At 51.9% G+C, this 101,824-nt stretch overlaps 5 protein-coding genes and 13 pseudogenes across 7 annotated transcripts in view; 14 read left to right on the top strand and 4 right to left on the bottom strand.

Moving 5' to 3' along the window:
* Window positions 1-2,523: 2,523 nt before the first annotated feature.
* Window positions 2,524-8,666, bottom strand: LOC139000209 (zinc finger protein 551-like). Its single transcript, XM_070402472.1, is given in 3 exon segments — window positions 2,524-4,238; window positions 5,761-5,884; window positions 8,586-8,666. Coding segments are annotated over 2 exon segments (1,836 nt in total). The 5' UTR covers window positions 5,882-5,884; window positions 8,586-8,666.
* Window positions 8,667-14,354: 5,688 nt separating this feature from the next.
* Window positions 14,355-15,798, bottom strand: LOC139000208 (F-box only protein 31-like). Its single transcript, XM_070402471.1, has 3 exons — window positions 15,664-15,798; window positions 14,692-15,614; window positions 14,355-14,568 (listed from the first exon to the last, which is right to left on the bottom strand). Exons 1-3 carry the CDS (start codon window positions 15,796-15,798, stop codon window positions 14,355-14,357), a joined length of 1,272 nt encoding a protein of 423 aa, XP_070258572.1.
* Window positions 15,799-16,365: 567 nt separating this feature from the next.
* LOC139000207 (F-box only protein 31 pseudogene) lies at window positions 16,366-17,916 on the top strand (annotated as a pseudogene).
* A 1,551-nt stretch (window positions 17,917-19,467) lies between these two features.
* On the top strand, window positions 19,468-21,126 carry LOC139000206 (F-box only protein 31 pseudogene; annotated as a pseudogene).
* A 1,915-nt stretch (window positions 21,127-23,041) lies between these two features.
* LOC139000205 (F-box only protein 31 pseudogene) lies at window positions 23,042-24,602 on the top strand (annotated as a pseudogene).
* Window positions 24,603-26,119: 1,517 nt separating this feature from the next.
* LOC139000204 (F-box only protein 31 pseudogene) lies at window positions 26,120-27,724 on the top strand (annotated as a pseudogene).
* A 1,897-nt stretch (window positions 27,725-29,621) lies between these two features.
* LOC139000202 (F-box only protein 31 pseudogene) lies at window positions 29,622-31,226 on the top strand (annotated as a pseudogene).
* Window positions 31,227-33,123: 1,897 nt separating this feature from the next.
* Window positions 33,124-34,674, top strand: LOC139000201 (F-box only protein 31 pseudogene; annotated as a pseudogene).
* A 1,520-nt stretch (window positions 34,675-36,194) lies between these two features.
* On the top strand, window positions 36,195-37,754 carry LOC139000200 (F-box only protein 31-like). Its single transcript, XM_070402470.1, has one exon. The coding sequence runs from the start codon at window positions 36,195-36,197 to the stop codon at window positions 37,752-37,754; it is 1,560 nt and encodes a 519-aa protein (XP_070258571.1).
* Window positions 37,755-39,294: 1,540 nt separating this feature from the next.
* Window positions 39,295-40,854, top strand: LOC139000199 (F-box only protein 31 pseudogene; annotated as a pseudogene).
* A 1,539-nt stretch (window positions 40,855-42,393) lies between these two features.
* On the top strand, window positions 42,394-43,953 carry LOC139000198 (F-box only protein 31 pseudogene; annotated as a pseudogene).
* Window positions 43,954-45,861: 1,908 nt separating this feature from the next.
* LOC139000197 (F-box only protein 31 pseudogene) lies at window positions 45,862-47,420 on the top strand (annotated as a pseudogene).
* A 1,544-nt stretch (window positions 47,421-48,964) lies between these two features.
* Window positions 48,965-50,470, top strand: LOC139000196 (F-box only protein 31 pseudogene; annotated as a pseudogene).
* Window positions 50,471-52,008: 1,538 nt separating this feature from the next.
* LOC139000194 (F-box only protein 31 pseudogene) lies at window positions 52,009-53,559 on the top strand (annotated as a pseudogene).
* A 1,539-nt stretch (window positions 53,560-55,098) lies between these two features.
* Window positions 55,099-56,649, top strand: LOC139000193 (F-box only protein 31 pseudogene; annotated as a pseudogene).
* Window positions 56,650-58,544: 1,895 nt separating this feature from the next.
* Window positions 58,545-60,098, top strand: LOC139000192 (F-box only protein 31 pseudogene; annotated as a pseudogene).
* A 4,749-nt stretch (window positions 60,099-64,847) lies between these two features.
* On the bottom strand, window positions 64,848-92,965 carry LOC138999430 (zinc finger protein 551-like). Of its 3 annotated transcripts, none has more exons than XM_070401517.1 (3): window positions 92,898-92,965; window positions 71,324-71,447; window positions 64,848-69,788 (listed from the first exon to the last, which is right to left on the bottom strand). In XM_070401517.1, the coding sequence occupies exons 2-3, from the start codon at window positions 71,442-71,444 to the stop codon at window positions 67,885-67,887; spliced, it is 2,025 nt and encodes a 674-aa protein (XP_070257618.1). In that variant the 5' UTR covers window positions 71,445-71,447; window positions 92,898-92,965; the 3' UTR covers window positions 64,848-67,884. The 3 variants fall into 3 exon arrangements, with proteins under 3 accessions (XP_070257618.1, XP_070257616.1, XP_070257617.1); XM_070401515.1 differs by lacking the exon at window positions 92,898-92,965 and adding an exon at window positions 76,565-76,726; XM_070401516.1 differs by lacking the exon at window positions 92,898-92,965 and adding an exon at window positions 75,697-75,724.
* A 3,008-nt stretch (window positions 92,966-95,973) lies between these two features.
* Window positions 95,974-101,824, bottom strand: part of LOC138999721 (zinc finger protein 416-like) — a 6,520-nt gene continuing 669 nt past the window's right edge. The window contains exons 2-3 of the mRNA XM_070401930.1: window positions 99,085-99,208; window positions 95,974-97,796 (exon numbers count right to left, since the gene is read on the bottom strand). Coding sequence (XP_070258031.1) covers window positions 96,256-97,796; window positions 99,085-99,205 — 1,662 coding nt within the window. The 5' untranslated portion in view covers window positions 99,206-99,208 and the 3' untranslated portion in view covers window positions 95,974-96,255. The remainder of the gene's footprint in view (window positions 97,797-99,084; window positions 99,209-101,824) is intronic.

Here is a 101,824-nt window from a genome sequence, read left to right as displayed (position 1 = left end):
GTTGGCTCATAGGTTCACATATCTTAAATATAAAGCATTCACCTACACAACAATTTGATAAGAAAAACATTTGTCTATATAGAGAACTGAATGCAAATATTTTCAGAAGATTTATTTATATTACCCCAAACCTGGAAATAACAAAACACATATACAGATCAATAGATATAGTGATTATTCAGCTAACACAGTGCTACTCAGAAATAAGTAATTTATCTTTTCACATAAGCATTTTGTTGAATCTCAAAATTTCTATGTACAGGGAGGAAACGAGTATTTGTTACAGAGTACACACCAAGTAGTGCCTATAAAATTATGAACAATATGAACTATTCTCTTGTAAAGAAAAGAAAATCCATGACTGCATGGAGGGCCAAGGAAGGCAGAAAGAGAGATTATAACAGGGTATTGGGAAAATATAGGATGTGGCAAAAAGTAGGTTTAGAGTTGCTGGTACGGAAAATAATACAATAATAATAATAATAATAATAATAATAATACAGGAATAATATCTGCCCCGGCCCGTGTCCTCAGTTGATTGGGTGTGACCCCATTCACTGAAAGCTCTCTGGTTTGATTCCAGGTCAGTAAACATCCCCAAGTAGATCCGCAGGAGGGGGCATGCAGGAGGCAGCAGATCTACGTTTACCTTTCTCTTCAGTCTCTTACTCTCTCTCTGCCCCCAAAAAAGAATAAAATTATTTTCTAACGTATTTTTAAAAAGAATAATCTCTGTTTTTCCAAACATACAACTATGAGCCTATTGTTGCCCCACCCTGTGTATGAGTTGCAGGTGAGTTTATGTCACATGTGACAGTTTCACAGGATGAGCCTTGCCTGAGTGGCAGCAAATGTTGTCAAGTAGGGAAGACTATTACTATTGGAATCAACAGGAATGCTGAGTGGTTACAAAAGACACATTATGGGGCTGATTACAGCATTATCCTTCCTCTAGCTGTGAGGTCTTGCCTGTTGAGCAACAACCTTGATGTGAATACCCTAGCCGTGGTCGGCAAACTGTGGCTCGTGAGCTACATGCGGCTCTTTGGCCCCTTGAGTGTGGCTCTTCCTAAGCCTTAGGAGTACCCTAATTAAGTTAATAACAATGTACCTACCTATATAGTTTAAGTTTAAAAAATCTGGCTCTCAAAAGATATTTCAATCATTGTACTGTTGATATTTGGCTCTGTTGGCTAATGAGTTTGCCCGCCACGGCCTAGGGGGCAGGGGAATCCACACAACCACGAGATGCTTTTGTCTGCCAGTGACGCCAGCCACAGCAAACAGTGATGGGGGTCCTCAGAATAGTCTCAGAGATCATACAAGCCACAGGACATGAAATAATTTGGATTTATGTTCAAAAGAGGCACTTTTTAACCAGTTTAACTGCAGTGTCTGCCATGCATAGCAAAACAGTGTTTATCTCCCAAACTAATTCCACCTCAGAGTCTTACAATAAATGACACCAGCATATGAAATCTCATACATTGTGACACATGGCCTCTTTGGAGCACGTGGAGAGTAGTTCCCCTAAACATTGCTGACACTTGTGTAATACATACTGTGAACAGAGAATATACTTCAAATCATTCACAGAAGCACAATAAAGGCTGCCTGTTCAGGGTGGCCATTGGCTCTACAATATAAGAGGCTCCAGACAACAAATTACAACCACAAAGTCATGCACACTCTCTCTCAAGCCTTGGTTAGCAATACGAAATCAGCCAATATTGGACAAAGAGTGATTTTCTCCCATCAAGCTGTGCCTTCCAAAGCACAGAAAATTTAGGACCCACCATATCTGTTCCCCTGTCCATGCTGACACATCACAACTTTCCTTTCAATCATCCCAGGTAGAGAATATACCAATAAAATTAAAGGAAAAACACCTTTACATAAAGATCATAAACCAGAGGATAGCAAGAGGTTTACAGGTTGATGAACTGGAACCTGGAACACTTCCTCACAGCACAATGTGAGACCCACAATGTCCCCGAAAGAGGAAGCACTTAGCTGAGGAGGGTGCTCTGGATGAAACCTGGAACAGGTCAATTCTCTGGTCAGAAATAAAGGAATGAAGATCTAGCCAGGAGCTTCGAATATTCATAATTTCCTCAAGCACAACCCCAGTTTATGCAAGGATTGTGACTGATGCACACTATACAGGTGAGCCAGATGGTAGAGGTGAGATCATTTGTACACAAATACTCACAGTGACATCAATCATGTCGTAGGCCTGACTAGGTTAGCAGGTGCAATGCAGTTTCTTCAAACCTCAATTGTACCTGAAACTTAGGAGGAATGTAGCAGATTGTACGTTCTGGTGAAAGGGGATCCTATTCAGGTAAATGGGGGTAAATGCTTTTCCTTCAGTGTTGCTATTCTGAGTGAGGAAGATAAAAAATTCCCTGCACATTTAAAGCTTTTCTCCTGTGTGTACTCTCAAGTGTTAAAGGAGGACAGATTTACGGTGAAATGATTTCCCACATTCAATACACTCATGAGGCCCTCTCCCAGTGTGAACTATGTGATGTCAAATGAGAGTAGAGCGTCTGCTGAAGGACTTCCCACACTCACTACACTCATGAGGCTTTTCTCCAGTGCGACCACTCTGGTGTTGAGTGAGAGAGGACTTCGCCTGAAGGATTTCCCACATTCACTACACTGATATGGCTTTTCTCCAGTGTGAACTCTGTGGTGTATAGTGAGGATAGACCTATTACTGAAGGACTTCCCACAATCACTACATCCATATGGCTTTTATCGAGTGTGCACTCTCTGGTGCTTTGTGAGAGTGGACTTTTGCCTGAAGGACTTCCCACAATCACTACACTCATACAGCTTTCCTTCAGTGTGAATTCTCTGGTGCTCTGTGAGAGCGAACTTTTGCCTAAATGACTTCCCACATTCACTACACTCATATGGCTTTTCTCCAGTGTGAACTCTCTTGTGCGCTGTGAGAGTGAACTTTCGCCTGAATGACTTCCCACAATCACTACACTCATATGGCTTTCGTCCAGTGTGAACTCTTTGGTGACCTGTGAGAGTGGACTTTTGCGTGAATGACATCCCACAATCACTACAGGCATACGGTTTTTTCCCAGCGTGAACTCTGTGGTGTTGAATGAGGTTAGAGCTTTGACTGAAGCATTTCCCACAATCACTACATTGATGGGGCTTTTCTCCAGTGTGAACTCTCTTGTGGATAAAAAGGTGATAACTGCGTGTAAATGATTTTCCACATTCACTACATTTGTAAAGGTTTTCTCCAGTGTGAACTCTCTTGTGGACAGAGAGGTCATAACTGCACCTAAATGATTTCCCACATTCACTACATTTGTAAGGTTTTTCTGCAGTGTGAACACTGTGGTGTTTAGTGAGGTCAGACCTTTGACTGAAGCACTTCCCACATTTACTGCACTCATGCGGTTTTTCTCCAGTGTGAACTCTCTGGTGATTTCTGATGGATGACCTGTCATTGAAAAGCTTGCCACAGTCACTGCACTCATACGGTTTTTCTCCAGTGTGAACTATGCGGTGTCTTGTGAGGGAAGAGCCCTTTTTGAACAGCTTCCCACAGTCAGTGCACTCATAGGACTTTTCTGCAGCATGAATTCTCCTATGTCTATTGAGGTTAAAGATACATGTAAAAAGTTTCCCACATGTATTACACTCATATCTCTCTTCCCCAGAGCAGACAGCCTGATGTTGAACAAGGCTGTGGTTGTGGCTGGCTGCTTTTTCACAATCATCCCATCGGTGATTCCTTTGTCTTTTGAGAAATTCTTCTGAAATCTCACTACAACTGTGTGGCTCCTCAGTGTTGAGAGGGGTCTGGTGCTGGACAAGCTCTGAGATGGCTGGGAAGTGTTCCCCACCCTCCCTACTGGATGAAGGCAGCCCTGATAAGTAGAAGCTGCACCTGGCTACAGACGAGGCCCCGTCCACAGCTTCTTTCCAGGGCGTCTCTCCACCTGCTTCCCTCTGTGGTCGGTGAGAGTTTGCACTGAAACAGAAGTCTCTCACACGTGTGTCACTGAAGAAGGCTTTCTGCTCAAAGTCTGCTGCTTGTGACTCAGTCAGGTGCAGAATGTCTTTTAACACAGAGAAACACCTTCCGCACCGATGGCTCTTCTGGGTTGCGGGAGCTGACTTAAAAGCACTAACATGTGACTTCTCTCGTACAGATACACTCTGCTCAGAACGGGCCTCCGCATCATCCGTTTTATGCCAACAACCTGAGAACAGAAAAATGGTGATGAAATGAATGTCCACTGTGCTGCCAGCGAGAAGTCTCATTGCAAAAGTGTGTCGCACATTAGCACCTAGCTTACATGCAATTGTCTGACAGCAAAATATCTGAAGGAAATGTTGATAAGATGCTGCTGTGAAGATCTGGCCCACTGAGGATAACCATACAAGGAAGATCTCAAACAAAATATGAAACAAACATGGCAAGCACCACATGGAACAGAAGCTGTATAGTCTGCTCATGCTTTTACTAACAGTGTTCCACAGAGCTTGTCTGCTGTTGACATGGGCAAGCTGTACAGAAAGTTGGCTACATCTTATTCCAAGTAAAAGTCAAGATATGAAAAGCGGGGTCTAGTGAAGCACGTATGTACATCTCATAACACATGTGCAGGTCAATATTTGAGAATACCTCAGAGAGAGCAGTTCAGGGGAATAGGTATGGAAAAAAGGGCAAAAAGGTGAAGGTAGCCAGAAACCAGGAAGTCAAAGATTAAAAGATAAGTCAGGGAAGTGTCAAGCATGGGAATGAAAAGGTAGAAATATGAGCTGCTGGCAGTGGCACCTCAACCTAAACTCTGTTGGACAACAGCAGGTTCCTGATGTGATCTAAGCACCACCCTTATGTCATACGTCCTGCGGGTTGGAACTCACAAGGGCCACGCAACCCTTTAGATCATCAGGCATGTTCCTCCAGGGAAAAAAAACAGGGTTCACCTTGCATCTTCTATTGTACAAGCTCATAAAACACAAATACTCTGAGTTCTATAGAAACACAGCCCTAGACGGTTTGGCTCAATGGATAGAGCTTCGGTGTGCAGCCTGAAAGGTCCCAGGTTCGATTCCGGTCAAGGGACATGCCCCTCACTTAGGGAGCATGCAGGAGGCAGCCAGTCAATGATTCTCTCTCATCATTGATATTTCTATCACTCTGTCCCTCTCCCTTCCTCCCTGAAATCAATAAAATATATTTTAAAAAAGAAAAAAGAAAGAAAGAAAGAAAACACCGGCGAGTCCGGTGAGTAGGCAGCACTGGCCCAGAGCAAGACAGCCTGCAATGGTATTCAGGGAACAGAATACGACAAACAATGGAAGGAGGTCTTTCAAGAACCAGCCATGGTTCCTGCAAGTGAAGACCATAACCTGGCACAGGCAGTCACAAAGAGCCTTTAGCGGAAGGAATGGTGCAGAATGAAAGCCATGGATGTGGACACAGACACCCTCCCAGAAAGAGAAAGTGCAAGCTGGGCCCATTAACCTATTTGCAACAATCCTGACCCCCAGACACCGCCTGTCCTATCTGAGGCTGTGGGTGTAAGGGACATTCATGGAGTCCTTTGCTCTGGGCTCTCCACACACTCAGCACTCTCAGCCACAGCGCATTTGACAGGATAATAGGATAAAAAGGAAGAGATCATGGTCTGGCTGTGGGAGAGAGAAACCTACATTTGGGGAATAAAGGAGGAGAAGAAATCACCTCAGGAAACTGGGACAATGTGAAGCTCTTACCTGCAGAAGAGACAAGCGCAAACACTTCCAGCATCACTTCGCAGTACAGAAGTCTCTGAGCCTCATCAAGGAGCCCCCACTCCTCCTCAGAGAAGGCAATGGCCACGTCCTCGAAGTCCATATCCTGTCGTGACGGGGACAGTTCAGTCCATGATCAGCTTGTCTCCTAGTCTTTACTTCCATCATACCTCCCACTCTCCATAACCATCTGCTCCCTCCTCCCTCATCACAGAAAATAGTGGGCCTTGCATCCAATAGAGTCACTCTCTCCTTATATTCCTACTGATACTGTGTCTTCCCACAGCAATAGAGCAGATGCCCAGATTGATTAGACCTGACCTCAGGGCCTCACATTTAGGGTCAATGCAATGGGTGTCACCAACACAGGGGACAGAAAAATGTTGGCCATAAAGAGTAATGTGAGTGATTTGACACTGGTCCTGTGGGGCGATATCCTTATCCTCCAACAAATTCTCCTTCCAAAACCCCAATAATCAGACATCACTGGTCACCTTTCGATTACAATCGTGGTTGCTGAGACCAACACTGCGCTCCCTGTTCCATATAATTCTTCCAATCCCACTTCTCTCATACACCTTTATTCCCAGAGTCACCACTTCAAAGACAACACATACAGGCCAGGAAGAGGGCGGGTTGTTTTCTCATCACCTTTTTTCAAAATCCTAACTCGCATTCTCGAAGCCAGTAGACATATTCAAGCCCAGGTGACACTGATGTGTGCTATCCCATTTCTATTGATCACTGTATCAGCCCAACAACACCAGGCAGGTGTGCACCTATATGACGCCTAAATTCTGGACCTGGCATGTAGCGCCACAACACCCGTCTTTTCAGGAGTTACCATAAAATTCCCCAGTTAACAACAGAAATGGACTCAACCTTCATTCCCCCTATGTCAATATCAAGGATCTATGGCCATGAATTCACACTCCCTCTCCAAGGGCCCATCACTCCTCCTCCCACACCTCTCTCACACCTGCACTCCCGTACCCCCAGCTCCCATAGACATCTCCCTGGTCTTAGTCATTACTCAGCATGTGTGTTCCAGAGACTGCATGGCAAGTTCAAACAGTATCATGTAATAACCTGACTCTCATTGCCCACACCCAAGGCACAGCCTTCAGTCCTGCTATCAAGGTCTCCCTCCCAACTTGTTTTTTCCTTCCACCTCACCTGTTGAGAACCACATCAGATCTCAGTTACCCAGAGCCCACCTCTACTGCTGCTGCACTTGATATTCTTTCTCCACTCACAGCCTGTGACTCTCTACCCCATGCCAGTGAGTCTCACAGATGTCCCCTCTTGTCCATAAGCGAATCAACCAAACTGGATGCAACACACAAGGCCACACAAAGGGTCACAAGAAATCTGGGTTAGTGTTTAAGAAATAAATATAAACTAGCCACAGTCTAACCTTTTTTGAATTAGTCTTCTACCTCCAATAAAAATAGGTGACCTTCAACTCCTCCCTGGTCTAGATGGCTATTTTTTTAAGTAGTCTTCTTCTTGAACTACTCCTCACAGTTCCAGATGGTCAAGAACTGGTCTCTGAAATATCTCATAACTTAATAGGCAAAAATAAAAGATTTTATATTCCTCAAGAACATAACTTTTCCCACTATGAATTTCCCCATCTCAGGTGATGCTTTCATTCCTTCAGGTGCTAAATCCAAACCTTTACATCTTCTCTGATTCTTATCTCTCTCTCCAATCCTCAAAATTAGGAAATCCAGGTGGCCACAGCTAAAACCCTGATCCATATGCAACTGCTTCATCCAGACCCACAACCACCACTGTGCTCCAGTTACCCTCACTCTCACCAGCACTATCACAGCAGCTTCCGTCCTGGGCTTCCTACCACCGTCCTCACACCCATCCTGTGCATCAGGCTGCAGCCACAGGGAGTCTAATGAGACCTGGGACAGGTCACCTGCTCTGCTGCTCCCATGACCCCAATGACCCCATCACCAGCAGAACAGAAACCCAAGTGGTCACAAAGCTGCTCTGCACTTGGTTCCTGTCCCACTGTTTCCAGTTCCTATTTTTTTAAAAATGGACCCCTGCTCGTCCCTGAATCAGCTTAGTCTGCACTCCAAGCCTTTGCACATTCTGGAGCCCATGCGCGGAAGGACCTGTCACACACAATCCCACTGGCTGCCAAGATCAGCTTCCACTCATCTGACCCTTGACCTGGACTTAGGATTCTGGGCTTGGTGTCCCTTCAAGGTCCCCAGGTCCAAGGTCCCCCGAGAAGAGGGGCCGACGGCCCAGGACCCCACGACCTCAGAGGCCACCAGAGAGTGAGGCCCTGACAGGAGCCCCACGGCCCCGTCCCCTCAGCGGCTCTGCGCCCGCAGGAACCGGCGGGAACTAAAGGGCTGAGGGCCGGGCACCCACCGCAGGACCCAGGGGCTCCGTCCCGAGGTCACGTGACGCGGAGCTGCCGCCTCCCTCAGGGCTGGTCCTCAGGGCGCCCCCTGCTGGGCGGCTGTGCTCACAGCCCCTCCCCCGCCCTCACCGCTGTCCTCGCTCCTGGAGGCGGCTCCTCCTCTGGGCGGTTGTGGGGACGTTCAGACCCGCGTCTCAGGCCTCACCCTCTGCTGCTCACACCACCCCCGGCCCCGGCGCCCGGAGCAGGAAGTGAACCTCCCCCCGGACCCGCCGCTCGTCCTCTCCGTCGCCTTTAGACACAAACCAGGCCTGGGTGCCCCCCCTCCCGGCCCAGCCCCCCACGGCCTCCCCCGGCGGCCCCGCAGCCCGGCGCCCTCCCTCCCCTCACACCCCGGGGCCCCACGGGGACTCACTGCGCCGGACGCTGCGCCCTGGGCGGCGGGACCCGAGCGGCGCCGGCCCCGAGGCTGGAGGGTCCGATGGGGAGAGGCCGAGGGGCCTCTGTCGGCGGAGAGGAGGCGGGGAGCCTCGGGGACCCCAGTCCCGGGTGTTGGGGGTCAACCGGCCTCAGAGCAACCTGCCCAGCGGGGACGCTGCCTCCATCTCCTCCTCCTCCTCCTCGCCACCAGAGCGGAGAAGCTTGTGACTGTGAATCCACGTGAGTCGCCAAAATGGCTGACGGGAGCAGGAAGCCTGGAAGTCCCGGCAGGAACCGGATGTGCAGGTACAAAAAGGCTCCTTACAGCCTGAGGCATGCCCGCAGTGCTTTCTGGGTAATGTAGTTTTAGCAACGACCAAGAGGAAGGCTCATCCCAGCCAATGACCTTCGTGAGTATTGGTTTGAGGCCCCACACTGGGCGCTGGAGGAGAAGATGGGACTGGAGGTCTGCTTAACTGGTGGTATTGACAGATCTCTGAGGGGAGGGGGGAGGGAGGCCTGGAATAGATCCACCAAAGAATATATATATATACAGGGGGAATAGGGAGACATCTGTAATAACATGAACAATAAAAATACATATATTTAGCCCAAACCGGTTTGGCTCAGTGGATGGAGCATCCACGTGCGGACTGAAGGGTCCCAGGTTCGATTCTGGTCAAGGGCATGGACCTGGGTTGCGGGCACATCCCCCGTGGGAGATGTGCAGGAGGCAGCTGATCGATGTTTCTCTCACATCGATGTTTCTGACTCTCTCTCTCCCTTCCTCTCTGTAAAAAATCAATAAAATATATATTTAAAAAAATATTTTTGAATGTTTGATTTACACAAATGGTACTTAAATCAAACTTTAAAATAGGTTTAAAATTTGAGGATCCCACTGATTTTACTGTGTTATTATGAAAGTTCTGGGATTTATTTGTTGCCACTGTATCAGTTGTTGGAAATAAAATACAGTGATGTGCTACGGAAATATCTTATCAGGTCAATGTTCAATGCTATCATTTTGGCAGTTTAAAACTGACCATGATGACAGTATTTATGCCAGGGAAATTGATAAATATTGCAAACTTAGATTTCATTTAATGTATTAATACATGCTTAGACTTAAATAAGAGTGGTTCTGAATGTTAACAATGCACTTTAAATGTATAAGTATATGATATAAGTGGGTATCAGTTGTACATAGCATTAAAACTGAGTAAAACAGTTTTTCTTCCAGGATTCAAAACCAATGCTTCTATATGGCAACGGATTCACTTGAGTGACTGGGGAATGAGGGAAATTTAAGCAGATGTCTTAGGTACTGCACAGTCCTCCTTCAGTTAAAATAATAAAGTTATTTAAATAATTTGGCTCTAACTGGTTTGGATCAGTGGATAGAGCATCAGCCTGGGGGCTGAAGGGTCACAGGTTCGATTCCGGTCAAGGGCATGTACCTGGTTGTGGGCACATACCCAGTAGTGGGTGTGCAGGAGGCAGTTGATCGATGTTTCCCTCTAATCGATGTTTCTAACTCTCTATCATTCTCCCTTTCTCTTTGTAAAAAAATCAATAAAATACATTTAAAAAATACAATTTGAAAAAGATTCTCAGCAGACATTTTATTTTGTTCATCAGTCTATAATGGTCTTTATTATCCATAAATGAGTGAAGTCATGTGGCATTTTTCTAGGCTTCCCAGGGGCCGTCCGAGCCTCACAGGGGCCATCTAAACCTCATCGGGGCCGGCAACCCCACCAGGGTCGTCCCAACCCCACCGGGCCCATTTCAACCTCTCCAGGGCTGTTTCAACCTCACCAGGGCCGTTTTAACCTCACCGGGGCAGTTTCAACCTCACAGGGGTTCGAAATTATATTTAAATTATGCATCCAAACAGCTACACAGAAAGCATGCTATGAGAGTAAAATATGTAAAGGAATGGGAAATAAAGTTATGGAGAAGAATAAAAGAATGAAGTCACAGGTAGAGAAAATGGAAAGAACAGATCTGAGGTATCTTAGAGTTTGGGGGCTTGAACCTGATTCTGGACTTTCTGTATTTTTCAACTTGATAAAATTAAACGCACCCCCCCCCCCCCCACACACACACACTCATGCACACATACAGGAGTACAGAATGAAAACCAGGCTGTAGCAAGCCCCAGCTGCCACCTACTGGCTGACATCTATACCACCCTCTCTGCTGGGGCCCCTGCAGCATGGCCACCACCAGGCAGTTCAGATGCTCTTGCAGGTGGAGCAGAGGAAAGGGACACCCTTCCAGGTGCTCAGACACATCACCCAGCGCTCCTCCTGGGTCCACTCTGAGTGGATGATAGAAATTGTGTGTTAAATAATAATACACATTAGGCAGTGAAAACAATAATGTAAACACATAGGCATTTTCTGACTAGGTTCTTTGGTCTATTTTAAATGTAATATTAACCGGCATCATTTCAATAGTTGCAAGTCCTTCACACGTGAGTTTGAAAGTCTGAAGCAAGACAAGAACATATCACTGGTATTACTTAACATTGTTCTGAATATTCCAACCAACACCTTTAGAAGGAAAGGATTAGAGGTATGAAACATGTCAATGCTGCCTTTACTGTGTAAAATGTACTGTATCTAGAAAAAACACTTAATAATTCACTAAAATATCTAGTTATCTAAATGCTGAAAATATAATGGCTTTCATATAAAAAAATACAATTATTTTATTTTGCTCATATTCATGAGAACACTATATGGAAATAGCCAGGAATATACAGGGGGAAAGGATTTAATTTAATTTCACATTAAATAGATTTTCAAATATATTTGCAAACCAAATAATCAAAGCAATGAGGTACTGCCACCATAATTCACAGGCAGACCAGTAGAGCAGAATAGTGTATATATACACGTCTTTATCTTTCTATGTACCTATCTATGTATCTATTCACATATCTTATTTTTTTTTAATGCTCACCTGAGGATATTTTTTCCATTGCTTTTAAGAGAGAGAGAGAGAGAAACCTACGTGAGAGACAAATTAGTTGGTTGCCTCCCAAATACACCACAACTGGGGGCAGGGATCAAACCTGCTACCCAGGTAGGTGCTCCTGATCAGGAATTGAACTCACAACCTTTTGGAGTGTAGGCCAATGCTCTAAACACTGAGGACAGCAGCCAAGGCTATCCAGGTATTTCTATCCAGATCTATCTATCTATCTATCTATCTATCATCTACCTATCTATTTCTTCATTCATACATCCACTCATACATCCATCTACCCTGAAAGCTAAATAGGAGATTCACTTGAACCTGGAGCAAAAGGAAAGAATTTAGGATTCTCCAAGAACAAATATAGACACTACTTGGAGCAGCAGTGTTCCAAATTATAAAACATTTATTCCATGTAGGCCCTCGTTCAAATGAGATAGCTAAACTTAGAAAATATTTGAAATTAGTAAGAAAGTCTCCTAGAGATGTCAGAGTTAAATATACATGTATAAATATTGCCTGCTACATGATGCTGCCCACTCTCACATAAAGAATGGCAACTCCTTTCTCACACCAGATGTAGTATAAGAGTCCAGAGGTAGAGTTCTTGCAGAGAATGTAGGACTCAAAGGCTCATGGTGGCCCCCGACCACGTCTGGCAGACAGAAAATCTGGAAAGAAAAACTTATTTGTTCACCAATACGCAGTCCAGTGCAGTGTGCTCCTCACAGATGCCCAGTCATCTGTTTGTTTCAAGATCCTTCATTGCTTCGGGCTCCTAGAGGGAGTGGTACTAATGGTGTAGGGCAGTGATGACGAACCTATGACACACGTGTCAGAGGTGGCAGGCAAACTCATTTTTTTTGGTTGATTTTTCTTTGTTAAATGGCATTTAAATACATAAAATAAATAACAAAAATATGTCTTTGTTTTACTATGGTTGCAAGTATCACAAAATTTCTGTATGTGACATGGCACCAGAGTTAAGTTAGGGTTTTTCCAAATGCTGGCACGCTGAGCTCAAAAGGTTCGCCATCACTGGTGTAGGGGAACCCAATACAGGCTCAGATATATTTCTTCTCCCAGCAGGAACCTCTTCCCAAGTGTGTGGACCTGATATTAAGAGTTCTGTCCCAATTCCCTACTCCCCAACCCGTCCGACTCTGTATTGAGGAGGAGGAGGGGAAAGGAAGGAAGTAAAGCAATAAACAGGGACAGGGAGAAGAGCCCTGCAGTGTACATAGATGCCCAAGACTTCTGTTGGGAAGCTCTCTGTCCTGCCACCTAGGAATGAACAAAGGTCAGTTGGAGTCTGAGTCTGAGTTGTCCCCCGAGGAAGATGAGCTGGAGCTGCTGGCGTCTTCATCGCTATTCCTGGAGTCTGAGGAGCTGCTGCCTTCTGCCTTTCCCCCATGTTCCTTCGTTTTTTCAGATCCCCGTGAGGAATGAGAACATTCCTCATTTGTCCCTGAAGACACCATCCCAGGAGCCTGTGACCCCTGCTGTTTAAAATAGCCTGCAGCCTTAGTGCCAAAGCACCAGCTATGCTTCATGGAGATAATGTATCTGTTAGAGAAGCTTTCATAAGGAATGAGCTCTATTGCTATTGGCCATGAATTCAATGTTAATAAATAAACAATATATATTAGCTAGGATGTCTTTATTTTTGTGTGTGTGATTAATCACTATGGTTTAATTATGTTCAATTTGTAACTATGAAATTGGGGGTCACTACAACATGAGGGACTGTATTAAAGGGTCGCAGCATTAGGAAGGTTGAGACTACTAGTCTCAGGTTTATTTCGACCTCAATTGCTGGCTCCTACCCAGCCTGGACCTGTTCCTGGCTTGGGCAGTGTTATGGGTTCACTCAGCGAGATAGACCACCGACTCAGAATTTAAATTTAAGAGCCTTTATTTATTTTTTTAAATATATTTTATTGATTTTTTTACAGAGAGGAAGGGAGAGAGACAGAGAGTTAGAAATATCGATGAGAGATCGCTTCTCGGCCTTTTGGCTAAGACCAAGTGTAGAAATATCGATGAGAAAGAAACATCGATTAGCTGCCTCCTGCACATCTCCTACTGGGAATGTGCCTGCAACCCAGGTACATGCCCTTGACTGGAATCAAACCTGGGACCTTTCAGTCCGCAGGCCGATGCTCTATCCGCTGAGCCAAACCAGTTTCGGCATTAAGAGCCTTTATTAAGCTTGCCAGCTGACGACAGTCACAGCACCCTGTTGAAGCAGAGGCTGAACTGGAGCCGACTTCCATGACCAGCGACTACAGTTACACACCCTGCCAAAGCAAAGGCTGAACTGCAGTGCTGACTGCAAGAGTTACAGGAGTTTTATTTGCAAAAACCACAAAATTACAAAACCTTAGTTCCTGACACAGTACAGCATCATTACAGTGACTACCTTCCTATCTATGTGTTCTAGGAACAGAGAGTCCAGAGTGCCGGGAAGGGGTCATGAGACCATATCTCAAGGTCTGGCCTGATGTCAGTACCTTCCTGTCTATGTGTTTTAGGAACAGACAGCACAGCGTGACCCATCTGGCCAAAGCACCAGGTATGCAGCCCAGCACAGCAGGAGGCAAACGACTGATGTGTTTCTCTCACATCGATTATTTCTGCCTTTCCCTCTCTCCCCCACTCTCTAAACATCAATGGGATAATGTCCTTGAGTGAGGATTAAAAAAACAAACAAAGGTGGGTAACTTGGTCAGAAGGTCAAATCTTCAAAGTGCATGCAAGTTGCTCCTCCAGGGGGTCAGGACTCACAATTTGAGAACATCTCCAGGAAGGCCAGCGGGGATGGTGCCTCCACATTCTGGAAGGTGTTCTGGACTCTGCTGTACAGGAAGAAGTAGTTCTTATAGGGACAGATGAATCCGAAGTGGTTCTCATCGAACAGGATGAAGACTCCAGGGTAGCGCCAGGTTGAGCCATATGCAGTAACATTGTTCACGCCATAGAAACACATCCTGCAGGTCCGGGGGTAGTCCTGGTCTCTTGAACTCACACCCACAGGCAGAACAAATGGGACAGGCTGCTCCTCCGAAGCTGCAGCCCCGGACTCCGCGACGCTGGGCTGGCCAGGGCTCTGCCAGCCACGGCCCTCGCTTTCCTCAGTCCCGTCTTCTTGCTGCTGCTGCTGCTGCTGCTGCTGCTGCTCCCGGAGCACCTGCTCGTGAATCTCCTGGCCCACGCGGGAGAGCTGGTTGAAGTCGTGGAAGAACCCGCCCTCTCGCAGCGGGATGCGGCGCATGAGGTGGATCTCTAACGTCTGGATTAACATTCCCATGATCTCCGTTACCCTGGCATACTTCCCATGGAAGTGGAGCACGGATATCGTTACGTAATGGGCATCGCATTTGCCTTGGAAGAGGCCTGGCCTGATGAGGTCGTCCGGGTGGCTAGGTGGGAGGTAGATGCGGCGGTAGGTCTGGCAGTAGAAACACCGCAATCTGTCCTCCTGTGACAGCACGAACCTCCGTCTTCCCCTACGCGGCCTTCCTAGATACTTTTGGCGGCATCTCTCGTTGCACAGAATGCTTAAGCTGTCCTTCGGAGTCTGTATGCTGCCGAGGTCCAAAAACTCGGAGGGGCCGTTCTTGTACTCCAGCGTGGCTGATTTCCTCTTCCTCAGGCGAATTCTAAACTCGGGCTCCCATTGCATTTGGTCATCTGCATGGTTGTTAAGGTAAGGTTCGTACCACCAACCAGTAATGCCTGAACCATCCACCACTACATTCAGCAGGTCTTTATAGCTTGAACCTAACTGCCACAAACCCAAAATGTTTCTGTATGGGAACATCTGCGCGTAGAGTTTTCGATAAGACATACCGATCCTGTCCTGCAGGTTTTCACAAAGGCCATACTCCTCCCGACAGCGCCGTGTCCAGATGCTGTCGCTGTGCAGGATGCGGTGGAATTTGGTGCAGACCTGGGCCAGGCTGGGCAGCTCCGTGCCCGGGAGCGAGGCGAAGATCTCCACCAGCAGCTCCACCGGCAGGTCCAGCAGCGAGCACTGCGGGGGCGGCCTGGGGCTCGCGATTCCTCCACTCCCCGCCCAGCACCGCGCTGCCCCCGTCCGCCTCGAGGTGCTTTTGTGCCGGGGCCGGTTTGACCTCGGCCACTGCCATCTCAGCTGGGCGCTGGCGCTTAGTCCCCTCAGTCCCCTCTGACTCAGACTCCAACTGAGCTTTGTTCATTCCTAGGTGGCGGGACACAGAACTTCCCAACACAAGACTTTGGCATCTATGTGTTAGGTCGGAGAGAGCCCACAATCGGATACATGCAGACACGTGATGAGACAATGGACTTCCCCTGGAATTTCTCACACATAACCCTCTCCAGTTCCATCCATGCTGTTGCAAATGGCAAGAACTGCTTCTTTTTTACCACAGTGCAGTACAGTATTCCATTGTGTAGCTATATCAGAGGTTTTTTTGTTTTTTTACTGCATTTCTGTGCAATGTCCCTCCCCGCCCCCCCCCTGCCCCCCGCACCTCCCATAGGCATCTCCCTGGAGGCTTATCCCTACAGAAAGCAGAGTATGACGGTCTGGGGCTACACCTGGAGGGCAGGGAGGGGGCACTGGGAAAGGGAGGTGACTATGAATGGGTATGGGTTTCAAGTCCTACAATCGGCTCCCCTCTGAGGGGGCGTGGCTAGGCCCCGGGGGGGCGTGGCTGGACTTTAGGGCGGACCCAGCCAGCTTAAAAGCGTGTGGAGGAGAGGCAGCGGCCCATTCTGCTGTGGCTGTTCAGCGTGGAGGCATGGAGGAGTGCGCTTGCCTCTGCGGCTTGGGCTCTTCGTGGGGATGTCTGTGTTGTCAGAAGCGCCAGGACCCAGCTGAGACGGCAAAGGCCAAGGGCAAGCGATGTCCTCAGAAGCGCCAGCGCCCAGCTGAGCTGGCAGCGGCCGAGGGCAAGCGGTGTCCTCAGAAGCGCCAGCGCCCAGCTGAGCTGGCAGCGGCCGAGGGCCAACCGGCCCCGGCACAAAAGCACCTCGAGGCGTACGGGGCAGCGCGGTGCTGGGCGGGGAGTGGAGGAATCGCGAGCCCCAGGCCGCCCCCGCACTGCTCGCTGCTGGACCTGCCTGTGGAGATGCTGGTGGAGATCTGCTCCTCGCTCCCCGGCACGGAGCTGCCCAACCTGGCCCAGGTCTGCAGCAAATTCCACCGCATCCTGCACAGCGACAGCATCTGGAGGCGGCGCTGCCGGGAGGAGTACGGCCTTTGTGAAAACTTGCAGAATCTGGAGACCATAGGTACGTCTTATCGAGAAGTCTATGCGAAGCTGTTCCACCCATACAGACACATTTTGGGATTGTGGCAGGAAGATACCGAGGACTATAAAACACTGCTCTATGTAGCGGTGGACGGCTTAGGCATTACCGGTTGGACCTACTGGCCTCGTCTTAACACCGATGTCGACGGCCCGATGCAGTTCAGGCCCGCATTCAGAATTCGCCTGACGGAGGGCCAATCGGCCACAGTGGAGTGTGTGGAAGGCAGCCACCGCAGGCCCCACCGCCGCCACCTGCAGATTCGGAGGAACATGTTCAGCACCCACTGCAACAAGAGAGACCACCGAAAGGATTCACCTGCGCAGCTTAGGGAGGAATGGGGGTGGGGGCTACGGGGGGACCACAGGTATGACTGGCTGACCTACCGCCGCCTCTACCTCCCGCCCAGCAACCCGGACGACCTCATCAGGCCAGGCCTCTTCCAAAGCAAAAACCTTCCCTTCGGCCTCATGATTGCCATGCTCAGCTTCCATGGCGAGTACGCCAGGGTCACGAAGATCACGGGATTCTCCTTCGGGACCTTAGAGATCCACCTCATGCGCCGCATCCGGCTGCAAGAGGGCGAGATCTTCCGCGACTTCAATGAGCTCTCCCGCGTGGTCCAGGAGGTTCACGAGCAGGTGATCAGGGAGCAGCAGCAAGAAGACGGGACTGAGGAAAGCGAGGGCCGTGGCGGGCAGAGCCCTGGCCAGCCCAGCGTCGCGGGGTCCGGGGCTGCAGCTTCGGAGGAGCAGCCTGTCCCGTTTGTTCTGCCTGTGGGCGTGCGCTCAAGAGACCAGGACTACCCCCGAACCTGCAGGGTGTGTTGCTATGGCGTGGTCACTGCTACCTTACATGGCTTGCCTTGGCGCTTCCCTGGAGTCTTCATCCTGTTCGATGAGAACCACTTCGGGTTCATCTGGCTGGAGGTGAAATCCTTCGTCCTGTACGGCAGAGTCCAGAACACCTTCCACAATGTGGAGGCACCATCCCCGCAGGCCTTCCTGGAGCTGCTCAAGTCCATTCAGTCCTCGCCCTGACCGGTGTAGCTCAGCGGACAGAGCGTCGGCCTGCGGACTCAAGGGCCCCGGGTTCGATTCCGGTCAAGGGCATGTACCTTGCTTGCTGTCACATCCCCAGTGGGGAGTGTGCAGGGGGCAGCTGATCGATGTTTCTCTCTCATGGACCTTTCTACGTCGACACCCCTCTCCCTTCCTCTCTGTAGAAAATCAATAAAATACATTGAAAAGAAAGAAAGAAAAAACAGTCAGTCCCGACCCCTTAGGAGGAGCAGCTTGCATGCACTTTGAAGATTGCACCTTCTGACCAGGTTACCCACCTTGTTTGTTTTTCAAATCCTCACCGGAGGATATTTGATGTTTAGAGAGAGTAGGGGAGAGAGGGAAAGAAAGAAATAAACATCGATGTGAGAGAAACACATCAGTCGGTTGCCTCCTGCCCAAGCCCGGAGCAGGGCCAGGCTGGGTAGGGGCCAGCAATTGAGGTCGAAATGAACCTGAGACCAGTGGTCTCAACTTCCTAATGCTGCGACCCTTTAATACAATTCCTCATGTTGTGGTGAGCCCCAATTTCATTGTTACGAATTGAACATAATCAAAGCACAGTGATTTATCACACAAAAAATAAATAAAGACATCTTAGTTAATACCTATTTTTTATTTATTAACATTGAACTCATGACCAATAGCAATAGGGCTCATTTCTTATGAAAGCTTATCTAACAGACACATTATCTCCAGAAAGCATAGCTTAGTGCGTTGGCACTAAGGTTGCGGGCTATTTTAAACAGCAGGGTCCACAGGCTCCTGGGATGGCGTCTTCAGAGACAAATGAGGACTGTTCTCATTCCTCACGGGGATCTGAAGAAAAGAAGGAACATGGGGAAAGGCAGAAAGCACCTGCTCCTCAGACTCCAGGAATAGCCATCCAGATGCCAGCAGCTCCCGATCATATTCCTTGGAAAACACCTCTGACTCAGACTCCAACTGAGCTTTGTTCATTCCTAGGTGGCGGGACAGAGAACTTCCCAACACAAGACTTTGCCTTCTATGTGTTAGGTTGGAGAGAGCCCACAATCGGATACATGCAGACACGTGATGAGACAATGGACTTCCCCTGGAATTTCTCACACATAACCCTCTCCAGTTCCATCCATGCTATTGCAAATGGCTAGAACTCCATCTTTTTTACCACAGTGCAATACAGTATTCCATTGTGTAGCTATATCAGAGTTTTTTTGGTTTTTTGCTGCATTTCTGTGCAACGTCCCTCCCCGACCCCCCCCCCCCCAGCCCTCCGTACCCCCCATAGGCATCTCCCTGGAGGCTTACCCCTACAGAAAGCCGAGTATGACTGCCTGGGCCTACGCCTGGAGGTCAGGGAGGGGGCAATGGGAAAGGGAGGTGACTGTTAATGGGTATGGGTTTCAAGTCCTACAATTGGCTCCTCTCTGAGGGGGCGTGGCTAGGCCCTGGGGGGCGTGGCTGGACTTTAGGGCGGACCCAGCCAGCTTAAAAGCGTGTGGAGGAGAGGCAGCGGCCCATTCTGCTGTGGCTGTTCAGCGTGGAGGCATGGAGGAGTGCGCTTGCCTCTGCGGCTTGGGCTCTTCGTGGGGATGTCTGTGTTGTCAGAAGCGCCAGGACCCAGCTGAGACGGCAAAGGCCAAGGGCAAGCGATGTCCTCAGAAGCGCCAGCGCCCAGCTGAGAAGGCAGTGGCCGAGGGCAAGCAGTGTCCTCAGAAGCGTCCGCGCCCAGCTGAGAAGGCAGTGGCCGAGGGCAAGCAGTGTCCTCAGAAGCGTCCGCGCCCAGCTGAGCTGGCAGCGGCCGAGGGCAAGCGGTGTCCTCAGAAGCGCCAGCGCCCAGCTGAGCTGGCAGCGGCCGAGGGCCAACCGGCCCCGGCACAAAAGCACCTCGAGGCGGACGGGGCAGCGCGGTGCTGGGCGGGGAGTGGAGGAATCGCGAGCCCCAGGCCGCCCCCGCACTGCTCGCTGCTGGACCTGCCTGTGGAGATGCTGGTGGAGATCTGCTCCTCGCTCCCGGGCACGGAGCTGCCCAACCTGGCCCAGGTCTGCACCAAATTCCACCGCATCCTGCACAGCGACAGCATCTGGAGGCGGCGCTGCCGGGAGGAGTACGGCCTTTGTGAAAACTTGCAGAATCTGGAGAACACAGGTACGTCCTATCGAGAAGTCTATGCGAAGCTGTTCCACCCATACAGACACATTTTGGGATTGTGGCAGGAAGATACCGAGGACTATAAAACACTGCTCTATGCGGCGGCGGACGGCTTAGGCATTACGGGTTGGACCTACTGGCCTCGTCTTAACACCCATGTGGATGGCCCGATGCAGTTCAAGCCCGCGTTCAGAATTCGCCTGACGGAGGGCAAATCAGCCACGGTGGAGTGCGTGGAAGGCCGCCACCGCAGGCCCCACCGCCGCCACCTGCAGATTCGGAGGAACATGTTCAGCACCCACTGCAACAAGAGAGACCACCGAAAGGGTTCACCTGCGCGGCTTGGGGAGGAATGGGGGCGGGGGCTGCGGGGGGACCACAGGTATGACTGGCTGACCTACGGCCGCCTCTACCTCCCGCCCAGCCACCCGGACGACCTCATCAGGCCAGGCCTCTTCCAAAGCAAAAACCTTCCCTTCGGCCTCATGATCGCCATGCTCAGCTTCCATGGCGAGTACGCCAGGGTCACGAAGATCACGGGATTCTCCTTCGGGACCTTAGAGATCCACCTCATGCGCCGCATCCGGCTGCAAGAGGGCGAGATCTTCCGCGACTTCAATGAGCTCTCCCGCGTGGTCCAGGAGGTTCACGAGCAGGTGATCAGGGAGCAGCAGCAAGAAGACGGGACTGAGGAAAGCGAGGGCCGTGGCTGGCAGAGCCCTGGCCAGCCCAGCGTCGCGGAGTCCAGGGCTGCAGCTTCGGAGGAGCAGCCTGTCCCGTTTGTTCTGCCTGTGGGCGTGCGCTCAAGAGACCAGGACTACCCCCGGACCTGCAGGATGTGTTGCTATGGCGTGGTCACTGCTACCTTACATGGCTTGCCCTGGCGCTTCCCTGGAGTCTTCATCCTGTTCGATGAGAACCACTTCGGGTTCATCTGGCTGGAGGTGAAATTCTTCGTCCTGTACGGCAGAGTCCAGAACACCTTCCAGAATGTGGAGGCACCATCCCCCCAGGACTTCCTGGAGCTGCTCAAGTCCATTCAGTCCTTGCCCTGACCGGTGTAGCTCAGCGGATAGAGCGTCGGCCTGCGGACTCGAGGGCCCCGGGTTCGATTCCCGTCAAGGGCATGTACCTTGCTTGCGGGCACATCCCCAGTGGGGAGTGTGCAGGGGGAAGCTGATCGATGTTTCTCTCTCATGGACGTTTCTACATCTCCACCCCTCTCCCATCCTCTCTGTAGAAAATCAATAAAATACATTGAAAAGAAAGAAAGAAAAAACAGTCAGTCCGACCCCTTAGGAGGAGCAGCTTGCATGCACTTTGAAGATTGCACCTTCTGACCAGGTTACCCACCTTGTTTGTTTTTTGAATCCTCACCCGAGGATATTTGATGTGTAGAGAGAGTAGGGGAGGGAGGGAAAGAAAGAAATAAACATCGATGTGAGAGAAACACATCAGTCGGTTGCCTCCTGCCCAAGCCCGGAGCAGGGCCAGGCTGGGTAGGGGCCAGCAATTGAGGTCGAAATGAACCTGTGACCAGTGGTCTCAACTTCCTAATGCTGCGACCCTTTAATACAATTCCTCATGTGGTGGTGACCCCCAATTTCATTGTTACAAGTTGAACGTAATTAAAGCACAGTGAGTAATCACACCAAAAATAAATAAAGACATCTTAGTTAATATCTATTTTTTATTTATTAACACTGAACTCACGGCCAATAGCAATAGGGCTCATTCTTTATGAAAGCTTATCTAACAGATACATTATCTCCAGAAAGCATAGCTTAGTGCATTGGCAGTAAGGTTGCGGGCTATTTTAAAGACAGGGGCCACAGGCTCCTGGGATGGCGTCTTCAGAGACAAATGAGGACTGTTATCATTCCTCAATGGGATCTGAAGAAAAATGTTATGGGTTGACTCAGCGAGATAGACCACCGACTCCGAATTTTAATTTAGGAACCTTTATTAAGCTGGCCAGCTGTCTGCAGTTCAGCCTTTGCTTTGAACTGCAGCAGCCGACTGCAAGAGTTACAGCAATTTATTTGCAAAAACTACAAAGTTACAAAGTCCTGCTTACGCAATTTGTTCCCGACACAGCATAGCATTATCACCTTCCTATCTATGTTTTCCGGGAACAGAGAACACAGTATATATTGAGGAGGGGACCATGAGGCCATATCCCAAGGCCTGACCCGATGTCAGTACCCTCCCATCTGTCTGCTCCAGGAACATACGGCACAGCACGCCCCGATATGCAGCCCAGTACAAAAAGAAGGAACATGGGGGAAAGGCAGGAAGCAGCAGCTCCTCAGACTCCCGGAATAGCCATCAAGATGCCAGCAGTTCCAGCTCGTCTTCCTCGGGGGACACCTCTGACTCAGATTCCAACTGAGCTTTGTTCATTCCTAGGTGGCGGGACAGAGAACTTCCCAACACAAGTCTTTGGCATCTATGTGTTAGGTCGGAGAGAGCCCACAATCGGATACATGCAGACACGTGATGAGACAATGGACTTCCCCTGGAATTTCTCACACATAACCCTCTCCAGTTCCATCCATGCTGTTGCAAATGGCAAGAACTGCTTCTTTTTTACCACAGTGCAGTACAGTATTCCATTGTGTAGCTATATCAGAGGTTTTTTTGTTTTTTTACTGCATTTCTGTGCAATGTCCCTCCCCGCCCCCCCCTGCCCCCCGCACCTCCCATAGGCATCTCCCTGGAGGCTTATCCCTACAGAAAGCAGAGTATGACTGTCTGGGGCTACACCTGGAGGGCAGGGAGGGGGCACTGGGAAAGGGAGGTGACTATGAATGGGTATGGGTTTCAAGTCCTACAATCGGCTCCCCTCTGAGGGGGGCGTGGCTAGGCCCCGGGGGGGCGTGGCTGGCCTTTAGGGCGGACCCAGCCAGCTTAAAAGCGAGGGGAGGAGAGGCAGGGGCCCATTCTGCTGTGGCTGTTCAGCGTGGAGGCATGGAGGAGTGCGCTTGCCTCTGCGGCTTGGGCTCTTCGTGGGGATGTCGGTGTTGTCAGAAGCGCCAGGACCCAGCTGAGACGGCAAAGGCCAAGGGCAAGCATTGTCCTCAGAAGCGCCCGCGCCAGGCTGAGCTGGCAGCGGCCGAGGGCAAGCGATGTCCTCAGAAGCGCCAGCGCACAGCTGAGCTGGCAGCGGCCGAGGGTCAACAGGCCCCGGCAGAAAAGCACCTCGAGGCGGACGGGGGCAGCGCGGTGCTGGGCGGGGAGTGGAGGAATCACGAGCCTCAGGCCGCCCCCGCACAGCTCGCTGCTGGACCTGCCTGTGGAGATGCTGGTGGAGATCTGCACCTCGCTCCCCGGCACGGAGCTGCCCAACCTGGCCCAGGTCTGCACCAAATTCCACCGCATCCTGCACAGCGACAGCATCTGGAGGCGGCGCTGCCGGGAGGAGTTTGGCCTTTGTGAAAACTTGCAGAATCTGGAGACCACAGGTACGTCTTATCGAGAAATCTATGCGAAGCTGTTCCACCCATACAGACACATTCTGGGATTGTGGCAGGAAGATACCGAGGACTATAAAACACTGCTCTATGTGGCGGCGAACGGCTTAGGCATTACCGGTTGGACCTACTGGCCTCGACTTAACACCCATGTGGACGGCCCGATGCAGTTCAAGCCCGCGTTCAGAATTCGCCTGACGGAGGGCCAATCGGCCACGGTGGAGTGCATGGAAGGCCGCCACCGCAGGCCCCACCGCCGCCACCTGCAGATTCGGAGGAACATGTTCAGCACCCACTGCAACAAGAGAGACCACCGAAAGGGTTCACCAGCGCGGCTTGGGGAGGAATGGGGGCGGGGGCTGCGGGGGGACCAAAGGTATGACTGGCTGACCTACCGCCGCCTCTACCTCCCGCCCAGCCACCCGGACGACCTCATCAGGCCAGGCCTCTTCCAAAGCAAAAACCTTCCCTTCGGCCTCATGATCGCCATGCTCAGCTTCCATGGCGAGTACGCCAGGGTCACCAAGATCACGGGATTCTCCTTCGGGACCTTAGAGATCCACCTCATGCGCCGCATCCGGCTGCGAGAGGGCGAGATCTTCCGCGACTTCAACGAGCTCTCCCGCGTGGTCCAGGAGGTTCACGAGCAGGTGATCCGGGAGCAGCAGCAAGAAGACGGGACTGAGGGAAGCGAGGGCCGTGGCTGGCAGAGCCCTGGCCAGCCCAGCGTCGCGGGGTCCGGGGCTGCAGCTTCGGAGGAGCAGCCTGTCCCGTTTGTTCTGCCTGTGGGCGTGCGCTCAAGAGACGAGGACTACCCCCGGACCTGCAGGATGTGTTGCTATGGCGTGGTCACTGTTACCTTACATGGCTTGCCCTGGCGCTTCCCTGGAGTCTTCATCCTGTTCGAGGAGAACCACTTCGGGTTCATCTGGCTGGAGGTGAAATCCTTCGTCCTGTACGGCAGAGTCCAGAACACCTTCCAGAATGTGGAGGCACCATCCCCGCAGGCCTTCCTGGAGCTGCTCAAGTCCATTCAGTCCTTGCCCGGACCGGTGTAGCTCAGCGGATAGAGCGTCGGCCTGCGGACTCAAGGGCCCCGGGTTCGATTCCGGTCAAGGGCATGTACCTTGCTTGCGGGCACATCCCCAGTGGGGAGTGTGCAGGGGGAAGCTGATCGATGTTTCTCTCTCATGGACGTGTCTAGGTCTCGACCCCTCTCCCTTCCTCTCTGTAGAAAATCAATAAAATACATTGAAAAGAAAGAAAGAAAAAACAGTCAGTCCCGACCCCTTAGGAGGAGCAGCTTGCATGCACTTTGAAGATTGCACCTTCTGACCCGGTTACCCACCTTGTTTGTTTTTTGAATCCTCACCCGAGGATATTTGATGTATAGAGAGAGTAGGGGAGAGAGGGAAAGAAAGAAATAAACATCGATGTGAGAGAAACACATCAGTCGGTTGCCTCCTGCCCAATCACGGACAGGGCCAGGATGGGTAGGGGCCAGCAATTGAGGTCCAAATAAACCTAGAGCAGTGGTCTCAACCTTCCTAATGCTGAGCCTCTTTAATACAATTCTTCATGTTGTGGTGAGCCCCAATTTCATTGTTACGAATTGAACATAATTAAAGCACAGTGATTAATCACACAAAAATAAATAAAGACATCTTAGTTAATATCTATTTTTTATTTATTAGCATTGAACTCATGACCAATAGCAATAGGGCTCATTCCTTATGAAAGCTTATCTAACGGATACATTATCTCCAGAAAGCATAGCTTAGTGCTTTGGCACTAAGGTTGTGGGCTATTTTTTAACAGCAGGGGCCACAGGCTCCTGGGTTGGCGTCTTCAGAGACAAATGAGGACTATTCTCATTCCTCACGGGGATCTGAAGAAAAGAAGGAACATGGGGAAAGGCAGAAAGCAGCAGCTCCTCAGATTCCAGGAATAGCCATCAAGATGCCAGCAGTTCCAGCTCATCTTCCTCGGGGGACACCTCTGACTCAGACTCCAACTGAGCTTTGTTCATTCCTAGGTGGCGGGATAGAGAACTTCCCAACACTAGTCTTTGGCATCTATGTGCTGGTTGGAGAGAGCCCACAATCGGATACATGCAGACACGTGATGAGACAATGGACTTCCCCTGGAATTTCTCACACATAACGCTCTCCAGTTCCATCCATGCTATTGCAAATGGCAAGAACTCCATCTTTTTTACCACAGTGCAGTACAGTATTCCATTGTGTAGCTATATCAGAGTTTTTTTTTGTTTTTTTGCTGCATTTCTGTGCAACGTCCCTCCCCACCCCCCATAGGCATCTCCCTGCAGGCTTATCCCTACAGAAAGCAGAGTATGACTGCCTGGGCCTAAGCCTGGAGGACAGGGAGGGGGCACTGGGAAAGGGAGGTGACTGTTAATGGGTATGGGTTTCAAGTCCTACAATTGGCTCCTCTCTGAGGGGGCGTGGCTAGGCCCTGGGGGGCGTGGCTGGACTTTAGGGCGGACCCAGCCAGCTTAAAAGCGTGTGGAGGAGAGGCAGCGGCCCATTCTGCTGTGGCTGTTCAGCGTGGAGGCATGGAGGAGGGCGCTTGCCTCTGCGGCTTGGGCTCTTCGTGGGGATGTCTGTGTTGTCAGAAGCGCCAGGACCCAGCTGAGACGGCAAAGGCCCAGGGCAAGCATCGTCCTCAGAAGCGCCAGCGCCCAGCTGAGCTGGCAGCGGCCGAGGGCAAGCGGTGTCCTCAGAAGCGCCAGCGCCCAGCTGAGCTGGCAGCGGCCGAGGGCAAGCGGTGTCCTCAGAAGCGCCAGTGCCCAGCTGAGCTGGCAGCGGCCGAGGGCAAGCTGGCCCCGGCACAAAAGCACCTCGAGGCGGACGGGGCAGCGCGGTGCTGGGCGGGGAGTGGAGGAATCGCCAGCCCCAGGCCGCCCCCGCACTGCTCGCTGCTGGACCTGCCGGTGGAGATGCTGGTGGAGATCTGCGCCTCGCTCCCCGGCACGGAGCTGCCCAGCCTGGCCCAGGTCTGCACCAAATTCCACCGCATCCTGCACAGCGACAGCATCTGGAGGCGGCGCTGCCGGGAGGAGTTTGGCCTTTGTGAAAACTTGCAGAATCTGGAGACCATAGGTACGTCTTATCGAGAAGTCTATGCGAAGCTGTTCCACCCACACAGACACATTTTGGGATTGTGGCAGGAAGATACCGAGGACTATAAAACACTGCTCTATGTAGCGGCGGACGGCTTAGGCATTACCGGTTGGACGTACGGGCCTCGTCTTAACACCCATGTGGACGGCCCGATGCAGTTCAAGCCCGCGTTCAGAATTCGCCTGACGGAGGGCCAATCGGCCACGGTGGAGTGCATGGAAGGCCGCCACCGGAGACCCCACAGCCGCCACCTGCAGATTCGGAGGAACATGTTCAGCACCCACTGCAACAAGAGAGACCACCGAAAGGGTTCACCAGCGCGGCTTGGGGAGGAACGGGGGCGGGGGCTGCGGGGGGACCACAGGTATGACTGGCTGACCTACCGCCGCCTCTACCTCCCGCCCAGCCACCCGGACGACCTCATCAGGCCAGGCCTCTTCCAAAGCAAAAACCTTCCCTTCGGCCTCATGATCGCCATGCTCAGCTTCCATGGCGAGTACGCTTGGCTCACGAAGATCACGGGATTCTCCTTCGGGACCTTAGAGATCCACCTCATGCGCCGCATCCAGCTGCGAGAGGGCGAGATCTTCCGCGACTTCAACGAGCTCTCCCGCGTGGTCCAGGAGGTTCACGAGCAGGTGATCAGGGAGCAGCAGCAAGAAGACGGGACTGAGGAAAGCGAGGGCAGTGGCTGGCAGAGCCCTGGCCAGCACAGCGTCGCGGGGTCCGGGGCTGCAGCTTCGGAGGAGCAGCCTGTCCCGTTTGTTCTGCCTGTGGGCGTGCGCTCAAGAGACGAGGACTACCCCCGATCCTGCAGGGTGTGTTGCTATGGCGTGGTCACTGCTACCTTACATGGCTTGCCTTGGCGCTTCCCTGGAGTCTTCATCCTGTTCGATGAGAACCACTTCGGGTTCATCTGGCTGGAGGTGAAATCCTTCGTCCTGTACGGCAGAGTCCAGAACACCTTCCAGAATGTGGAGGCACCATCCCCGCAGGCCTTCCTGGAGCTGCTCAAGTCCATTCAGTCCTCGCCCTGACCGGTGTAGCTCAGCGGATAGAGCGTCGGCCTGCGGACTCAAGGGCCCCGGGTTCGATTCCCGTCAAGGGCATGTACCTTGCTGGCGGGCACATCCCCAGTGGGGAGTGTGCAGGGGGAAGCTGATCGATGTTTCTCTCTCATGGACCTTTCTACGTCGACACCCCTCTCCCTTCCTCTCTGTAGAAAATCAATAAAATACATTGAAAAGAAAGAAAGAAAAAACAGTCAGTCCCGACCCCTTAGGAGGAGCAGCTTGCATGCACTTTGAAGATTGCACCTTCTGACCCGGTTACCCACCTTGTTTGTTTTTCAAATCCTCACCCGAGGATATTTGATGTTTAGAGAGAGTAGGGGAGAGAGGGAAAGAAAGAAATAAACATCGATGTGAAAGAAACACATCAGTCGGTTGCCTCCTGCCCAAGCCCGGAGCAGGGCCAGGCTGGGTAGGGGCCAGCAATTGAGGTCGAAATGAACCTGGGACCAGTGGTCTCAACTTCCTAATGCTGCGACCCTTTAATACAATTCCTCATGTTGTGGTGACCCCCAATTTCATTGTTACAAGTTGAACGTAATTAAAGCACAGTGATTAATCACACAAAAAATAAATAAAGACATCTTAGTTAGTATCTATTTTTTATTTATTAACACTGAACTCACGGCCAATAGCAATAGGGCTCATTCCTTATGAAAGCTTATCTAACAGATACATTATCTCCAGAAAGCATAGCTTAGTGCGATGGCATTAAGGTTGCGGGCTATTTTAAAGAGCAGGGGCCACAGGCTCCTGGGATGGCGTCTTCAGAGACAAATGAGGACTGTTATCATTCCTCACGGGGATCTGAAGAAAAATATTATGGGTTGACTCAGCGAGATAGACCACCGACTCAGAATTTAAATTTAGGAATCTTTATTAAGCCGGCCAGCTGTCTGCAGTTCAGCTTTTGCTTTGAACTGCAGCAGCCGACTGCAAGAGTCTCAGCAATTTATATGCAAAAACTACAAAGTTACAAAGCCATGCTTACGCAATTTGTTCCCGACACAGCACAGCATTTTCACCTTCATATCTATGTTTTCCGGGGACAGAGAAAACAGTATATATTGAGGAGGGACCATGAGACCATATCCCAAGGCCTGATCCTATGTCAGTACCCTCATATCTGTCTGATCCAGGAACATACAGCACAGCGTGCCCCAATATGCAGCCCAGTACAAAAAGAAAGAACATGGCGGAGAGGCAGGTAGCAGCAGCTCCTCAGACTCCAGGAATAGCCATCAAGATGCCAGCAGGTCATGCTCATCCTCCTTGGGGGACACCTCTGACTCAGACTCCAACTGAGCTTTGTTCATTCCTAGGTGGCGGGACAGAGAACTTCCCAACACAAGACTTTGCCATCTATGTGTGAGGTCGGAGAGAGCCCACAATCGGATACATGCAGACACGTGATGAGACAATGGACTTCCCCTGGAATTTCTCACACATAATGGTCTCCAGTTCCATCCATGCTGTTGCAAACGGCAAGAACTCCATCTTTTTTTACCACAGTACAGTACAGTATTCCATTGTGTAGCTATATCAGAGTTTGTTTTGGTTTTTTGCTGCATTTCTGTGCAATGTCCCTACCCCACCCCCATTGGCATCTCCCTGGAGGCTTATCCCTACAGAAAGCAGAGTATGACTGCATGGGCCTACGCCTGGAGGACAGGGAGGGGGCACTGGGAAAGGGAGGTGACTGTTAATGGGTATGGGTTTCAAGTCCTACAATTGGCTCCTCTCTGAGGGGGCGTGGCTAGGCCCCGGGGGGGCGTGGCTGGACTTTAGGGCGGACCCAGCCAGCTTAAAAGCGTGTGGAGGAGAGGCAGCGGCCCATTCTGCTGTGGCTGTTCAGCGTGGAGGCATGGAGGAGGGCGCTTGCCTCTGCGGCTTGGGCTCTTCGTGGGGATGTCTGTGTTGTCAGAAGCGCCAGGACCCAGCTGAGACGGCAAAGGCCCAGGGCAAGCATCGTCCTCAGAAGCGCCAGCGCCCAGCTGAGCTGGCAGCGGCCGAGGGCAAGCGGTGTCCTCAGAAGCGCCAGCGCCCAGCTGAGCTGGCAGCGGCCGAGGGCAAGCGGTGTCCTCAGAAGCGCCAGTGCCCAGCTGAGCTGGCAGCGGCCGAGGGCAAGCTGGCCCCGGCACAAAAGCACCTCGAGGCGGACGGGGCAGCGCGGTGCTGGGCGGGGAGTGGAGGAATCGCCAGCCCCAGGCCGCCCCCGCACTGCTCGCTGCTGGACCTGCCGGTGGAGATGCTGGTGGAGATCTGCGCCTCGCTCCCCGGCACGGAGCTGCCCAGCCTGGCCCAGGTCTGCACCAAATTCCACCGCATCCTGCACAGCGACAGCATCTGGAGGCGGCGCTGCCGGGAGGAGTTTGGCCTTTGTGAAAACTTGCAGAATCTGGAGACCATAGGTACGTCTTATCGAGAAGTCTATGCGAAGCTGTTCCACCCACACAGACACATTTTGGGATTGTGGCAGGAAGATACCGAGGACTATAAAACACTGCTCTATGTAGCGGCGGACGGCTTAGGCATTACCGGTTGGACGTACGGGCCTCGTCTTAACACCCATGTGGACGGCCCGATGCAGTTCAAGCCCGCGTTCAGAATTCGCCTGACGGAGGGCCAATCGGCCACGGTGGAGTGCATGGAAGGCCGCCACCGCAGGCCCCACCGCCGCCACCTGCAGATTCGGAGGAACATGTTCAGCACCCACTGCAACAAGAGAGACCACCGAAAGGGTTCACCAGCGCGGCTTGGGGAGGAACGGGGGCGGGGGCTGCGGGGGGACCACAGGTATGACTGGCTGACCTACCGCCGCCTCTACCTCCCGCCCAGCCACCCGGACGACCTCATCAGGCCAGGCCTCTTCCAAAGCAAAAACCTTCCCTTCGGCCTCATGATCGCCATGCTCAGCTTCCATGGCGAGTACGCTTGGCTCACGAAGATCACGGGATTCTCCTTCGGGACCTTAGAGATCCACCTCATGCGCCGCATCCAGCTGCGAGAGGGCGAGATCTTCCGCGACTTCAACGAGCTCTCCCGCGTGGTCCAGGAGGTTCACGAGCAGGTGATCAGGGAGCAGCAGCAAGAAGACGGGACTGAGGAAAGCGAGGGCCGTGGCTGGCAGAGCCCTGGCCAGCACAGCGTCGCGGGGTCCGGGGCTGCAGCTTCGGAGGAGCAGCCTGTCCCGTTTGTTCTGCCTGTGGGCGTGCGCTCAAGAGACGAGGACTACCCCCGATCCTGCAGGGTGTGTTGCTATGGCGTGGTCACTGCTACCTTACATGGCTTGCCTTGGCGCTTCCCTGGAGTCTTCATCCTGTTCGATGAGAACCACTTCGGGTTCATCTGGCTGGAGGTGAAATCCTTCGTCCTGTACGGCAGAGTCCAGAACACCTTCCAGAATGTGGAGGCACCATCCCCGCAGGCCTTCCTGGAGCTGCTCAAGTCCATTCAGTCCTCGCCCTGACCGGTGTAGCTCAGCGGATAGAGCGTCGGCCTGCGGACTCAAGGGCCCCGGGTTCGATTCCCGTCAAGGGCATGTACCTTGCTGGCGGGCACATCCCCAGTGGGGAGTGTGCAGGGGGAAGCTGATCGATGTTTCTCTCTCATGGACCTTTCTACGTCGACACCCCTCTCCCTTCCTCTCTGTAGAAAATCAATAAAATACATTGAAAAGAAAGAAAGAAAAAACAGTCAGTCCCGACCCCTTAGGAGGAGCAGCTTGCATGCACTTTGAAGATTGCACCTTCTGACCCGGTTACCCACCTTGTTTGTTTTTCAAATCCTCACCCGAGGATATTTGATGTTTAGAGAGAGTAGGGGAGAGAGGGAAAGAAAGAAATAAACATCGATGTGAAAGAAACACATCAGTCGGTTGCCTCCTGCCCAAGCCCGGAGCAGGGCCAGGCTGGGTAGGGGCCAGCAATTGAGGTCGAAATGAACCTGGGACCAGTGGTCTCAACTTCCTAATGCTGCGACCCTTTAATACAATTCCTCATGTTGTGGTGACCCCCAATTTCATTGTTACAAGTTGAACGTAATTAAAGCACAGTGATTAATCACACAAAAAATAAATAAAGACATCTTAGTTAGTATCTATTTTTTATTTATTAACACTGAACTCACGGCCAATAGCAATAGGGCTCATTCCTTATGAAAGCTTATCTAACAGATACATTATCTCCAGAAAGCATAGCTTAGTGCGATGGCATTAAGGTTGCGGGCTATTTTAAAGAGCAGGGGCCACAGGCTCCTGGGATGGCGTCTTCAGAGACAAATGAGGACTGTTATCATTCCTCACGGGGATCTGAAGAAAAATATTATGGGTTGACTCAGCGAGATAGACCACCGACTCAGAATTTAAATTTAGGAATCTTTATTAAGCCGGCCAGCTGTCTGCAGTTCAGCTTTTGCTTTGAACTGCAGCAGCCGACTGCAAGAGTCTCAGCAATTTATATGCAAAAACTACAAAGTTACAAAGCCATGCTTACGCAATTTGTTCCCGACACAGCACAGCATTTTCACCTTCATATCTATGTTTTCCGGGGACAGAGAACACAGTATATATTGAGGAGGGACCATGAGACCATATCCCAAGGCCTGATCCTATGTCAGTACCCTCATATCTGTCTGATCCAGGAACATACAGCACAGCGTGCCCCAATATGCAGCCCAGTACAAAAAGAAAGAACATGGCGGAGAGGCAGGTAGCAGCAGCTCCTCAGACTCCAGGAATAGCCATCAAGATGCCAGCAGGTCATGCTCATCCTCCTTGGGGGACACCTCTGACTCAGACTCCAACTGAGCTTTGTTCATTCCTAGGTGGCGGGACAGAGAACTTCCCAACACAAGACTTTGCCATCTATGTGTGAGGTCGGAGAGAGCCCACAATCGGATACATGCAGACACGTGATGAGACAATGGACTTCCCCTGGAATTTCTCACACATAATGGTCTCCAGTTCCATCCATGCTGTTGCAAACGGCAAGAACTCCATCTTTTTTTACCACAGTACAGTACAGTATTCCATTGTGTAGCTATATCAGAGTTTGTTTTGGTTTTTTGCTGCATTTCTGTGCAATGTCCCTACCCCACCCCCATTGGCATCTCCCTGGAGGCTTATCCCTACAGAAAGCAGAGTATGACTGCATGGGCCTACGCCTGGAGGACAGGGAGGGGGCACTGGGAAAGGGAGGTGACTGTTAATGGGTATGGGTTTCAAGTCCTACAATTGGCTCCTCTCTGAGGGGGCGTGGCTAGGCCCCGGGGGGGCGTGGCTGGACTTTAGGGCGGACCCAGCCAGCTTAAAAGCGTGTGGAGGAGAGGCAGCGGCCCATTCTGCTGTGGCTGTTCAGCGTGGAGGCATGGAGGAGGGCGCTTGCCTCTGCGGCTTGGGCTCTTCGTGGGGATGTCTGTGTTGTCAGAAGCGCCAGGACCCAGCTGAGACGGCAAAGGCCCAGGGCAAGCATCGTCCTCAGAAGCGCCAGCGCCCAGCTGAGCTGGCAGCGGCCGAGGGCAAGCGGTGTCCTCAGAAGCGCCAGCGCCCAGCTGAGAAGGCAGCGGCCGAGGGCCAACCGGCCCGGGCACAAAAGCACCTCGAGGCGGACGGGGCAGCGCGGTGCTGGGCGGGGAGTGGAGGAATCGCGAGCCCCAGGCCGCCCCCGCACTGCTTGCTACTGGACCTGCCAGTGGAGATGCTGGTGGAGATCTGCTCCTCGCTCCCCGGCACGGAGCTGCCCAACCTGGCCCAGGTCTGCACCAAATTCCACCGCATCCTGCACAGCGACAGCATCTGGAGGCGGCGCTGCCGGGAGGAGTTTGGCCTTTGTGAAAACTTGCAGAATCTGGAGACCACAGGTACGTCTTATCGAGAAGTCTATGCGAAGCTGTTCCACCCATACAGACACATTCTGGGATTGTGGCAGGAAGATACTGAGGACTATAAAACACTGCTCTATGTAGCGGTGGACGGCTTAGGCATTACCGGTTGGACCTACTGGCCTCGTCTTAACACCCATGTGGACGGCCCGATGCAGTTCAAGCCCGCGTTCAGAATTCGCCTGACGGAGGGCCAATCGGCCACGGTGGAGTGCGTGGAAGGCCGCCACCGCAGGCCCCACCGCCGCCACCTGCAGATTCGGAGGAACATGTTCAGCACCCACTGCAACAAGAGAGACCACCGAAAGGATTCACCTGCGCGGCTTGGGGAGGAATGGGGGCGGGGGCTGCGGGGGAACCAAAGGTATGACTGGCTGACCTACCGCCGCCTCTACCTCCCGCCCAGGCACCCGGACGACCTCATCAGGCCAGGCCTCTTCCAAAGCAAAAACGTTCCCTTCGGCCTCATGATCGCCATGCTCAGCTTCCATGGCGAGTACGCCAGGGTCACCAAGATCACGGGATTCTCCTTCGGGACCTTACAGATCCACCTCATGCGCCGCATCCGGCTGCGAGAGGGCGAGATCTTCCGCGACTTCAACGAGCTCTCCCGCGTGGTCCAGGAGGTTCACGAGCAGGTGATCAGGGAGCAGCAGCAAGAAGACGGGACTGAGGAAAGCGAGGGCCGTGGCTGGCAGAGCCCTGGCCAGCCCAGCGTCGCGGGGTCCGGGGCTGCAGCTTCGGAGGAGCAGCCTGTCCCGTTTGTTCTGCCTGTGGGCGTGCGCTCAAGAGACCAGGACTACCCTCGAACCTGCAGGACGTGTTTCTATGGCGTGGTCACTGTTACCTTACATGGCTTGCCTTGGCGCTTCCCTGGAGTCTTCATCCTGTTCGATGAGAACCACTTCGGGTTCATCTGGCTGGAGGTGAAATCCTTCGTCCTGTACGGCAGAGTCCAGAACACCTTCCACAATGTGGAGGCACCATCCCCGCAGGCCTTCCTGGAGCTGCTCAAGTCCATTCAGTCCTCGCCCTGACCGGTGTAGCTCAGCGGATAGAGCGTCGGCCTGCGGACTCAAGGGCCCCGGGTTCGATTCCGGTCAAGGGCATGTACCTTGCTTGCGGGCACATCCCCAGTGGGGAGTGTGCAGGGGGCAGCTGATCGATGTTTCTCTCTCATGGACGTTTCTACGTCTCCACCCCTCTCCCTTCCTCTCTGTAGAAAATCAATAAAATACATTGAAAAGAAAGAAAGAAAAAACAGTCAGTCCCGACGCCTTAGGAGGAGCAGCTTGCATGCACTTTGAAGATTTCACCTTCTGACCCGGTTACCCACCTTGTTTGTTTTTTGAATCCTCACGCGAGGATATTTGATGTGTAGAGAGAGTAGGGGAGAGAGGGAAAGAAAGAAATAAACATCGATGTGAGAGAAACACATCAGTCGGTTGCCTCCTGCCCAATCACGGACAGGGCCAGGCTGGGTAGGGGCCAGCAATTGAGGTCCAAATAAACCTTAGAGCAGTGGTCTCAACTAATGCTGAGCCTCTTTAATACAATTCTTCATGTTGTGGTGAGCCCCAATTTCATTGTTACGAATTGAACATAATTAAAGCACAGTGATTAATCACACAAAAATAAATAAAGACATCTTAGTTAATATCTATTTTTTATTTATTAGCATTGAACTCATGACCAATAGCAATAGGGCTCATTCCTTATGAAAGCTTATCTAACAGATACATTATCTCCAGAAAGCATAGCTTAGTGCTTTGGCACTAAGGTTGTGGGCTATTTTAAACAGCAGGGGCCACAGGCTCCTGGGTTGGCGTCTTCAGAGACAAATGAGGACTGTTCTCATTCCTCACGGGGATCTGAAGAAAAGAAGGAACATGGGGAAAGGCAGAAAGCAGCAGTTCCTCAGACTCCAGGAATAGCCATCAAGATGCCAGCAGTTCCAGCTCATCTTCCTCGGGGACACCTCTGACTCAGACTCCAACTGAGCTTTGTTCATTCCTAGGTGGCGGGACAGAGAACTTCCCAACACAAGTCTTTGGCATCTATGTGCTGGTTGGAGAGAGCCCACAATCGGATACTAGCAGACACGTGATGAGACAATGGACTTCCCCTGGAATTTCTCACACATAACGCTCTCCAGTTCCATCCATGCCGTTGCAAATGGCAAGAACTCCATCTTTTTTACCACAGTACAGTACAGTATTCCATTGTGTAGCTATATCAGAGTTTTTTTTTGTTTTTTTGCTGCATTTCTGTGCAACGTCCCTCCCCACCCCCCATAGGCATCTCCCTGGAGGCTTATCCCTACAGAAAGCAGAGTATGACTGCCTGGGCCTAAGCCTGGAGGACAGGGAGGGGGCACTGGGAAAGGGAGGTGACTGTTAATGGGTATGGGTTTCAAGTCCTACAATTGGCTCCTCTCTGAGGGGGCGTGGCTAGGCCCTGGGGGGCGTGGCTGGATTTTAGGGCGGACCGAGCCAGCTTAAAAGCGTGTGGAGGAGAGGCAGCGGCCCATTCTGCTGTGGCTGTTCAGCGTGGAGGCATGGAGGAGTGCGCTTGCCTCTGCGGCTTGGGCTCTTCTCGGGGATGTCGGTGTTGTCAGAAGCACCAGGACCCGGCTGAGACGGCAAAGGCCAAGGGCAAGCGATGTCCTCAAAAGCGCCAGCGCCCAGCTGAGCTGGCAGCGGCCGAGGGCAAGCAGTGTCCTCAGAAGCGCCAGCGCCCAGCTGAGCTGGCAGCGGCCAAGGGCCAACAGGCCCCGGCAGAAAAGCACCTCGAGGCGGACGGGGCAGCGCGGTGCTGGGCGGGGAGTGGAGGAATCACGAGCCTCAGGCCGCCCCCGCACTGCTCGCTGCTGGACCTGCCTGTGGAGATGCTGGTGGAGATCTGCACCTCGCTCCCCGGCACGGAGCTGCCCAGCCTGGCCCAGGTCTGCACCAAATTCCACCGCATCCTGCACAGCGACAGCATCTGGAGGCGGCGCTGCCGGGAGGAGTACGGTCTTTGTGAAAACTTGCAGAATCTGGAGAACACAGGTACGTCTTATCGAGAAGTCTATGCGAAGCTGTTCCACCCATACAGACACATTCTTGGATTGTGGCAGGAAGATACTGAGGACTATAAAACACTGCTCTATGTAGCGGCGGACGGCTTAGGCATTACCGGTTGGACGTACGGGCCTCGTCTGAACACCCATGTGGACGGCCCGATGCAGTTCAAGCCCGCGTTCAGAATTCGCCTGACAGAGGGCCAATCGGCCACGGTGGAGTGCATGGAAGGCCGCCACCGCAGGCCCCACAGCCGCCACCTGCAGATTCGGAGGAACATGTTCAGCACCCACTGCAACAAGAGAGACCACCGAAAGGGTTCACCTGCGCGGCTTGGGGAGGAATGGGGGCGGGGGCTGCGGGGGGACCACAGGTATGACTGGCTGACCTACCGCCGCCTCTACCTCCCGCCCAGCCACCCGGACGACCTCATCAGGCCAGGCCTCTTCCAAAGCAAAAACCTTCCCTTCGGCCTCATGATCGCCATGCTCAGCTTCCATGGCAAGTACGCCAGGGTCACGAAGATCACGGGATTCTCCTTCGGGACCTTAGAGATCCACCTCATGCGCCGCATCCGGCTGCAAGAGGGCGAGATCTTCCGCGACTTCAACGAGCTCTCCCGCGTGGTCCAGGAGGTTCAGGAGCAGGTGATCAGGGAGCAGCAGCAAGAAGATGGGACTGAGGAAAGCGAGGGCCGTGGCTGGCAGAGCCCTGGCCAGCCCAGCGTCGCGGGGTCCGGGGCTGCAGCTTCGGAGGCGCAGCCTGTCCCGTTTGTTCTGCCTGTGGGCGTGCGCTCAAGAGACCAGGACTACCCCCGAACCTGCAGGATGTGTTGCTATGGCGTGGTCACTGCTACCTTACATGGCTTGCCCTGGCGCTTCCCTGGAGTCTTCATCCTGTTCGATGAGAACCACTTCGGGTTCATCTGGCTGGAGCTGAAATCCTTCGTCCTGTACGGCAGAGTCCAGAACACCTTCCACAATGTGGAGGCACCATCCCCGCAGGCCTTCCTGGAGCTGCTCAAGTCCATTCAGTCCTTGCCCGGACCGGTGTAGCTCAGCGGATAGAGCGTCGGCCTGCGGACTCAAGGGCCCCGGGTTCGATTCCGGTCAAGGGCATGTACCTTGCTGGCGGGCACATCCCCAGTGGGGAGTGTGCAGGGGGAAGCTGATCGATGTTTCTCTCTCATGGACGTGTCTAGCTCTCGACCCCTCTCCCTTCCTCTCTGTAGAAAATCAATAAAATACATTGAAAAGAAAGAAAGAAAAAACAGTCAGTCCCGACCCCTTAAGAGGAGCAGCTTGCATGCACTTTGAAGATTGCACCTTCTGACCCGGTTACCCACCTTGTTTGTTTTTTGGATCCTCACCCGAGGATATTTGATGTGTAGAGAGAGTAGGGGAGAGAGGGAATGAAAGAAATAAACATCGATGTGAGAGAAACACATCAGTCGGTTGCCTCCTGCCCAATCACGGACAGGGCCAGGCTGGGTAGGGGCCAGCAATTGAGGTCCAAATAAACCTTAGAGCAGTGGTCTCAACCTTCCTAATGCTGAGCCTCTTTAATACAATTCTTCATGTTGTGGTGAGCCCCAATTTCATTGTTACGAATTGAACATAATTAAAGCACAGTGATTAATCACACAAAAATAAATAAAGACATCTTAGTTAATATCTATTTTTTATTTATTAGCATTGAACTCATGACCAATAGCAATAGGGCTCATTCCTTATGAAAGCTTATCTAACAGATACATTATCTCCAGAAAGCATAGCTTAGTGCTTTGGCACTAAGGTTGTGGGCTATTTGTTAACAGCAGGGGCCACAGGCTCCTGGGTTGGCGTCTTCAGAGACAAATGAGGACTGTTCTCATTCCTCACGGGGATCTGAAGAAAAGAAGGAACATGGGGAAAGGCAGAAAGCAGCAGCTCCTCAGATTCCAGGAATAGCCATCAAGATGCCAGCAGTTCCAGCTCATCTTCCTCGGGGGACACCTCTGACTCAGACTCCAACTGAGCTTTGTTCATTCCTAGGTGGCGGGACAGAGAACTTCCCAACACAAGTCTTTGGCATCTATGTGCTGGTTGGAGAGAGCCCACAATCGGATACATGCAGACACGTGATGAGACAATGGACTTCCCCTGGAATTTCTCACACATAATGGTCTCCAGTTCCATCCATGCTATTGCAAATGGCAAGAACTCCATCTTTTTTACCACAGTGCAGTACAGTATTCCATTGTGTAGCTATATCAGAGTTTTTTTTTGTTTTTTTGCTGCATTTCTGTGCAACGTCCCTCCCCGACCCCCCCCACCGACCCCCGTACCCCCCATAGGCATCTCCCTGGAGGCTTACCCCTACAGAAAGCCGAGTATGACTGCCTGGGCCTACGCCTGGAGGTCAGGGAGGGGGCAATGGGAAAGGGAGGTGACTGTTAATGGGTATGGGTTTCAAGTCCTACAATTGGCTCCTCTCTGAGGGGGCGTGGCTAGGCCCTGGGGGGCGTGGCTGGACTTTAGGGCGGACCCAGCCAGCTTAAAAGCGTGTGGAGGAGAGGCAGCGGCCCATTCTGCTGTGGCCGTTCAGCGTGGAGGCATGGAGGAGTGCGCTTGCCTCTGCGGCTTGGGCTCTTCGTGGGGATGTCTGTGTTGTCAGAAGCGCCAGGACCCAGCTGAGACGGCAAAGGCCAAGGGCAAGCGATGTCCTCAGAAGCGCCAGCGCCCAGCTGAGCTGGCAGCGGCCGAGGGCAAACGGTGTCCTCAGAAGCGCCAGCGCCCAGCTGAGCTGGCAGCGGCCGAGGGCCAACCGGCCCCGGCACAAAAGCACCTCGAGGCGGACGGGGCAGCGCGGTGCTGGGCGGGGAGAGGAGGAATCGCGAGCCCCAGGCCGCCCCCGCACTGCTCGCTGCTGGACCTGCCTGTGGAGATGCTGGTGGAGATCTGCTCCTCGCTCCCGGGCACGGAGCTGCCCAACCTGGCCCAGGTCTGCACCAAATTCCACCGCATCCTGCACAGCGACAGCATCTGGAGGCGGCGCTGCCGGGAGGAGTACGGCCTTTGTGAAAACTTGCAGAATCTGGAGACCATAGGTACGTCTTATCGAGAAGTCTATGCGAAGCTGTTCCATCCATACAGACACATTTTGGGATTGTGGCAGGAAGATACCGAGGACTATAAAACACTGCTCTATGTAGCGGCGGACGGCTTAGGCATTATGGGTTGGACCTACTGGCCTCGTCTTAACACCCATGTGGATGGCCCGATGCAGTTCAAGCCCGCGTTCAGAATTCGCCTGACGGAAGGCAAATCGGCCACGGTGGAGTGCGTGGAAGGCCGCCACCGCAGGCCCCACAGCCGCCACCTGCAGATTCGGAGGAACATGTTCAGCACCCACTGCAACAAGAGCGACCACCGAAAGGGTTCACCTGCGCGGCTTGGGGAGGAATGGGGGCGGGGGCTGCGGGGGAACCAAAGGTATGACTGGCTGACCTACCGCCGCCTCTACCTCCCGCCCAGCCACCCGGACGACCTCATCAGGCCAGGCCTCTTCCAAAGCAAAAACCTTCCCTTCGGCCTCATGATCGCCATGCTCAGCTTCCATGGCGAGTACGCCAGGGTCACGAAGATCACGGGATTCTCCTTCGGGACCTTAGAGATCCACCTCATGCGCCGCATCCCGCTGCGAGAGGGCGAGATCTTCCGCGACTTCAACGAGCTCTCCCGCGTGGTCCAGGAGGTTCACGAGCAGGTGATCAGGGAGCAGCAGCAAGAAGACGGGACTGAGGAAAGCGAGGGCCGTGGCTGGCAGAGCCCTGGCCAGCCCAGCGTCGCGGAGTCCAGGGCTGCAGCTTCGGAGGAGCAGCCTGTCCCGTTTGTTCTGCCTGTGGGCGTGCGCTCAAGAGACCAGGACTACCCCCGAACCTGCAGGATGTGTTGCTATGGCGTGGTCACTGCTACCTTACATGGCTTGCCCTGGCCCTTCCCTGGAGTCTTCATCCTGTTCGAGGAGAACCACTTCGGGTTCATCTGGCTGGAGGTCAAATCCTTCGTCCTGTACGGCAGAGTCCAGAACACCTTCCACAATGTGGAGGCACCATCCCCGCAGGCCTTCCTGGAGCTGCTCAAGTCCATTCAGTCCTTGCCCGGACCGGTGTAGCTCAGCGGATAGAGCGTCGGCCTGCGGACTCAAGGGCCCCAGGTTCAATTCCGGTCAAGGGCATATACCTTGCTTGCGGGCACATCCCCAGTGGGGAGTGTGCAGGGGGAAGCTGATCGATGTTTCTCTCTCATGGACGTTTCTAGGTCTCGACCCCTCTCCCATCCTCTCTGTAGAAAATCAATAAAATATATTGAAAAGAAAGAAAGAAAAAAACAGTCAGTCCCGACCCCTTAGGAGGAGCAGCTTGCATGCACTTTGAAGATTGCACCTTCTGACCAGGTTACCCACATTGTTTGTTTTTTGAATCCTCACCCGAGGATATTTGATGTATAGAGAGAGTAGGGGAGAGAGGGAAAGAAAGAAATAAACATCGATGTGAGAGAAACACATCAGTCGGTTGCCTCCTGCCCAATCACGGACAGGGCCAGGATGGGTAGGGGCCAGCAATTGAGGTCCAAATAAACCTTAGAGCAGTGGTCTCAACCTTCCTAATGCTGAGCCTCTTTAATACAATTCTTCATGTTGTGGTGAGCCCCAATTTCATTGTTACGAATTGAACATAATTAAAGCACAGTGATTAATCACACAAAAATAAATAAAGTCATCCTAGTTAATATCTATTTTTTATTTATTAGCATTGAACTCATGACCAATAGCAATAGGGCTCATTCCTTATGAAAGCTTATCTAACAGATACATTATCTCCAGAAAGCATAGCTTAGTGCTTTGGCACTAAGGTTGTGGGCTATTTTTTAACAGCAGGGGCCACAGGCTCCTGGGTTGGCGTCTTCAGAGACAAATGAGGACTGTTCTCATTCCTCACGGGGATCTGAAGAAAAGAAGGAACATGGGGAAAGGCAGAAAGCAGCAGCTCCTCAGATTCCAGGAATAGCCATCAAGATGCCAGCAGTTCCAGCTCATCTTCCTCGGGGGACACCTCTGACTCAGACTCCAACTGAGCTTTGTTCATTCCTAGGTGGCGGGATAGAGAACTTCCCAACACAAGTCTTTGGCATCTATGTGCTGGTTGGAGAGAGCCCACAATCGGATACATGCAGACACGTGATGAGACAATGGACTTCCCCTGGAATTTCTCACACATAACGGTCTCCAGTTCCATCCATGCTATTGCAAATGGCAAGAACTCCATCTTTTTTACCACAGTGCAGTACAGTATTCCATTGTGTAGCTATATCAGAGTTTTTTTGGTTTTTTGCTGCATTTCTGTGCAACGTCCCTCCCTGACCCCCCCCACCGCCCCCCGTACCCCCCATAGGCATCTCCCTGGAGGCTTACCCCTACAGAAAGCCGAGTATGACTGCCTGGGCCTACGCCTGGAGGTCAGGGAGGGGGCAATGGGAAAGGGAGGTGACTGTTAATGGGTATGGGTTTCAAGTCCTACAATTGGCTCCTCTCTGAGGGGGCGTGGCTAGGCCCTGGGGGGCGTGGCTGGACTTTAGGGCGGACCCAGGCAGCTTAAAAGCGTGTGGAGGAGAGGCAGCGGCCCATTCTGCTGTGGCCGTTCAGCGTGGAGGCATGGAGGAGTGCGCTTGCCTCTGCGGCTTGGGCTCTTCGTGGGGATGTCTGTGTTGTCAGAAGCGCCAGGACCCAGCTGAGACGGCAAAGGCCAAGGGCAAGCGATGTCCTCAGAAGCGCCAGCGCCCAGCTGAGCTGGCAGCGGCCGAGGGCAACCGGTGTCCTCAGAAGCGCCAGCGCCCAGCTGAGAAGGCAGCCGCCGAGGGCCAACCGGCCCCGGCACAAAAGCACCTCGAGGCGGACGGGGCAGCGCGGTGCTGGGCGGGGAGTGGAGGAATCGCGAGCCCCAGGCCGCCCCCGCACTGCTCCCTGCTGGACCTGCCTGTGGAGATGCTGGTGGAGATCTGCTCCTCGCTCCCGGGCACGGAGCTGCCCAACCTGGCCCAGGTCTGCACCAAATTCCACCGCATCCTGCACAGCGACAGCATCTGGAGGCGGCGCTGCCGGGAGGAGTACGGCCTTTGTGAAAACTTGCAGAATCTGGAGAACACAGGTACGTCTTATCGAGAAGTCTATGCGAAGCTGTTCCACCCATACAGACACATTCTGGGATTGTGGCAGGAAGATACTGAGGACTATAAAACACTGCTCTATGCGGCGGCGGACGGCTTAGGCATTACGGGTTGGACCTACTGGCCTCGTCTTAACACCCATGTGGACGGCCCGATGCAGTTCAAGCCCGCGTTCAGAATTCGCCTGACGGAGGGCCAATCGGCCACGGTGGAGTGCGTGGAAGGCCGCCACCGCAGGCCCCACCGCCGCCACCTGCAGATTCGGAGGAACATGTTCAGCACCCACTGCAACAAGAGAGACCACCGAAAGGATTCACCTGCGCGGCTTGGGGAGGAATGGGGGCGGGGGCTGCGGGGGAACCAAAGGTATGACTGGCTGACCTACCGCCGCCTCTACCTCCCGCCCAGCCACCCGGACGACCTCATCAGGCCAGGCCTCTTCCAAAGCAAAAACCTTCCCTTCGGCCTCATGATCGCCATGCTCAGCTTCCATGGCAAGTACGCCAGGGTCACGAAGATCACGGGATTCTCCTTCGGGACCTTAGAGATCCACCTCATGCGCCGCATCCCGCTGCGAGAGGGCGAGATCTTCCGCGACTTCAACGAGCTCTCCCGCGTGGTCCAGGAGGTTCACGAGCAGGTGATCAGGGAGCAGCAGCAAGAAGACGGGACTGAGGAAAGCGAGGGCCATGGCGGGCAGAGCCCTGGCCAGCCCAGCGTCGCGGGGTCCGGGGCTGCAGCTTCGGAGGAGCAGCCTGTCCCGTTTGTTCTGCCTGTGGGCGTGCGCTCAAGAGACGAGGACTACCCCCGAACCTGCAGGATGTGTTGCTATGGCGTGGTCACTGCTACCTTACATGGCTTGCCCTGGCCCTTCCCTGGAGTCTTCATCCTGTTCGAGGAGAACCACTTCGGGTTCATCTGGCTGGAGGTCAAATCCTTCGTCCTGTACGGCAGAGTCCAGAACACCTTCCACAATGTGGAGGCACCATCCCCGCAGGCCTTCCTGGAGCTGCTCAAGTCCATTCAGTCCTTGCCCGGACCGGTGTAGCTCAGCGGATAGAGCGTCGGCCTGCGGACTCAAGGGCCCCGGGTTCGATTCCGGTCAAGGGCATGTACCTTGCTTGCGGGCACATCCCCAGTGGGGAGTGTGCAGGGGGAAGCTGATCGATGTTTCTCTCTCATGGACGTTTCTACGTCGACACCCCTCTCCCATCCTCTCTGTAGAAAATCAATAAAATATATTGAAAAGAAAGAAAGAAAAAAACAGTCAGTCCCGACCCCTTAGGAGGAGCAGCTTGCATGCACTTTGAAGATTGCACCTTCTGACCAGGTTACCCACATTGTTTGTTTTTTGAATCCTCACCCGAGGATATTTGATGTATAGAGAGAGTAGGGGAGGGAGGGAAAGAAAGAAATAAACATCGATGTGAGAGAAACACATCAGTCGGTTGCCTCCTGCCCAAGCCCGGAGCAGGGCCAGGCTGGGTAGGGGCCAGCAATTGAGGTCGAAATGAACCTTAGACCAGTGGTCTCAACTTCCTAATGCTGCGACCCTTTAATACAATCCCTCATGTTGTGGTGACCCCCAATTTCATTGTTACAAGTTGAACATAATTAAAGCACAGTGAGTAATCACACAAAAATAAATAAATAAAGACATCTTAGTTAGTATCTATTTTTTATTTATTAACACTGAACTCACGGCCAATAGCAATAGGGCTCATTCTTTATGAAAGCTTATCTAACAGATACATTATCTCCAGAAAGCATAGCTTAGTGCATTGGCAGTAAGGTTGCGGGCTATTTTAAAGACAGGGGCCACAGGCTCCTGGGATGGCGTCTTCAGAGACAAATGAGGACTGTTATCATTCCTCAATGGGATCTGAAGAAAAATGTTATGGGTTGACTCAGCGAGATAGACCACCGACTCCGAATTTTAATTTAGGAACCTTTATTAAGCTGGCCAGCTGTCTGCAGTTCAGCCTTTGCTTTGAACTGCAGCAGCTGACTGCAAGAGTTACAGCAATTTATTTGCAAAAACTACAAAGTTACAAAGTCCTGCTTAAGCAATTTGTTCCCGACACAGCACAGCATTTTCACCTTCCTATCTATGTTTTCCGGGGACAGAGAACACAGTATATATTGAGGAGGGACCATGAGACCATATCCCAAGGCCTGACCCGATGTCAGTACCCTCCCATCTGTCTGCTCCAGGAACATACGGCACAGCACGCCCTGATATGCAGCCCAGTACAAAAAGAAGGAACATGGGGGAAAGGCAGGAAGCAGCAGCTCCTCAGACTCCTGGAATAGCCATCAAGATGCCAGCAGTTCCAGCTCGTCTTCCTCGGGGGACACCTCTGACTCAGATTCCAACTGAGCTTTCTTCATTCCTAGGTGGCGGGACAGAGAACTTCCCAACACAAGTCTTTGGCATCTATGTGTGAGGTCGGAGAGAGCCCACAATCGGATACATGCAGACACGTGATGAGACAATGGACTTCCCCTGGAATTTCTCACACATAACCCTCTCCAGTTCCATCCATGCTGTTGCAAATGGCAAGAACTGCTTCTTTTTTACCACAGTGCAGTACAGTATTCCATTGTGTAGCTATATCAGAGGTTTTTTTGTTTTTTTACTGCATTTCTGTGCAATGTCCCTCCCCGCCCCCCCCTGCCCCCCGCACCTCCCATAGGCATCTCCCTGGAGGCTTATCCCTACAGAAAGCAGAGTATGACTGTCTGGGGCTACACCTGGAGGGCAGGGAGGGGGCACTGGGAAAGGGAGGTGACTATGAATGGGTATGGGTTTCAAGTCCTACAATTGGCTCCCCTCTGAGGGGGCGTGGCTAGGCACTGGGGGGCGTGGCTGGACTTTAGGGCGGACCCAGCCAGCTTAAAAGCGTGTGGAGGAGGAGCAGCGGCCCATTCTGCTGTGGCTGTTCAGCGTGGAGGCATGGAGGAGTGCGCTTGCCTCTGCGGCTTGGGCTCTTCGCGGGGATGTCGGTGTTGTCAGAAGCGCCAGGACCCGGCTGAGACGGCAAAGGCCGAGGGCAAGCGGTGTCCTCAGAAGCGCCAGCGCCCAGCTGAGCTGGCAGCGGCCGAGGGCAAGCGGTGTCCTCAGAAGCGCCAGCGCCCAGCTGAGCTGGCAGTGGCCCAGGGTCAACAGGCCCCGGCAGAAAAGCACCTCGAGGCAGACAGGGCAGCGCGGTGCTGGGCGGGGAGTGGAGGAATCTCGAGCCCCAGGCCGCCCCCGCACTGCTCCCTGCTGGACCTGCCAGTGGAGATGCTGGTGGAGATCTGCACCTCGCTCCCCGGCACGGAGCTGCCCAGCCTGGCCCAGGTCTGCACCAAATTCCACCGCATCCTGCACAGCGACAGCATCTGGAGGCGGCGCTGCCGGGAGGAGTTTGGCCTTTGTGAAAACTTGCAGAATCTGGAGAACACAGGTACGTCTTATCGAGAAGTCTATGCGAAGCTGTTCCACCCATACAGACACATTTTGGGATTGTGGCAGGAAGATACTGAGGACTATAAAACACTGCTGTATGTAGCGGTGGACGGCTTAGGCATTACCGGTTGGACGTACGGGCCTCGTCTTAACACCAATGTCGACGGCCCGATGCAGTTCAAGCCCGCGTTCAGAATTCGCCTGACAGAGGGCCAATCGGCCACGGTGGAGTGCATGGAAGGCCGCCACCGCAGGCCCCACAGCCGCCACCTGCAGATTCGGAGGAACATGTTCAGCACCCACTGCAACAAGAGAGACCACCGAAAGGATTCACCTGCGCGGCTTGGGGAGGAATGGGGGCGGGGATGCGGGGGGACCACAGGTATGACTGGCTAACCTACCGCCGCCTCTACCTCCCGCCCAGCCACCCGGACGACCTCATCAGGCCAGGCCTCTTCCAAAGCAAAAACCTTCCCTTCGGCCTCATGATCGCCATGCTCAGCTTCCATGGCAAGTACGCCAGGGTCACGAAGATCACGGGATTCTCCTTCGGGACCTTAGAGATCCACCTCATGCGCCGCATCCCGCTGCGAGAGGGCGAGATCTTCCGCGACTTCAACGAGCTCTCCCGCGTGGTCCAGGAGGTTCACGAGCAGGTGATCAGGGAGCAGCAGCAAGAAGACGGGACTGAGGAAAGCGAGGGCCGTGGCGGGCAGAGCCCTGGCCAGCCCAGCGTCGCGGGGTCCGGGGCTGCAGCTTCGGAGGAGCAGCCTGTCCCGTTTGTTCTGCCTGTGGGCGTGCGCTCAAGAGACGAGGACTACCCCCGGACCTGCAGGATGTGTTGCTATGGCGTGGTCACTGTTACCTTACATGGCTTGCCCTGGCGCTTCCCTGGAGTCTTCATCCTGTTCGAGGAGAACCACTTCGGGTTCATCTGGCTGGAGCTGAAATCCTTCGTCCTGTACGGCAGAGTCCAGAACACCTTCCACAATGTGGAGGCACCATCCCCGCAGGCCTTCCTGGAGCTGCTCAAGTCCATTCAGTCCTTGCCCGGACGGGTGTAGCTCAGCGGATAGAGCGTCGGCCTGCGGACTCAAGGGCCCCAGGTTCAATTCCGGTCAAGGGCATGTACCTTGCTTGCGGGCACATCCCCAGTGGGGAGTGTGCAGGGGGAAGCTGATCGATGTTTCTCTCTCATGGACGTTTCTAGGTCTCGACCCCTCTCCCATCCTCTCTGTAGAAAATCAATAAAATACATTGAAAAGAAAGAAAGAAAAAACAGTCAGTCCCGACCCCTTAGGAGGAGCAGCTTGCATGCACTTTGAAGATTGCACCTTCTGACCCGGTTACCCACCTTGTTTGTTTTTTGAATCCTCACCCGAGGATATTTGATGTATAGAGAGAGTAGGGGAGAGAGGGAAAGAAAGAAATAAACATCGATGTGAGAGAAACACATCAGTCGGTTGCCTCCTGCCCAATCACGGACAGGGCCAGGCTGGGTAGGGGCCAGCAATTGAGGTCCAAATAAACCTTAGAGCAGTGGTCTCAGCCTTCCTAATGCTGAGCCTCTTTAATACAATTCTTCATGTTGTGGTGAGCCCCAATTTCATTGTTACGAATTGAACATAATTAAAGCACAGTGATTAATCACACAAAAATAAATAAAGACATCTTAGTTAATATCTATTTTTTATTTATTAGCATTGAACTCATGACCAATAGCAATAGGGCTCATTCCTTATGAAAGCTTATCTAACAGACACATTATCTCCAGAAAGCATAGCTTAGTGCTTTGGCACTAAGGTTGTGGGCTATTTTTTAACAGCAGGGGCCACAGGCTCCTGGGTTGGCCTCTTCAGAGACAAATGAGGACTGTTCTCATTCCTCATGGGGATCTGAAGAAAAGAAGGAACATGGGGAAAGGCAGAAAGCAGCAGCTCCTCAGATTCCAGGAATAGCCATCAAGATGCCAGCAGTTCCAGCTCGTCTTCCTCGGGGACACCTCTGACTCAGACTCCAACTGAGCTTTGTTCATTCCTAGGTGGTGGGACACAGAACTTCCCAACACAAGACTTTGGCATCTATGTGTTAGGTCAGAGAGAGCCCACAATCGGATACATGCAGACATGTGATGAGACAATGGACTTCCCCTGGAATTTCTCAAACATAACGCTCTCCAGTTCCATCCATGCTGTTGCAAATGGCAAGAACTCCTTCTTTTTTACCACAGTGCAGCACAATATTCCAATCTGTAGCTATACCAGAGTTTGTTTTGTTTTTTTACTGCATTTCCGTGCAATGTCGCCCCCCCCCCCCCCCCCCCCCCGCCACCCCACTACCCTCCATAGGCATCTCCCTGGAGGCTTATCCCTAGGGAAAGCAGAGTATGACTGTCTGGGGCTAGGCCTAGAGGGCAGGGAGGGGGCACTGGGAAAGGGAGGTGACTATGAATTGGTATGGGTTTCAAGTCCTACAATCGGCTCCCCTCTGAGGGGGCGTGGCTAGGCCCTGGGGGGCGTGGCTGGACTTTAGGGCGGACCCAGCCAGCTTAAAAGCGTGTGGAGGAGAGGCAGCGGCCCATTCTGCTGTGGCTGTTCAGCGTGGAGGCATGGAGGAGTGCGCTTGCCTCTGCGGCTTGGGCTCTTCGCGGGGATGTCGGTGTTGTCAGAAGCGCCAGCGCCCAGCTGAGACGGCAAAGGCCAAGGGCAAGCGATGTCCTCAGAAGCGCCAGCGCCCAGCTGAGCTGGCAGCGGCCGAGGGCCAACCGGCCCCGGCACAAAAGCACCTCGAGGCGTACGGGGCAGCGCGGTGCTGGGCGGGGAGTGGAGGAATCGCGAGCCCCAGGCCGCCCCCGCACTGCTCGCTGCTGGACCTGCCGGTGGAGATGCTGGTGGAGATCTGCACCTCGCTCCCCGGCACGGAGCTGCCCAACCTGGCCCAGGTCTGCAGCAAATTCCACCGCATCCTGCACAGCGACAGCATCTGGAGGCGGCGCTGCCGGGAGGAGTTTGGCCTTCGTGAAAACTTGCAGAATCTGGAGAACACAGGTACGTCTTATCGAGAAGTCTATGCGAAGCTGTTCCACCCATACAGACACATTTTGGGATTGTGGCAGGAAGATACTGAGGACTATAAAACACTGCTCTATGCGGCGGCGGACGGCTTAGGCATTACGGGTTGGACCTACTGGCCTCGTCTTAACACCGATGTCGACGGCCCGATGCAGTTCAAGCCCGCGTTCAGAATTCGCCTGACGGAGGGCAAATCGGCCACGGTGGAGTGCGTGGAAGGCCGCCACCGCAGGCCCCACAGCCGCCACCTGCAGATTCGGAGGAACATGTTCAGCACCCACTGCAACAAGAGAGACCACCGAAAGGATTCACCTGCGCGGCTTGGGGAGGAATGGGGGCGGGGGCTGCGGGGGGACCACAGGTATGACTGCCTGACCTACCGCCGCCTCTACCTCCCGCCTAGCCACCCGGACGACCTCATCAGGCCAGGCCTCTTCCAAAGCAAAAACCTTCCCTTCGGCCTCATGATCGCCATGCTCAGCTTCCATGGCAAGTACGCCAGGGTCACGAAGATCACGGGATTCTCCTTCGGGACCTTAGAGATCCACCTCATGCGCCGCATCCGGCTGCAAGAGGGCGAGATCTTCCGCGACTTCAATGAGCTCTCCCGCGTGGTCCAGGAGGTTCACGAGCAGGTGATCAGGGAGCAGCAGCAAGAAGACGGGACTGAGGAAAGCGAGGGCCGTGGCGGGCAGAGCCCTGGCCAGCCCAGCGTCGGGGAGTCCAGGGCTGCAGCTTCGGAGGAGCAGCCAGTCCCGTTTGTTCTGCCTGTGGGCGTGCGCTCAAGAGACCAGGACTACCCCCGAACCTGCAGGATGTGTTGCTATGGCGTGGTCACTGTTACCTTACATGGCTTGCCCTGGCGCTTCCCTGGAGTCTTCATCCTGTTCGATGAGAACCACTTCGGGTTCATCTGGCTGGAGGTCAAATCCTTCGTCCTGTACGGCAGAGTCCAGAACACCTTCCACAATGTGGAGGCACCATCCCCGCAGGCCTTCCTGGAGCTGCTCAAGTCCATTCAGTCCTTGCCCGGACCGGTGTAGCTCAGCGGATAGAGTGTCGGCCTGCGGACTCAAGGGCCCCGGGTTCGATTCCGGTCAAGGGCATGTACCTTGCTTGCGGGCACATCCCCAGTGGGGAGTGTGCAGGGGGAAGCTGATCGATGTTTCTCTCTCATGGACGTTTCTACGTCGACACCCCTCTCCCATCCTCTCTGTAGAAAATCAATAAAATACATTGAAAAGAAAGAAAGAAAAAACAGTCAGTCCCGACCCCTTAGGAGGAGCAGCTTGCATGCACTTTGAAGATTGCACCTTCTGACCAGGTTACCCACATTGTTTGTTTTTTGAATCCTCACCCGAGGATATTTGATGTATAGAGAGAGTAGGGGAGAGAGGGAAAGAAAGAAATAAACATCGATGTGAAAGAAACACATCAGTCGGTTGCCTCCTGCCCAAGCCCGGAGCAGGGCCAGGCTGGGTAGGGGCCAGCAATTGAGGTCGAAATGAACCTTAGACCAGTGGTCTCAACTTCCTAATGCTGCGACCCTTTAATACAATTCCTCATGTTGTGGTGACCCCCAATTTCATTGTTACAAATTGAACATAATCAAAGCACAGTGATTTATCACACAAAAAATAAATAAAGACATCTTAGTTAATATCTGTTTTTTATTTATTAACATTGAACTCATGACCAATAGCAATAGGGCTCATTTCTTATGAAAGCTTATCTAACAGACACATTATCTCCAGAAAGCATAGCTTAGTGCGTTGGCACTAAGGTTGCGGGCTATTTTAAACAGCAGGGTCCACAGGCTCCTGGGATGGCGTCTTCAGAGACAAATGAGGACTGTTCTCATTCCTCACGGGGATCTGAAGAAAAGAAGGAACATGGGGAAAGGCAGAAAGCACCTGCTCCTCAGACTCCAGGAATAGCCATCCAGATGCCAGCAGCTCCCGATCATATTCCTTGGAAAACACCTCTGACTCAGACTCCAACTGAGCTTTGTTCATTCCTAGGTGGCGGGACAGAGAACTTCCCAACACAAGACTTTGCCTTCTATGTGTTAGGTTGGAGAGAGCCCACAATCGGATACATGCAGACACGTGATGAGACAATGGACTTCCCCTGGAATTTCTCACACATAACCCTCTCCAGTTCCATCCATGCTATTGCAAATGGCTAGAACTCCATCTTTTTTACCACAGTGCAATACAGTATTCCATTGTGTAGCTATATCAGAGTTTTTTTGGTTTTTTGCTGCATTTCTGTGCAATGTCCCTCCCCGCCCCCCCCCTGCCCCTCGCACCTGCCATAGGCATCTCCCTGGAGGCTTATCCCTACAGAAAGCAGAGTATGACTGTCTGGGGCTACACCTGGAGGGCAGGGAGGGGGCACTTGGAAAGGGAGGTGACTATGAATGGGTATGGGTTTCAAGTCCTACAATCGGCTCCCCTCTGAGGGGGCGTGGCTAGGCCCCGGGGGGGCGTGGCTGGACTTTAGGGCAGACCCAGCCAGCTTAAAAGCGTGTGGAGGAGAGGCAGCGGCCCATTCTGCTGTGGCTGTTCAGCGTGGAGGCATGGAGGAGTGCGCTTGCCTCTGCGGCTTGGGCTCTTCGTGGGGATGTCTGTGTTGTCAGAAGCGCCAGGACCCAGCTGAGACGGCAAAGGCCAAGGGCAAGCGATGTCCTCAGAAGCGCCAGCGCCCAGCTGAGCTGGCAGCGGCCGAGGGCAAGCGGTGTCCTCAGAAGCGCCAGCGCCCAGCTGAGCTGGCAGCGGCCGAGGGCCAACCGGCCCCGGCACAAAAGCACCTCGAGGCGGACGGGGCAGCGCGGTGCTGGGCGGGGAGTGGAGGAATCGCGAGCCCCAGGCCGCCCCCGAACTGCTCGCTGCTGGACCTGCCTGTGGAGATGCTGGTGGAGATCTGCTCCTCGCTCCCCGGCACGGAGCTGCCCAACCTGGCCCAGGTCTGCAGCAAATTCCACCGCATCCTGCACAGCGACAGCATCTGGAGGCGGCGCTGCCGGGAGGAGTTTGGCCTTCGTGAAAACTTGCAGAATCTGGAGAACACAGGTACGTCTTATCGAGAAGTCTATGCGAAGCTGTTCCACCCATACAGACACATTTTGGGATTGTGGCAGGAAGATACCGAGGACTATAAAACACTGCTCTATGCGGCGGCGGACGGCTTAGGCATTACGGGTTGGACCTACTGGCCTCGTCTTAACACCCATGTGGACGGCCCGATGCAGTTCAAGCCCGCGTTCAGAATTCGCCTGACGGAGGGCAAATCGGCCACGGTGGAGTGCGTGGAAGGCCGCCACCGCAGGCCCCACAGCCGCCACCTGCAGATTCGGAGGAACATGTTCAGCACCCACTGCAACAAGAGAGACCACCGAAAGGATTCACCTGCGCCGCTTAGGGAGGAATGGGGGTGGGGGCTGCGGGGGGACCACAGGTATGACTGGCTGACCTACCGCCGCCTCTACCTCCCGCCCAGCCACCCGGACGACCTCATCAGGCCAGGCCTCTTCCAAAGCAAAAACCTTCCCTTCGGCCTCATGATCGCCATGCTCAGCTTCCATGGCAAGTACGCCAGGGTCACGAAGATCACGGGATTCTCCTTCGGGACCTTAGAGATCCACCTCATGCGCCGCATCCGGCTGCAAGAGGGCGAGATCTTCCGCGACTTCAATGAGCTCTCCCGCGTGGTCCAGGAGGTTCACGAGCAGGTGATCAGGGAGCAGCAGCAAGAAGACGGGACTGAGGAAAGCGAGGGCCGTGGCGGGCAGAGCCCTGGCCAGCCCAGCGTCGCGGAGTCCAGGGCTGCAGCTTCGGAGGAGCAGCCTGTCCCGTTTGTTCTGCCTGTGGGCGTGCGCTCAAGAGACCAGGACTACCCCCGAACCTGCAGGATGTGTTGCTATGGCGTGGTCACTGCTACCTTACATGGCTTGCCCTGGCCCTTCCCTGGAGTCTTCATCCTGTTCGATGAGAACCACTTCGGGTTCATCTGGCTGGAGGTGAAATCCTTCGTCCTGTACGGCAGAGTCCAGAACAGCTTCCAGAATGTGGAGGCACCATCCCCGCAGGCCTTCCTGGAGCTGCTCAAGTCCATTCAGTCCTCGCCCTGACCGGTGTAGCTCAGCGGACAGAGCGTCGGCCTGCGGACTCAAGGTCCCCGGGTTCGATTCCGGTCAAGGGCATGTACCTTGCTTGCGGGCACATCCCCAGTGGGGAGTGTGCAGGGGGAAGCTGATCGATGTTTCTCTCTCATGGACGTTTCTACGTCGACACCCCTCTCCCATCCTCTCTGTAGAAAATCAATAAAATACATTGAAAAGAAAGAAAGAAAAAACAGTCAGTCCCGACCCCTTAGGAGGAGCAGCTTGCATGCACTTTGAAGATTGCACCTTCTGACCCGGTTACCCACCTTGTTTGTTTTTTGAATCCTCACCCGAGGATATTTGATGTATAGAGAGAGTAGGGGAGAGAGGGAAAGAAAGAAATAAACATCGATGTGAGAGAAACACATCAGTCGGTTGCCTCCTGCCCAATCACGGACAGGGCCAGGCTGGGTAGGGGCCAGCAATTGAGGTCGAAATGAACCTTAGACCAGTGGTCTCAACTTCCTAATGCTGCGACCCTTTAATACAATCCCTCATGTGGTGGTGACCCCCAATTTCATTGTTACAAGTTGAACATAATTAAAGCACAGTGATTAATCACACAAAAATAAATAAAGACATCTTAGTTAATATCTATTTTTTATTTATTAGCATTGAACTCATGACCAATAGCAATAGGGCTCATTCCTTATGAAAGCTTATCTGACAGATACATTATCTCCAGAAAGCATAGCTTAGTGCTTTGGCACTAAGGTTGTGGGCTATTTTTTAACAGCAGGGGCCACAGGCTCCTGGGTTGGCGTCTTCAGAGACAAATGAGGACTGTTCTCATTCCTCACGGGGATCTGAAGAAAAGAAGGAACATGGGGAAAGGCAGAAAGCAGCAGCTCCTCAGATTCCAGGAATAGCCATCAAGATGCCAGCAGTTCCAGCTCATCTTCCTCGGGGGACACCTCTGACTCAGACTCCAACTGAGCTTTGTTCATTCCTAGGTGGCGGTACAGAGAACTTCCCAACACAAGACTTTGACATCTATGTGCTGGTCGGAGAGAGCCCACAATCGGATACATGCAGACACGTGATGAGACAATGGATTTCCCCTGGAATTTCTCACCCATAACGCTCTCCAGTTGCATCCGTGCTATTGCAAATGGCAAGAACTCCATCTTTTTTACCACAGTGCAATACAGTATTCCATTGTGTAGCTATATCAGAGTTTTTTTTGGTTTTTTGCTGCATTTCTGTGCAATGTCCCCCCCCCCCCCCCGCCCCCGCACCTCCCATAGGCATCTCCCTGGAGACTTATCCCTACAGAAAGCAGCGTATGACTGCCAGGGGCTACGCCTGGAGGGCAGGGAGGGGGCACTGGGAAAGGGAGGTGACTGTGAATGGGTATGGGTTTCAAGTCCTACAATTGGCTCCCCTGTGAGGGGGCGTGGCTAGGCCCTGGGGGCGTGGCTGGACTTTAGGGCGGACCCAGCCAGCTTAAAAGCGTGTGGAGGAGAGGCAGCGGCCCATTCTGCTGTGGCTGTTCAGGGTGGAGGCATGGAGGAGTGCGCTTGCACCTGCAGCTTGGGCTCTTCTCGAGGATGTGGGTGTTGTCAGAAGCGCCAGGACCCGGCTGAGACGGCAAAGGCCAAGGGCAAGCATTGTCCTCAGAAGCGCCAGCGCCCAGCTGAGCTGGCAGCGGCCGAGGGCAAGCAGTGTCCTCAGAAGCGCCAGCGCCCAGCTGAGCTGGCAGCGGCCAAGGGCCAACCGGCCCCGGCACAAAAGCACCTTGAGGCGGACGGGGCAGCGCGGTGCTGGGCGGGGAGTGGAGGAATCGCCAGCCCCAGGCCGCCCCCGCACTGCTCGCTGCTGGACCTGCCGGTGGAGATGCTGGTGGAGATCTGCGCCTCGCTCCCCGGCACGGAGCTGCCCAGCCTGGCCCAGGTCTGCACCAAATTCCACCGCATCCTGCACAGCGACAGCATCTGGAAGCGGCGCTGCCGGGAGGAGTTTGGCCTTTGTGAAAACTTGCAGAATCTGGAGAACACAGGTACGTCTTATCGAGAAGTCTATGCGAAGCTGTTCCACCCATACAGACACATTTTGGGATTGTGGCAGGAAGATACTGAGGACTATAAAACACTGCTCTATGTAGCGGTGGACAGCTTAGGCATTACCGGTTGGACCTACTGGCCTCGTCTTAACACCCATGTGGACGGCCCGATGCAGTTCAAGCCCGCGTTCAGAATTCGCCTGACGGAGGGCCAATCGGCCACGGTGGAGTGCATGGAAGGCCGCCACCGCAGCCCCCACAGCCGCCACCTGCAGATTCGGAGGAACATGTTCAGCACCCACTGCAACAAGAGAGACCACCGAAAGGGTTCACCTGCGCGGCTTGGGGAGGAATGGGGGCGGGGGCTGCGGGGGGACCACAGGTATGACTGGCTGACCTACCGCCGCCTCTACCTCCCGCCCAGCCACCCGGACGACCTCATCAGGCCAGGCCTCTTCCAAAGCAAAAACCTTCCCTTCGGCCTCATGATCGCCATGCTCAGCTTCCATGGCAAGTACGCCAGGGTCACGAAGATCACGGGATTCTCCTTCGGGACCTTAGAGATCCACCTCATGCGCCGCATCCAGCTGCGAGAGGGCGAGATCTTCCGCGACTTCAACGAGCTCTCCCGCGTGGTCCAGGAGGTTCACGAGCAGGTGATCAGGGAGCAGCAGCAAGAAGACGGGACTGAGGAAAGCGAGGGCCGTGGCGGGCAGAGCCCTGGCCAGCCCAGCGTCGCGGGGTCCGGGGCTGCAGCTTCGGAGGCGCAGCCTGTCCCGTTTGTTCTGCCTGTGGGCGTGCGCTCAAGAGACCAGGACTACCCCCGAACCTGCAGGACGTGTTTCTATGGCGTGGTCACTGTTACCTTACATGGCTTGCCCTGGCCCTTCCCTGGAGTCTTCATCCTGTTCGATGAGAACCACTTCGGGTTCATCTGGCTGGAGCTGAAATCCTTCGTCCTGTACGGCAGAGTCCAGAACAGCTTCCACAATGTGGAGGCACCATCCCCGCAGGCCTTCCTGGAGCTGCTCAAGTCCATTCATTCCTCGCCCTGACCGGTGTAGCTCGGCGGATAGAGCGTCGGCCTGCGGACTCAAGGGCCCCGGGTTCGATTCCGGTCAAGGGCATGTACCTTGCTTGCGGGCACATCCCCAGTGGGGAGTGTGCAGGGGGAAGCTGATCGATGTTTCTCTCTCATGGACCTTTCTACGTCGACACCCCTCTCCCTTCCTCTCTGTAGAAAATCAATAAAATACATTGAAAAGAAAGAAAGAAAAAACAGTCAGTCCCGACCCCTTAGGAGGAGCAGCTTGCATGCACTTTGAAGATTGCACCTTCTGACCAGGTTACCCACCTTGTTTGTTTTTCAAATCCTCACCGGAGGATATTTGATGTATAGAGAGAGTAGGGGAGAGAGGGAAAGAAAGAAATAAACATCGATGTGAAAGAAACACATCAGTCGGTTGCCTCCTGCCCAAGCCCGGAGCAGGGCCAGGCTGGGTAGGGGCCAGCAATTGAGGTCGAAATGAACCTGGGACCAGTGGTCTCAACTTCCTAATGCTGCGACCCTTTAATACAATTCCTCATGTGGTGGTGACCCCCAATTTCATTGTTACAAATTGAACATAATCAAAGCACAGTGATTTATCACACCAAAAATAAATAAAGACATCTTAGTGAGTATCTACTTTTTATTTATTAACACTGAACTCACGGCCAATAGCAATAGGGCTCATTCCTTATGAAAGCTTATCTAACAGATCCATTATCTCCAGAAAGCATAGCTTAGTGCGATGGCATTAAGGTTGCGGGCTATTGTAAACAGCAGGGGCCACAGGCTCCTGGGATGGCGTCTTCAGAGACAAACGAGGACTGTTACCATTCCTCACTGGGATCTGAAGAAAAATGTTATGGGTTGACTCAGCGAGATAGACCACAGACTCAGAATTTAAATTTAGGAACCTTTATTAAGCCGGCCAGCTGTCTGCAGTTCAGCCTTCGCTTTGAACTGCAGCAGCTGACTGCAAGAGTTACAGGAATTTATTTGCAAAAACTACAAAGTTACGAAGCCATGCTTACGCAATTTGTTCCCCACACAGCACAGCCTTATCACCTTCCTATCTATGTTTTCCGGGAACAGAGAACACAGTATATATTGAGGAGGGACCATGAGAACATATCCCAAGGCCTGATCCTATGTCAGTACCCTCATATCTGTCTGATCCAGGAACATACAGCACAGCGTGCCCCAATATGCAGCCCAGTACAAAAAGAAAGAACATGGCGGAAAGGCAGGAAGCAGCAGCTCCTCAGACTCCAGGAATAGCCATCCAGATGCCAGCAGCTCCCGATCATATTCCTTGGAAAACACCTCTGACTCAGACTCCAACTGAGCTTTGTTCATTCCTAGGTGGCGGGACAGAGAACTTCCCAACACAAGACTTTGGCATCTATGTGTGAGGTCGGAGAGAGCCCACAATCGGATACATGCAGACACGTGATGAGACAATGGACTTCCCCTGGAATTTCTCACACATAATGGTCTCCAGTTCCATCCATGCTGTTGCAAACGGCAAGAACTCCATCTTTTTTACCACAGTACAGTACAGTATTCCATTGTGTAGCTATATCAGAGTTTGTTTTGGTTTTTTGCTGCATTTCTGTGCAATGTCCCTCCCCACCCCCCATAGGCATCTCCCTGCAGGCTTATCCCTAAGGAAAGCAGAGTATGACTGCCTGGGGCTACACCTGGAGGGCAGGGAGGGGACAGTGGGAAAGGGAGGTGACTGTTAATGGGTATGGGTTTCAAGTCCTACAATTGGCTCCTCTCTGAGGGGGCGTGGCTAGACCCTGGGGGGCGTGGCTGGCCTTTAGGGCGGACCCAGCCAGCTTAAAAGCGAGGGGAGTAGAGGCAGGGGCCCATTCTGCTGTGGCTGTTCAGCATGGTGGCATGGAGGAGTGCGCTTGCCTCTGCGGCTTGGGCTCTTCGTGGGGATGTCTGTGTTGTCAGAAGCTCCAGGGCCCAGCTGAGACGGCAAAGGCCAAGGGCAAGCAGTGTCCTCAGAAGCGCCAACGCCCAGCTGAGAAGGCAGCGGCCGAGGGCAAGCGGTGTCCTCAGGAGCCCCAGGGCCCAGCTGAGAAGGCAGCGGCCGAGGGCAAACCGGCCCCGGCAGAAAAGCACCTCGAGGCGGACAGGGCAGCAGCATGGTGCTGGGCGGGGAGTGGAGGAATCGCGAGCCCCAGGCCGCCCCCGCACTGCTCGCTGCTGGACCTGCCGGTGGAGATGCTGGTGGAGATCCTCGCCTCGCTCCCCGGCAAGGACCTGGCCAACCTGGCCCAGGTCTGCACCAAATTCCACCGCATCCTGCACAGCGACAGCATCTGGAGGCGGCGCTGCTGGGAGGAGTTTGGTGTTTGTGAAAACTTGCAGGACATGAAGAGGTTCGGTATGTCTTATCGAGAAGTCTATGCGAAGCTGTTCCCATACAGAAACCCTTTGGGTTTGTGGCAGCTAGATTCTAGCTATAGAGAACTGCTGAATGTCGTGGTGGATGGCTTGTGCATTACTGGTTGGACGTACAGCCCTTCCCTTAACACCCATGTGGATGCCCCAATGCAATTTGAGTCCTTGTTTAGAATTCGCCTGACGGAGAGGAAATCAGCGGCGGTGGAGTACGTGGACAACTACTACAGCTTGTCCCACCACCGCCACATGCAGATTCAGGAGGACAGGTTCAGCATCCAGTGGGTCAAGAGAGACCACCCAAAGGATTCACCAACGCGGCTTAGGGCAGAACAGGGGCTGGTGCTGTTGGTGGAGGACGGATTGCAGTATGACTGCCTGACCTACCGACGCCTCTACCTCCCAACAAGCCACCCGGACCACCTCATCAGGCCAGGCCTCTTTTATGTCAATTTCACTTCCTTCGGCCTAATGATCGCCATGCTCAGCTTCCATGGGAAGTATGCCAGGGTCACGAAGATCACTGGATCCTTCTTCGCGATGTTAGAGATCCATCTCATGCACCGCATCCATCTGCCAGATGGCGAGTTCTTCCGCAACTTCATGGAGCTCTCCCGCGTGGTCCAGGAGATTGACAAGCAGGTGACACAGGAGCAGCAGCAGCAAGAAGGCCGGACTGAGGAAAGCAAGGGCCGTGGCTGGCAGATCCCTGCCCAGCCCAGCGTTGGGGAGTCGGAGGAGCAGCCTATCCCATTTGTTCTGCCTGTGGGTGTGCGCTCAATGGACCAGAACTACCCCCAAACCTGTAGGATGTGTTTCTATGGTACCTTCGTCTACTCCAGGCCCTGCCCTGGAGTCTTCATCCTGTTCGATGAAAACCATTTTGGATTCATCTGGCTGGAGGACAAATCCTTCATCCTGTACAGCAGAGTCCAGAACACCTTCCAGAATGTGGAGGCACCATCCCCACAGGCCTTCCTGGAGATGCTCTCAAACATTCAGTCCGGACCTCCTGAGAGGAGCAGCTTGCATGCACTTTGAAGATTTGACCTTCTGACCACGTTACCCACCTTTGTTTGTTTTTTGAATCCTCACCCGAGGATATTTGATGTTTAGAGAGAGTAGGGGAGAGAGGGAAAGACAGAAATCATCGATGTGAGAGAAACACATCAGTTGTTTGCCTCCTGCCCAAGCCCGGAACAGGGCCAGGCTAGGTAGGAGCCAGCAATTGAGGTAAAAATAAACCTTAGACTAGTGGTCTCAACCTTCCTAATGCTGCGACCCTTTAATACAGTCCCTCATGTTGTGGTGACCCCCAATTTCATTGTTACAAATTGAACATAATTAAACCATAGTGATTAATCACACACAAAAAAATAAAGACATCCTAGCTAATATATATTGTTTATTTATTAACATTGAATTCATGGACAATAGCAATAGAGCTCATTCCTTAAGGAAACTTATCTAACAGATATATTATCTCCATGAAGCAGAGCTAGTGCTTTGGCACTAAGGTTGCGGGCTATTTTATTTTATTTTAAACAAATTCACATTTTATTTACGTCGAAATAAACTGTACAAAATTGACTTTCTTCACCAAAAATAACAGCAATATTTTCTGTATTATTACTAGATAAACTACAAAACACATTTTTGTAGGTTGTCTAGGTTTTGCTTATAAATCAAGACGAGGCAATAGATATAATCATGGGAAAAGACAGAATAAAACAGACCAATCTGTTGTCAGTATCCATAGCCTCCGATCCTCTTTTGACCATGAAACAGAAGTGTTCGACATATACTTGCTAAAAAGCTTATGAAGATATAGGCTCAACAAAGGAATGTAAACAGCAACATCCAGATGTGGAACAATGGCAGGTTCTTCCTTCAATGTTTAACAGTAATTTGTTTAAGATTATCAAATAAAGACAAATTCTACACTAAAATCCTTGTTTGGCAAGCTCACGTTTCTTTCACTATCTGGTAATTTAACTGTTCATTAAAGATTTTTAATAATAAACTTAAAACTCCTGTTTTTGAAAGGTTAGTCATGAGCTTCATTGTAAAAATTTATGAAACATATTCCTCTTACACCTCAAAATTTATTTCTAGTCAGAAAATGCCTATTTGTTTACATTACTGTTTTCACTGCCTAATGTGTATTATTATTTAACACACAATTTCTATCATCCACTTAGAATGGACCCAGGAGGCGCGCTGGGTGATGTGTCTGAGCACCTGGAAGGGTGTCCCTTTCCTCTGCTCCACTTGCAGGAGCATCTGAACTGCCTGGTGGTGGCCATGCTGCAGGGGCCCCAGCAGAGAGAGGTGGTATAGATGTCAGCCAGCAGGTGGCAGCTGGGCCTGGCTGCAGCCTGGTTTTCATTCTGTATTCGTGTGTGTGTGTGTGTGTCTGCATGTGTGTGCGCGCGCACGTGCGTGTGTATTTAATTTTATCAAGTTGAAAAATACAGAAAGCCCAGATTCAGGTACAAACCCCAAAACTCTAAGATACCTCAGATCTATTCTTTCCATTTTCTCTACCTGTGTATTCATTCTTTTATTCTCCTCCATATCTTTATTTCCCATTCCTTTACATATTTTGCTCTCATAGCATGCTTTATGTGTAACTGTTTGGATGCATAATTTAAATATAATTTCGAACCCCAGTGAGGTTGAAACGGCCCTGTTGAGTTTGAAATGGCCTGGTAGGATTGGGACGGCCCCGGTGGGGTTGGGACGGCCCGGTGAGATTGAGAAGGCCCCTATGAGATTGAGACGTCCGCTTGAGGTTGCGATGACCCCTCAGAGGCTGGGATGGCTACTGTGAGGCTGGGCCAGCCCCTGTGAGGTTGGGACAGCCCCTGTGAGGGTGAGACGGCCCCTGGGAAGCCAAGAAAAATACCACATGACCTCACTCATTTATGGATAATAAGGACCATTATAGACTGATGAACAAAAATGGAACCAGAAGCATAGCAGCATTGAGCAGAATGTCAAACTATAGTGGGAAGCCTGGGGAGGGTTGGGGGGGGTAGGAGATCAACTGAAGGACTTGTATGCATGCATATAATAACCAGTGGACACAGGACATGGGGAGGTGGGGGCCAGGGGAATATCAAGGGGCAGAAAAAAGAGACATGTGTAATACTCTTTGTAATACTTTAAAAAATGAAACAAAAAAAACTTTGGCACATCCACACAATGAAATACTATGCTGCTATAAAAAGGAAGGAACTCCTACCATTTGCAACAGCATGGATGGAGCTGCAGAGCATTATACTAAGTGAAATAAGTCAGTCAGAGAAAGAAAAGTATCACATGCTCTCATTCATTTGTGGATTATGGTGAACAATGTGAACCGATGAACAAAAACAGATGTGGAGATAGAGAAGCATCAATCAGATGCTCAAAACTCAGAGGGAAACCAGGGGAGAGTGGGGGTGAGGGGAAAAGATCAGCCTAAGGACTTTTATGCATGCATATAAGCATAAGTGATGGATGTGGACAACAGGCTGTGAGGGTGAGGGCAGGATTGGGGGGATGAGGGGACATGGGAGGGATAAGGACACATTTGTAATATCTTATTCAATAAAGGGAAAAAAATAAATAAAAGTAAAAAATACAAAAAGAATATATATGTATATATTTTTTATTGATTTCAGAGAGGAAGAGAGAGGGAGAGATAAAAAGATCAATGATCAGAGGAGAAACCAAGATGGCGGCATAGGTAAACACTGGAAATTGTTGCTTCCCACAACCACTTCAAAAATAAAAGACAAAACGGACATCACCCAGAACCACAGGAAGGCTGGCTGAGTGGAAATTCTACAACTAGAAGGAAAGAGAAAAGCACACTGAGACTCAGAGGAGGGGCGGAGGTAAAGTGCAGAGGTACGGAGTCCCACGTGGAAAGGGCAGGCAGCTGAGGTCGTGGCGCAGGTGGAATGGGCTGGAGGCTGAGGACCCAGCTGTCTTTTTCAATCGGGAGGGAGTCTCAAGCTCCCGATTGCTCTGAACTCCAGTTCTGGGTGAGTCTCTGGGGACCCAGACTCATATGGGGAGAAACTCGACTGTCTGGCATCGGGCAGAACTCGAGGGCGACTTTCTCTCAGAGGTGCTTGCAGCGATCACCAGGACACTGAGACGCAGGGACTCTTAGGGTAGGACTTGGGAGCAGCCACAGCTGCTTGCTCCGCCCTGTTGATCCCCTGAGACCCCGCCCCACCCAAGCTGTGCACAGAGGCTTTTGCATAGGAAAGGCCTGGCCCTTTGCAACCTGAAAATTACCTAACAAACTGCAGCTGAATCAGAGACCCAGAACTTCCAAAAGAAGGTCCAAGGCCCCACAGCACCTTGCATTGCTTCACAGCTGGGCCTCATCTGGGCACCTCAAAACCCCAAACAAAGAAGAGGAATCTTTCCATAGCTCCTGCTGGGTAGTCTCAGGCAGAGGCTAAATTAGCACCTCCTTAGAGATCCAAGAGCCGGTGTACCCAGTGCTCAGAGTGGGACCATCCAATTACAACTCCTCAGATTCATAAGGGACACACTCAGGGGACAGCCTCAGTGAGCACCAAAGCCCCACTGAAGCAAGTCTTGCCCCAGAAGGGTGTCTCCAGCTCAGAAGTTCTCCCACTGCAGACACAGCTGATTCTCACATCCAATTGGCCTGGAGGTCAATTCCTCCCAGTGATACCTACAACAATCAAGGCTTAACTACAACAAGACTGTGCACGAAGCCCACAAGGGGGTGCACTAAGAGTGTCCACCTCAGGTAATTGGGGAGGCTGAGCCACAGGGCCCTATAGGACACCTAACACAGAAAGCCACTCTATCAACACAGGGAAGCCTAAAAAATGCAGAGACAAAGAAACAAGTCACAAATGACAGAAATGGAGGAAAGCAAATACTGAATATAGAGTTCAAAACCACACTTTTAAGGTTTTTCAAGAATTTTCTAGAAACCGCCGATAAAATTAGTGAGACCCTCAATAAATCTAGTGAGACCCTTGAGGTTATGAAAAAAGGACCAACTAGAAATTAAACATACACTGACTGAAATAAAGGATATTATGCAGAGTTCCAACAGCAGACTAGAGGATCGCAAGAATCAAGTCAAAGATTTGAAGTACCAAGACGTAAAAAAACACCCAACTGGAAAAGCAAAAAAGAAAAAAAGAATCCAAAAATATGAAGATAGTGTAAGGAGCCTCTGGGGCAACTTCAAGCATACCAACATCTGAATTATGGAGATGCCAGAAGAACAGAGAGAGCAAGATATTGAAAACCTATTGGAAGAAATAATGACAGGAAACTTCCCCTACCTGGTGAAAGAAATAGACTTACAAGTCCAGGAAGCGCAGAGAACCCCAAACAAAAAGAATCCAAAGAGGACCACAACAAGACACATCATAATTAAAATGCCAAGAGCAAAAGACAAAGAGAGAATCTTAAAAGCAGCAAGAGAAAAACAGTCAGTTACCTACAAGGAAGTACCCATATGACTGTCAGCTGATTTCTCAACAGTAACTATGTAGGCCAGAAGGGAGTGGCAAGAAATATTCAAAGTGATGAATGCCAAGAACCTACAACCAAGATTACTTTATCCAGCAAAGCTATCATTCAGAATTGAAGGTCAGAGAAAGAGCTTCACAGATAAGAAAAAGCTAAAGGAGTCCATCACCACCAAACCAGTATTATATGAAATGCTGAAAGGTATCCTATAAGAAGAGGAAGAAGAAGAAAAAGGTAAAGATACAAATTATGAACAACAAATACACATCTATCAACAAGTGAATCTAAAAATCAAGTGAATAAATAATCTGATGAACAGAATAAACCGGTGAATATAATAAAATCAGGGGCATAGAAAGGGAGTGGACTGAGTATTCTCGGGGGGGGGGGGGGGGGGGGGGAGGGTGTGGGGGGTGTGGGAAGAGACTGGACAAAAATGGTACATCTATGGATGAGAACAGTGGGTGACAGGGGTAAGGGCAGAGGGTGGGGTGGGGTACCGGGTGAAGGTTAGCTATGGGGGAAAAAAAGAGGAATAACTGTAATAATCTGAACAATAAAGATTTTAAAAAAAAAAAAAAAAGATCAATGATGAGAGAGAATCATTGACTGGTTGCCTCATGCATGTCCCCAACAGGGAATTGAGCCACAACCCAGTCATGTGCCCTTGAGCAGAATCAAACCCAGGACCCGTCAGTATGCAGGCTGAGGCTCTATCCACTGAGCCAAACCAGCTAGTGCCAGCAAGATTTTTGAAGTTCTGTGAAAGTTTACCATCATTACTGCCTCCTTGTAAATTTCTCTATTTGTCATTTTCCTTGTGGTGAGTATACTAAAGCACCCTACAGATGCACATTTAATCATAAATAAGCAAAAATGTTGAAACCACTGGGCTTTTTATTTGCAGTCAGTACTGTCAGTTTCCCTCTGGGCAGTGATTTTGCTGAAGGTTCCCCACATCAGCTCTTGCAAAGGCAGCCTGGGGCTCAAGGCAAACTGTGAGGCCTCCTGAGGGGAAGGTCAAGTCCTTTCACAGAGCCCACCGCCCAGCCATGACCCACTTTCTGATCCTGGTTGTCCAAACCAGCCAAGGTGACCTCCCAAATGCTCAGGTCAGGCTCCCCACAGGCTGCTATCTCGAGCCTGTCGCCCCTTCCCAGACTTCCTTAGGGAGACCCCACTGACCACTCCTGGCCTCACTTTACCCTGAGCTCCTCTCACAGCTACCTGTCCCCTTGTTTGTGGGCTGTCCTTCATTACAACACCAGGTCCCAACGGCAGGGGACTCTGTACCTCCAGACTCTGAAACAGTCGAGGTGAACAGTGTCCACACCCTTGGTCCTTACAGGTCTGAGCTGTGCCCGCCCTTTGCTGTGGGCCCTCCATCCAGCCTGATTCAGGTTCTCATAACTAGCGCCTCCCCTCAGCCTCCCACTCACGGACCTGCCCCATCTGCTCACAGATAACACCCCAACAACCCTGTCCAAAGCCCCAACCTCTCTGCTCCATCAGGAACACACCCCAGAAGCCCACTGTCCCCCAGAGCCCAGGGTCCCTCATCTCACTACAGGGAAGGGGTCTGCTCAGCACAGGCCAGAATGAGCGAGGTGGGCACACCAACCAGAATGCACGCCCCCCGCCCCCTCCCCAGTGTGGTATCATGTTGAAAACAACCCTCTCCTGCTGGGAACGCTTGTATTACAGAATGTTCTCAGCATTGAAAATGCACAGAACCAATTCCTGGAAAGCCTGTGCGACCTCCAGGACTGCAGGTAAGTGAGGGAGGATAGTGTGTGCTTTATTTTTAATAAAATCAAAGTAGAAAATTACCCCAAAATGCAGAATTAGATTCAAAGAACACCAGTGGGCCTCACGGGTGTATGTGAGCTTGCCAGAGGCAGACTTTTCCTAAGGGGAACTGATTTGGGTCCCAAAGCATCAGGGGGCTTCTCCCAGATAAAGTAGATTCAGACGCAGCGGGCCAGGGACCTGGGGATGGGGAGAGCAGGCTGGAGAGACTCTGGATGGAGACAGCAGAGCCTTGGAAGCTCCTCTCAGGCGGACACAGAACCCCAATCCCTCCCAGGGACCTGCCTTGGGCTCCTCTCTGCCAGCTCCTGGGCAGGACACAGCGTGCCCAGCTGCAGGGGGAACATCCCGGGCAAAGGAAGGAAACCATAAGGGAAGGTGGGCTGTGCAGGAAGTGGTCCATGCTCAGTGAAGAAGAGTGAATAGCCTTTTTTTTTAGAGAGAGTGGAATGGGGATGAGAGAGAGAGAGAAAGACAATTTCTCCACATCAGGCTGTATCATGGGGAACTAGGAACTCCCTTCCCGCACCAGCGGAAACCTGCAAAATACATCCACAAAGTCATGTGGTCTTTATTTCAAGGCCTTGGGCAGTAATGCAAAGAAGATTGGACAGAAATGGCTTTTCTGCCATCCAGCTATCCTTTATGAAGCACAGAATGTTTGAGATCCCCCCCCCACAGGTTAACTCTACATGCTGACAGATCGCAATTGTGCTTTAAAATCAATGCAGACAGTTACTAGAATCCACATAATTAAAGGTAAAAAAGCAAAATCACAATCACAAAAACACCACATACCAGAGCAGTGTGCACCAACCAGTTTGCAACAATTCCTCACAGCAGAAGGTGACAGCCACAATGTCCCTGAAAGTGGTAGCACTGAGGTCCTCAAACTTTTTAAACAGGGGGCCAGTTCACTGTCCCTCAGACATTCCACACATGCGCACTGAGGGCCCGGGATGAGTCGGCTGCTAAGCAGGACAGGCAGCGGCAGAAAAGACACCCGGCGGGCGGGATAAATGTTTTTGGCGGGCCGCATGTGGCCCGCAGGCCGTAGTTTGAGGACCCCTGTGTAGCACTTCTTAGCTGAGGATGGGGCCTCTGCAAACCCTGGGTCAGGTGCATTTCCTAGTCAGAGAGTAAGGAACGAGGATCCTGCCAAGAGCTCAGAGTGTTCATAATTCACTAAAGCACAAGGGAGAACACAGAATTCCTTTTCCCTGAGCGCACAGGGGTGGTGACAGGTGCTCACTGTTCAGGTGAGCCAGGTGGTAGAGGAGGTCACTTCAGCCACAAATACTCACAGTGACATCAATGAGGTAGGAGTGCTCGGCAAGTTAACAAGTGCAGTGCAGCTCCTTCAGGCATCACTTGTACCTCAAACTTATGGGGAATTTCCCACCGTGTATGTTCAGATAAAAGGGTTTCTATTCAGGCAAATGGATTTAAGTCTCCTGCAGTGTTGTAGCGTGAGAAAGGTAAAAGGTCCCCTGCACATTTAAGGCTTTGCTCCAATGTGAACGCTCAGATGCCTAACAAGGCTACGTTTTCTGCTAAAACATTTCCCACATTTACTACACTCATGAGGCCTTTCTCCAGTGTGACTTCTGTGGTGCTCCATGAGCGAACGTCTTAGTCTAAAGGACTTTTCACAATAACTACACTCATACGGCTTTTCTCCAGTGTGACTTCTCTGGTGGTCTGTTAGCAAACATCGTTGTTTAAAGGACTTTCCACACTCACTACACTGATAGGGCTTCTCTCCGGTATGAACTCTGTGGTGTTGAATGAGGTTCCCCTTTAGTCTAAACAACTTCCCACAATCACTACATTCAAAAGGTTTTTCACCACTGTGAATTCTCTTGTGTTCAGAGAGGTGTAAGCTTAATCTGAAGGACTTTCCACAATCAGTACACTCATGTGGCTTTTCTCCAGTGTGAATTCTCTTGTGGTCAAGGAGTGTAGGTTTTCTCCTAAAAGATTTCCCACAATCAGTACACATATAGGGTTTTTCTCCAGTGTGAACTCTCTTGTGGATATAGAGCCGATTATAGCTCCTGAAATTTTTACCACAATCAGCACACTCATAGGGTTTTTCTCCAGTGTGAACACGGTGGTGCTCAGTGAGTTGAGACCTTTGCCCAAAGGACTTTCCACAATCACTACACTGAAATGGCTTTTCTCCAGTGTGAACTCTCTTGTGGTTAACAAGCCCATTATAGCTCCTGAAAGATTTATCACAATCAGTACACTCGTAGGGTTTTTCTCCAGTGTGAACACGGTGGTGTTCAGTGAGGAGAGACCTTTTCCTGTAGGACTTTCCACATTCACTACACTCATATGGTTTTTCTCCAGTATGAATTCTGTAGTGTTGAATGAGGGTTGTCTTTTGTCTAAACAACATCCCACAATCACTACATTCAAAAGGTTTTTCACCACTGTGAATTCTCTTGTGTTCAGAGAGGTAACAGCTTCTGTTGAAGGACTTCCCACAATCAGTACACTCATATGGCTTTTCCCCAGTGTGAACTCTCTTGTGGATAAGGAGAGTACTATGTCTCAAAAAAGATTTCCCACAATCTGGACACTTATAGGGTTTTTCCACAGTGTGAACACTAGGGTGTCCAGTGAGTTCAGCCGTTGGCCTGAAGGATTTTCCACAGTCACTACAATGATATGGCTTTTCTCCCGTGTGAACTCTCTTGTGGTTAAGGAGAGTACTATTCCTCCTAAAAGATATCCCACAGTCATTACACTGATAGAGCTTTCCTCTAGTGTGAATTTCTCCATGTCGAATGAGGTGAAAAATTTGTCTAAAAACTCTCCCACAGTTGTCACACTCATATTTCACTTCTCCAGAGCAGGCACCCTGATGCTGAACAGCTTTCTGGTTTTCGCTGCCAAATATATCACAGCTGCAAGTCTGCTGAAGACTTTTTCCACTGACAAATTCCTGTGAAATCTCACTGCCATTGTGTGGCTCCTCAGTGTTGAGAGGGGCCTGGTGCTGCAGAAGCTCTGAGATGTCTGGGAAGACATTGCCATCCTTTCTATTGGTTGAAAGCACCCAAGATGAGAAGCTGCTCCCGGTCATAAACGAGGCCCTGTCCACAGCTTCTCTCCAGGGCTTCTCTCCAGGGCCATCCCTCTGTTGCAGGTGTGAGTTTGCACTGAAACAGAAGTCTCTCACACATGCGTCACTGAAGAAGGCTTTCTGCTCAAAGTCTGCTGCTTGTGACTCAGTCAGGTGCAAAATATCTTTGAACACACAGAAACACCGCTTACACAGATGAGTCCTCTGTGTTGCTGGCTCTGTCTCGGAAGCCCTGACCTGTGACTCTTCTTGTACACAAACACTCTGCTCAGAACAGGCCTCCTCATCATCTGTTTTATGCCAGCAACCTGAAAAGAGAGAAATGAGCAGAAACTGAATGTTGACTGTGGTGACAGGGGAAGTTCCATTGCTAACGTGTTTTGCACATAATACATGGGTTCTATGCAATTGTCAGAAAATAAGAAATGTGCAGAAAGGATATAAGAAGCTGCTGGGGCCGAAACCGGTTTGGCTCAGTGGATAGAGCGTCGGCCTGCGGACTGAAGGGTCCCAGGTTCGATTCCGGTCAGGGGCATGTACCTGGGTTGCGGGCACATCTCCAGTGGAAGATGTGCAGGAGGCAGCTGATCGATGTTTCTCTCTCATCGATGTTTCTAACTCTCTATCTCTCTCCTTTCCTCTCTGTGAAAAATCAATAAAATATATTTAAAAAAAAAAAAAAAAAGCTGCTGGGAAGGTCTGGGCCTCTGAAGGTCACAAAACAGGGAAGACCTCAAACAGAATCATGACACACACATGGCAAGGACCAGGTGGAAGAGAAGATGCATTTACAGCTCAGGCCTCTGCTAACAGTGCTGAGCAGGGCTGGTCTGCTGATGACAGGGGCAAGCTGTGCAGAAGGATGGTTATGTCTTCTTCCAAGTAAAATTCAATAAGCAAGTAGCAGGTCTTTGAGGACTACTTAAGCATGTATGTACACCTCATAACACATGTGCAGGTCCATGTAGGAGAATACTGCACAGTGAGCAGAGCTGAGGGAAAGGTGGGCCGGTGAGGCAAAAAGGTAACAAAGGTGAAGGTGCCAAAAGCCAGGAAGTCACAGATGAAATGCAAGTCAGCAAAGGGTCAAGTACGGGAAAGAGAAGGTAGAAATGGGGGTTAGCAAGTGGCACCTGCCCCTAAACCCTGTTGGATATTAGCTGGTTCCTGTTATCATCTGACTACCACCATTATCTGATACCTTCCCCCCAGCTGTCTCTCAGCAAGGCCAGACCTCCTCTGAGAACCTCTTGCATGTCACCCTGTGAGGAAACCAAGTTTCTCCCTGGTCTTCTACTCTACCGATGCATAAATCCTAACTATTCCAAATATTAATGAAAGACAATGGAGGAGAGCAGCCAGCTCTGGCCCAGAGCAATTTGGCCCACAATACTACTCAGCTAAGGTACTATTACAAAGAAGAATTGGAGAAGCGTCTTACAAGAGTAGCCCAAGGTTCATGTAAGTGAAGAACATAACCTGGCACAGGCTGTCATAAAGCACCTTTCCCTAGAGGAAGGGGAAAGAAGGGAATAAATGTGGGTATTGTCACCCTCCCAGGGAGGGAAAGAGGAAGATGGGACCCATTAACTGCCTCTAAGACTCCAAATTTCCATACACTTTCTGCATTTTTTGAGGCAATGGGTGTTCAGGGATGTTCATGGAGTCCATTCCTCAGGGCTCTCCACACAGCTCAGCACCGGCAGCCACAGCACATCTGACAAGACAGTGGCGGAAACGAGCAGTGCCCGTGGTCTGGCTGAGGGAGAGAGAAAGCTATGTTTTGAGAATAAAGGAAGAAAGGGCATCACCTCACGACCCTGAGACAATGTGAAGGTCTTACCTGCAGATGAGAGGAGAGCAAACACTTCCAGCATCACATCGCAGTACAGAAGTCTCTGAGCCTCATCAAGGAGCCCCCACTCCTCCTGAGAGAAGGCAATGGCCACGTCCTCAAAGTCCATATCCTGTCATAATGGGGACAGTTCAGTCCATGATCAACTTCTCTCCTAGGCTTTTACTTTCATCATACTTCCTACTCTCCACATCCATCCGCTCCCTCCTCCCACATCACAGAAAATAGCAGGCCTTGAGGAGAAACCAAGATGGCGGCATAGGTAAACACCAGAAATTGCTGCCTCCCACAACCACTTCAAAAATACAACTAAAAGACAAAATAGACATCATCCAGAACCACAGGAAGGCTAGCTGAGTGGAAATTCTACAACTAGAAGAACAGAGAAAAGCACACTGAGACTCAGAGGAGGTACAGAAGTAAAGTGCAGAGGTAAGGAGGCGCACGTGGAAAGGGCTGGCAACTGAGGACACGGTTGTCTTTTTCAATCGGGAGGGAGTCTCAAGCTCTGAACTCCAGTTCCGGGTGAGTCTCTGGGGACCCAGACTCATATGGGGAGAAACTGGACTGTCTGGCATCGGTCAGAACTCGAGGGCGGCTTTCTCTCAGAAGTGCTTGCAGTGATTACCACGGGACACTGAGACCTGGGGCCTCTTAGGACAGGGCTGAGGAGCAGCCATAGCTGCTTGCTTCGCTCTGATGATCCCCTGAGACCCCCAGCCCACCCAAGGTGTGCGCAGAGACTTTTGCATATTAAAGGCCTAGCCCTTTGCAATCTGAAAATTACCTAACAAACTGCTCCTGGGTCAGAGAGACCCAAAACATCCAAAAGAAGGCCCAAGGCCCCACAGCAGCTTGCACTGCTTCACAGCTGGGCATCTGGGCACCTACCTCCAAACCCCAAAGAAGAGGAATCTGCAGATCTCTCCATAGCTCCTGCTGGGTAGCCTCAGGCAGAGGCTAAATTAGCATCTCCTTAGAGATTCAAGAGCCAGTGTACCTAGTGGTCAGAGTGGGATCATCCAGATTACAACTCCTAATAAAGAAAGAAAAGAAAGAGAGAGAGAGAGAGAAAGAGAAAGAAAGAGATTGCAACTCCTCAGATCCATAAGGGACATACTCGGCAAGCAGACTCAGTGAGCACCAAAGCCCCACTGAAGCAAGTCTTGCCCCATAAGGGTGTCTCCAGCTCAGAAGTTCTCCCACTGCAGACACAGCTGATTCTCACATCCAATTGGCCTGGAGGCCAATTCCTCCCAGTGATACCTATAACAATCAAGGCTTAACTACAACAAGACTGTGCACAAAGGCCACAAGGGGGTGCACTAAGAGTGTCCACCTCAGGTAATTGGGGAGGCTGAGCCACAGGGCCCTATAGGACACCTAACACAGAAAGCCACTCTATCAACACAGGGAAGCATAAAAAATGCGGAGACAAAGAAACAAGTCACAAAAGACAGAAATGGAGGAAAGCAAACTACTCGATTTAGAGTTCAAAACCACACTTTTAAGGTTTTTCAAAAATTTTCTAGAAACTGCCGATAAATTTACTGAGACCCTCAATAAATCTAGTGAGACCTTCGAGGTTATGAAAAAGGACCAACTAGAAATTAAGCATACACTGACTGAAATAAAGAATATTACACAGAGTTCCAACAGCAGACTAGAGGATAGCAAGAATCAACTCAAAGATGTGAAATACGAAGAAGCAAAAAAAACCCAACCGGAAAAACAAAAAGAAAAAAGAATCCAAAAATATGAAGATAGTGTAAGGAGCCTCTGGGACAACTTCAAGCGTACCAACATCCAAATTATGACGGTGCCAGAAGAAGAAAGAGAGCAAGATATTGAAAACCTATTGGAAGAAATAATGATAGAAAACTTCCCCTACCTGGTGAAAGAAATACTTACAAGTCCAGGAAGCGTGGAGAACCCCAAACAAAAAAAATCCAAAGAGGACCACACCAAGACACATCATAATTAAAATGCCAAGAGCAAAAGACAAAGAGAGAATCTTAAAAGCAGCAAGAGAAAAACAGTCAGTTACCTACAAGGAAGTACCCATATGACTGTCAGCTGATTTCTCAACAGAAACTATGCAGGCCAGAAGGGAGTGGCAAGAAATATTCAAAGCGATAAATACCAAGAACCTAGAACCAAGATTACTTTACCTAGCAAAGCTATCATTCAGAATTGAAGGTCAGAGAAAGAGCTTCACAGATAAGAAAAAGCTAAAGGAGTTCATCACCACCAAACCAGTATTATATGAAATGCTGAAAGGTATCCTTTAAGAAGAGGAAGAAGAAGAAAAAGGTAAAGATACAAATTATGAACAACAAACATGCATCTATCAACAAGTGAATCTAAGAATCAAGTGAATAAGTAATCTGATGAACAGAATAAACTGGTGAATATAATAGAGTCAGGGGCATAGAAAGGGAGTGGACTGAGTATTCTCGGGGGGGAAAGGGGTGTAGGGGATGCGGGAAGAGACTGGACAAAAATCGTACACCTATGGATGAGGAAGGTGGCGGGTAGAGGGGGAGTGAAGGGCAGAGGGTGGGGTGGGAACCGGGTGGAGGGGAGCTATTGGGAGAAAAAAGAGGAACACTGTAATAATCTGAACAATAAAGATTTAATTAAAAAAAAAAAAAAAGAAAAGAAAATAGCAGACCTTGCATCCACCAAAGTCACTCTTTCCTTATATTTCTACTGATTTTATGTCTTCCCACAGCAATAGAGCAGATGCCCAGATTGGTTATACCTGTCCTCAGGGCCTCAAATTTAGGGTCAACACAATGGGTGTCACCAACACAGGGGACAGATAAATGTTGGCCATAAAGAGAGATGTGAGTGATTTGACACTGGTCCTGTTGGGCAATATCCTTCTTGTCCAACAAATTCTCCCTCCAAGACCCCGAAAAACATGGCATCACTCGTCACCCGTTTGATTCCAGTCCTAGGGTGCTGAGGTCAACACTTGGCGCTACCTGCTCCACATTATTCTTCCTATCCCACTTCTCTCATACTGCTTCATTCCCAAAGTCACAACTTCAAAGGCAATACATACAGGCCATGGAGAGGAGGGGATGTTTTCTAATCACCTTCTTTTCAACATTCTAACTCACTTCTTCTGTAACGTATTTCCCTCTTACCCTTCTCCCTTCCCCAAGTCAGTAGAGATATTCAAGCCCAAGTGACACTGATGTCTGCTATCTCATTCCTATTGATCACTGTATCAGCCCAACAACCACAGGCAGGTGTGCACCTATATGACACCTAAATTCTGGAACTGGCATATAGCACCACGACACCCGTCTTTTCAGGAATTACCTTAAAATTGCCCATGTAGTTATCATTCAGTTATCACCAGAAATGGACTCAACCTTCATTACTTCTATGGCAATTTCAGGGATCTGTGGCCATGAATTCACTCCCCCTCTCCAAGAGCACATCACTCCTTCTCGACACCTCTCTCACACCTGCACTCCCGTAGCCCCAGCTCCCATAGACATCTTCTTGGTCTTAGTCATTACTCAGCATGTGTGTTCCAGAGACTGCATGGCAAGTTCAAACAGTATCATGTAATAACCCGACTCTCATTGCCCACACCCAAGGCACAGCCTTCAGCTCTGTTATGAAGGCCTCCCTCTCAACTTGTTTTTTCCTTCAACCTCACCTATTGAGAACCACATCAGATCTGTTATCCAGAGCCCACCTCTACTGGTGCTGCACTTGATGTCCCTGCTACATTCATAGGCTTCAGGACTCAACACGCACAGCCTATGGCCCTCTACCCCATGCCCAGTGAGTCTCACAGATGTCCCCTCTTGTCCATGAGCAAATCAAACAAACCGAATGCAACACACCAGGCCACACAAATGGTCACAAGAAATCCTGGTGAGCGTTTGAGAAGTAAATAAGCACCAGCCACAGTTTCACCTTCTTTGAATTACTCTTCCACCTCCAATAATAATTTTAAAAAAAGGTGATCCACAGCTCCTCCATGGTCCATACTCTTTACTATTTTTTTAAGTAGTCGTCATCTTGAACTACTCCTCAGAGTCCCAGATGGTCATGAACTGGTCTCTGAAATATCTCATACACTAAAAGAAAAAGTAAAAGATTTTATGTTCCTCATGAACACTACTTTTCCGACTATGACTTTCTCCATCTCAGTTGATGGTGCTTTCATACCTTCAGGTACTAAATCCAAACCTTCACATCATCTCTGATTCTTACCTCTCTCTACGATCCTCAAAATAAGAAAATCCAGGGGCCACAGCTCTACCCTGATCCATATGCAACTGCTTCATCCACACCCACAACCACCACTGTGCTCCAGGTCCCCTCACTCTCACCAGCACTATCACAGCAGCTTCCGTCCTGGGCCTCCTACCACCGTCCTCACACCCATCCTGTGCATCAGGCTGCAGCCACTGGGAGTCTAATGAGACCTGGGACAGGTCACCTGCTCTGCTGCTCCCATGACCCCAATGACGCCATCGCCAGCAGAACAGAAACCCAAGTGGCCACAAAGCTCCTCTGCACTTGGTTCCTGTCCCACTGTTTCCAGTTCCTACTTTTTTTAAAAATGGACCCCTGCTCGTCCCTGAATCAGCTTAGTCTGCACTCCAAGCCTTTGCACATTCTGGAGCCCATGCGCGGAAGGACCTGTCACACACAATTCCACTGGCTGCCAAGATCAGCTGCCACTCATCTGACCCTTGACCTGGGCCTAGGATTCTGGGCTTGGTGTCCCTTCAAGGTCCCCAGGTCCAAGGTCCCCCGAGAAGAGGGGCCGACAGCCCAGGACCCCACGACCTCAGAGGCCACCAGACAGTGAGGCCCTGACAGGAGCCCCACAGCCCCGTCCCCCAGCGGCTCTGCGCCCGCAGGAACCGGCGGGAACTAAAGGGCTGAGGGCCGGGCACCCACCCCAGGACCCAGGGGCTCCGGCTGCTCAGGGCCCTGGCCCCGCCCCGGGGGGGTGATGCCCGCCGTCCTCGGGGCTCAAGGCCCCTCTGCTGCTCACACCACCCCCGGCCCCGGCGCCCGGAGCAGGAAGTGAACCTCCTCCCGGACCCGCCGCTCGTCCTCTCCGTCGCCTTTAGACACAAACCAGGCCCGGGTGCCCCCTCCCGGCTCAGCCCCCCACGGCCTCCCCCGGCGGCCCCGCAGCCCGGCGCCCTCCCTCCCCTCACACCCCGGGTCCCCACGGGGACTCACTGCGCCGGACGCTGCGCTCTGGGCGGCGGGACCCGAGCGGCGCCGGCCCCGAGGCTGGAGGGTCCGATGGGGTGAGGCCGAGGGGACTCTGTCGGCGGAGAGGAGGCGGGGAGCCTCGGACGCCCCGAAATCGAAGGTGGCGGCGCCACAGGCTCACACACACCCTGCCCCGCGGGGCGCTGCCTCCCCGTCCCCTCCTCCTCGCGACCGACGCGCTGAAACCGGGAGCCGGCGAACACTTTGAAAAAGTCAAAATGGCCACCGGGAAGAAGACTCCGGAAGTCCCGCCCTATTCGTAGGCACTGGAACCAAAACGCCCTACGTGGGCGCATTGCTTCCTGGGTAATGTAGTTTTCTCAGCCGCCCAGCAGAGGGCTGGCTTTCCAGCCCAGGAAGTTGGGGAACAAGGTGATGTGGTGCTGCCAGGGGCTCTGGGGGAGGAGATGGGACCAGAGGCCGGGTTCACGGGGACAGACCGGCCGCCCCAGGGGAGGGAGGGGGGGGGGGAGGGGGGGGAGAATTCCTGAGCTGGGCTCTCTAGGTGAGGCTCCACAAAATAAAATGAGTTGTTCCCTAAAAGGAATAAATCACATTTCTGAAATTAGGCTTATGGGAACAAAATAATTTTTAGAAATGTGGACCGACAATAATATAACTAAGTGGTCCATTTTCATTTATAATCATACTACAGGCCAGGTGTATGGGATTGGTGCACTGGCGAGGCATGGCCTGCGGGGATTGGCCCACTGTGAGAGTGCTGCTCATCCCCGTCAGCCAAGTGGTGCTCCCACTGTGGGACCAGCCCCACGTCTTCCTTGTTAAGGAACCCGGCTCAGCCAAGTCCCACACCTGCCAGCAGGTGCACTCCTCCCTCCAGGCGAGGCTGGACCGTCAGTCACTCTCCCACCACGTGTACAACAGATGGGGGAAGTTTTAGGTTTATGTTGTGTTCTTCTCTGATTTTCCACGACTGGGTTGGTGCTGCTGCCAATACAGTGACCTGCTGATGGCGAAGAGTCGCTTGCTTAGCTCAGCGGCTTGAGTGGGCACCAGTTAAAGCCCTCCAAACAGACAGGGCCTGCCTGGGCAGTGCTGATGCCCAGGTTGTGGGCTCCATCCCCAGGGGTGGCCTGTGGGAGGCAGCCAATCCATGATTCCCTTTCATTGATGTTTCTATCTCTCCCTCTCCCTTCCACCCTGAGATCAATATACACTGAGTGGCCAGATTATTCTGACCGGCCAGATTATTATGACCCCCATCAGTACTCCATTGACACTTCCAAAAATACTGAATATTGAAAAGTTCCTAAGCAAATACTCCCAAGGTTTTATAATTATTATTTGCATAACTAATTCACTTCATTGTACTGATGGGGTGGTCATAATAATCTGGCCACTCAGTGTGAGGTGAGCTGTGATATGGGAGTCCCCACAGCCTTTCCAAGACATGTTAAACCCGCTGAGGGGCCACAGATCTCCCCGGCATCCTATCACTTGCTTTACAGCCCTGCGCTGTGCATCACTTTGCTCAGACTCCACTCAGAGTCCTCGGGTGTCTTCATCACGTCCTAGGCCACTGGGTCAGCATGTCTCTTAGTGGCTGTAGGTGTCCCAGCTGCGCCCTGTGTTGGAGTCCCTTCTGTGCACCTGTGGTCTAGGAAGTGACCAGGTGCATGGGGGCCCTTCATCCTGGGGGAATGAGGGCACATGCATGGGGGTGGGACCTGCCCAGAGGGTGCCCTGGGGGACATCCTCCCCCTTCCCATCTCCCTGCACTAGGACCGTGGACACCTCCCAGAATTGCCTGGAGGAGCTGCTGGGGGAGAACATGGCCCTTGAGGCTTCACAGGTCCAGAGGATGGACCAGCCCGCCCACCTGAGCTGGGAGCTGGAGCAGCTGTGAGAAGGTAGGCAGCAGCCCCTGGCGCCGGGGAGCCAGCCTGGCTGCGGCGTCTCCCTCACCCAGGGAGCTGAGGCCTGGGCTGTTAATCTCCTGGGTCAGCCCATCCTCAGCCAAGTCAATAGGGTTTTATTCAGGGGCCATTTGGGCTGTTCCATTGCCATTCTCCCCACGGAGAACATGAAGGGTCAGGCAGCCTGGAAGTCAGGACATGAACCACCAAGTAAGTGTTGTCAGATTTCTCAGCGCCTCTATGGACAGTCCCAGGAGCTTCCAGATGACAGCACGCTGGCCCCAGAGGCTGCCTTAGATCTGTGCGTGGGGGATTGGAAGGTCTGCATGGCAGGAGCCTTCCCCAGTGCTCACTGACCCCCGTTCTAACAGCAGCCTGGGCTGAGTCCCTCCATTCATCTCATAATCAGGCAGATGAGTGCGGTCTGCTGTCTCCCTGGGCAGGGGTTGCTGTCTGCTTCTCAGGCCTCTCCCTCTCATGTGTGGGCCCCTCCTAGCACCCAGACAAGGTGTGCGGTTGGCCAGGGGAAGGGGGCTGCGGTGGCAGGCAGTGCAACAGGGAGCCTGGGCCCCCAGCAAACAGGAAGCAGGCCCTGTGCTCAGCACCAGCACGCGTGCACCTGAGAGCGCGGGGGAGGGGCGCTTAGAGCTCAGCAGGCGCAGGAGGGCCTTGGGCTGGGTGGGGAGGGGCTGCTTTTCCAATTCTCATCCACATCCCTCAGCATCACAGAGAGGCTCCTGAGAGCAGGTGGCTATTCCTTCTCTTCAGGGGTCCCATCAGCTCCAAACCTAAGGTCAGTTCATTGAACTGAATCTGGGTGAGAAGGTAGTTCTGTGGTTGGGTGTCCCGGCTCTCCTGGGGCCAGGGGTGGGCAAAACAGGAATCCCTGCTCTGGGAGTTCAGGGTCATGGGGAGCACACTGCCCCCTGGTGGAGCACACGAGTGTTGCCGGTGGCAGGGACCCTCTCAGACCAAATGCTTGTCAGAGACCAGGGTGGCTGGTGGGGTTGGAGAGGCCCCTGATGGGGACACTGCGGGTAGTGTGTGAGCCCCTGCAGGCCAGTGCCCGGGACTTGTCGGTGTTCCCACGCCTGCTGCTTCACTGGCAGCCCAGGAACAAAGTGCAGATGAACTTTTGCGTGGATGGTGTGGTGGGTTCCCGAGTTAGAAAGGCTCGGCTTCCAGTCCTGCTTCCTCCACCTGCTGGCCAGGCGGCCTCTTTTAAACCTCAGTTTTCTCATCTGCAAAATGGGAGCAATGGAGCTGCCTCACAGGATTGCTATGCACCTCTTGTTAGAGACAGTGAAGCTCTAAGCAGGCTTTGCCCACAGGGTGCCAGCATCGGATGGGTGTCCTCGGGCCCTGGTCTATTAAAGACATTCATTGCTCTGGCTCTAGGGGTGCTGGTGAGCGTAGCACCCAGGAGAGAATCACTGTAGTTTTCCCCATAAACGGCTGTGTCATCATGAGAGGCTGTGGGGCGCTGGCCTTGAGGACACAGAACCTGGTCATCAGCTCCCTGCTGCCCTGCGGTGTCCCTCACCCTTACTTCCCAGGAGTGCAGCCCCATGGTGTGAGTCAGGAGGTAGTGGGGTGAGGGCAGGTCACTGGGAATGTATCAGCTGCCACAGAACTGTATGCTGCAAAATGCTTAAAACAGTGAATTGTGTTGTAAATATTTCATCCCAATTTTCTCCAAATATATGTATTTATTGATTCAGAGAGGAAGAGGGAGGGACAGAGAGAGAAGCACCAGGGATGAGAATCATTGCTCGCCTGACTCCTGCACGCCCCCTACTAGGGATGGAGCCTGCAACCCAGGCCTGTGCCCTGACCTGGAATTGCACCATGAGCTCCTGATTCATAGGTCAACGCTCAACCACTGAGCCTCGCTCATCAGGGTCAGCCCAATTTTTAAAAGTGTTATTTTTTTAAAATATATTTTATTGATTTTTTACAGAGAGGAAGGGAGAGGGATAGAGAGTTAGAAACATCCAAGAGAGAGAAACATCGATCAGCTGCCTCCTGCACACCCTCTACTGGGGATGTGCCCGCAACCCAGGTACATGCCCTTGACTGGAATCGAACCTGGGACCCTTCAGTCCGCAGGTCAACGCTCTATCCACTGAGCCAAACCAGTTAGGGCAAAAGTGTTTTTTTTTTTAAAGTGAAGGCTGCACAGATACTCTTTGAATGAGCACAGGTTGTGACTTAGTGGAGTTTTAGGCAGTTAGTGTTCTTTGTAGCCTTGTCAGGGCACAGCCTTTTGCATGTTTTTGTGTGTTGAGATCATGCGTGTTGGTGTGTGGTCAGCACTGAGCTGCAGTTGGGGCCACGAAGGTGCGTTTGCTCCCCTGCTGAGCTCCATGCTCCTCGGGGTCTTCAGTCTGTTGTGGCTCCAGGGTCTGTGCCGCATCCTTGCTGGGCGATGAGGTCCTGTGTGACGTGGGGCCATGAGAGCCAGCGTCCCCTCCAGGTCCTTCCTGCCCCGGGAATGGGGGGGGGGGTAGGAAGCAGGTGGGGTGCAGCCCTAGCAGCAGTGCAGTGTGAGGAGGCTCCCGGGCTGAGGATGTGGCCCTGGAGGGACAGGTGAGGGAGCGCCTGGCCCCTCACATGTTCCTTTACCTACAGTCACGCCCCTCCTGGGGCAGGAAGGGGCCGGGAACCCCCGATCTTCTCGGGTCTGTGCTCCCCTTTCTGTTCTGCGTTCCCGCTGATTCGAACCAACGGAGGAAACCTGCCCTTTTCTGTGTCTGCCTTAGGTATTCATCTCGTTTGGACTTCAAGCCATTTCTCTCTCCTGTCTCATTCTTTCTTCCGTGCCATCGTGAAATCGCACAACAAACTCTCCCCCAGAAGGACCTGGCCTGGGGCTGGCAGTGCTGGCCCACCCGCCCAGAGCCTCTCCACCCGCAGACATGCTGGTCAAGGACCGAGCCTGCCGCCCCCCAGCTGAGCCCCCACTCTGAGGGCTGGCACAGACCACACATCACTGCCGTCTCTGTGAGTCTCTGAAATCCTTGAATAGACACTCAGGTTGGAATTAGTAAGAAGCGGTTCCGCCGTGTTGAAGTTTTGCATTGGCACCTCCACGGATACCTTTCTTCTTAAGCTCTGGGAGCTCCCATAACAGACTGAGCTGAGCCAGCAGAGGGGCCACAACGGCCTGAGGAACCCTCAGATGCTCACAGCAACAGCACCCTGGGAAAACGGGAGGGCACCCAGCTGCCCAGCCTCAGCCCCTCAGACCTAGGGTTCGGGGGGAGGGCCGTCTCAAGGCCGGGGGCAGAGAGGGGAAGCAGAACTTCTGGAATCTGGGCTCTGACTCCACTTTGCTTTCAGCCTCCATCCGAATCCTGGCGTTGGAGGAAGAAAACCAGACCCTCCAGGGCACAGTCTAGGAGCTGGGGGCGCCTCCCTGGCCCTGCAGGAGAGCAGCGCCAAGTGCACGGAGCTGCAGGAGGAGAACTGGCAGCTCTGGAAGGAGGTAACGCTGGGTGGTGTCCAGGACACATGGGCGAGCTGGGGGCCAGGTGACCCATGGGGTGACAGGTGTGGGGTTTGCTTTAAAGCCAAGTTCACTTTGTGACCTGACTGTGGGCTGGGTCGTTGGCTCCGCAGGCGGAAGAGTTGGGGATGCAACTACAGAAGGAAAAGGCCAGCAGCCAGCACTTAGAGACCCTCAATGAAGAGCTGGAGGGAGACTTTGAGCAATGGTTCAACATCATACACACCCTGAAGGCACACAGGGCCGAGCAGGTAGACCCTACAGAGCGCATGCCCCCCTGGCGCCCTGCCTGCCAGAGGGAGTGTCCAGGGCCACAGCCGTGTCCTGGTCATTGATCAGTGATTCCTGGGTGACCAGTTCCCTCGCTCAGCTGCAGCTCAGACCAGTCATTCTCAGGCAGGGCAGGGAGACGGGGCAGGTATGGCCTCCAAGGGGCACTGGGCATCTTGCTGATTGACAGGACTGGGGGGAGGAGAAGAGCCAGGCGGTCAGGCTGAGGTGAGTGCCAGCCACTGGTGGGTGACTGGTGGCCTCCTAGGGCTCTTGTCCCACTTCCCTGTGGCCCCTTCTGTTTCCCTTGGACCCTCTGCTTCACAGGGATTGGAAGGGACCCTGGGGACACATTGGGGGGAGGGTTGGAAAAGACCCCTGCCCATCCCCGCCTCCCTCAGTTCTGCAGAGAGAAGCCACTCACAGAGGCTGGCTGTGCAGGCTCCTGCGAGTCTGTGCCTAGTGGGTGGGTTTCCCTCCTCAGGCAGCAGGACCAGCTCAAACAGGAGGCGGCGCTGCAGGAGCTGAGGAAGCTCCTGACCACCAAGCAGGAGGCCCTGCAGCAAGAGCAGGAGGCCAAGGCCCTGGCCACAAGGGAGAAAGAGAGGCTGCGGCAGGAGGTAGACAGGTAACCGTCTCCGCCCCTGCAGGGCAGCTCATGAATGGGAGAGTTTACATTGTTAAATCCTCAGAACCTGCTGCATATGTTGCAGTGCAGGCGCGTCTCAGCTCAGACTGGCTGCGTGTTCAGTGCTCAGTGGCCACACCTGGCAGTGGCTGCCTGACTGGAAGGTGCACTTGGCCATCCCCATGTCATGGGCCGTGTTGGCCCGTCCGACGGGTGTGATCACACCGAAATGGCAACTCTGTGACGTGGCCTTTTTCTTCTTTTGGGAGCAGATTCCCAGCAGTGGAGTCACAGGGTCGTGTGGTGTGGGAGACGCTGATCTGGGTTTTAGTGCTCACGTGCATGAGGCAGACTTGGGAGGAAGAGAAACGTCACTTCAGGAGCCAGATCAAGATGTTGGCCGAGCAGAACCGGAGCCTTCTAGAAGACAGTGCGGAGAACAAGGCTCAGTGCATGTAAGGGGCGGGGCTGACCGACGCCTGTCCACACAGGGCTCCTGGCGTCCAGCTCCACGCCCAGGCCTCCACAGTCTGGGCAGAGCGCCGCCTGGTGCCCTGCTGTCTCAAGGGCAGAGACAGACCAACTTCCCAGCACATCATCCTGTTTCCCGGAATGGGTCTAGCTGTCTTCACGGAGGGGTGTTTGGCTTTTGTTGGCTTTTCAAAGACACTGCCCATTGCCAGGCAATTCTCAATCTGCTTCTGCAATTAATTTCAATTTAAAAAATATGACAGGGGTACCTAGGGAAGGAATCCACCTCACAGGCTGAGCCCTTTCTGTGTCTGGATTCCCCTTGATGGGCTGGAGGAGGGCTGTGGGTGCGCTGTGGTTGTCCTCCCTCTGCCAACAGGACACACACCTGGCTGTGGTGTAAGCCCTGTGAAGCCCGCAGAAACAGGGACCCAACTGCCAGGAACCAGGAGACGTGATGGGCTGTGAGCAGAGCTGTGTGCACACCACATAGGTGTTGAGGAACTTTATGGAGGCAGAGAAGGCAGCAGGTGGTGGGAGTTGGAATTCTGCTGCTGACCTGGATGGGACAAGGCTGTCCAGTGGGGCAGGAGGTGGGGGAGGTGAAGTTGGAGCGTGGTGTGGTCTGTGTGCAGGGAAGTACAGGCAGTGCAGAAGGGAAGGCTGGGGCAGGCGGCGATCAGCTGTGGAAGGCATCCATGTCTCACTAATGATTGGGATTCACTGGGAGTGAGTGTTTAAGAGATGCTGGCCAGCAAGTCTGAGGGAGCTGCCAGAGATGAGGCAGGAGGAAGAGGCTGGGTGCTGGACACCTTGTGGTTTGGACGTCAGGTAATCCGAATGCATCTGGTGGGTCCAGGGTGGTCTTCACCCTTTGGTGCTGTGCTGCTAGACTGTCCTTGCTTGTGATCGGGAATGGCTGGACATGAGGGACAGAGACCTGGTCACAGTGACCGCAGGGGCACTGGCCCAGCCCCCAAGGTCATGGTGATGTTTCACTGTTCTCCAACGTTGTGTACAAAGGGCACACCACCTACCAAGGATGGTTTACATGGAAAACCACACTATAGTTTTAGAGTAGAAATGACTGTGGCCTGAAATGGGCTCTCTAGAAGAGCAGGGCCTGGTACCAGGAGGATGATCTGATGATGGTTCTGCATTAGACAGTGTCTGCAGGAGGCCAGGCAGTTGGCAGGCTTCCTGGGTCTGCTCCGAGCAGAATCTTCCGCAGCCCGGGGAAGGTTGTGGGGCCTGCGCTCCATGAGTTTGTGTGCCTAGGGGTGGGGGGTCGGTCAGAGCCAGACAGGAAAGTGTTCTAGCATAAGGCCCAGCAGCAGGGCTGTGGGAAGAGGAGAACACAGACTAGAAGAACATACGCCGAACCACAGATACTGGGAGCAGAGTAAGGTCAGCAGTCAGGGGCCCAGCGGTTTGTGAGCCATCACTGTTCACGGGCTGCTCACTTCATGGTGACTCTCAGAAGAGCCCTCGAATTAGGTGGGACCTCATCAGCTTCAAGGCCGAAGGAGCCTGAGCAGCTGCCTCAACCCAGCAGAATCATTTTCAAGCAAGAGAACCAGGGTCTGACCTGTCAAGGCCCAGGCATTTCTGAGCTGAGGTTCAGATGGTTCAAGGTTTGCTCTCCTGAGATGATGTACAGCCTGTTCCTCGATGCTTCAGCAGGTCTTGTTGACATGTAGGGTTCCCAGACCCACGACACGTGCTTCCATCTCCCTATTCCCAACTCCATGATCATGATGGTCATGAGCACCGTGATGTCTGAGTCCCAGAAAAATGCCGGCTTTTCTCCGCCAGTTCCCAGCCTGGGCCACTGAGTCAATTTTGAGTCAAGTCTGTTTTTTCTTTCCCCTCCATTATAGAGACAAGTCCAGTGCCTTACATACAATAAAGGAAGAAGAGTACAGAATTACGGATCCACAGAAGTGCCAGGATCCTGTTCCCAAGAAGTGAGTTGATTCAAGCAGCAGTAACTTAAACACAGAACAGGAAGCTTGCATGTTCACAAGTGGGGAAAGCTGTAGCATCTAGAGCAGTGAGCAGTTTGTTGGGTCTGCATCTTCTACTCCATGGCAGGTCCCTCCCAGCACTGAGCCAATTCAGAGTTTCTTTCCGTCCTGCCCTCAGGGTTCTCCTGTGAGGGATGGTGAATGCCAGCTGGCCATGAGCTTGTTTAAGGGAACAGAGAGTCTGTAGTTTAGAGCCACTAAAGCAGGAGTATCAGGTTTTGTCTCAAGGTTTCAGGACCTAGAAAACCATGTATTTGTTTGGGAGGGAAGCTTGAGTCAGACACCTGGACCAGCACTCATAGTCTTCAACCACAGGAACCTCAGTCTACCCTATATTCTTCTGGACTCACTGGACCCCAGGGTGATTTTCAAACACATTCCCTTCTCCAGCGATCAGCAGCCCCGGTGTCGAGACTTCCGGCCTCTGTCCCGCAGGGCTTCCCCTAGGCTGGGGCCTGAGCCCCAGGTGCTGGGCCTTCACATTGTCTTGTGCCAGCCCAGCCTTGAGGTCAAATCACCATGAGTCCTGCAAGGCCTCTCTGCTGAAATCACAGAATTTACGCTCTCCCACCTGTCCCTTCTGTTGACAGGGACATTGAAGCATCGAAGAGGAAAGGAAGCGAGTTGAGTAAGCACAGTGCTGCTCCGCCGCAGAGCCAGGATTAGAACCCAGATGAGGTCCTTCTTGTGACATTGGAAAGCCTCCATTTCCGGTTAGCTGCAATGTATTGCCCTTTACATTCACTGTTTTCATTTATTTTTACTTTCTTTAAACTTCAAACGAGGATACTTTTTGAGAAATATAGAATTCTCCTCACGTGCTAAGTAAAGCACTGGCACAAGGTGCCACTACATTCATTAAATGGCGTCAGAGCATAAATGACTCACTCAGTCCTGATTCTGGTTTTGCCGTGTGTAACGTTTCCATCGCTCCTGAGCTGGAGAGGATTCTGATTTCCCAAGTACATTTAGGAAATGTGGTTTCATTTGTTATTGTGTGGGTTTTTTCCCCTTTCTCTCTTGGGTTATCCGGGGATAACAATTTAGCAACTGGGTGCAAAGGGAGTCACTTTAAGAGAAGCAAAAGCAAGGACAAGTCTCCCGTAGGCTGCCCAGCTCTGTCTAAATGTCTCAGATTCTGGTCTTTTCATCCCCCGCTGGGACCGCCCCCAGGGCCGTGGTTCCACGCGGTGCCTCACCTTGGCCGGCGCCTAGTAGGCGACTTAAAACTGGTGCGGACCAGGGGAATCCGACTGTTTAATTAAAACAAAGCATCACGAAGGCCCGCGGCAGGTGTTGATGCGATGTGATTTCTGCCCAGTGCTCTGGAAAAAAAAAAGAAAAGATTCTGGTCATCCGCTGACTTGCCACCCTCTCCTAACTAGCCTCTCAGTTTTTTCGACGCTAAGGGTTTCCGAACCTTTCCCTTTATTAGCGTCTTCACGATATACCCTCCCTTATTTCTGAAATTAAATAAAAAAGCACAAAAAAAAACAGTACATAGAAACCCCCACAAATAACAGAATACTCCAGTACCTAACGGCCAGATAACACAGAGTGGACGACTCCTGCTGACCCCAAGCTGAAGCAGCCAGGGTGGGCTCTGATTTCAGAAGAGATGAGTGGTCACAGCCTCTGGGCCGGACTCCAGCACAGCGCAGTTTTCCAGGAGCCTCGGGACACACACACAGGTCCTTGGCCCACAATGTCCGTGCTCAGCAAGTCCCCTGGCTGACTGCTACCCCCCTCTCGAGAACCTGCAGCGTGAAGGTCATGCCTGTGTGCAGTGCAGAGCTCATCAGCGGTCACTGTGCTTCTTCACATGTGTGGCCACCGTTGGAAGATTTTTTCTTAAGAGCTATTTTTGAGCAGCTAAGTCACAAACCACTGCGCTTTACTCCAAGTTCATTGTCAGAGCAGGGAATCGTTGGCTTTTGCAGATAAGTCCCCTTTTAGATATGTTTTATGTTTTGAAGTATTTATTGCTCCACTCAAGCATTTTGAACAACTGGATCGAGGTTGCCGAGCCAGGATTCAGTCCAGAGTGACATTGGGGCTGTGCTAAGGGTGTGCGACATCTTGGATGCTGCAGTGAGAGGAGCAGTGGACAGACAGAACCTCAGCTTACAGTCAGTCAGAGCTGGGAGCACGGGTCCAGAGGCCTTGAGCTACTGCCTTGTTTTGTCTCCAGCCGTCCTTGTACCATCTCTCTGATTTTGCCCTGCTTCTATCACCTCTGTGATTACGTACATCTTTCCCCTCAAATCGACTCACCATTTCCACTTGCCTTTATTTTAAAAGGAAAGGTTATCATACGGTGGGCTGTGGGAAGAGGAGAACACAGACTAGAAGAACAGATGCCAAGCCACGGATGTTGGGAGCAGAGCAAGGTCAGTGGTCAGGAGGTGTGCCCTTTGTACACAACGTCGGAGAACAGTTAACATTCACCATATAATCACGGTGCTCATGACCGTCATGATCACGGTCCTGTCAATGGCAAAGCACTGTCACCATAAAACAAGGTCCCCATCAAAGTAAATGGGTGACCATCACACTGTCCCATTCAGTGGATGTAGCACTGACTTGGTGTCATGCATCCGCTCTGATTCCTGGGCTGCCAGGTCCTGGGCTGTCCTCCACCATCTCCTGAGCGAACAGCTGGGAACTCGCGCTCTCTGCCTTTGCTGCAGTCTGCACATCTCCTCCTCTGCTCCGCATGCTGACTTCACACAGTGGATGCTTGTCTGGGCCATTGAACAAGGCTTAAAGCCAAATTTTCCCGATTTCAAGTGGTAAGAGGCGGGTGCTTCAAACTTTATGGTGAGTGCAGACACTGAGTGGCTGGGGGCTGGGGGATAGGTCCTGGGAGAGTGGGGAAGGAGCAAGAATCCCAACAGTGTGCATGGCTCTGGGTCTACAGTCCTCAGGCGGCCTGGAGCGAGATGCTGTGCAAATCAGCCTTGTCCTAATGCTCCCAGAACTCCAACCACATGCATTTTTCACTTGTATTTGGAGAGTCCATCACCTGTCTTACTATGAGGTAGTTGAAGGTCTTTTCAGGGTTTTTTTCCCAATTTTTTTCTTCAATTACCTTTGACAAGAGTATATGTTCATGGTAGAAAATTCAGAGACTGGAGAAAAGCACAAAATACAAGGAAAAGCTGATTTTGCGGTCAAAATCACCATGCAGAGATGAGGATTTTCTCCCAGCTGCTCAGGGCTCACCCTCTGAGCCATGGTTAGAGCAAGGGCTGGCCTCCCAGGACCTCAGCTCAGGTCTGCAGCCAGGGGCTCCCATTCATACTACAGCTGTGAAGTACGCAGCCCCACTTTTGACCCCAGGGCTCCGTGTTCCCTGCTGCCTCTGCTTCTAGGCCTTGGTGAGATCACCCCACCTCGGCATGTTGCAGCCCCATTTGTCACTGTCCTTCTCTGCCCCAGGCCCTGGGGACTTAATACGAAAGGGACGGGCTCCCAACAGAGGCAGCCTTGACCGAACATGTGCCTCCACTGAACCAGCCACCAAGCCCTAGCCATCCTGACCAAGGGCGCTGTGTGTGTTGGGGTGATGCTAGGCTGTGAACAGGCCCCGTAGGAGGGGAAATTGTGGTCCTGGCCACATGGCCTGCACAGGAGACATCTGGGGAGGCAGGTAGGGGAAGGGAGGGCTCTCTGAGGACACTCCTGCCCTCACGCCTGCTTTCAGTTCTTCCTCTCTTCTCTGGAGGACACTCCCCCAGTTGCCGAGATGACGTGCTAAGTGATCTCTTCAGAAAGACCACCATCTCCCGATAATCAGAGGCCAGCCAGGCCTACCTGCCAGGAGAGAAGGGGCAGGATGCCCTCCAGCTTGGTGCTCCCTCAGGATGACTGTCAATACCTCTGAGGGGAAGCTGTCTGTAATACTCTTGACTCCAGACACTTTCTGCACTTTGGGAAACAGTGGGTGTTAGGGATGCTCGAGGAATTCATTGCTGGACTCTCCACACAGCCCAGCACTGGCAGCCGCAGCACGGTGGACAAGGAGGTGAGTCAGCAGAGTCCATGGACTGGCTGTGGGAGAGAGAAAGTTACGCTGGAGAATACAGGAAGAGAGGACATCACTTTAGGACCTTAAGCGAGATGTGAAGGTCTTACCTACAGATGCTACAAGTGCAAAAACTTCCAGCATCACATCACAGAAGTCTCTGAGCCTCATCAAGGAGCCCCCACTCCTGATAGAAGGCAATGGCCACGTGCTCAAAGTTCATATCCTGTGGTAATGGGGACAGTCAGTTCTTGATCAGCTTCTCTCCTAGGATTTTATATGCATCATACTCCCCACCCTCCACATCCAGTGGCTCCCTCTACTCCCCACATCAGAAAAGACACCAGGATTTGGTCTCATCAAAGTCGCTTTCTTCTTTCATTTCACCCTTTCCCCCCCACCCCAGAGCGCTAAGGCCACCACTCCGCAGTACCTGCCCCACATAATTCTTTGAAACGCACTTCTCTTACACGGCTTCATTCTCAGAGGCACAACTTCAGAGATAACACAAATCTGCTGTTGTGAGGACAGGTTGTTTCCTAATCACCTCTTTTCCAAAATTATAGTTCACCAACTCCATAATCTATTTCTTTCTTACCCTTCTCCCTTACCCACCCACATGGAGATTTCCAAGCCTAAATGACACTGATGTATGCTATCTTGTTCCTATGGATCACTCTAACAGCCCTAAACAACAGGCAGGTGGGCAGATAAATGGCATCTATGCTCTGTACCTGGCATGTAGCACTACCTACTTACTCCATACAGAAGAATAAACTCAAAATGGATAAAAGACATAAACGTAAGACAGGAACCATAAAAATCTTAGAATCTTAGAAGAATCCATAGGCAGCAAAATCTCAGACAATTTTCGTAGCAATATGTTTACGGATACATCTCCTAGGACAATGGAAACTAAAGAGAAGATAAACAAACGGGACTACATCAAAATAAAAAGCTTCTGTACAGCAAAAGAAACCATCAACAAAACAACAAGAGAGCCCACTGCATGGGAGAACATATTTGCCACTGTTACATCCAATAAGGATTTAATCTCCAAAATATAGGGAACTCATACAACTTAACAAAAGAAAGATACACAATGGAGTAAAAAATGGCCAAAGGACCTAAATAGATACTTTTTGAAACAGGACATACAGAAGAGGCCAAGAGACATATGAAAACATGCTCAAAGTCACTAATCATCCGAGAGATGCAAATCAAAATGACAATGAGGTATCATTTCACACCTGTGAGAATGGCTATCATCAACAAATCAACAAAACACAAGTGCTGGTGAGAATGTGAAGAACAAGGAACCCTCATGCACTGCTGGTGGGAATGTAGAGTTGCACAGCCACGAGGGAAAACAGTATGGACTTTCCTCAAAGAATTAAAAATGGAAATTGCATTTAACCCAGTAATCCCACTTCTAGGAATATATCCCAAAAATTCAGAAACATCAATGAGAAAGAATATAGTAGGTCCTCGGGTTACTTCGGAGATCTGTTCCTATGTCTCGATGTAATGAGACTTTTGCCATAAGTTGAAACCCACCTACATAAGCGCCTACATCACTCACATGGAGCACATACATAGTAGTAAATAAGTGAAACATTGAAAACAAATTTAAAGAAAGATAACAATTCCTGACCATTACTTGTGGTAAATAAATAATAAAAAACATAATGGAGCCGAAACGGTTTGGCTCAGTGGGTAGAGCGTCGGCCTGCGGACTGAAAGGTCCCAGGTTCGATTCCGGTCAAGGGCATGTACCTTGGTTGCTGGCACATCCCCAGTAGGAGATGTGCAGGAGGCAGCTGATCAATGTTTCTCTCTCACTGATGTTTCTAACTCTCTATCTCTCTCCCTTCCTCTCTGTAAAAAATCAATAAAATATATTTTTTAAAAAAAACAGTCGAAACTGGTTTGGCTCAGTGGATAGAGCGTCAGCCTGCGGACTGAAGGGTCCCGGGTTCGATTCCGGTCAAGGGCATGTACCTTGGTTGAGGGCACATCCCCAGTAGGAGATGTGCAGGGGGCGGCTGATCGATGTTTCTCTCTCATTGATGTTTCTAACTCTCTCTCTCTTTCCCTTCCTCTCTGTAAAAAATCAATAAAATATATTTAAAAAATAAAAAATAAAAAAACCCAAAAAAAACCCAAACATAATAGATACATGAACATATGTCGAAATGATGGAAATTTTTGTTTTATAATAAATGGGAGATGATGACGTAACCACAAAATGACCTACGTCAGACTACACATAACCTGAGGACTGACTGTATATGCACCCCTATGTTCACAGCAGCACCATGTACAATATCTAAGATTTGGAAACAGCCTAAGTGCCCATCAGCAGATGAGTGGATTAAAAAACTGTGGTACATCTACACAATGGAACCCTACGCTGCTATAAAAAAGAACTCTTACCATTTGCAACAGCACGGATGGACCTAAACTAAATAAGCCAAACAGAGAAAGATAAATATTACATGATCTCACTCATTTGTAGAACATAACGAACAACATAAACAAATGGAACAAAAATAAATCCAGAGACATGGAAGAATTGAACAGTCAACCTCAGACGTAAGACAGGGGAGAGGAGGAGGAGGGGGAAGAGGTCAACCAAAGTACTTGTGTAGATGCATATAAGCATAACCAATGGGCAAAGACAGTAGTGGGCGAGGCCTGTGCTGGCGGGTGAGAGTGGGCAGGAGAGGTCAATAGGGGAAAAGGAGACATATAATACTTTCAACAATAAAGAATTTTTATAAACACACAAAAGACCACAATCAGACGTCAGATATCCAGAGCCCACCTCCACTGCTGCTGCACTTGATGTCCCTGCAGCAGTCACAGCCAACATCTCTCCACGTACCCGTCACTCAAGTCCCAGCCCCGAATGAGCCTTTGCACATCCTGGTCCCTGTGTCTGGGAGGAACCCCCACCTCTCATTCCACTCGTTGCCAGAACCAGGGTCCACGTCATAAAGCCCCAGCCGTGGCCTCAGGACTCTGGGCTGAGTGTCCCCAGGTCCCAGGGCGGGAGGAGGGGCCGACAGCCCAGGACCCCACGACCTCAGAGGCCACCAGAGAGTGAGGCCCTGACAGGAGCCCACAGCCCCGTCCCCCAGCGGCTCTGCGCCCGCAGGAACCGGCGGGAACTAAAGGGCTGCGGGCCGGGCACCCACCCCAGGACCCAGGGGCTCCGGCTGCTCAGGGCCCCGGCCCCGCCCCGGGGGGGTGATGCCCGCCGCCCTCGGGGCTCAAGGCCCCTCTTTGCTCACAACCACCCCCGGCCCGGCGCCCGGAGCAGGAAGTGAACCCCCTCCCGGACCCGCCGCTCGTCCTCTCCGTCGCCTTTAGACACAAACCAGGCCTGGGTGCCCCCTCCCGGCTCAGCCCCCCACGGCCTCCCCGGCGGCCCCGCAGCCCGGCGCCCTCCCTCCCCTCACACCCCGGGGCCCCACGGGGACTCACTGCGCCGGACGCTGCGCCCTGGGCGGCGGGACCCGAGCGGCGCCGGCCCCGAGGCTGGAGGGTCCGATGGGGTGAGGCCGAGGGGACTCTGTCGGCGGAGAGGAGGCGGGGAGGCTCGGGGACCCCAATCCCGGGTGTTGGGGCTCAACCGGCCTCAGGCCCGCCCTGCGCAGCGGGGACGCCGCCTCTCCCGACCCCTCCTTCGCGCCACCAACGCTCAGGCGCGCGGGTGCCGAACCCTGCAGGTCCGTTACCGGAAGCCACAACGTCCGTCCCCAAGGACGATACCGGAAGTCCGGCCCTAACTGAAAGTGCAGGAACCCAAACGCGCCTATCTCAGCGGACGCGGGCGCAGTGCTTTCTGGGTGATGTAGTTTTCTCCCGCGCCCCTGGCTGTGACCTTGGGGAGTGAAGGTGACTTGGCGCTGCCAGGGGCGCTGGGGGAGGAGATGGGGCCAGAGGCCGGGTTCACGGGGACAGACCGACAGGCCCCCCAGGGGACGGGGGACGGGGAGACACCCCCAAAGGACATAGGCACAGGGAATGGGAGACATCTCAACACCATCGACAATAAAAAATACACATTACATTTTATTTAAAAATGTATAATAGGGCTCAGCTGGGGCCTTCTCCCAGGACCTGTCCTTCCTCCTCCTCCTGCAGCTCAGGAGACCTGCCGCCTCCACCTGCCCCTGCCTTTCGGACTGGGAGGCTGCCGCGTGTTGGGGGGTGATGGCACCTGGTTCCCGTCCGGCTGGTCACCTGCGTCCTCCCGGCCCCCCATCCAGTCCTCCTCCTTCAGTCTCTGTTGGCCGCCCACCTGCTCCTGATCCGGGAACTTGCAAGAGGGGAGCTGGCGCCCCCTAGTGTCCTCACCCACATGACTCAGGATTCATGGCTGAGTGTCTTTTCAAGGTCCCAGGTCCCAGAATAAGAAGGGGCTGGACAGCCCCAGGGCCCCAGTACCTCAGAGGCCACAGAGTGTGAGGTCCTGACATGAGCCCCACAGCCCAGTGTCCTCAGCGGCTCGGCCCCCACAGGAACCTGTGGGAACTAAAGGGCTGTTGAGGGCCTGGCACCCACCCCAGGACCCAGGGGCTCAGGCTGCTCAGGACCCTGGCCCACACCCCGGGCTGGGTGACGCCTGCAGCCCTCAGCGGTCAGTCCAGTGTGCAACTGCCAGTGACCTCATCACCTACAGGGTCCTGCTTACCGCCCTCCTGCTGGCCTCTCCCTTCTAGACTGTTCTTCCTCTGGGCAGTTTTGGGAAAACATCAGAACCCTCCCTCACACAATGTCCATCTACTGATCATGGCAAACGATGACCCTGACTTCCTGAGAATGAAAGTAAAACTCCTCACGCACAACCTCCCCTCTGCTTGCTGTCGCCTTTAGACACAAAACAGGCCTGGGTTTTGCTGAACAATCCTGGCTCAGCCGCACCACCATGTCCTCACAGAGGCATTGCGTGCGGCCCACAGCCCCTCCCCCACCACAGGGCACATCATCCACGAGGGACTCACTGTTCTGGACACTGTGACCTGGGCTGCAGAACCAGACGCGCGCCAGCACCGTCGGATGGAGGGTACATGGGATGAGGCTGAGGTGAACCCTTTGAGGAGAGAGGAGTCTGGGAGGCACAGAGGCCTTAATCCCGCCAGTGGGGGCTCCACAAGCGTGACACACCCTGCACGGCCGGGCCGCTGCCCATGAAGCCCCTTCCTGGTTGTAACCCAGTCCTGGACCCTCTGCCTCCATAAACACAACAAAGAGGTCAAAATGACCACCACGTGGAAGATAATGGAAGTCCCACCCAAACCAATAAGCACTGGGACCATGTGCTTCTCCTGGGTTTTCATTGGCTAAACCCAGCCACCATTACGCGTATTGCCCTTTGGGGAATGTACTTTTCATGGCCATGCAAATGGCATGATGATACCTGGTACTGACCATTGAAACACTGGTGTTGGGGTGGGGGGCTAGGGGGCAGTGGCACTGGGAAATAAAATGTTAGGATTTGGGGTCTTGACTCTGGAATCTCGAGAGTGTTGTCTGCAACTGTTCTCATGTTTAGAAATATTTCAGATTAAGTGAAGCTCAGAATGCTCCTTCGGATTCGAAGTGTTATTTCTATTATTCCAGAAGGCTACAAACCTAAATGGAGATTATATATATATTTTTTAATTGACCTTTAGAGAGGAAATGAGATGGAAACACTGATTGCCTGCCTCCTGCATCCTCCCCCCCCCCCCCCCCGGCCGCCCCCACTGGCATCTAGCCAGGAAACTGGCTTCTGTCCTCAACAGGATACAAACAGGCAACTTTTCTGTGCATGAGATGACACTCACACAACAGACCCACTCCAACTGTCAGAGTTTTATTTCTAATTTACAAATTTCACATTTTTACAAGAAACAGCCGGCTATGAGAGAACATACATAATCCTATGCTATTCATTTAAAAAGAAAACTTGAAAAGATACAAAGACTAAGAAGTAGACTTTTCCTACATTGTGTGCATGTCTGCAGTCAGCACACATTGTGAAGCTATGGAGCTAACAGTTACTGAATGTGCCCTACACGCACCAGGCCCTGGATTCAATGCTTCACAAGAATTATATCATTTAATCCTCTCCGCAAGCTGACATGGCTTACCCATCTATTTCCTGGGGAGGAAACGAGGCTCAGAGACTCAATGTGAACTGCCTGATTGTAGAGGCAATAAAAGGCAGGGCTGGAAGACAAACACACAGGTGTCTAATAACAGGGATCTGTTGTGGCCCATGAGCATAGAGCTTTGGCTGAAGGAGTTCCCACAATCACCACCCTCATATGGCATTTCTTCGGTGTGAATTCTCTTATGGTTAAGGAGACAGTGACTGGACCCACATGATTTCCCACATTCACTACACTCATACAGCTTTGCACCAGTGTGCGCACTCTGGTGAAAGTTTAGGCTATACTTTTGACTGAATGACTTCCCACAATCACCACACACATAGGGCTTTTCACCAGTGTGAGTTCTCTGGTGACTCAAGTTTACACTTTTCCCCGAATGACTTACCACAATCAGTACACTGATATGGCTTTTCTCCAGTGTGAATTCTCTTATGGTTAAGGAGATGATGACTGGACCGAAATGATTTCCCACATTCACTACACTCATATGGCTTTGCACCAGTGTGCACAATCTGGTGAGTGTTGAGGCTACACTTTTGACTGAATGACTTCCCACAATCACCACACACATAGGGCTTTTCACCAGTGTGAGTTCTCTGGTGACTCTTGAGGTAACCCTTTTGAGTGAATGATTTCCCACAATCACTACACTGATATGGCTTTTCTCCAGTGTGAATTCTCTAATGGATAACGAGCTGATGTCTGGACCCAAATGATTCCCCACATTCACTACACTCATACGGCTTTGCACCAGTGTGCACTCTCTGGTGAGTGTTGAGGCTATACCTTCGCCCGAATGACTTCCCACAATCACCACACACATAGGGCTTTTCACCAGTGTGCACTCTCTGGTGAGTGTTGAGGCCATCCTTTTGACTGAATGACTTCCCACAATCACCACACACATAGGGCTTTTCACCAGTGTGAGTTCTCTGGTGACTCTTGAGGTTACCCTTTTGAGTGAATGATTTCCCACAATCACTACACTGATATGGCTTTTCTCCAGTGTGAATTCTCTTATGGTTAAGGAGATGATGACTGGACCGAAATGATTTCCCACATTCACTACACTCATATGGCTTTGCACCAGTGTGCACAATCTGGTGAGTGTTGAGGCTACACTTTTGACTGAATGACTTCCCACAATCACCACACACATAGGGCTTTTCACCAGTGTGAGTTCTCTGGTGACTCTTGAGGTAACCCTTTTGAGTGAATGATTTCCCACAATCACTACACTGATATGGCTTTTCTCCAGTGTGAATTCTCTTATGGATAACGAGCTGATGTCTGGACCCAAATGATTCCCCACATTCACTACACTCATACGGCTTTGCACCAGTGTGCACTCTCTGGTGAGTGTTGAGGCTATACCTTCGCCCGAATGACTTCCCACAATCACCACACACATAGGGCTTTTCACCAGTGTGAACTCTCTGGTGACTATTGAAGGCACACTTATGCCTGAATGACTTCCCACAATCACCACACACATAGGGCCTTTCACCAGTGTGAACTCTCTTGTGTTGAGTTAGGTTAGAGCACTGCCTAAAGAACTTCCCACAATCAGTGCACTCATAGGGCTTTTCTCCCGTGTGAACTCTCCTACGTCGATTGAGGTTAAATGTACCTATGGAGACTTCCCCACATTTGTTACCCTCATTATTCACTTCTTCAGAGCAGACACTCTGATGTCGAATGACTTTCCCGCTGTTGCTGTCAGCGTTTTCATGTCCACCCCAATTGTGATGACCTTTTCCACTCACAAATTCCCATGAAATCTCACGTGCACTGTGTGGCTCCCCAGTGCTGAGAGGGGCCTGGTGGTGGAGAAGCCCTGAGATGCCTGGGGAGACTTTCCCAACCTTTCCATTGCTTGAAGGTACCCAAGGACGGAAGCTGCAGCAGGTCACAAATGAGGCCCTGTCCACAGCTTCTTCCCAGGGCTTCTCTCCACTGACTTCCCCCTGCTGCTGGTGAGGGTTTGCACTCAAACAGAAGTCTCTCATACATGTGTCATTGAAGAAGGCTTTCTGCTCAAGATATGCTGCTTGTGACTCAGTCAGGCGCAGAATATCTTTGAACACTGAGAAACACCACATACACCGAAGGGTCCTCTGGGTTGCTGGAGCTGTCTCAGAAGCCCTGACCTGTGACTCTCCTTGTACACATACACTCTGCTCAGAACAGGCCTCCCCATCATCCGTTTTATGCCAGCAACCTGAAAAGAGAGAAATGAACAGAAACTGAATGTTGACTGTGGTGACGGGAAATTCCATTGCAAAAATGTTTTGCACATAATATTTGGGTTGTATGAAATTGTCTGAAAACAAGAGATGTGCAGGAAGAATTAATAAGAAGCTGTTGTGAAGGGGTGGGCCTCTGAAGGTCACAAAACAGGGAAGACTTCACCAGAACCATGACACACACATGGCAAGGACCACGTGGAAGAGAAGATGCATTTACAGCTCAGGCCTCTGCTAACAGTGCTGAGCAGGGCTGGTCTGCTGATGACAGGGGCAAGCTGTGCAGAAGGATGCTTATGTCTTCTTCCAAGGAAAATTCAATAAGCAAGTAGCAGGTCTTTGACGACTACTTAAGCATGTATGTGCACCTCATACCACATGTGCAGGTCCATGTAGGAGAATACTGCACAGGGAGCAGTGCAGAGGGACAGATGATGCAAAATGGTGACAAAGGTGAAGGTAGCCATAACCCAGGAAGTCACAGATGAAATCCAAGACAGCAAAGTGTCAGAATAGGAAAGAGAAGGTAGAAATGGGGGGCAGCCAGTGGCACCTTTCCCTAAACACAGATGGAAATTAGCTGGTTCCTGGTACCATCTGACCACCACCACTATGTGATACCTTCACCCAGTTGTCATTCAGTATGGCCAGACCTCCTCTGAGACCACCTTGCATGGTCACCCTATGGGGAAACCAGGTTTCTTCCTGATCTTCTACTCTACCGATGCATAAACCCTAACTATTCCAAGTATTAATGAAAGACAACGGAGGAGAGCAGCCAGCTCTGGCTCAGAGCAATCTGGCCCACAATGCTACTCTGCTAAGGTAACATTACAAACAACAGTTGAAGAAGGGTTTTAAAAGAATAGCCCAAGGTTCATGTAAGTGAAGAACATAACCTGGCAAAGGCTGTCATAAAGCACCTTTCCCTAGAGGAAGGGGGAAGAAGGGAATGAATATGCATATTGTCACCCTCCCAGGGAGAGGAAGAGGAAGGTGGGACCCATTAAGCTGCCTGTAAGACTCCCACTTTCCATACACTTTCTGCACTTTTTGAAGCAACGGGTGTCAGGGACGTTTGTGGAGTCCATTGGTCAGGGCCCTCCACACAGCTCAGCACCGGCAGCCACAGCACATCTGACAAGACAGTGGCGGAAATGAGCAGAACCCGTGGTCTGGCTGAGGGAGAGAGAAAGCTATGTCTTCAGAATAAAGGAAGAAAGGGCATCACCCTCCGACCCTGAGACAATGTGAAGCTCTTACCTACAGATGAGAGGAGTGCAAACACTTCCAGCATCACATCGCAGTACAGAAGTCTCTGAGCCTCACCAAGGAGCGCCCACTCCTGCTCAGAGAAGGCAATGGCCACGTCCTCAAAGTCCATATCCTGTCGTGATGGGGACAGTACAGTCCGTGATCAGCTTCTCTCCTAAGCGTTTACTTTAGTCATATTTCCCACTCTCCATATCCACTCCCCACATCACAGAAAATAGCAGACCTTGCATCCATCAGAGTCACTCTCTCCTTATATTCCTACTGATACTGTGTCTTCACACAGCAATAGAGCAGATGCCCAGATTGATTATACCTAACATCAGGGCCTCACATTTAGGGTCAATGCAATGGGTGTCACCAACACAGGGGACAGATAAATGCTGGCCATAAAGAGAGATGTGAGTGATTTGACACTGGACTTGTGGGGCAATATCCTTCTTGTCCAACAGATTCTCCCTCCAAGACCCCGAAAAACATGGCATCACTAGTCACCCATTCGATTCCAGGCCTAGGGTGCTGAGGCCAACACTTTGCTCTACCTGTTTCACATAATTCTTTGTATCACACTTCTCCCATACAGCTTCATTCCCAGAGTCAAAACTTTAAAGGCAAAACATATTCACCATGAAGAGGAGGGGCTGTTTTCTAATCATCTTTTCAACCTTCTAACTCACCTCCTCTGTAATGTATTTCCCTCTTACCCTTCTCCCTTCCCCAAGCCCGTAGAGATTTTCAAGCCCAGGTGACACTGATGTGTGCTATCCCATTCCTATTGATCACTGCATCCGCCCAACAAGCACAGGCAGGTGTGCACCTATATGACACCTAAATTCTGGACCTGGAATGTAGTGCCACAACACCAGTCTTTTCAGGAATTACCCTAAAATTCCCCAGTTATCACCAGAAATGGACTCAACCTTCATTCCTTCTATGTTAAAATCAGGGACCTGTGGCCATGAATTCACACTCCCTCTCCAAGGGCCCATCACTCCTCCTCCCACACCTCTCTCACACCTGCACTCCCGTAGTCCCAGCTCCCATTGACATCTCCCTGGACTTAGTCATTACTCAGCATGTGTGTTCCAGAGACTGCATGGCAAGTTCAAACAGTATCAAGTACAGTGGGGTCTTGATTTACAAGTGTCCCGACTAACGAGTTTTTTGAGATACCACCTGTCTCTTGGCCGATTTTTTGCATTGAGTTGATAGAGTAATTTGAGTTAACGAGCTCCTTAATGAGCTCGGTCTCGGAACAAATTAAACTCCTAAGTAAATACCCCACTGCACTAACCTGACTCTGAGTGCCCACACCCAAGACAAAGCCTTCAGTTCCGCTATGAAGGTCTCCCTCCCAACTTGTTTTTTCCTTCAACCTCACCTATTGAGAACCACATCAGATCTCAGTTACCCAGAGCCCACCTCTACTGCTGCTGCACTGGATGTCCCTTCTCCACTCACAGCCTATGGCCCTCTACCCCATGCCCAGTGAGTCTCACAGATGCCCACTCATGCCCAGAAGCAAATCAACCAAACTGCATGCAACACACCAGGCCACACAAAGGGTCACAAGAAATCTGGGTGAGTGTTTAAGAAGAAAATATGGCCCTAACCGGTTTGCCTCAGGGAATAGAGCGTCCCAGGTTCGATTCCAGTCTAGGGCACGTACCTTGGTTGCGGGCACATCCCCAGTAAGGAGTGTGCAGGAGGCAGCTGATGGATGTTTCTAACTCTCTATCCCTCTACTATCCTCTCTGTAAAAAATCAATAAAATATATTTTTAAAAAGAAGAAGTAAATATGCACTAGCCAAAGTCTAACCTTTTTTGAATTACTCTTCTACCTCCAATAGAAGTAGGTGACCTTCAACTCCTCCCTGGTGCAGATGGTTATTTTTTTAAGTAGTCTTCATCTTGAACTCCTCAGAGTTCCAGATGGTCATTGACCGGTCTCTGAAATATCTCATAACTTAATAGGAAAAAATAAGATTTTACATTCCAGAATGTGCAAAGGCTTGGAGTGCAGACTAAGCTGATTCAGGGACGAACAGGGGTCCATTTTACATTGCTTTTCTGACTGTGAATTTTTCCTTCTCAGTTGATGGTGCTTTCATATCTTCAGGTGATAAATCCAAACCTTCACATCATCTCTGATTCTTACCTCTCTCTACGATCCTCAAAATTAGGAAATCCAGGGGACCACACCTATAACCCTGATCCTTATGCAACTGCTTCTTCCACACCCACAACCACCACTGTGCTCCAGGTCCCCTCACACTCACCAGCACTATCACAGCAGCTTCCGCCCTGGGCCTCCTACCACCGTCCTCACACCCATCCTGTGCATCAGGCTGCAGCCACAGGGAGTCTAATGAGACCTGGGACAGGTCACCTGCTCTGCTGCTCCCATGACCCCAATGACCCCATCGCCAGCAGAACAGAAACCCAAGTGGTCACAAAGCTGCTCTGCACTTGGTTCCTGTCCCACTGTTTCCAGTTCCTACTTTTAAAAAATGGACCCCTGCTCGTCCCTGAATCAGCTTAGTCCGCACTCCAAGCCTTTGCACATTCTGGAGCCCATGCGCGGAAGGACCTGTCACACACAATCCCACTGGCTGCCAAGATCAGCTGCCACTCATCTGACCCCTGACCTGGACTTAGGACTCTGGGCTTGGTGTCCCTTCAAGGTCCCCAGGTCCAAGGTCCCCCGAGAAGAGGGGCCGACGGCCCAGG

Source organism: Myotis yumanensis, unplaced genomic scaffold (assembly GCF_028538775.1).
Source record: "Myotis yumanensis isolate MYYU_CA2020_CCGP unplaced genomic scaffold, mMyoYum1.0.hap1 SCAF_23, whole genome shotgun sequence".
NCBI classification, from domain to species: Eukaryota; Metazoa; Chordata; class Mammalia; order Chiroptera; family Vespertilionidae; genus Myotis; species Myotis yumanensis.
The sequence above is the reverse complement of the archived record's forward strand: the minus strand, read 5'-3'. Positions and strand labels throughout refer to the sequence as shown.

What these genes read in the sequence shown, in the direction of transcription:
- LOC139000208 (XM_070402471.1), bottom strand. Translation starts at nt 15,798, where the DNA reads ATGAACAAAGCTCAGTTGGAGTCTGAGTCAGAGGGGACTGAGGGGACT. An exon ending in AGGCGGACGGGGGCAGCGCG is followed by an intron (nt 15,615 to 15,663) that starts GTGCTGGGCGGG and finishes CCGCCCCCGCAG; the next exon opens with TGCTCGCTGCTGGACCTGCC. An exon ending in GAAAGCGAGGGCCGTGGCTG is followed by an intron (nt 14,569 to 14,691) that starts GCAGAGCCCTGG and finishes CCGGACCTGCAG; the next exon opens with GATGTGTTTCTATGGCGTGA.
- LOC139000200 (XM_070402470.1), top strand. Translation starts at nt 36,195, where the DNA reads ATGGAGGAGTGCGCTTGCCTCTGCGGCTTGGGCTCTTCTCGGGGATGT.
- LOC138999430 (XM_070401517.1), bottom strand. Translation starts at nt 71,444, where the DNA reads ATGGACTTTGAGGACGTGGCCATTGCCTTCTCTCAGGAGGAGTGGGGG. An exon ending in TGCTCTCCTCTCATCTGCAG is followed by an intron (nt 69,789 to 71,323) that starts GTAAGACCTTCA and finishes CTCTCTTTTCAG; the next exon opens with GTTGCTGGCATAAAACAGAT.